Source organism: Camelus dromedarius, chromosome 6, assembly GCF_036321535.1.
Source record: "Camelus dromedarius isolate mCamDro1 chromosome 6, mCamDro1.pat, whole genome shotgun sequence".
In the NCBI taxonomy this organism is placed as follows: domain Eukaryota; kingdom Metazoa; phylum Chordata; class Mammalia; order Artiodactyla; family Camelidae; genus Camelus; species Camelus dromedarius.
The window spans coordinates 52,361,582-52,505,760 of NC_087441.1; the positions used below are offsets into that span (position 1 = coordinate 52,361,582).

The window sequence follows — 144,179 nt, forward strand, 5'->3', positions numbered from 1 at the left end:
AAGTTCAAAATGCCTCCTGGGGTAATCAGCTGGAAAAAAAATAAAACAGTGAATTTTCCAAGGCCAGTTTAGGGCAAATTTTCTGTGGCAATTGCTGATAAAACAAAAGAATAAATAGAGGCTTTGCATGTCATTTGTTCTCCATCTGACCTGGACAAATTGTGAACCACATTTTCCCTAATTTTATTCCTTGCTAACTTTGAAACTCAGCTAAAGACTTGGTCACTGTGTGAGAGCATTAGAAAAGCAATACCTGGAAGCTTTGGTCACTCAATAATTTCTAGGAAGATGGGCTTTCAGGAGAGCTTGGAAAAAAGAGAGTAAATGGAAGAAAAATAGTAAAATTTATCATTACAGAGGAGAATGTAAAGGAGGGTTGCACTGGGGCTAGGAATGGATAGGATTATAGGTATTAAAGTGGTTTAGAATAGAATTAGACTTCATTTGCTTCTATTTGAAACAAGAAAATAGTAGATGATTCCCCTCTTCATTCATTCAATTATCTAACAAATATTTATTTTGCTTGTACTATGTGCCATAATGGAGAGTAAGAGTGGATAATTAACGCTTATAAGAGAAAACACCCAGATAATAAAAGTAAACTTACTTGTTTTTGAAGATCCTAGTATCATATTACCAGCATATCATTTACCTTGATGCATTTCATAATCCTCTGTATTAAGAATTCCTAGAAGTTTTTTTTAAGGCTAATTCGGATTTAAATTCTAGCTTTTGTAAAACCTATAAAAATTCCATGTTTCTGTGGTTTTCTGAGAATTATGAAAGGCAAAGCAGTGAAATTGTGCAAATGGTGTTGGAAACTGCAGGACTGGTGATTATAGGAAGCATATTCTACATGTGGTAAAGTGTATGTCATCAAACAAAGCATCCAACATATTGAAAAATTAAGATTTTAATAATAAAGTTATTAACTGTAATAATATATGTTAAGAGGGACATTTCTTTTCCAACCCTAAAGAATAAACCCAAAATAAACATAATTCATTAGTTTAGTAATTAAGAATACACATTAAAATAACGATGAGATACCTTTTTGCCTTCAAATCAACAAATATCCTTTAACAATGACTGACTAGTTTGGGTGGGAGTTCCTAAAAATAGGCAACCTCAAATAACTGTCAATGGGAGTGTAAATTGATTGTGTTTCTGGAGGACATTTTAATACATATACCAAAAACTTTAAAAATATTTATTCTTTCTGATTAATTGTGTGTTGAGGAATGAGAGCTACACAAAAAGATAAATCTAGATGTTAATTAGTGCATTACTTATAATAATAAAAAATGGAAAACCATCAAAATGTCCAACAATAGAGGATTGTTAAAAGTTTAGCTTGTGTCTATGCTTTGTCATATTTTAAAACCATTAAACATCACATTGTAGAATAGTTCATGCAGGGAGAAATGTTCATCCTACACTGGGTGAAAAAAACACACAAATGATATCGCAGTGATTAGCACACATGTATATTAGTCTGTTCAGGCTAGCATGACAGAAAGCCATGGACTGGGTGGCTTAAACAACAGAATTTATTTTCCACAGTTCTGGAGGCTGAGAAGTCCAAGATCAAGGTACCAGCCGATTTAGTTCCTGGGGAGAATTTTTTTCCTGGCTTGCAGAAGGCGATTGCCTTCTCTCTGTGTCCTCAAGAGGGAGAGAGAGAAAAAAGAGAGAAGAAACTCTCTGGTGCCTCTTATGAGAGTACTAATCCTATTAGATCAGGGCACCATCCTTATGACATCATTTAACCTCAGTTATCTCCTAAAGGCCCTATATCCAAAAACAGTCACACTGACAGTTAAGGTTTCAACATACGAATGGTGGGGGGGGAGGCGTTGAGCGGGGTCACAAACATCCAGTCCGTAGCCACATGGTTATTGACAAATACACATCATGTATTGCTTATACATGGAAAGGGGCCTGAAGGCTGTATCAAAATATTAGCAATGTTTGCGTTTAGGTAGTAGGGTAGGAGGTAATTTACAGTTTTTTTTTCTTTGTGACTTCCTATCATTTCAAAATGTTCTATTAAGAATGTGCATTTACTTTTGTAATTAGAAAAGCACTATAAATTGTGTATGTATTTTTAATCTCATTACCATAGCGCCGATCCTCTTCGATCTGACCATGCGCAGAGCGGCTGGTCCAGCGCTAAGGCAGGTCCTGGAATGGCTCTGGGCAATGTATGCACAGCGCAGTGGGGAACAGACACTTGCTGAACTTCCAAGGGAACCCTTAATAGAGAATACAAAGACAGAGCTTTCATGGGATTTCAAGAAACAGCTACTTTTCCGGGAGAGCCTTATTATAAGTGGGGTTTTCAAAGAATATGAAAGCCAAATAAGAATAACTAATGCTAGGGGGCACTTTTAACTTTTCCAAAGCGCTCTCACATTTATTAGTTCATCTGATCCTCATAAAAACTATGCAGGCAGGGCAGCTGTTACTATTCCTGTTTTAACAACGAAGACAGAAAGGTAGACAGCGATTAAGAGACAAACCCAAATCACACAATTGGCGCTGCAGGGCTGCACCTGGGACCCCGATCTCAGGCTCTGGAGCAGAACCCTCTCTCCTGCCCATGCACCCTCACTCACAGGACTCTTTCCACAGCAGAGCCTTGTGGAAACTCTAGAATCTTTCCAGTATTATTAAAAGAAAAATCACTTATCTGTCTTGAGAAAAGACTGTAAGAAAAGAAAGTGAGGCTGTAAGAAATAATGCAATTCAGAAGGCAAAACACAGCCTGCTTTCACCCAGGCTGGAGACTCTGCTCCTGCAATGTGTTATATGACTGTTTCTGGGCTTAAGAAGGGGTCACTTTTTCCACTGATTCTGTACTGTTTCTCATTTGCTCTGAGACCTGGATAGGTAACAGCTCTTTAGAAATTAAATGTAGCGAATGTTCCCCTAGTAAAGTGCTTAGGGACAATGCTTATTTAATTCTAGGTTGAGCGACTAAATATAAAATTATACGGTCCTGACCTCTATCTTAATTAAGAAAGGATTCCCTATCTAAGGACACTATTTTGTATACCAGATGACTTCACAGTTCTACCCAAATGCAGTGTAAGAATACGATTTAATCATTTTTGCTTTAAACGCTCAAATATGGCAGTTTGGGAGATGGTTTACAACTCTATTTTTAATGAACTGATTTAACTATAGATATTATAACTGCAAATAAAACACATTTACAAAAAGCTGTTGTCTTTAGAATTGTAAATCTGGCAAGGTTTTTAGCAGTAGAGTCTCAGATAAATAAAAAAGTTGCATCTTTTTAAACTGCGGGTGTTAATTGGGCTTTTCTTATCGTCAAGAGGAGTAAAAGCAGATGTGGATCTGAAACAACCACTTACCGTGTGAAGTGGTCCTAAGAGATGGCATTTTCTTTGATGCCCTTATTTGTTCTGATTTATTATCCACCAGATTTACCTGCTGGTCACATACTTATTCTGACTTGGAAATATCAACTAACAATAAGTAATTCCGGAGACAGCTATTGCTAGAGAGAAAGTAGGCACCAAGAATGTCACAAACCCGTTTTGTCTGTGGACTACAGCCGTGTCAAGGTGAGATAAACTAATCGTTTCACCTTGACATGCTAAATTAAGTAGTGTGAAGAAATCAGAAGACAATGGTGAATAAAATGAGCTGAGTGAATAACTTGCTATTTCCTTGCATAAATAAATTTTTTTGTGATGATTAAAGCTGAGTGAGTAAGTTCAGGGGTGGGAGTGGGAGAGGCAATTATTCTGCCTAACAGGAGAAAGCGTCTGTAATTATTTCATGGTAACTATTTAGAGTCAAACAGGAGAAGTTATCAGAGGTTTGTGACTGAATATTTACCTAGTAAGCCAGGAAAGGCAGAATTTGTCATTCTTTTTTTAAATTTTTAATTGACATGTAGTTGATGTACAATGTTGTGTTGGTTTCGGGTGCACAGCATAGTGATTGGGTTGTATCAAATGCCAAAATTAGTAGCCCTAGGCTGCTGCTTGCAAGAATTCGAAGTCATGTGTTCTCCTTAGTGCCATCGGATGTGTCCTGATGCTCTACTGGACCTGAAAGAGGGGTGTGGACCAGGGCTGCAGAGAAGAAAGTCCTCCTGGAGGAGGTTTTGTCTAAGCCAAGAATTGAAGGATGAGCAGGAGTTAGGCAGGGAAAAGACAGAAGGAAGGAAATGCATTTGGTAGAGGTGGAGGTCGATGTAGAAGATGTGTTGAGGGCTATTTTAGAGGTTGAAGAAAATATACATTCAAGGAAGTTGCATTAGTTTGCTAGGGCTGCCATACCAAAATACTACAGATGAATATTACAACAGAAATGTATTTTCTCACAGTTCTGGAGGCTGTAAGTCCAAGATCAAGGTGCTGGCAAGGTTGCCTTCCTCTGAGGCCTCTCTCCTTGACTTGCACATGTCTGCCTTCTTGCTGCCTCTTCAAGCGGTCTTTTCTCTGTATGGGCGCATCCCTCCTGTCTCTTTTTGTGCCCAAACTTCCTCTTCTTATAAGGACACCAGTCAGATTGGATTAGGACCACCCTAAAAGCCTCATTTTAACATAACCACCTTGTCATGGCCCTATCTCCAAATACAATCACACTCTGAGTTACTGGGGGTTAGGGCCTCAGCATATGAATGTTGGGGCCACACAGCTCAGCCCAGCTTAAAGCAAAATTTAATATCATCAGAGCATTTATTAAAGAAGAAATACTTGCCTGAATTCTACAACCAAAACACAATGACATATAGTTCAGTATTTTGGGACAACTCAAGAGATTGCATTATTTGTCTCAAAAGGCCTTATGGGGCTTTCTCTTCTCTCCTCCAGATGGAACTCAAAACAATCCTTTGCTCACATGAGTTGGAGACCTGGGCTTAAAAACATCTCAGCAATTTGATAGTAGCAGTGTCAGGAAGATTTTGTTAAACAAACAAACAAAAATCCCATTTCAAAAAGAGCATCTTCCCCTTACTCTCTCAGCACAATACCAGACAATCCTTCCTGTCACTGGGGGACAGCTGACAACACCGGGGTGACTGATTCTTGTCCTGGCACCTGGAGTGACGTTATCACTAAAAGACTGGTTGACCAGGGGTAGTGCTGTGTGGAATTATTGTTACTACCATGAAAGAAATTTCATGCATGTTTAGGGCATGTGCTTCTGTAAATTTGTTGTGAGAAAGGTCCTCACAAGTAAGGTTCAGGATTTAGGGGTGCATCACGCTGGTCCAACTCTGAGAAGGACCTGTGCCTTTGCTGTCAAGAGCCCTGGATTCGAGGACAAGTCATGCTGCTTACTGTGCTTCGGACGTCCCTCCTGGCACTGACATTCTAAGACTCTATGGCCCTCCTAAATCAAGTCAGGTCTGAAAGGGGCCACCGCTAAAGAGTTAAGGCTGCACTTACTCTGTGTCCACATCTCTGATCGTAAATGATAAGCTGATGTCAGGAAGCTGTCTTCATGCGCCTCAGCCCTGCGATCAGGAGGATGGTGCTGTTAATGGGAGGATGCCCGCGTTTCTTCTCTAGGCCTCTAGGCACTCGGCAGTGAAACTTGGAAAGCTCTGTGCCTGCGTGATTTATGGCTCTGGCCAGTTCTTTATTCCCTCACTTTCATGAGCACCAAGTTCCGTTAGGAAACTTGGGGGGAAGTCTGCCAATCCCGGGCTATTTTGGGGTTTCTCCATCATCTTTTGACCTTTGATTTGACAAGCCAAATAACAAAATGAAAAATGGCTCTGTCGTCTTGACCACGATCGCAACCAGCGCAGGCAGCACGAGGAAGGCGGAATAGAAAGCCACACCATTTGGAGCAAAAGGCTCCGAGCTTGTGGCAGAGGAGAAACTTGAGAATTTGGACACAAAGTCCCAATAAAGTAAATTATTTTAAGTATGATGAATTATGCTTCTAATTTGCACCTATCTTTGTAGGATAGAAATGGAAGCTTAAGGAATTGTATGCTGCTTTAAGTGGCTGTCTATGTCAGGCACATCTCAAAGGATAATTTTGATGACCTTGACTTCTATGAAAGCGTGGCTATAGCATCTGTAAAATCCACTTGGCATTATTAATATGCTTGAGCTATTCCACAAAGCTAACATTAAAAAATTTTGCTTACCAATGTTCACAATTTTCCTGTCTCGAGTTGTAATTTTGTATGAACATCAAGGTATTTCAGTATTGTTGACGGTTTTCCATTCTTGCTATGTATAAAATGTCTAAATTTGAAAGTGAAGCAAAGTAATGAGGAAATTTGCAAAGCACAGAAATATACTCCACTCGTTCCCTTCCTGACTTTTTTTTCTTGCAGGTAAGAAAGAAGGCGCAATGTGTAAGTTAATCTATTTAAATGAAACCATAGCTTTTTAAGCTTAGAGGGAAAATATTTTTCAGACATTTACATGCATAAACAATTGCACTATGAAAGCTAAACTTAGTCATACAATCTACCTAGCTCTTGAGAACATGCGCATACATTAAACCAGCTCAAAATTAATAAAACTCTCTAAATTATGCATGGCGCAGAGGGTGAAAAAAGTTGATAACAGGAACTGCTGTCTGCCTGGTGCTATGAATTTGGTACCGCACTGAGAGGGACCCTATGGCTATGCACTGAAGAAGATCATAATAAGGTATAATTGTTGCTTGCTCATTTGTTTGAACTCCAAAACTATATCAAATAACACTTAATTATACACAGAGAATACCATTACGGTGAAGAACTTGCACTTGACTGGCTCCCTGTAAGTGAGGACATTTCATATTATTTGGCTCCAATAGGTGCAAAAAAAGATACAGGGTAACAGCTGCTAATTAATCTGGAGTTCTAGGTTTGCAACCTCAAAAGAAAATCTAAAGAATATTTCCTGGAGTTTGAATATGTAAAGTTTTAACATCTCCATCTGGTACATGCCCTCTGATTACCCAGAATGTTGGCTGGCAGTTGGAGGGACGCATTTGATAGCCGGCCAAGTTTAAAGGTCTATTGGAGGTAAAACAATGCCCACCCTTTAACAAGAGCGCCATTGTTCCTTAACAATGAAGCTCTCTGGCTTATTTGAATGTCAACAATTCAGAAAAGTTGATGTTTGGAGCCATCAAATAAAATGTTTTTGTGAAACAGTTTATTATTTCAGTGGTAATTATTTGAATCATTCATGGTAAAGGATGTTTGCTAATGAGAGCTTGGCTGCGGTAAATTCCAGAGAGACTGAATGCTCTTTGTGCTGACAAAAAGACCCAAATCACTGGAGAGCGACTGACTGGACAAATCATTCATCTATGCAAATGCCAGCCGAAATGGTCAGATGCATTTATTACCCTCCTCATTATAGTAAACAAGGCAGGAATCGTGACTGGCAGTTATCAACTTGCCCTGAAGTATGATTTGTTCTCCTACCACTATTTAAATGAGAGGAAAAAAGGCATGCCACCGGGGACTTTGTTGGTTTATAAAAGAGTAAATGTCACATAGCCCAGTGCTTAAAGACTTTTGATTGACAAATGTTTTATTTGACATATCAAACAATGATGGTTTTCATATCAAATAGTCCATATTTGTTAGCAAAAAATCTTAACCCCTTGAAGTTTGGCCAATGCTTTTAGCTCACTCCTGCCAAAGCTTGGAAACTAGAACACAGATGGCAAGTTACATTAAAGGCAATACCAAATATCTCTACACATAATGTGCAAAGACCTAAAAATACTCTGCATTGGGTGACAGAAATGACACAGTGTTTTATCACAACACGTATAGTGTAAAATGTTCTTCTGAACTGATAATGCAAATTAAAGTGATGTTGACCTACTTGCACTTACTAAGTATTCTTCTGCTGTTTAGTGCAAGATAAGCTAAACATTAAAGAATTTATACAGCATATGTCACAGTGAAATCTAAATTGTCTGGTGTAACTCTTCTTAAATGTCACAACAGTGTCACAACATGCTCAGGGTTTCAGGGCTTACAGTTAAAGCTGCAGTACCCTCATATAACCTCTCTTTCTCGTGTTCAAAACTTTTCCAGTCTTGTTTCCTGGGACTTAAAAGTTTTGTGTGCATTTCAGCCCAATGGATATTTACAAGTATACCTCAAAATACAGAAGCCTGCCAGGCATACGTGTGAGTTTATGGAATCTGTAATTTTATTCAGGTGAGCTGACATATTTTTAGGCATGTGTATTCATATCCTAAAGATAAAAATAAATTTAGTCAGTTTCATTGATATAATTTGAGCATCCCAATGGGCATTTTATCCAGAGATAATAGTATTCCTCCTTGAAATGTATGATCGTAAAAGTTATGGTTCTCAAGTAAAATCATTCATGTTATCTTGAATCAAAATTTTCTGTATAGAAACACTTCCACTTTTATAAGCTGCAGTCACAACAGAGAACATGATGATTAGGGGAGAACACTTACTCCCAGTGCTGCTGTTCCCTTCTATGTGGACGGCCATCCATGAAAAAAACTCTTGGGCTATATCTTCCTCATCACTCAGTGGCCTCTCTGGCTGATGCCCTGGGGGAAAAGCTGAGCTCCTTTCTGTCACTTTGGGGTGCATCTACCTGGCTGCCTGGAGGCTGCATGAGTTCTGATCTGCCCCTGGAGTGGGCAGGTTGGATCGCCAGCACCTCCTGAGACTGAGTGAGTAAATCTGCCCCCTGATTCTGGCTGCAGCATTAGGAAGTGCACTGCTGAATGTCATAGACTTCAGTAGTTTTACCAGAAGTTTGATCACCTTCCTCTGACTCCTTGATTTCTCTGTCAGCTCAGAACTTGGGTAAGCAGGGGAAATACATAAATATTAATATAAATTAAATCTGTTTCATCAGTAAGATTTGGGGAACACATTTCTTCTGAAGGAAGTGGTACAAATGCATTAAGAAAGCCTGGGACTCAGCTGGCTCTGGTAAGTTCAGAGATGTCTCGGTTGAACAAAGACAGGGCCACGAGAGGCACTGACATTTACTGAGAGGTGGGTGCTTGGACAGGGTTTCGAGACAGGGAAGCCCCTTCCAGCAGGAGACCTTCCAGAGACAGCACCTAAAAGGGACGAGGGCCCAAGGGGAAGCCGGAGGGAGGCTTTGTGTGCAGATGCTGATGCTCAGCTGCAAGGTGGGGAGTTTCTGGGTCAGAGAGCTCTGAAGGGCAGCAGGGGTTTCATGTCTTTTATAGCCACAGACTTTGTCTTATCCATGGTTAGCAGATACTGGGTGCCGTTTTGTGGGGTGTGTAAAGTAGGTACGGGCCAAATAACTAAAAATACATTTATCTGGACTCTATTAAAAGCAACTGGACATGAGAGAATTTGAGTTTGGCACTGGCCAGCTTTGGGCTGATGGTCAGAGCCTGCTGAAGTCAGTGATGCTGGGGCATTTTAGGCAAATACCCAGGGGCTGTCTCCAGCTGATTTACAGAAGTCCGGCTCAGTTAGTTTTTGCTTCTTTTAGGGGTAAAAAGTGTCACTTTAGGACTAATGCACGAGGCTTTGTTCTTCAACGTACAGAAACATCTCGGGGGGTGGGAGTTTTGGGCTCAGGCAGGAGTGCATAGAAAAGGCCCAAAGTGAGGGCACTTCTCTGATCAAATGAAGACCTGCAGTCCTGAAATCACACTAAGTGCGTGGCTGTGGATCTCACTTCCTGTAGGGGCTCAGAAGCACACTTCTTGATGGAAAGCTTCCTGAGGACGGGGAAGCCTTAGGCACATCGAAACAGATATTCCCCTTCAGAGCTGTGATTTTTGCTTTGGCTTCAGTTAATGAATTTGGAGTTTTTCTTTGCCACTGTGATTACCTGGGTGAATCTGTCTCATCAAACCCGGGTCAGTCAAACCCTGCTTTTTGCTTTGGGGCTATAGTTGCTGCTTGCAAGAAAGGCATCCTTGCCACAGGCTTTCACCCAGGAAACTGTTCCGTCTTGCATGGCAATTGCTGCTGATTACCTGATGAGAAGTGTTGTGTGATGTTGCGGTTCCAGTTTGCTCCCCTAATACATCCATCGTTTTCCAGCTACGAGCTTGTCTTCATCCAGCAGACTCTGCCTGTTAAAATTCTGCCCTCTGAAATGTCAACATGCTCATCTCTAGATGGTAAGGTTATGGGTAGTGGGATTATTTACTTCTTTAGCCTTGTTTATGCTGTTTTTATGCTTTGCCATGTTGGTTTTATAGTTAGAAGATTATAAAGTTATAAACAGAAAATTCTCAGATTCCAATGCAATCATCAGTTGCTTTCTGGTTTCCCTCTCCTTACTGCTGGACCATTTTTTATCTCTGTTGATCTTATTCTCAAATTTGCACCCTTCTTGTGGTTGCAAGAAGGCTGCAAGCTGCCCTGGGGCTACAGGCTTTCTGACTCATGATCACCTGGAAAGTGTGTGTGTTCCAGCATTCCCCTTTAAATCCAGACATTTATTTTGATTGGACTGGTTTAGGTCACAGGCCCATCTTTGAACCAATCACAGTGGTCATGAAATTTTACATGTTGATTGACTTACATCTGGGTCTACCCCTGAGAGCTAGGACAGCAGCCTCAGGTAACTGCTGACAAGGAGAGCTGGAGGTGGAGAAGGGGTGTATCATTAACTGAAAATTATCCAGGGAGGCAAACAACAAATGTCCACTCTATCTTTCTGGCCACCTTCAAGGGAAGCGACCAAAAGCACAGTTACTAAAGCCACAATGTTGACTGCAGTCTACAACCACTCTCTCAGCATATATCGGAATTACCTTTGTTGTGTTGGCTGAAAAGATTTTTGTCATGGAGAGTTTTGAAACTCCAGAAGTTTCATATTGCTTAGTGTATAGCGCCTTGAATTCCAGTTATAGTTATTTATTTCTTGTTAACCTTTGAAGTATATGAACACATATGTGATCAGCCCAACTTTTTTCGAGGGCTAATTAACAATGATAATAATGGTAATAAACTCCTTAGAGTCGAACAATGGCTATTCCACCCTACATATACTTTCTAATAAATCATGATAGAAATTTTAGCTCATATTTGGAATATTTAGCTAAAAGTTTTGACAAGAGAAGGAAGCACTCAACATATTACGTATTGAATTTAATAAGATTAAGGCTTAGAGAAATTGGTACATGTACTCTAGGTGATTCTGGAACTAAATTTAAAAATAGCAATTTATTAAAACACATACAAAAGTTCTGTAAATCATAGATGTCTGATAAATCAGCTGTTGATAGATCTAGAGTGAAAGACTGAATGTACAATAAGGCAATGGCCAGGTTACATATAAAAATAAAACTCTGACCCACAATTGCAGCAACCAGACCAGGAAACCAATCCGTTATCTGCAGTATCTCATCCAGGGAGCCATCCTGCTGTAAGCCAGAGCTGTAGTCAGACCCCTATCTCTAGCAACCAACCCAGAAAGCGAAACAATAACCTCTATAACAAAGGGCCAGGACTTGCTTAATAACTGACAGGTTCCCTAATTGTAGTCTCTGCTTCCAACTGGGGACCAATCAGAGAAAGCCAAACATATACTCTTAACCAATCACATTGGATGCCCCACTTCTAGGTAACCTGCCTACAGCTTCCCCAAGCTGACAGCCTGCAGTTAGGGCATACATGAAGGTTTCCTTTTTTCCTACTATAAAGCTTTCCCACTCCTCTGTCTGCCTTTGAGTTTCTTCCAAAATGTAAATGATGGTGGCTGATTCTCTTGCTATATAGCAAGTTCTGAATAAATATCCTCTGTTTGTTCTCATTTAAATGGTCTTAGTTTTCTTCCCCCCATAACAGTTATTTGAGAAGTCACATAATTGTCTCAGGCATGTATCCTTTAATCTTTTTGCATGTGAGGAAAACTCTAATTCTGTCCACATAAGTAACATTTTTTTGGTTGCATAGTATCAGATGTTTTAAAAATATTAATTAATTCTACCAGGGTCCTCATCTTGGTATCTCTATTTTACAGGTGGAGTGGCCCAAAACTGCTAAATTGGGTAACCTATAATAAATAAAAGACAGTGTTAGAATTCACACTTGACATTTTCGTTCCACAACTGATCTTTAAACAAACATATAATAGGGATTGTAAGAGAAAAGTATAGCTAGAACTAGATTTCGTTTGTTTTAAATCAAAGTCTGAAGAGAGACAAGATTGACGTTTATAAAATAAAGAGAAGTATGTTTGCCATGGCATCCTCTGATATTTGAGAGGCAACATAAGGCAAATGAGAGAAACCGCTGTTTTATTTGGCTGGTATAAAACATGTTTCTTAGTGCTGTGTTCTTTGAACTGGTAGAGGATAATAGGTAAGTGGAAGAATTGCATACTTCAATGAAAATCAGAGGCTTAGTTCCTGTCCCAGGACCGATCATATCTACCTGAGTAACCACGGGCAGGAAACTTCACCTATCTGGACCTCAATTTCCTCATCTTCTAAAACGAGGTTTATAACCTCTGTCTGCCAGACTGTTGCAGGAATGAAGTGAGATAATGTGAGGCCACTAATACATATCAGTCCCCTTTCCCCCTCTGTTCAGAATCACAGCTGCACGTTGGTGGTCTAGCATCATCCTTATCGATTTGCCAGTCATTTTCTCTCCAGCTTTGAGCTCCTCCGGGATGGGGATGGAATCCTACTCGTCTCTGTGCCCCCAGTGCCAGATATGATATAAACCCTCTGCTAGTCAAGGGCTAGTCAAATACAGATGAAGTATGCCATGTGATCAGGGACTTCAGGAAGTATCTACTTTATAAGAAAAGAGTAACATGCATGATGCAATAAAGAGATGACACAAGACAGCAAATACTTCAGGGTAAAATGTGTGGCACTGAGTCAATGAAAAAAAAATGGGTAAGTGAAGTTACGGAAAACAGCACTGAGAGTGAATGAGCCATGTGGTAGACCTTAGCAGGGTAGAAGATTTTTTGGGGCCAAATTTTAAAAAATTGAAGTATAGTTGCTGTACAGTATTATATGTTACAGATGTACAATGTAGTGATTCACAATTTTTAAAGGTTATACTCCATTTATAGTTATTATAAAATATTGGCTGTGTTCCCCATGTTGTACAATACATCCTTGCAGCTTATTTTATATAAAGTGATTTGCACCTCTTATTCCCTATCCCTATCTCACCCCTCCTCCGTCCCCTCTCCCCACAGGTAACCTTTAGCTTGTTCTCTGTATCTGTGAGTCTGCTTCTTTTTAAAATTTTTTTTGTTGTTGTATTTTTTAGATTCTACATATAAGCGATATCATCCAGTATTTGTCTTTCTCTGTCTGACTTATTTCACTTAGCATAATGCCCTCCAAGTTTAACCCTGTTGCTGCAGAAAGAAGAGGACTTTTTTACTGAGAAAGTTACAAAATGTAGTGCAAGAGGAATGTGCACAGGCAGAGAGGTGGAAATAGACACGAATGCCTTGGAGGAGCGGTGAAAATACGAGCTTAACAAGCCGAAAATTCATTTGAGGCTGCAAAAAAGATTGCTTAGTTCTGGCCAGATCCCATGAGGCCTTGAGTTTGTCACAGGTATTTCTGAGCACCTATGCATGCCAATGCTTGCAACAGCCTGCATCCTCGCTAACCCCCAAAACCCCTAGTTCCTTGCTGTTTCTTGAACATTCTAGGCACCATCTCGCCTCCGGGTCTTTACTTGTGCTGTTTCCTTTGCCTGAAATGCTCTTTCCCCAGATATCTTTCTGGCTATTTCCCTTGCATCCTTCAGGTTTATGCTCCTGGAGGAGGTGATCTCTGTGCCTGAAACAGCAGCTCCTCCACCCCACCCCCTCTTTTAAATCCTCCCTCACCTGCTCTACATTTTCTTGTTCTCAGAGCACTAATCACCTCCTCACACACATAGATTTACTTATTTATTATGCTTATTGTTTTGTATCCTTACTCAAGTGTAAGTTTTATGAGTAAAAAATCCTCATTTTGTTCATGGATGTATCCCAAGTGTCTGGCACACAGTACACCCTCAATCAAGAGTTATTGAATGAGTAAGTGAAAAAAGTAGAGAATATCCAATTTTACTAAAATGAAAACAAAACTGAGGATTCAAATTTAAGTAAATCCTCTGCCAGCCATTGTTAGGACTATTGATGTTTTCGTTTCCCAGTTCAATACTCTGACCGCCTTCGTAATATATACTCAGATCTAAATGGAATCTGGGCTTTACTGAGAGTCACTGGGACTTTATCGAGTTTAGGGGAAAAGAGAGAAAGTAATGGATGGAGAGCCACAGGTTTCACACTGACGTTAGGGGAAGCCAGGAAGACAAATGCAGAACAGAAAGCGCTCAATAAATGAACTTTGTTTCCAATGTGTATTAAGAAAGCCTAAAGTCTTCATTCTTTTTTCTCAGAAATGTAGAAAGGCCAGGAACCTCCTTGACAGAAATTTTTGATCTTCCAGTGGAAGTTTCCAAATATTTTTCAGATGTTTGAATGTTAATTAAAAATCAAACATCTCGAACTAAAATTTACAATCAGGCTTTAAAACTTGGTGTGTTAAACAGTTAAACTAAATCACCATCATCAGGGAGCAAGAGTAACGAAGAAACAGCGTCAGCACAAATGGTAATTTGGAAACCAGCTTAATTCTGGGCAAGAGAACTTCTTTTCCCAATGATAATGGTTGTAAGTATGATGAGACTTTTGTGCCAAATAGAAAAATAATTATCCATACAATAAAAATTTAATTATCCATACAATATTAGAATGAATAATACTATTTATCCATGGTATTCTGGTCGTATGACATTGGTACTTTAGCCAGGAATTAAAAGTTGGAAGACAGGAATCATCTTTACTTTTTCCCTGTCATACATTGTATTCTATTAACCAATCATCAGAGTTTACGATTTTTTCTGTTGTTTGTTTTTTTAGAATCCACATGTAAGTGAGAGCATACGGTATTAGTCTTTCTCTGTCTGACTTATTTCACTTGGTCCATCTATGTTGTTGCAAATGGCAAGATTTCATTCTTGTTTATGGCTGAGTAGTAAGTGTATTTATACTATACACACACACACACACACACACACACACACACACAAAATCACATTTGCTCTATTCATTCATCCATACATGATGGGCATTTAGTTTGATTCCATGTCTTGGCTATTATATATAATGTTGCAGTGAACATGGTGGTGAACATATTTTTTTCAAGTTAGTGTTTTTTCCTTCAGATACCCAGAAGTTGAGTTGCTGGATCATATGGAAGTTCTATTTTTAATTTTTGAGAAGCCTCCGTACTGTTTTCCATGGTGGCTCCACCAATTTGCATTTCCACCAATAGTGCATAAGGATTCCCTTTTATCCACATCCTCCCCAACACTTGTTCTTTGTAGACTTTTTGATAATATTCTAACAGGTGTGAGGTGATATCTCATTGTCATTTTGGTTAGCATTTCCCTGATCATTAGTGATGCTGAGCACCTTCTCATGGACCTGTTGGCCACCTTGTATGTTGTCTTTGGAAAAATGTCTATTGACACCATCTGCTCACGTTTTAATCACATTTTTTTTTTGCTATTAAGTTGTATGAGTACTTTATGTATTTTGGATACTAACCCCTTACCAGATATATGATTTGCAAATAGTTTCTCCCATTGGGCAGGTTGCTTTTTTATTTTGTTGATGGTTTCCTTTTCTGTGCAGAAGCTTTTTAGTTTGATGTAGCCCCACTTGTTTATTTCTGCTTTTGTTGCCTTTGCTTTTGGTGTTAAATCCAAAAAATCACTGCCAAGACTGATACCAAGGAGCGTCCCACCAGTGTATTCTTCTAGGAGCCTTAGCATTTCAAGTTATGGATTTTTCTTGTGAAAAGTCACTAATGCTTATTCCTTTCCTATTCTCACTGTCAGACCCTAATTAAAGTCTCTCTGGCTCGTTTCTCCCTTAATCAGGGCCTGTGACTTACTGCTTTCAGAATGATCTTCCTAAAATTCCTCTTCCAACATGCAACTTAATAAAGCTGTATTAACCCCTTCTGAGTGAAGTCCGTGATGCTAGGTGTTACTCCTTCCTCTGTATTTCCTACTGGAGGTCCTGTACTAATGGGTTCTCCATCCTTCTCTCATCCAACCTAGAATAGGGTGTCATGCCAGCTTCTCTCCAGCACATGTCAGTTTTCTCTGAATATCTCTTTTCCAAAATCCTTTCCATTCCCAATGATACTGTCTTAATCCATTCAGTTTTGCCTTAATTAATGCACTAATCTCCTAAATTGGCATCCATTCTTGTTTCCCTCAGTCCTCATTGTGTTCAGAGCAATATTTAAAAAATATAAATTTTAGTCTGCCGTGGCCCATGTAAATTCCTTCAATAGCTTTCGATTACCTCCAGGACAAATCTAGCTTTCTTAACATGTATGCATTATTTTTCTCGGTCTAGCCTTGTCTAACCCAAAATGTTGAAAGCGGGTCCTTAGGTGTCATTATGAGGAGCATCATCTCATCTCATTTTTGTGTCGGAGACCCAAACTTTCTGTCTATGAGAGAGATGGAACTTACCAATCCAGATCACATGCTTCATTATGTAGGATCGCATCCCAGGCTTGGAAAGAATTGTCTCTACTGTAGTCAAGTTAAAGCTTACTATTTTGCTGAATTCCAAAGAAGGAACCGAGAGCAGGTTCTTTTCCTTTAACCAAATGGATTCTTGCCCTAAAACTCGGACTCACCAGTTCCAGATCAAACCTAGGCAAGTGTCAGTGCTTCCTTCCAGCCTCCCTCGGACCACACTGGATAGGGAGGAGGTGCATTTGCAGCCCAGAGAAGAGTAGAGGGCTTTGTTCCTCATCTTTCTAGGCAAGACACAGAGCTAGCTAGAAGTAAAGGTGAGAATTGGGGGTTGGAGTAGTATCACCCCAGGAATGATGAAAACAACCCAGTCTGAGCAGAGGATTGGCATTATAGCCAGTGAGTGTTTTCTGTTACCTCAGGCTGCCAGGGAGAAAATCAGAGTGTCCTCCCTCTCCTCCTGCTAACTGAGTGTAGACCAGGTTCTAATTAAAAGCAGCTGGGCTCTCAGGACCTTGGCTGTAGGGGCAGGAAAATGTTAACTCAGCAGGTGTTGGTTGTTCAACTTCAGCCCATTCCAAAGAAAGGTGTGTCTTTAGGTTCAGCCTTTGGCCAGTTCCTGGGAGATAACTTCTGAGATCTTGGAACATTCTGCCAGCTAAGAGTCTTTTGTGTGCCTGAGGTCTTGGGCCAGGGTACCCCTGTTTGACCAGATTGGCTTACCCTAAAAAAATGATTTATGTGTGGAGCAACAGAAACTCTCATTTCACTACCAGTGAGAATGCAAGATGGTGTGGCCATTTGGGGAGATAGCATGGTGGTTTCTTGCAAAACTAAACATACTCTTTATCATTCTATTTAGCAGTCGTGCTCCTTGGTATTTACCCAAATGAGCTGAAAAGTTATGTCTATACAAAATCCTGCCAACGAATGCTTATAGCTGCTCTATTAATTTCCCAAACTTGGAAGCAACCAAGATGTCCTTCAGTAGGTGAATGGATAAATATATGTGGTATATCCAGGCAATGGAATATTATTTAGTGCTAAAAAGAACTGATGTCAGCACACATTCAGACCTTCCTGAGTGCCCTGCTTCTTGCCTCCAGCACTCTTGAACCTAATTACACGCACAACCCTGTGGGTAAGGACCCCAGAGGGGATGTGTGCTTTCTGTTAAAACTGCTCTGGTCATCATCTTTTCTTACCAGATTCCAAACTTCATTTTCAAGGGGAGGGTTTAAAAATGGGATCTGTAAGCGAAAGTAGGCAGTTTCATCTTGGAATAGGTTGTCTGCATGTGTCCTAATGTTCTGTAGAACACTTGTGCCTGTTTAAATGTATTGATGTGGACACTATTAAATATCTTAATTATTTAAATAAAAAAATCAAGCCATGTCTAACAAGCCATGAAAAGACATGAAGGAAACTTAAATGCATATTACTAAGTGAAAAAGGCCAATCTGAAATTCTACATACTGTAGGATTCCAACTATATGACGTCTGGAAGAGACAAAACTATGGAGACAGTATAAAGATGAGTGGTTTCCAAGAGTTAGGGGTGAGCGAAGGATGAATAGATTGAGCACAGAAAACATTTATGGCAGTAAAGCTACTCTGTGTGATAATGGTGGATACATGTTATTATAAACTTATCCAAACCCATAGAATGTACAATACCAAGAATGAACCCTGATGTAAACTATGGAGTTTGGGTGATTATGATTTATCAATGTAGGTTCATCGATTATAGGAAATGTACCTACTCTGGTGGGTGATGTTGATAACAAGGAAACTGTGCATGTGTGGGGACAGGAAGTATATGGGAAATCTCTGTACCATCTGCTCAATATTGCTGTGAAACTAAAAATGCTCTGAAAATGACATATATTTTTAAAAAATAAAATGTGACTTATTTTGAATGCCTGTTTTTGCTCTGGGCAGATGGGTACTCTGTGTACCTGAGGTCATTTATACAGACCTGCATGCCTGCATAACTGACCTCCAGTATAAATCATAGACACCAAGACTCAGCTGAGTTGCTTTTTTGGGGGAACACTTTGTATGCGTTGTCAAATTCATTGCTGGGAGAATTAGGTGTGTCCCTGTGCAATTCCACTGGAACGGGACACTTGGAAGTTTGTGCCTGGTGTTTCCTGGACTTCACCCTCTGTACCTTTACCCTTTCCTTATCTTCATCTGTATCTTGTTCCTTTACCCTTGTTCCTTATCTTATCTGTAATAAATCATAACCATGAGTCCAACAGCTTTCCTGAGTGCTGTGAGTCCTTTCAGCAAATCATTCAGCCTGATAGTGGTCTTGCAACCCTTGGCATAGCTGCCTATGCCTACAAACCACCAAAGTGTATTTTAAAGAATTAATCATGTACTTAGAATTCAAACATCACCTTTTCACTTAAATTTAAATTTGTTGCATTGTAAGCAATTTTCACCATTTCTTGTTAGTTTAATGCCTAGTTCGTAGACTCCACTATAAGGCTGCCTTTGCTTCCTATACCAATCTCTTTCCCAGTCAGCAGTGGCTGTAGCGACAGGTTGTTTTCACTTGAAGCTGGAGGCACATCTCATTCCAGCTTTGAAAGGGAGGAAAAAAACAAAGCAAGACGAAGCAGTTTAAGAGACTCTTCTTAGAAAGGGGCAGGTCTTCATGGGCTTGTGTGAAATGATCAGTACATCCCTCTTTCTTCATCCTACAAGTTGTATGATAAATTCAACTATAAATAAATATCCCAAACTATAACATAGCCCCAGTTTGGTTCCAGGTGTGACTAAGGTAACAGTTTCTATCTTGCCCAGTTTGGATGCTCTTCTTATATTGAGCTGGGTCACTGACTTTTTTTCTCTGTTCCCCACTGATCAGGTCTTTGATCATTTATGTTAAATGATCACCTCCTCACACAGGATCTGTGATGTTGACTCCAGAGAACAAACAGCCTTTGCGTTAGCAGTTGCTTCATCAGTTGTATTTCTCCCTGACCGTGTGCCATTGAAATGCCTGCAGTGACTGCTGCTTTTCTAGGAGTGGGGCTTCTGTACCCATGCAGTGCTCTCTGCTCCCTGCCTTGTCTCCCTGTGCTCTGTCTGTACCAGTCTGCTCCAGGGCAGTGCTGTGGGAAGCACTTTGCATTTCACTCTCCATTTCTGGAAGGAGAGAGCAGACAGAATTGGACTGAAACAGGCTCTTCCACTGCACAGAATGTATGGAGTTCATGATACCTTGTGCAATCTCAGGGTTTTATTGTTTAACTATTTTATATCCATTTTTAGAGTAGGTGATAGTTACGCCAAAGATAGACTGTCTGCATTTTCCTAGTTCAATTTTATCAAAATAAGTTAAATGTCTTTTTTCCTTTTGCACTACAGGATGGTAATATGGTTTTCCTCTTTTGGTCTATTAATACATTTTCCGCAATTGAATTATCCTTGCAATTTTGAAATTAACTTTGCTAGGTCATTCTTTAACATTTAAAAATATTCAAAGTAAATGAGCTCATCTTTTACTTAAAGAGTTTTGTGTCAGTTCTTTTAAGGGCAATTGGTTTGAAGTTTGTATTCTCCTTGTTAGAACGGCTGCTAACTTCATATAAGGAAGAGAAACAGTTTCTTTCTTTATCTGTGTTCTGGACCAGTTTATATAACATGGAAACAATTTGTTCCTGGAAAGTTTGAAATAATTCATCTGTAAAACCATCTGGGTCCGGCACATTTTTGAGGAGTAGTTCTGTGACAACTTTATTTTTTCCATGAAAATTGATTTATTTAGATTTTCTACCTCTTCAAGGGCCAATTTTGGTAATTTATATTTTCTTAGACTACTGTTCATTTCTTTCTGATTTTATTATTATAGAGATGTGCAGAGCATTTTCTTAGAGTTCTTTTAATATCCTCTGTTCTCTTTTTCATTTCTATCTTTGGGTACAGGGCACTTCTGACAGCATAACTGCTTCTTGTATGATTGTTAAAAAGTCAAGTCATTATGAGACACATTTTTAGACAAAGTCCTATAGATACAGTGTTACAAATTAGAGTTCTGGTCCTATTCATACTATAAAAATACGAATGTTTATCGTAAAAGTAAAGGCAAGGAAATTACAAAGAATAGTTAATTAATGGCAAATGTTTATAAATTCATAAAACAAATATTTAAAATAAAATATAGATTGCAACTATCCCTTGTGGAGGATTTTTCTCTGTGGAATTACACTAGAGAAGCATTCTTAAAATGAATTCAGAAAGTTTGAATTGAGATTATTTTCCCTGTTACTTGAAAGATTTCTTGAAGCGAATACAGAGTCTCTTCATTGATCAAGGTAGTATCTTCTGCCTTGAGAATTCCATTGTGCATTTTTTGAATGGTAAATTCTGGGAGGTGGCGTTATTTTTGTGATAATTCTATGTTCATCTAGAGGTTAATTCATCTAGAGATGAATCTGGAAAGAGAGGCAGAGCACAGATTACCATGTGTCCTGTATGTTACGTACCATCTACAGAATTTTGGGCCAGGTCGTTATAGACAAGGAAGAGCCATTGAAGAGTTTCAACCATTTGTGTAATATGATCATATTGCATTTTATAAATATAATTCTGTCAATGTGAGGCATGGATTAGAAGGAAGAAAGCATGAAGACAGAGATACCAGTTATGAAGTCAGGGAAATGCGTTAGGAGGCAGGAGGGACAGATTCAAATAATATTTAAAGGGTGAAATGGCAAGTCTTAGAGACCAAATGAATATAAAGGGCAAGGTAAAGGGAGACATTTAGATTGGCTTCCAGATCGCCCATGGCCTGGATGATTGGGTGAATGGTGGTTTCATTTGTTAAGGTAACTTGGAAAAAGGGACATGTGTTAGTGGGAAAATGATAAATTGCTTTGCACGTATTGAATGTTCAGTGAATGCTCTATAGAGCATCGAAGAGTTATTTTGGGAGCCACCTGTGTGTACTAGTCTAAAGTTCAGTGGAGGGATTTGAGCTGGGTCATGAATTTTGGCATGATAGAATACACTAACCAAAGGCATGAGACGAATTTGTTTAGAGAGTGTTTTGAGGAAGAAATGAAGAGGGCCCAGGACCAAATCTTGAGAAATACCAAAGTTTAAAAACAATTATATTTAAATAAAGTGTTTCATCATTCCCTTCCCAAATTGTGTCCTCTCTTCTGATGACTGTCTTTCCTAGTACCCAGGCTCAAACCTGCAGATCCTATTCCTTCCCCCACTTTTGAGCCTCCTCTCATCAAGTCTCTCCCCTCTGCCCCTTCCTCTTCATTCTTCTTGCCCCTTTCCTAGACCCCTAGTATCATCCACCTGGCAAAAGCCCCCCAGACATAAAATGCTCTCATGTGAGATCACTGGGACCAATGGCTTGTCAGTGTTGTTTTTAAGTCTAAGCAGGGAATTATGAAAACTATGACACTCATATACCTTATGAACATATAAATGTACATTCATTCTTTCATCTTCTGATGTAGCCATAACATTTGTCTGTTGATCCATTTATTGCTGTTCCGCATTGTCCTCTTAAAAGCCATATCCATCGTGAATAATAATAAGAATAAGAAAACAATAGTCCATCTTTAACACTTTCAATGTAATGTATACTTTTTTATGCACTTAAAAAAATTTAAACTGTACTAATCCTTACTGCAAACTATAAGGTAGGTCCTATTAGTAACCCCATTTTTCAGATAAGGAAACTGAGGCACATAAAGATTAGATAAATTACTCAAAGTCACATAGACAGTACATGGTAGACTTGAAACTGGGTTCATTAAGTTTAGCTCCATAGGCTCTTAACCACTGTGCTACACTCTGAAAGAGCAAAAGTCTTACAAAGTTCCCTGACTATAGAATCTTTCTAGATTTTCATTCCCCCTCCAATCTTTTACCCTTGTCTCACCCACCCTTAATCCTACAGCAATTATTAAACTCTTATTTAGCCATTCCCAAAGCAGGTAGTTTGGTTTTCACAGAAACAACCACCTTCTTTCCTTTTGTGCTCAATAATTAACTTTGTCTTAAAATATTTAATTCAATTATGTAATTGCAACAAAAGTTCATATGCAGATTTGGGGACAAACATTCTGACTGTTGGTCAGCAAGCAGCTCATCTGGAAGGAGGAGGAGTCCACGGGAGTGGTAGAGTGGATCTTCCTGGTCTCAGCACCCAGAGATCGGAGAGACAGCATTGAGAGCAGACAATAACGAGGCATTTCAGTTAAGAGGGGGTCGGTTAAGAGAACTGCTTTCTCTCAGTTTCCAATCTCTTTCCATTCTGATCCATTCTGCCCAGGGCTTTTAGAGTGAGTCATTTTCCCCAATGATTATGTCACTCACCTGATCAAAACCATGCAGCCAATTTCTCCATCGCCAAAGAACAAAGTCCTGAGTCCAGCAGAAAATCCTAAATTCTCAGCATGCCATTTCCAGTCCTTGCTGATTTATCCCAAACCACCCCTCTAAATACATTTTTCCCTCCCGTGTTCCAGGAATATTAATCTATACTGAGTTGGAATTTTGAAAACCCATAAGAAACTTTATTAATAATTCCCTTAAGCAGAGTCCAGGCTTCTTGTTAAGTCCTCTGCTTCTCTCTTTATTCTAGAAACTGCAACAGCTACAAAGGGTATATAGGAAAGGGAAGGAGAGAAGCAGAAACAGAGCGAGCACAGGATTGTTCCATGAGTGCCCTAAGGCCTTGTGGCAGATTCAGCTGGTGTGGCTACAGCAATATTTCTGGTTCAACATGTTTTTCAGAACCTTGCCGTTCTTCCTTCCACGGAGTGGGGACTCTGTTTTCTAACCTTGATTTTGGGCAGGAGCTTGTAACCACTTCCACAAATAGAACATGACAGAAGTAATGTATCATTTTGAAAGCCAGGGCGTAGAAACTTATGGCCTGCATGTGGCTCTGTCCTTTAGGATGCTTGCCCTTTGAACTCTGCCGCCATGCTGTGATAAATTTAAACCAGCTTTTTGCCAAGAAGACCAAATGGAGAGGAAGTCCAGTCCCCAGGTGACAGCCAGTGTTAACTGCTGGACATGTGAGTGACTGAGCCTCCAGATGACTCCAGCCCTCAGCTTTGAAGCCCTCCAGCTGAGGCCCAGAAAGCATGGCACAGAGGCAAGCTGACCCCACTAGGCTCTGTTCAAAAACCTGGCCCACAGAGTCTGTGAGCATAATACATTGTTGCTTTTCTTCACCAAGTTTTGGAGTAATTGGTTATGCAGTCAGAGTAAGTGGAACAGGCCCTTTGTGCGGATGAGTAGATGAGTAGTATGTTTAGGGGTCCTCTTCCCAGAATTTTGAGGTGGAAATAGCTTGAGAAGCCCTTCCATTTTGGGACTACTTGCTCAATGTTTTTATCCCCAACTCCAGCTCCCCTTTATGACCCGGGTTTCTGCTGGAGTAGGATGTGGTTCTGGGGCCTGGACTTGCAGTCGCAGCCGGCGGCCTCTCACCCCAGGGGCCGGCTGTGCGCATCCCTGCCACTTGCCCCGTGCACTGGCTTGTCAGACGGTTGCCGATGCAGTCTCACTGGATGATTCTTTCTTCCTTTTGGGCATCCTTAAGCCCCCGGTCAGTGTTTACAGTGTCAGTTAAGGCCAACCTCAGTTATCCTGGGTGATGTGAAGCAGTGAAATTACTGTTTGTGTGCTCCCTAGAAAATCACTTCCATTTTAGAATTTCTTCACATATCAATCTGTGCTCAAAACCAGTATTTTCGCAGTGTTGATGTAAGGGGGGTAAAATGATCACAATGTGCTGTGGGTAGAAAAAAGCTAGGAGAGAGACCCTGCTACTCTTGGCAACTCTTTCCCATCACCAGTCCCAAAACTCTTCCTGCCTTTTGTCCCCAGCAGGCTTTTCTTCATGGCCTTGCCTTTGCCTGGAAATCCCTGAAACTGTACCTGGAATTGTATCTTTTTAGCTCAGTTAAACATGTCAGCTCCTTTAAGCAGCCGTGCTTGGTGGCATCCTATCCAACTTTATGCCTTCACAGAATTGTGTATATAATACTTTTAAATCCTCTTGTGATTAAGACATTTGTTCACATGGATTATGTCCTTGGCTAGACAGTGGGGTCTTTGTTAGTGTTCATTTCCTCCACATTTAGCAGAATGCCTTTCACATAAAAGATCCTCAATACAAGTTTGCTGAGTTAAATTTCCAAGTGATAAGAAATGGTGAAATATTATAATAAGGTTAGAATATTATAATAAGGCTTACATGATATATATTTATTATATAGTATAATACACTTTAGGAATTTAAAACTGGTTAGAGGCCTTGACTTGTGTCTGGTGTATGTGTATGTGTGTGTATAGATATATACATATGTATAAATATATATATATATATAGATATAGATATATATGCAGTGTAATTAGTGTCTCATTTCCTTCAGCATTTCTATAAATTATTGTTCCCACTATTTGGGCTTAATTTTGCAATTAATTTCAGAAAAGTCTCCAAGGGCCTTACCTGGGAGAATCAAGGACTTTTAGTGATGGCAAGCTATCACACACACCTAGTGTTTAATCTGGATAGTTGGTAGAAGTGTACCCTAATTATTCAGTTCTGATTAAAAATGGACAAACTCTTACAGCAGCTGAATGTGAAAATCTGAACATGGAAAGCGATAGAAAATACGACAAGAAGGAGCAAGAAAAAATTTTCAGTGTTTTAACATAGCTTTACTTTAACTTAAAAAATATCTGAGCATATTTCTATTTCAAAATATTTGCAAGATATATTGAATAGCTTCTACTTTGAAAGTGAGATAAACTACATAAAATAATTGTTTAGAACAAGTACACATGAATGAATTGTTCTTTAGTAACAATATAATATACATCTTCCATTCAAAGATATTAATATCAATCCTTTCATTATGCAAGATTTTTTTCCAGCAACGGCATTTCAATTAACATACTCATCTATTTCCATATGAACAGGGATCTGTGCTAATTTTATACTAATTCCTAAGATGAATAATTGAGATATTGGATGCAACGCCTCAAAAAACTGAATCTTGTCTGGTGCTTAAAGTAACAAGTCCTGAGCCATGAGTTAATCAAGAAAACTATACATAGGTCTTCATTAACATACCAAGAATCAGCCCACCAATAACGAAATCACTGAGCATGCACATTTAATGGTGCAAAATTCAATCACACTTAACTCAGACTGAAAATATCAGTATCTTAATAATTCCTTGTGTTTATATAGACTAGAACCTCTCCTGTGGAGAGAGCAACGTTCTTTTGCATATCTTTGATTAACCACATTTAGGAGCAGATGCCATTATCCACACTTGACAAAGTATCAAAAAGGTGAAGTAACTTAGCCAAGGTCACACTGGCAGGGAGAGATCTAAATCAGCTCTAGACGTCTTGACGGCAATTAACACTCTCCTGAATCCAGAAATAAACAGGACAAAATATATTTCTATACTTGGATGCTTGTAAGATATTATAAGGTCTCAAATGGTGCTGTCACCAACCTCTGCCTCCCTCCCGATGCCATATGCAATGAATGAAGAAGTGTGAAAAGAGAGGGAGGCGCCTGACAGCGGTTTTGAGGCCTCGATCCTGGAAGAGGATATAAATGGAAACCAGAGGCACATCTATGTACCCAACTATGATGAGCTGTGGCTTGGCCACATGCATTCTATAGTACAGTTCAAGGGATGCTGTAACGTGATCATCTGTGACCATGGACTCAGATTCAAAGCACTCAGTCATAATATGGACCCCTTTAAAAATGCTAGAGGGAGAAGGTTGCCATGGATGTGGTTCTGGGGAGCTCCAGGTGCGGGTCAGTCATGGAATAATGGGTAGAGGAAGTTTGAAGGGGAGATAAACTTGATGGAGTTGTCCTAGGTCCTTTGGTATGTCCCTAATCCTTCCTCAGCTGTAATTTTGAGGACTGGTTGGTACTTGTATCTGGATAGAGGGTGCCAGATAATAAAAAGAGAGAGAGAGGGCAGGGGGAGAGAGAGAAAGAAAGGGAGGGAAAAGAAAGAAAAGAGAAGAAAAATATAGATCAGAAGTTAGAGTTGATACTAAATCTGGATTGGAAAATAAAAGACACACCTGCCTTCATTCCTCCGTCCTATGGCTCTGGAAATAAAAACCTATTTGTCCCCCTGGACTAGATGCTCTTCAGAAATCCTTCTGGTTATGTCATTATCTTATCCTGCTTAAGTAAAGAGCTTTTGAAAATTATACAACAATAACATTTATTTCCCAAATGCTCTAGATTGTTGACTGTCTTCCCTGAATGCATGAAAATGTGGGTGTCTTTTTAAAGGGATAACTTAAGGCAAGTAAGGCACTACAAGGTCATCTCAACAGCAACAGGTAAAGAGCAAGATGTCCTCTGCTTAGATATGTCAACAGCAAAGCTCGCCGAGAACGTGAACTGACTGATTCAACACATTTCCAGAAGATGAAGGTATATTAGAATCCTGCAGAAAACAAGGCTGAGAAAAGTTTGCCCATAAATCAGCAATTACTGGTAGTTAGTCAATATCCCCAGTTTGATAAAGTGCCAGAGCCCACTAATGGTATGAGAACATTAAGTCTTTGGTCACAAGGTCATAGCAAGACCTTGCTCAGGTTCACTTGGGAGCTGTCTGGGCTTGGAGCTGTTGCTGTGAATAACAAATCTGATATTTTTCTCTGCCTTCATTTCTGTGCTGTACTCGCACTTGGTGAAAAACAGAAGCAGACCAGAGCAGAACAGCTGGGGACAGGGCATTGCTGGTTGAGAACTTTGACACACAGAAAGCTAAACTCATCCAGCTCATGTAGTCTTGCACATGCGAGAACTCTATCTCCAAAACCTGCTAATACTGACTGTTGGCGTCCTCAAGGACCTTGCAAGGTGGGCCAGCTATAGTCTTCTGAGGCCAAAAGGATGCTCGCTTGTGCCATCACCTCATAGATTCTTCTCTTGCACCTGCCTTTTCAATAAAATGACAATAGAATCTAGATTACCTCCCCTTATTCCCAAGGAAATTTAAAGACATCTAAAGGAGTCACATACATGTGTGGCAAGATTTTATCCATGGACTACCTTGTTCAAGACTCCAGTTAAAGTTGAGATACTGGTACTTGGCCATGCTGAATCTTCAGGATTCAGATACAATTGTCATGAGTGAAATGGAGCTTTCTACTCAAAGTGGGGTTCAAGGCTCAGTAGCACCCATATCCCCTGAGAGCTTGTTGTAAGTTCAGAACTCAAGCTCCACCCTAAATCAGAATCTGTATTTTAACACGACTCCGAGGAGATTCATAGGCACATTAAAGTTTGGGAAGTTTTGGCATATGCAACTTTTACTATTGTTACTACAAATGGCATTTGTCAGGCATTCCCTGTAAAAGAATGCCTGCTTAGAGTCCTACTTACAGTCGGAGGCACAGACAAAACTGGAATAAAATAAACCACCAAACACGATTTGTATGTGAGGTCCAACTCTCAGTCTAAATGAACATAAATTCTGATTAGTGGGAGAATAAATACTGATATTGTCCTTACCAAAGAAGCGGCCCCTCCCATCCTCAAAATATGACCTTCACAGAAAGTAGTTCAAAAACCCACTCTTCTGAATTTCAAATGCTTGTGTTGTTTCCCTAAGGAGGTACTCTTGAGTGATTGCCTCGAGCTTGCTTTCTAGCCGCACTAAAGGCTATGGAAAAATATTCATTATTAGGGAAATAGGACATACAAATAAGAAATTAGCTCAAGACCTCTCATCCTATAAAATAGTCTAATGCTACATGAATAGCAATCTACTGAGGAAATAGTAAATAAAATGCCTGGTTCCATAACAGATCAATTCCAGCTGACCATTGTTAAATCTTGTTTGGCGCATCTCCAAGATGTTGGTGCTGTCTGGGAAGCCGCAGGCGTTCTCAGGGGGCAGGAGGCCAAGAGGTGGGTGGAAGGGGGAATGCAGCCAGAGCCCATCCCAGCTTCTCACCCTCTTCTTTTAGTGACTTGCTTTGTGAGTCATTTGATTTGGAGGAAAGACCCCCCCCACCCCCACTTTAAAGCAATCAGTCACCATTAAAGGCTGAAATGATAAGCAAGAGGAAAAAAATAGCAAAAGGATAGTGTATAATAGGGAACTTTATCCTTGGTAACATTTTGAGAAACCCATTAAAGAGGAAAGTCAATTTCTCCTCAACCCTTGGAAACCTTCTACCAATTCATAACCAGAAGAAAGAGAGAGAGAAAAAAGAAAGCTACTTTTAATTTTATTGTCTATATTTCTTTGACAGAGAGGAATTTTTTTCCAATAAGGCATTGAGGAATCTAAACAAAAAATCCCAAACAGTTACAATATCACAAATAATGATATTTAAAGATGCACTTTTAGGGAGCTTCTTGCCAGATTACCTTGGTCCTTTCACACACTATCCACGAGAAATACAAGACTGTGGGATGAAGGAAGTGCATCATCAAAGGGTACTGGGTTCAGAGGAAGCTTTGTTATAAAGGTTCATCGATTTCTGTAAATTTCATTTTAAGACATGCTTAAATTATTCTTGAGTCATTTGTATTTACTATATATGTTACATTATTTATATGAACTAGATGGGGAAAATATGGCTCAATAACAAAAGTAGGATACAATTCTTTATGTTCCAGTGGATATGGGTATCCCAGGAAATCATATTTTCTTATTTTTCTTTTAAATAAATACACATATAATGTCACAGTGGGGATGGGATATTAACACTTGTGCAAGGGCACAAATAAGTATCCCAATAATCCAGTCCCCTCAAGTCTTCCACTGAAGACAATAATTGTGAGGGATTAAAGGCTTTGAATTATATGAAACATAACTATTGAAACTCTCTGATAGTCACTTATCACTTTTGCTTTACCTGTATGGACAGAGTATCTTTGCTTTTTTTTCTATCAATTACCATGCCACTCGGTGAATAGATCACTGGGATCTGCCTAATGCAAATACACAGGAGCTCTTTCAAAAGCATCTCTACTTAAAACAGGAAAAAGGAGGAAGGAGAAGGATGGTGGCCTCATTGGGCTGGCTGGAGGTCCTGCTCACAAGCTTCATTTTCCCAGCAGTGTGTTCCATCCATCACAGAGAACCCCAGGCGTGGAGTCACCTCAGGATTATTCTTGACCACTGACAATCTTTTTATTTTTTATTTATTTTTTTATTGAGGTTTAGTCAGTTTACAATGTTGTGTCAATTTCTGGTGTACAATACAATGCTTCAGTCATACATGAATATACATATATTCATTTTCATATTCTTTTTCACTGTGAGCTACTACAAGATACTGACTATATTTCTCTGTGCTATACAGTATAAACTTGTCTATCTATTTTATATATACCAGTCAGTATCTGCAAATCTCGAACTCCCAGTTTATTCCTTCCCACCCCCCTCCCTAGACAATCTCTTATTAATGCTAAATTTTTAAGGAAATGATCCATGCTATGGAAGTAAGAATAGTACATGTCAAAACAGCACAAACAGTATGAGTTAGGGAAGATGTTTTAAAAATATATTTTAAAAATATTTCAAGATATTCCCTTCTAGTCCTCTTATAAATTGTCTAAAATTTTATCACGTTATTTTAGACCATCTTACCTGTTTGTAATTAGCATTCACTTAACCAAAGATATTAAAGTTGTAAGTTAGGAGACCTATATTCAAATTTTGGCTTTGCCAGAAACTTACCATAAATTTTTGGGTAAATTACCCACTTTTTCTAGGCTTTTCTTTCCTCTGGTGACAATGGAAAGGATTAGATTAGCATGAATTTGAAGGTTCTGTTCTGACATTTTGTGCTGAAAGGACTCAATTTCTGATATTCAAACACGTTTTAATAAATATTAATAATATTCATACATTTGCATATTACTTTATAGCTCACAAAGTGCTTCCACAGATACGATTTCTTTTAAATCTCTCCAGCGCCTGTGAATTAGGCATGCTTCACAGAAGTGAGAGCAAGCTCAGGGAGGTTGTAACTTACCCGAGATCATAGAGTCACTTACACAGCAGAGCGGGATAGAAAGGCTTCCTACTCCCAAGTTCAATCTTCCTTTTATTGTATTCTACTCCATCAAGGTTATGTTAATATAAAATCATGATTAGTTAAGATTTTGTTAATCATAAAATGAAAATGTGCTATCACTAAAAAAAAAAAACCTCTGGATTTAAAGTCAGAGAACTAGGTTTTACGGGGAGTTCTGACATATTGATCTGGGGAAGTCACTTAACCTCTCTAAGCCTCAGTTTCCTCATCTGTAAAAAAAGGGGTTTAGACTACATGACTTTCGGGCTTACTTCTTGTTTTGAATTCTTATTTTCTTCATATTGGCTGTGCCTATTTCTAGACTAATTTTGTGATAGATTAATATTAAAGTGAATCTTCTTACAGATTGTAAGAGGTTTAAACGAAGTACAAGATCACTCCTACTGCCTATTATTCATGCTCTTTGACCACTAGCATATTAAAAACCTTGGACTAATGTTACTGACCAAATGCCACTTTCCACCAAATTAGTCAACTTAAGATTTCACAGGGGGGTAAATTACTGGAGCTGAGTTATATAGGAAACGTAAGGAGTTGCATCTTCTGAGAGGTCTCGACAGAAGAACTTATTTGGGAACCAATGACAAATAAGGGAGCTCATTGCAAAGACATTTTTGGGTCCTCTCAGCAGCGTGTGGAATGATATCTCTGCCTCTCTGATATAGTATTTATTGCCTGCTTATTCCTTGCCTTGAAAGTTTATGATTGGTAGACATTTCCTTTTAAGATAAAGAAACTGGGAGTTCAAGATTTGCAGATACTAACTAATACACATAAAATAGATAAACAACAAGTTTATACTGTATAGCACAGGGAACTATATTCAATATCTTGCAGTAAATTATGGTGAAAATGAATATGAAAACGAATATATGTATGTTCCTATATGACTGAAGTATTGTGCTGTACAACAGAAATTGACACAACATTGTAAACTGAATATACTTCAATAAAAATATTTTAAAACTGTAAAAAAAAAAAAAAGAAAAATCACTTGAAAATAGCAGAGGGTATGATGGTGACTGTTTCCAGAGTTAGAGACAAAGAAGAGTTTTGAACCTGTGGCTTCTCTATCCGCCTCCCTGTTTGAGTAGAACATTGTAACTTTTGAAGCTAACATAGAATGGGTCATAACCAGCTTGCTGAGCTGGTGACTTTATGCACAATTAAGCTTTGTTGGGACTTTCTTTATTTGTAATAGCGCTGTTACGGCGTGGGATGCTATTCAGCTCCAAACAACATTCCATTTAATAGCGGGGCATTAGTTCACCCATTAAATCAGCGCCATCACAAACTGATAAGTATCACCCTTTTCCTTGGCCTCCCTTAGCTCTTCTGCCCAGCAAACAAAGCATGGCAAAGGCATGGCCCTTGAGAAGAGAAGGTTGGAAGAAGGATAGATTGAACAATGATCATCAAAATTCCATCTAGGCACAGAAAGGGAGCTTTGCCCTACTCTTCTTTTCCTTAAATATAAACTTATATACTTTCCACGCAGCCCTTCAAGTGTCTTTAAAAAATAAAACTAAACAAAAACACTGAATGAAACAAATAATGGCACCAACTACTACATCTCTTACACACCAAAAAGATGGAAAGGTATGGGAGGGCATGCAAAAGATAGGTACCAAAGATATGAGTAAGAATGTTCATAGCAGCATCACTTGTAATAATGAAAAGAGCTCAATGTCCATCAGGAGTAGAATAGATAAATAAATTATGGATTGTTTATACAACAGAAGCTCAAGAAACTACCCCTATACTCAATGACATGAATAACTATCCCAAACCTAATGTTGAGAGAAAGAAGCCAGATTCAAAATAGTGTATGATGTATGAATCCATCTACATAAGGGCAAAAGTTAGCAAAATCCATGTCTGGTATTAGAAGTCAGGATAATAGTTACCTTTGGGGAGTAGTAAAGTGTAGATTTAGGAGAGCAAGTGGCAGGTTTCTGAGTGCTAGTAATTACTTTTTATCTGAGTGGTGAATACACGGGTGTGTTCATTTTTCATCAAACTCTGCACTCATATTTGGTGCCTTTTTCTGAATAAATGTTATACTGCAATGAATAGTTTATTTAGAAATTATATTAGAAATGAAAAACTATTTTAGTAAGACTGAGTCTGAGTGCTCTACAGACATCAAGACAATTAAGTCTCACTGGCAACCATAAAAGATTTTATTTACTTATTAATAAATTAATTCATTATTTATAATGCACTCTATTTTAGAATAGATTGAGATTGACAGAAAAGTCACAACGATGGTACAGAGTTCCCTTATACCACTCAACCGTTTTCCCTTTATTGTTAACATTTTATGTTACAACAGTATATTTATTACAACTAAGAAACCAACACTGATACATCACTATTAATTTATTCCACTCTTTATTCCAATATCACTAGTCTTCCCACTAACGTCCTTTTCACGCTCCAGGATCCCATTCAAAACACCATGTTACATTTAGTGGTCCTGTCTTCTAAGGGAAGGGGCTCTGGTCTGTGACAATTTCTCAGTTTTTCCTTGTTTGTTTGTTTGTTTGGTTTCTTTTCTTTTCTTTTCAGTTTCTCCAGGTTTTTTTCTTTTTTAATAGGATACTTGGGATTTCTGGTGTTTTCTCAAGGTTAGACCGTGTTTAAGGGTTTTGAGGAAGAATATCACAGAGATGAAGTACCCTTCTTATCACATCATATCATGCTATCAACTTGGCTTATCATTAATGGTGTTAACTTCCATCTGGCCAAGGTTGTGTTTCCCAGTTTTCTCCACAATAAAGCTACTTCTCCCTCCTTTCCATGTTCTTTGAAAGCAAGTCACCAAGTGCTGGCCACGCTCAGGGGGAGTTGAAGGTGGGATGGGGATTAAGCTTCAATTCCTTTAAAATTTTTTCATTTTTGTATACAATTTATACTGCACATCATACATTAGCTCACTTCATGTAGGTAATTTATAATCACCCATATTATTTTGCTTTTTAGGCAATTAAATAGCAAGTAATGTGTAGTTCAACATTTCTTCATTATTGAATATTTTCCATCTTAATGAAAACCTTGTAATGAGATAACATGCAAACTAAAAAAAGGTAATATTGTTATCTACTGAAAATAATTAAAAAATGATTAAGGGAGACTATGAGAGCATCTTCTTCAACAGAGGTAATGATCACGGGCTTCGGAATGTTGGGAGGGAGATGAACCTGCGGAAAGATTTGTATCTGGGACAGAAGAGGTTCGCAAACTCGGTAAATTAAGCCTTTAGAGCGCCTCTAACTTCTTTCACTTTTCCTCTGAGAATCTTACCACCCGTAATCCCTATGCATCCCCTGATCCATCAACTCTGACTGAAGAAGCCTAGCAGGACTACACTACAGATGGCAGGCCAAAGAGAGGCAGGGGCTATTTCCACAGTAGATTTGCAACCACTGCCGGCTGGGGAGTAACTGGCAATTCATAGGGTACGACTGGGGCTCGGAAGACAGCAGGAAGCCCCTCCCCTCGGCCTAGGAGAGGGCGGTTCAGACGCCGCCGTGGCCCCGCCCCAACCTTGGCCCCGCCCCGGCTCGCGGCCTGTGCGTCTTCCTTCCGGGTCGCGCTGGGCTGGGCTTGCCCCGGTCGCTCGGCAGCGCGGGAGCCTGGGATCCGCCCACGAGCCCCGGCGTCCTGGCGCCGCCTGGTCGCTGGTGAAGCCCACGGCGCGCGCCTCTCCGGGACCCTGCAGGGTACGGCCCTTCCTTTGCTTCTCCCTCCTGCGGGTCTCCGTCTTCCTTTTTCGGCGCTGGGGCTGGGCCAGGCCCGGGCGGAGCGCCGCGCTTCGGGGAGCCCGGGCGTCCGGCAGAGGTCCCCGCCCCGGCCTTCCCTTCCTCGCCGCCTGCGCTGCGCTTGTGGGGCTTGCTGGGGACCCTGCAGTTTAGCTACCTCGGGCCCTGCTTCTCTGCGCGTCTGTCTGCGGGGCGTGAGACGTCGGTCCTTGTGCGCGGCGCAGGGTTGTTTACACCGCGGGGTTGGCGGGTAGTGCTGACTGTGCAGCTTTGAGTCGGCTACCTGCCCGCCTGTGTACTTGTTGCTCCTGCGTGTGCTGCCCTGATTTCTCTCTGGCACCGAATGGTTTTTGCCTAACCAGGCCCATGTCCTTATTCAGGACTGCCACGAGATAGCCGGCAGCAGCCCTGTGTCTATGTTTAGGCTATCCTTGGAGTACAGTGTGATGATGAGCATCCACTTGGCCTCCTTGTCAACATGTTTGCAGTGGGAGTGGTTTTGGGTTTCCTTGAGGTTTCCCAAAAGCTCATTGCCAGGAAGGCTCGGATGCATTCACTAATTAAAATATACAAATAATTAGAAAGTCAAGATGATAAAAACCTGTGATCAGGTTGTTGCGTTTGCAGGATACCCTGTCTGGCGTTATGCCCTGGAGGTCTCAGTCACACCAGTTGCGAGGATCTTGCTTCTGGTCTGTTAGAGGACACATTCTGTCTTTACTGTTTATTGGCATGCACTCATCAGTTTCTTAAGTTCGTAATATAGGTAAATTTCTTTTTTTTTTTCCTAAAAGATCACTCCATGCCTCTGTTGTCCTATATTACATATTGTACCTGATGGTTGAGTAGAGGGGGATTCATACATCAACGCTTCTGTGGTCGTTTATTAGATACTAAGTTCTTGGGGGAAGGGACAGTGTTCTTGTCTTTCTGGTGACAGTATGCATCACCCCATAGTAGGCACTCTGTGTTCATTTGAATTATTCATTGAATTGGATTCTTTCCACAATTCTTTCTAAGTTCCATTGTTTTCTTTTTCTTTTCTTTTTTTTAACTGCAGTCCCAAATGTTACTTTTCTGAGCCCTGCATTTTCATGCTCTTCCCTTCTGTTAATGGACTTGAAAATCAGAGAGGTCAGCTCAGTGTAAGATGTTTAGTCCTTTGTACTAACTCCATGGTCCAGTAATGCAATTTTACTCCTCTGTACAATGGCATCTTAAAATGTTGCTGTTTTTCTTTTATTTCTAAATGTGGTCAGTTAACAAAAACTGTCCTTTCTTTACTGGGTTAGTCTCATTGCCTCATCCTCTTAAATTTTGCTGTGATCAGCATGGATCCAACTCTGATATCCTCTTAAGAAAGACCTTTTGCCACATGAATTGTGTATAAATATCCACCTCTATTTTCTTCTAGTACTTTTAGTGATCTTATTCTTCATGTTTAAATCTTTAACTGACCACATCTATATTTTAGTGTAAGAAGGGAAGTAAGACTCTTTTTATTCTCATAGTTGTTAGCCAGTGTCCCCATTTGTTGAATTCTGTTTTTCCCTGCTGATGACAAATACTATATTTATTTTAGGCCCTGATTTTTGTATACTGTTGTTTTTCTAAACTGTTGTTTTCTAAACTACTGATCTCTAGCTTCCTATGCTGCTACCATGCTTCTCTTATTACTGTAGCTTTATAATGTGTTTTAATGTCTGGTAATTCAAATAGTGGGCATAAGTTGATTCTCTTTTTTGCTCCTTCCTCCCCATGCCACCCTCACCTTAAAGTTTCTTGCCTCTTCTTGCAAGTATTATTTTAGCTTGCCTTTCTCTTGTTGCTTCTCCTTCCAGACATTGAAAATACATGTATATAAGTCTATGTGTGTTTCTCAAGTGGCAGTGTACTGTATATAATTTTCAGTAACTTCCAGTTAGTAATAATTGATGAACGTCTTTCAGTGTCAGTGCATATAACCTTATCTCTTTAAAGTGTTTTTGATATTTCATTGTAGGAATAATCCAGAATTTATTTAACCAATCCACTGTTGATATTTAGGCCATTCCAAATTTATTTCTATTAGAAACAAAGTCTCAGGGATCATTTTTTGTGTGTATTTGTGTGTGTGTGTGTGTGTATTATGTATATATATATATGTACATATGCACATTTGTTAATTCCTTAGTGTGAATGCTTAGATGTGGAATTGCTGGGTCAAAGGATAAATATGTTTTAAATTATGATAGATTGTTCTATGTTTCTCTTAAAAAGATTATTGTAAGAGTAAATTTATACAGTTTATCAGAAAGCTGCTGCTGTTGCTGTATCATTGCCAGGAATTGTCAAGGCTGAGTTTTACCCTACTTTCTAGCTAACAATCTCATGGATGGTGGCAGAAGACATGAGATTCCTGGTTCAGAGACAAAGCACAGCAGTAACAGTAGACAGAGGATCATCCTTTTCTTGTGCTACTACCTTGAAGCCTGATTTCCATGGGGTGATGTGACGAGGGCCAGGTGATTCTAGCACATATAGTAGATTGCATTACAGGAGAGGAACCTTGAGCTTAAGGAACCTGACCCTTTCATAATAGGTTGCAAGTAGCCCTATCTAACCGTTGCCCTGGAAAGAGGCATTATCTTTATTATGTTGGATAGTAAACAAACCTGCCCTTTACTCCAGAGGGAGACCTCTCTATCTGCTAACCATGTTTGCTGTATAAATACCCTTGAAAAGATAGTCTGGGACAGAGATTATCAGTGCCCCTGCTTTTAAGGTATGCAGAAATGTGAGAGACCTATGGAGAATTGTCCCCAAATAATCTCTGCTAAAATGGTCTGATCATTTTCTACATTTTAGTAATTTTATGGATAAAAGGTAGTATTTATTACTATTTTAATTTTGCATTTCTTTGCTTATTGGAGTTGAGTATCTGTAAATGTTTATTGGACATTTGTATTCTTTTGTTGCTCACCTTTTCATATTCTGTGCTTAGTTTTCTAATGAAGTAGTCTTTTTCTTATTGATTTGTAATAGCTCTTTATGTATCGTGGCTATCAATGACTTGGTACACCATTTGCTAGTATTTTTTCATCGTTTATTCTTTACATGCTGTTTCTGGGAGCTTTTGCCATATAGAAATCTTTAATATATATATTGTCAGTTTTGTTTTCTCTTTCTTTATGGGATCTTGAGTTTCCACTCCAAGATCATTAAAGTACTCTGTATGTATTCTCTTATTGGCTATTTTCTGTTATATATTTTTACTGAAAAAAAAATTGGTTGCTTTGATAATACATTTGATGCTTGAATAACATGGGTTTGAACTGTAAGAGTCCACATATATGTGGATTTTTTCCAATAGTAAATGCTCATTACTGCACAATCCACTACTGATTGACTGCAGATGCGGAACTGAGGATAAGGAAGAACCATGTATATATGCAGGGCCAACTATAGGTTATACATGGATTTTCAACTGCACAGAGGGTCAGTGCTTCTAAACCCCATGGTGTTCAAGGACCAACTGTATTCTAAATTTACTGTTCTAAATGTATGGACATTTTCCCAAAGCATGTTTGGTAAGCTATTCTTCCCTTATTTTTTGGTGTGACACATTTATTGTACTAGACCCTTATTACTTCCTCAAAACTGCCAAATCATTAATCAAAATATGTTAGTCTCCTACTGTGTCTATGAATTTGATTGGATTCGTCCTTGTAGATTGCTGTGTTTGTTCTTAGTGGATTTTAATCTTACAAAATATACAATTTTTTGCTCTGTTTAATTATTGCTGCCTTGAAGTCTATGTTGTCTGATACTACTGTTGCCATCTCTGACAGTTTTGTGTGCTCTAGATAGATCTTGATTGCCCATATGTTTCAGTTATTCTATATCATTTTGCTTTACTTGTCTCTCTTATAAATATCAAACATCATTTAGCTAGACTTTTATTTTTCCTTCCAGCCATTCCCTACTCCCAATTTGCAAGTTTGCGTTTGTTTATTTATTTTTGGCATTGTTAAAAAACTTAAAAAAAAAAAAGATAATTACAGATTCACATTCATTTAAAAGAAATAAAACAAAGAAATCCTGTGTATACTTCACGTAGTTTCTTTGTGTAGCTACATCTTGCCTAACTATAACACAATATTACACCCAGGATATTGACATTGCTACAGTCTACGCATGTTACTCAGATTTCTTCAGTTTTACATGCATTTGTGTTTGTGTGTGTGTGTGTGTTTCCTGAAATTTTTATGTAGATAGTCACCAGTCAAGATTCAGAATTACTCCATTACCAGGATCCCTTGTGCAAAAGGGCTTATTTTTAAATTGGAAAATTTAACCTATTCATATTTACTTTTTTCTCCCCTGCAAGTTTGGAAATTCTAAAACCATCTAGAATGGACTTTCTGTTGCCCTCATACCTCCTAGACTCCTTGCCTTCCTCATATTCTTGGTTCTGTTGATTTGATTTCCTTTTTACATCACTTGTCTTCTGTTTTTCTCCCTACCCATACTTTACAACTTTACCAGTACTGCAACTATAAGGTCACTGGTTACTTGTATATTACGTCTTCCCCTTTTAAAAATTGCTTACTTTAATTCATTTGTTTTTGACTGGAATACTTTCTTGAGTAATGTTTTTAAGAAGAGTTATGGGAACTATACTTGCGTGTCCTTCAGTCTCTTCTTGAATTCACTTTATGTAGATAGGTCTCTTGCATCTGTGTTACAGGTTACTTATTCTTTTCATTTACGTTTTAAATTTATTTTGACCACCATGATTTTAATTTCCAATAACTTTAAAATTTTTTAAAAATTCGCTTTTACTTATTTATGGGAACTATACCCTATTAATTCAGATTGAAAAGAAAAGTTATTATTTTAGAACTATTCTATTTTTTGCATTAACTTTTATTGGAGACCATTTGCTCTAATTGCTCAAGTTGTTTCTCTGTCTTTAAGATGGCTAATTTGACTCATATATATAAATGCAGATCTGTAATGACTAATTTGTTTTGAGTTGGGAATCTCTCTGAAGTCATGAAGGTCACTTCTGGACAGGTGGTTCCCTAAGGCCAGGTGAGTGGCTGGAGCTCTGAGATCAGGCTTTGCCCTGGGCATGATGAATGGGCAGGACATGCCAACTAGTAGATAATTGTCCTTTCAGGATATGTTGGTCAAGAACAGACTAATAAGCTAGTATGCCCATAAACGGGCCAGTTCTGGGGTACCAGATCTCCAACTTGACTGTCTTGGTCCAAAACAAAGACTGATAACAGAAGCATATAGAACTGTTCCATTGCCCTAAGAATTCCTTTGTGTGGACCCTGTATAGCCATTGGAGTCAACCCCATCTTCTCCCCTAACTCCCTGGTAACCACTGATCTGTTTTCCTTACCTATGATGTTCCTCTTCCAGAATATCATATACATATGAAATTAAACAATATGTAGCCTTTGTGTCTTCTTTCACTTAGAAAATGCATAGTGAGGGTCGTCTCTGCTAATGCCTGAATGAGTGATTTATTCCTTGTTATTACTGAGTAGTATTTCATTGGATAGGTGCACCACTGTTTATCCATTTGCCTGTTGTAGGACATCTTGGATCTTTCCAGATTGGAATGACTATGAATAAATCTGTTATAAACATTTGTGTACAGGTTTTTGTTTGAATATAGTTTTCAGTACACTTGGGTAAATACTAGGAGTGGTATTGCTGGATGGTTTGGTAAGGGTATGTTAAACTTTTTAATAAATTGCCAAACTGTCCCAAAGCTATACCATTTTGTATTCCCCCTGGAAGTATTTGTAGCATCCAATTTGACATCATCTTAAAATTTGATTAATCTGTATTAAACTGTTCCCAGATTTAAGATATTAAATACTGTCTGTCTTAGGGTTTATTCTTTTGAAAGTACTGTAAAAATGTTTGCTAAGACACACAAAAATATGTCATGAAAGGAAAAAATAATAGATTGGGTTTAAAAATAGAAAACTTTTCTCTTTAAAAGATATTATCAAATACATAAAAAGGCAAGTCACAGACTGGGAGAAAATATTTGCATATGTAGACTAGATAAACAAGATTACACTGTATAGCACAGGGAAATATATACAAGATCTTGTGGTAGCTCACAGCGAAAAAAATGTAACAATGAATATATGTATATTCATGTATAACTGAAAAATTGTGCTCTATACTGGAAATTGACACAACATAGTAAAATGACTATAACTCAGTAAAATAATGTTTAAAAAAAAGCAAAACATATCTCTGATAAAGATTGTGTCTAGAATGTATAAAGAACTCTTACAGCTCAATAAATAATAAGAAGGCAAAAAAATAATTTGGTTAAAAAAAGACGTTTCACTAAAGAAGATACAAATGGCAAAGAAGGACATGGAAAGATGCTCTGTGTCATTACTAGTTAATTGAGAAATGCAAACTAAAACCATAGAATATCACCACCTGCCCACTGGAACGGCTACATACTGACAATATTAACTATTGGTAAAGATGTGGAGCCACTAGAACTGTCATATATTGCTGGTGGAAATGTAAAATGCTACAGCTATTTTGGAAACATTTTGGCCCTAGAAATAACCCAGATGTCTATCAGCAGGTGAATGAATATGTCCATTTAATACAGATGATTCAGCAATAAAGGAACAAACTACTGATACACATAACAACAGGAATAAATCTCAGTGATGCTAAGCAAAATAAATTAGACACAAAAGTAATACATATTTCGCTTATATGTAACTCTAGAATAAAGAACAGTATGATTTATAATGACAGCGAGCAGATCAGTTTTTCCCTGGTACAGGGAATGAGTGGGTGATGGGGAGGACAGAAATATTCTATATCTTGCTCCTGGTAGTGGTTGCATTGGTATGTCTTTGTGAAAACTCATTGAACGGTACACTTAAAATGGAGTACATATTTAGAAATGTAAAGCATACTCCAAAGTTAATTTAACAGTATTATGCCATTTTAGTTTAATTGCTCTTTTAGCTTGAATGGCTAGCAGTGACATACCTATGATCTTGTACTTGGATTTTTGTTAGGAAAGCTAACTAAATTCAATACTATATTTTTATTAGGTAAAATGGTCTTTATTTTAATGTACACATGTATAGCTAGTATTTGGCTAAAATAAATTCACATTTACTTTATGGTTTTAATAGCTACAGAGAGATTTTTTTTCTCTCTTCTATGAGTCCATTAAAATTATCCTCAACCAGATATTTCTAATTTTTAATACTCTTAAGTTTTAGTTAAATATACATTGTGTGTCTGTCTGCTAAAGGTTTAGGGTTATTCTAATTTATAGTTCTTCCCATTCACCATCTTTATTCTTCACCATCATTAAACAATTAAGAAAAACGTAAAATAGAGATAATACAGCATGTTTGGCATTTGTAAGTAAGGTACTTTGTAGTATCATACCTGTGTAATTAGAAACATGTCCTTCTTTGTCACTTGTGAGAGTATCTTGAGTAGGAAGTTTTCCAGATCTGTTGTGTCAGAAAGTCACCATTCACTTATCCTCTAGTTCCTACAGTTTTTTTTTTTTTCAACATTGGCTCCTTAATTCCCTTTTGTTGCTCCTAAAGATTGTTTATGCAATTTTTTATAAGTTTAGATATGCTTGTTAAAGTCCAGGAAAGAAAGAGGAGAAATAAAATGTTTTGCAGAATTAACCATTGTCAGTTCCTGGTTTAAATTGGTTCTAAATCTCATCCTTCATTTTCTGACAAGTTCATTCCTACTTTGACTTGTTAGGCACTTCTTGCTTAGTCTTTGCCATTTGCTTGTTTGAACAGCCCGCTATGTTCCATACTTTTTATATTTTTGAGGCCTACTTTGATTTCCAGAAGAGATAGGGGTCTGGTTTACCTCTTTGGTTTCAAAATTTTCCCCTGGCCTTTAGGTTTTTCTTCCTGGTTGGTGCCCATACCTTTTCCTGCTTCATTTGCCTGGATTTTCCGAAAGCCTTGAGGCTGGAGAGGAGGCCCTGCTCTCCCTCTTCATGCACTTGGTTCAGTTAAGAACTCCACCTGTTTATTCTGTATTGGGGCCTCGTTGATTAAAAATTATTATCATTATAAAAATGTTTTAACTGGAGGAGAATTTATTTGAGGAGAGAGTGGCAGGTAAGTCATAATATTCCATCCCCAATAGTCTCTGTACTGACACTTACATTTTTTTCAATATAGTACGTTGTGAATAATTACGAAGGAAAAGGGATGCTGTTGCTAAGACTCAGGCTCTGCTCCTCCCTAGCAGATGTAATACCAGAACAATATTAACCTGTCATTTTATCCTGACTCATATTATTGGCCTGTCTCTTCTCTTTTGCTCTGAGGTTATCCCCCGCCCTTTTTCTTTTCTTTTTTTTAAAGAACTTCTTTTTCATCCGCAGTTTTTCCAGTCCTTCATAGTCACTGTATGCTCTTAACACAGATTTGAAGTGTTAAAAAAAATCATCATATTTGAGAAAAGAGCTTTCTTTTACTTCTCCAGTCATCTCTTTCATGAGTTTTTCTTTAATTTCAATCAGAGTTTCTTTGTGGTCAAGGTCAGGTCTCTTTTATGTATTTAAGGCTGCTTTTGTACTAACAGAAGTTACCACTTTTTTACATTCTCTCTGAACAGTAAATTTCAATATGTGTACTATTCCTTATTGCATGGCTTCAGGGAAGTTCATACATTTAATTCTTACCTATTGTGTTTCCATGATTATTTTCCATTTTTGTCCTCTTTTCCTTGATATCAAGATATAGAACTTTGTTTTGCTTTGTTTTTCAGTCTACATGTGCCTTATCTTGAAGGGTCACTGGTTTTATTTATTTTAATTCTCTTCTTGTCGTCTACTCTGCCCCAGACTCAAAAAAAGAAAAAAAAAAAAGACCACATGTTTATTGAGCATATACTGGTATGTGCTAAGCTCTAAGGACATAGTTACAATTAAGACATATTCTTTGAACTTGAGGAACTCATTGTCTCTTAGGGTAGAACAGTATCTCAGCATGTAAGAAATGGCACACAAAATATAAGAGCAAAGAAAAAGTGGGTGGTGGATACGGTCTGAGCCTTAAAGGTGAGTAAGAGGATGCTGAGCAGAGAAAGGGCCAGGGGGTCCCAGAGCCACCCGGCTTCGATGGGAGATGCTGAGGTGGGAAAGCACAAGTGCAGGTGAGGCCGCGGTGGATGTTCCGGTGAGTCTACAGGAAGGGTGGTGGGTGTGTGGAGCGGGAGGGACAGGGAGAAGACTGCTTCAAGGTGGGTGGAAGGTGCATCATGTGATCAAAGAGACAGCCTTCCTTTACTGGTACCTCTATTTTAGAAGAATGAGAAGGAAGAGGACCCAGGGAGGAGACTGAGAAGTTACGGGAGAGGTGGGAGGAGATACCGGAAGCCTACAGGGGGCAGGCCCGGAAAGAGGGCTGGTTCTAAGTGTCTCCTGCTGCAGCAAATTCAAATACAATTCCATTCTTTTCTTGATTAATATTTTCCTCCGTTCCCCCATGTCTTGATTTCTAGACTCAATCAGAAAAGTCCTCTCCTCAGAGCAGTGTCCTTGATTAGTTTCGACGGGATTCAGAAACAGCAGCATTTAAAGTTTGCCCTTTTTTTCTGGATTTGGTACCACATTACACCGTCTATGACATTCTGGTGACATGATGCAAAGCTGCTGAAACCCTTGTTTTTTCCTGTCACTTCATGGACATGTCTCTGTCATTTTGCAAGTAAGTTTTGCATCATGACTTGTCTTCAATGAGTACCTTACCTTTTGGCCTGGCCTTTTTATCTTTCCCATATCTTTTCACTTTAATATAAGTTGAGAACCCTCTTTTGAGTTTTCAACTTTTCTTCCGCGTTCTTCCATCACACTATGAACAGAGCCTTTGCGTTGTCCTGGCTTGAGCTCATTCGAATTGCTTCCTTTTGTTTATTTCGTGAAAAGCGCTTTCCTTCCTCCCTGTCTGCCTACCGAAGCGCAGGCGGTCCTCTCCGCAGTTCCTGCCATCCTGCTTCTCTCCGCCTCATCGACTCCCCATCTCACTTCAAATCTCAGTAGGAAACATATGTTCTCCCTTGTCTGTACCTCTTAATTTCTCTTTTCCACTGTTACTGCTTTCTCTGTAATTGTATTATTTAACTGTGTTAAGCCTTTTATAATGTGAAAGATGTGGATGAAAATAAAGTTGTATTATAATAAAATCATGTCGTATAAAGCAAGTTGTTTCCCAGGGAGTATGAAGGTCTCTTGATAACAAGTTAAAATGGCTGTTGTTTTGTATTCCTTGACTGTGCTAGTATGAAAGTTCAGTGTGTTGCGGAGAATTTCTTACTTCATAATCATTGTTGACAAGTGATTGGATTGAACAACATAAAATAAAGATCACCCTGTTTCTAATTCATACTTTTTGTTATATGGAAAATAGTATTTTGATGTATTGTCCAAATCTTTAAAATTAATGTAGCTTTTTGAATGAACTGAAAAAGAAAATGTCTCCCAAAAGGTATATTTTAAAGCCACCCTCTTGGACAAATTTAATACAGAACACTACTGTTTATTTGCACTAGGTGGGAAAAATCATTTTGTCTTTGAATTCCATCATCCTCATAAAGGGGAATTATTGTATCTTTTGCATTTGGTTCATTGCCCATTGGGCTATTCGTTGGTTATCACAAAAATTGCCTCCATGTGTTGGCAGAAGTCCAGACACTACATGGACAATTTGAACTATGCCCTGGTCATTGCTGCCCATGTGAGTCCTGAGACTGTGGGTCTGTTCCCTTTGCAGCTTCATTTCCCAGGGAAAAGTAGCGTGAAGTAGCCTTTCTTCTCCATGTGCTTTTCCTGCCTCCCTCACCAAACACTTATACATGTCATCTTTGTTGATCTGAAAGGAGTTTAGAATCAATGAAGAGTGTAAACAATGGGTTTACACGTTTCTCTTTCTTATTTCTATGCAGTATTTATTTTCAAAAAGAGGTTTTAACTTCGTCATACTTTTCCAAATAGTATGGCTGGAAAAAGAATACTTATATTTGCTTTTTCAGTGCTTTTTTTTTTTTAACACTGCTTTTCCTTTTTTTAAAAAATTTTAGTCATTTTAGCTTTATCTCACAAAAAGTTAACTCTAAGGGTTGTTATCTATAGTTGGAAAGAATAAAGCATCTATTTACATTTTCCTTCTATGCTGAAGAAGTTTGAACATACAAAACATATATTTTCAGTTTGTAACTCACTTTTACATATGTTGCCTCAATGCAAAATTTTACTTAACAGCTTAAAAATGATATTGAGCATATTGACAGTCTTGCTGCTTTTGATATTATCCCATAATCTATGGTGGTAAAAGCTAACTGGGAAATAGTTATAAAGTTTGTGGCTTTGTAGGTCAAATAGAAATTGTCTTTCACAGTTTGTCTCAATTTTTTTTCTGGTTTTTTTTTTTTTTTTTTTGTCAAGAATGATTGTGAAAGTTCACTTGAATGATATCTTACTTTGCAGATGTTTCTTTGGTTTTATAAAACTATTACTTTCTGATAAACGCAGTCTTATAAAGAAAGTAAAAGGAGCTTAGTTGCAACAATTTATAGACTGTCGAGTGAGAAGTGGTGTCCATAGATTTAGATTATACAGTCAAACCCATCCATCCACCTTGACAGATGGTTTTCTGTCCTTTGAAGATTTCCAGGAGTAAAACATCCAGTCTTCCAAATTAGCTGATTTGTCAGTTGAGTTGGATACTTGCACATTTTCTTTATTTCCTACATTTCATTTTTGCAGTTTAAATTTATTTCATTAATTCTTTTTCTTTTAAGAAGGAGAAGGGCCAAGTAACTTCCTTGGAAAATTACCCTTCATAATTTACCTCAGGGTCTATTTTGAAACAAAGTGTATTTGGTAAAAGAAAGAACTGTATCATTTCAAGTTTTGGCATTAAAGATTTGATACTTGTGCATTTATAATTTTTTTTTATTTGACAGATTTATACCTGTGGTAGGTAAAACGTTTGAATAAAGAAGTGATATTCTAAATAACCGTTTTTTTTTCCTGCATTTATAACATGTCCTACACTTCAGCACTGGGTGTTACATGTCCTGAGGCGAATCTCATTTGTTGATTCATGATGTCTCAGCACTAAAGCATATGCTGCAGAAACACCTTATTTATTTTACTACATGCCTTATTACTCTTTTCCAGAAAAAGTCTTGTTCAGAGTGTTCTTTTCCTGTTCTTAGGGTGCAAGTTCCTCCATTTACTGAGTGTACCTACTGACTGCCCATCACTGCGGTTTGTTCTCTCTTGCGATCTGTAAGTTTTTACTGGGTTTAGTTAGTAAGGTTTAGTCAGTCCTGTGCTGTGGGAGCTTCCCTGCAATGAGGCTTTGCATCTGTCCCTGCCAGTTCAGGATTACTCTTTCTTTTTAGATTTTTTGGCTTGGGGATGGTGTAGGGATTCTTACCCATGAAGGCAGTGTGACTTCACACCCACACTCTGCATGGTACGTGCCTAACAGGGTGCTGATTTCCCTCCGGTGCCCTTCCCCCATCGTGTAGGTTGGTGTCAAGTAGGCTGGGCTTCCTGACCAGTGAGCTAAGTTTTCATCTTCCTGGTTTCACAGACAGGGTGCTCTTTCCTGAATTTTGACTTTATGCGGGTTCTTCCAGATATGACCTGTTGCTTGAAATGACCTCTCTGCAAGGGTTTTAGAAGGTCCTCTTGTTATAACCACTAAGGCCGTAACTGGTCCCCGGAGTCCTACTAGCTTCAGCTCCGCTCTCTGCTTTTTCACTTTCCTCTGTGCTTCTCACAACCGTGCTTTCCCTCCTTGTTTCAAACGCAGCTCTTTATTGACTGTTTTACTGGTCATATTTTGTCAAGCATTTCAGTGTGTTTTGATTGGGCTGAGATGGAGAGGCAGAGGATGCTGTTACAAAATTTTAAATTATTTTAGACTTCTGGAATTTTTTTTGTTTGCTCGTCACCTTTCTGTCAACATATCAGATATTTTGTGCCTACTTTGAACTGAGTACGTTGAGAAATGAAATCTTTGGCTAGATTCCTTCTTTCAAGAAACTTAGCCCTAATGTAGGGTGTATACGTGATACAAAGGTGGTCCCGGAGAGTAAGCCTATTTATGGGATTAAGTGGTTGGGTGAGGAATGGTGAGATTTAAAGTACAATATGAATCCTGTTTAGAAGTTGTCAGAGTTTCTTGCTTGGACAGAAAGAGATGGTTCTAGCTTGAGGAGAGCCTTGAAATGTAAAACCAGGGGATTTCGATTATATCTTGTGGGTAAGAACAAAAAAACCATTAGAAGTTTTGGGTGGGAGAGACATTTAATGTTTTATCATCTTAACATTCAAGTTTTGAAAGTCTAGCACATCGCTCTACTAAAGAAAAGTTGGTACGTTTTCCTTTTTTGACTTAGGAGAAGTTAAACTCAAGACTTTACAGATAGAAAAATGAGTATGTTTCATTTCCTTGTTTGCGTAGGCAAGAGATGAGCTAGTCAGTGCAGACGGGGGCCAGGCCTGTGTTGTAAACTGGTGGAGCTGGCGGGGAACAGTAGCAGCCACCACAGCAGCTCAGGCCTCTCCTCACAGGGGTCCTCTTGATAGTGAAAGGTGGCAGACTCCTCCAAATTTTACAAGTCACTGTTTGGTCCCAATACAACATATCTGCGGGCACAGTTTGACCCGTAAGCTGTGAGTTTACTACCTCTATATGAAAAGGGTTCATTAATGTATTTTTATTATGTTCTGTCATAACATTTGAAAACTATATTAATTATTCAAAATTATCCACAAAATTCAGAAAAATGTGACCTGTTCAGTTTGAACGTTCAATATCTAGTAAATAGCTATTTATCTAAAATGATAATCTTGTTGGGATCTTTGACTTCCTAAGTTAGAAATAAAAATATTTTCTCAAACTCTTGTGTTACAGGTGAGAGAATGGCATGTTTCAGCACCACTTGTACCTGAAATCAGTGTATAATTTTCAGGCCACATGGATGAGTGCCAGCCTTTGCATTTCCAGTGTGTATCCTGTGACCATTCTCTCTGGGGTGAGTGATTTCTAAGAGTAGCTGGCAGCAAACCAGATGCCAGCCAGCCATGGACTGCCCTACCAAATAATGCTAAGAGTTATAAATTAAACACTGTCTGGTGATCTGTGATGTGTAAGGCAGTTAATTTAGTTGGTCTGGACTAACTGTCAGCTCCAGAAAACTATACTCTCATAATGTGAAATCTATACTTAGCATGTTTGGAAGTGAGTAATAATTAAAAATAGGAAGTCATTTATTAAAATGTGAAGTTATACAATGCCTAAGATCCTTTTGGATTTACAGCAGTATTTTAGTGGTTCACCATATATTTTAAATAATTTTAATTTTAAAAGTTCAAGGACTTAATATTTCTTGAAGGATAGTTATAATTTTGTATAAAATAGGGTTTTTTTTAGGGGGGTCATACATCTTCCATTGCCTTATAATGTCAGTTTTGCTTCCCATATAGCATAAAATTGTATACAGTTCAATATTTAGATTTCTTAAAAGTACATAAAATAAGTTATATCAGAGATTCACATTTACAGTGAATGTTGGTTTTCTCAGTTTCACTCTGGGGAATCACCCAGAGTGAAAAAAGTCTGTTTATTACCGTATCCATGCATTTTTCTGCTTATTTAAATTATTTTATTTCACCAAGCCATTCATTTCTTTTAGAACATCCTTCAAAGAGTTCATGCGTCTTACCGAGGACACCTGACCTTTTGAAGCTTCATAATTCACATCTAGATGTCACCGGTCTTTCCCATGTTAACAGTTCTGACTATGTTTTATTATATATGCCTTCGGCGCCGAGCCAGGACAGCTCCGAGGGGAGAAATGATGAACAGCCATAGAACTGTAGAACCACACAGCCGGACTTCCCCTCTCAATGCAGAGGTGATCCAGTATGCCAACGAGGTAGTGGATTTCAGCTCCCATTATGGGAGTGAGAATAGCATGTCCTACACCATGTGGAACTTGGCAGGTGTACCAAACGTATTCCCGAGTTCCGGTGACTTCACTCAGACAGCTGTGTTTCGAACTTACGGAACCTGGTGGGATCAGTGCCCTAGTGCTTCCGTGCCATTCAAGAGGACGCCGCCTAATTTTCAGAGCCAAGACTATGTGGAACTTGCTTTTGAACAACAGGTGTACCCTACAGCTGTTCATGTTCTGGAAACTTATCATCCTGGAGCAGTCATTAGAATTCTAGCTTGTTCTGCAAATCCCTATTCCCCAAGTCCACCAGCGGAAGTCAGGTAAGACTCATTTTTTAATGACCGTGTTCTATGGCTGAAAGGTTTTGTTTGTTTTAATATTGAAAGTCCTTTTTTTTTTTTTTTGGAAGCATCCTCTTAAGTAATTTAAACAACTTTGGTTTTTTAAAATTTTTCTTAGGGAAAGAAAGATCACACATATGAAATTCAATGCATTCTTTCTACCTATAAAACCTCACCCTATAATTTTCATAGATTGTGAGATTTGTGTGTGTGAACTTACTATAAATGAAAAGCATGATTTGAACTAATTGGGACATGGGCCAATCTGACAAGTTAGTTGGAAATATGATTTCTAACATATTTGCAAACAGGCATCATGCTATTGCTTTTAAATACTCTGAGTAACTCAAAGTCAGTGATACTTTAGAGGAGGTCTTTGAGGGATTAACTTTAGTGTTAGGTGGATGTTTTTGTAACCAGGATCTTCATTTAAAAATAAATGTTGCTTTAAGTATTCATGCATTCTCCCTAAAAGCCTATTTATTTACATCATTGATTTGCACAGCAGTATCTCTCTCTCCCTCTCTCTCTTGTTTTTGTAGTTCAGCCTCCTGATTTTTTAAAATATAATTATTTGTCTAGGTAATATATTCACATGGTTCAATAATCTAAAAAGCACATAATGCAGTCTTGCGTGTTCCCTGTTCTCCATGTGCCTGGGATCCACGCCTCCCTCAAAGAAACCACTTTTATCCATTTCCTTTGCATTGGTTCAGAGTTTCTTTTTGCAGATATAAGCAAATACAAATATATTTTAATTTTCTTTATACGCAGAAATAAGCACACTATTCACATTGTTCTGTACCTTATTTGTTCCACTTAGTAGTATACATTGGCTCTTTTCGTATAAGTGCAAAGATGAGCTTCCTTACTCTTCTACAGTTGCAAGTAACGAAAAGTGTATGTGTACCCCAACTTATTAACCACTCCTGTATTGATGGGTGCTTGGTTATTTTCATACTTTTGCTATTATTAATATTAATGCAGTGAATGATCTTGCCATGAGTCACTTCACATGTGTGGAAGCATATCTGTGGGATAAGTTGCCAGAAGGCTTGCTGGGCCAAGGGTTCATGTATTTGTAATTTTAATATTAGTGCCAAATTTCCCTCCAAAGAGGCTCTACCTGTTTAGATTCCCACCAGCAGTGTAGTGCATGCATGTTTTGCCAAAGCCTCACCTATAGAATATATTAATAAATTTTAGCATTTGTGTCAACTTTAGGTGAAAAATTTTACCTTGGTTCAAATTCTTTTATTATCTCTGAGATTGAATATCTTTTCATGTTTAAGAGCCATTTATATTTCCATCCTGAACTGTCTGTTATGTTATTTGCCCATTTTTCTATTCCTTATTAATCTTATCAGTTTTTAGATTTTATATATTGCTTGATTCATTCATTCATTCATTAAATACTTGAGTGTCTACCATGTGCTAAGCATTGTTCTAGGTGTTGGGGAGACATCAGTAAACAAATGAACAAAATAGACAAAAATCTCTGCCCTTATGAGCTTATTCTAGCCTGAGGGCAGTTTATGGGCACCTGTTAAACTGTAGGACCCCAGCTGCCAGTGGAGGAGGAGTAGGGGCAGGGATCAGGTGCCACCCAACACACTGCTTCCTTAAAGCCCCTGTCCCCTCAACTCCGAGGGAACCCCTCCCAGGCTGCCAGGAAGCAAATGCAGAGTACCACTCAACTCCAGCTGGAGACTGCTGGTGTCATCTTCACTTGTTCTTATCAGAGTGATTTTGATAATTCATTGTGAACAATATTATTAATGAGTCAATGTTCTTAAAACAGAAAACCAGCACCCTTTAATATATAGATTTTTTTTTCTGAAAGCAAAAAAGTACTTTGGGTAAGATCTTTTCTTATGTGAGAATTGTTTTATTGAATTCTGTTATTCTTTGCCTCTTCCCTACAAAGTTATCTACTTTTTTTGTAAAAAAATGAACAAATAGGGGACAAGATCTATAAAACATGTAATGTCTCTCCTCTGACCTGAAACTTAATGTCTGCATAACTGATTTTGAGTATGAATCATGCTCTCAGATTCCTAGCTGAGAGTTGTAGTGTGTGATTGTGATTAAAGTGACAGGTTTATTTACAGATGCATCTCTGCTTTGCCTAACTGATCACTAACTTTATTCCACAAAAAATACCATTAACTTTTAAGAGAAAATGAATCTAACCAATATGTATTACTATAAAATAAAAAAGGGCCTTTTTAACTTTGCTAGTAATTAAATCAATAGATGTCATTGTTTAGAAGAACTTGTTAGAAAATACTAAAAAAGAAAATATACAGGAAAAAAGCCCCTGAGAATTCTGCCCAGATTCAGTAACTGATGACATTTTGGTGAATTTCTTTAGATGGTCAGAAACATTGATTGAACACCTTCTCTGCTCACTGACTGCTGGGAACAAAACAGAGCAGGACAGACAGGGCTCTTGTTCTCAGTTTCACAGGCCCTCCTGAAAGGACCACGAGAGAGCAGGGCACAGCCACTGGCAGAGGGAAACACCTGAGACCTGTGGGTTGAGGGAGGCTTTAGTTTGGGTGGGAAAGGTGGGGAGAGAAGAGCACATGCAATGGTGAAGTCATGAGGTGAATTCTGCAGTGCTCCAAGAAGTGAGAAGAGGCCCAGAGTGGAGTGGACCAGGCACTGAAGGGCTGCACGCTTGGGAGGGCCATCCTTAAGTCTCCAGATGTTGGGATGTCATAGGGCTCTCGGATCCAGTTTCCCAGAAGCAGACCTTGAGAGGACTGTTCCTCTGCCAGTGAGTTTGTTAAGAAAGTGCTCCTGGAGAAATCGGGAAGAGGGTGGGGAGGGTAAGGGAGTGAGGAAGTGCTGTAGGGACAGGAAGAAGTCCGGCAGGGATACAACTTCGTGTGAAGTCCCAGTCAGCCCGGAGGCAGTCGCCAGGGAGCGGGGCTCTGACACTCCTGTCTGACTTGGACTGTGGGCTGAGGGCTTGGGAGGGGGATGGAAGTCTTCCAGGCACCAGTCACTCTCTGGATGAAGAGGCTGCAGGAGCCCAAGTAGCTCTCTGTAGAAGGCTGTGGGTGGGAGCCCTTGGGAGCAAGCCAGCAGATCTGGGGGATGGACACCAGAAATGAGCGGGAGATCTAAGCAGAGCACAGGGAGGGAAAATCAGCACCAATAAACTAGGAAACATAATGGTATTGATAATAAAAGTTAGAGAACTGATCTAGGGTTATCAGCTTCCTTACTTTACTAAATAAGCGCACATTGAAAAGACAAGTAAACGAAATACCAACATCATTTATCGTCACCATCATTTCATAGTTTATGCTGAGAAATTAGCATGATCAGAATCTGGAATAAAGAGTGGTTGGAAGTTTTACACGTTTATGTGTGCATGTCTTTATATATACTGATGTATTGCTTACTTTTCACATTTAATCATGGAAAGCTCTGTCACACACTGTTGTTTGGGAATCTCTGGACTGTACTGCTTACTATTTTCATTAATAGCACACGATTTTATGCCCACCTTAGGGGTTAGCAAATGAGAGAGTGTGTTGGAGTAGCTTAGGCATTTGTTCATGGGAAATGAGCTTGTCCCGCAACATTTAGAATTTAAAAGCAGTCTTTCCCCGTTTTGTCTGGTGGCATTTCTTTGTTCAGTGAGTGAAGTAGGAAAGCTCCAGGTAGTTCTGTAAGATCTCAAAGTCTGCTGACTTCTTGCCTACTGCTCTATTAAGAGAAAAGAAAAAAGGGAGTCTAAAGTGTCCTGGTCCTGAGGAGAAGCTCTTAATGGGGGCTTGTGTAGGAGTCAGGAAATATGCTAGCGCAGGGATGCACACTGGAAGAGAGAGAACGGAAAAGAGGAGGAAGAAAATAGCACACTGAGGTCATGTTAGAGAAACTGATTGGAATAAAGCAATAAAATTTAGCGGTGTGTATTTTTTTTTTGAGTGTTGAAAACAGTTTTGCTATATAATATTGAAGTTAAGAAAGCGGGGAGAAAGAAAGTGGCTGTCACAGAATTTGCTGCCAAAGGAAGTTGCTTAAGCAACGATCTCCATCAGTCACAGAGACAGCGTGGTTTGCTTCTTTGTTTCCAAGCACTAGACACATAGTAGGCATTCAGGACAATCAACAGCGCATTCAGGACAGTCAACAGCAGGAGAAATAAGTGGGCTGGTGAAGAGAATGCTGACTACCATCCCAAAACTAAGTTCTCCAGCTGTGCAGAGGAAGCACAGCCTGACAGGGATTCCGCACTGAATTTTGTGTGTGATGATGTAGATTCAGAATACTTTCATAGGACATTAGTGTTTCTCAGATTTGTCCAGTAGATGAATACAGTGTGTGGGCATACATAAAGTCAGCACATAAATGTACAGACTACCGAGGCCAGGACTTAAAGTAGTTTAATCACATCAGCACTGCTCTGGGTCTAGAGGATTACAAGAGTTGGGGCTATCTCACAGAAAAGCGTGTGTGTGTGTGTACATGTGTGCATATGTGCACTTGCTTGTATTTGCTTGCTTGTTTTCACTGACTGATTTTTACAATTCTGGCTTTAGATTTCCAGAATAAAAAGATATTGGCATAGGAAATAAAGCCATTATTTTGTAATCACTTTAAGTGAGGTATAATCTATAAAAATACTGAATCACTATGTTATAAACTAATATAATATTGTAAATCAACTAGACTATAACTTAAAAAAAAGATATTGGCATATTCTCTTGTTGGGTAAAATAGGTATCTTTTTCTCCTAACTTTAAAGTAATATATTCTAGTTTATTAGAATTTTAAACAAAAATCTAAACAATAATCTACTTTAACACAGATACCTCAAAATCAATTTGTATTGGTCTCACAGTTAAGTTTTTTTTTTTTATTGAGTTATAGTCTCATAGTTAATGTTAACTTAATTCAAAAGGCCATAAACTTTTAAAATAATTTTTCTGTCTTTTTATCATTTTTCTTTGTTGCTTCTTAGGTTATCAAAAAAATGAAAATATAAATAAACTATGATATTTGAATGTTTTTTATATTTAGGCATTTGAAAGTATTTTTAAAAACTGATAAGATACTGATATTGTCCTGTTTTAAGTATGCTATCATATATAAACTTATGATATATATATAACTAAATATATAATGTTCATGCTTTGTAGAAAGAAGTCTGCAGGAAAAATGATGCTAGAATAGCATTAACCATTATAGGTTTAAACATACTAGAAATGTTAAGGGGATCAATTTAAGGCATCATCTTAACCTTGTCCATTCTGCAAGGTAGAGAGAAGACTTTAGGAGATTAATACATTATTACAATAGAATATTTCTGCTCTAATCAATGCTAGTTTTTAAGCTATATTTGTAATTTTATAGTGTAATTTGCATTGTAATGCAAGGCAAGCTATACATGAAGAACATGTTTTGTCGGTGTCTTTATTTATTGCCAAGGACCTGGCAGAGGTGATTTCTATATTACATTTTCAGTGTTTCTGTTAAGCCTCATAAAAACTTCTCATTGAAGCTAAACAATAAAATAGGCTGGTTTAGTCCACATGTGTTGTGAACCAGTACAGGCAGTTATTTCACAGGGTCCTGAGTGGTCCTTGTTTCTTGGACATGAGACATTCCTCCATCATCTGATGTCATTTTTCCAGCAGCAACAAAAGGATGAGCAAAACCGAAGTTTTGAGTTTTCTCATATGGTCCACCATTTACCCCATGATTCTTGGAAACGTACTGTCCAAAATTAAGAATGCGTTTTCCCACTAACATGGTTTAAAATGCTTCATTCTTCTGTTCCCGAATGGCTGCCTCTGTTTTACTGTGTGGATTTTCAATAGTGTTCAAACCAATTCTGTTGTTGGGAACCCTCAAGGTTTTTGCATTTAAACTCTAGGGGCACTTCTTAGGTCTAGGCTGGCATTCCAGATTTGCTTTTCTGCCTTGTCACAGGAGGTGAGAAGGTGCCCAGTCTGCTTTCCTTTCCTCCTTTAGTCTGCCACAACCCACTCTGTTCCTTAGAACTCTCCCCTGCCTCTCGGGATTGGTTAGAGGGTGGGACCAGTCTCTCTATTCCTACTTTCATGTGGTCTCCTAATACAAATACTCATGGGCTCTTTATGTCTGATGTAGCTTTTTATTCCTAGTTTTGGGGAGAGAAGTAGCAAATCTAGCAAATGTGGGGTGACTATAAGGGTTCCATTAACTGCAAATGCTTCTACTGTTAGGGTTAGTGATATGTTTACTAGAATCCCCATTGAGTTGCTGCCTTATGTTTTTGTTCCTAAAGGTAGAAATGGCCATACTTCCCTTCTCCATTCTCCTGAGACTGGGGCTATGTACCTTTCTTGCTCCCACGTTAGCCTAAAGATGGCTCTGGTACTTGTATGTTGATGACTTCTACGGTCTCGGCTCAGATTTCTCCCCTGAATTTCACACCCTGTTGTCTATTTCAGTTTCCTAAATGCCTTGCTGTAATCAGTTTTTACTTAGCTCTCAATAGGCCATTGGACCAAGGAAATGAACTGATAATACATCAGAGGGAAAAAAAAAAAAAACCCTTGATATGATTAATAAGCATATGACAACATTTTAAGTGATGGTTGTCAGTGAATTATAAACTGTGTCACAGAGGAATGGCTCACCATGAAACTATAGAGATTATTTTTAAAAATAAAGAGTGCTTTCAGTGGTCTTTCTTATATACTATTGGCGTAAGCGTCTTTGAAAAGTTTGTAGTATGTATTGGGAAACTCAAAAATGTTCTTAGTCTTTGACAGAAAATTTTTATTAAAAAATTCTGCTATCTAAAGTAAATAGAAATAGAGGAAAGATGTTTATTGAAGTATTTTTGTCTGATCTAATTTTCTCTGATATATTAGGAAACAATATTAGAGAAATGGTTATTTAAGCTACATATGTGAGAATATTATACATCTAATGATGCTTTGTTATGAAGAATTTTTTAATAATATTGGAAAATAATTTTATCTACATAGAGATGGAATATAAGTTAGGCCTTGAAGAACAGGCAGGCAGATAATTGTAGGTTAGGCATTTCACTGCATGGACACAACATAAGGAAGCACCTTGGTGTGGAAATAAGTTTATTATCTGGAAAGTAATGATTAACCTGGCTGAAAAGTGGAAATTCACTTCGGAGGAATAGGAGAAAATGCTGTTCATCTGTTATGTGTTAGGTACTTGCTAGGTGCGGAGGATACAGGGATGACTAAAGAGGACAATGCTGCAAATTTAGGAGGAGGGCATATAGGAAAGAATGTCATGAAAAATTTGACACAACTTAATGACTGGATAAAAAAAATCAAGGATAATGGAAGTTTTGAGTCTGTGTGATGCCAGTAACAGAAATGGAAGAGGAGACCTTCGGGAGGCAAGGTGATAATGTAGTTTCCACAGTTGGCTTAGGGCATGCACACAGGAGAGCTTTCTACTGTGTGCTTGAGTACTTCAGTTTACTTTTTCTGTAAAACTGAATGTTGTTCATGTACTTCTAACTACCCATCCCAGTCCTTAACCAACCAGTGTGAAATCTGCCAAAAAGGACTTCCTAGGGAGTTGTAAAAATAATTTAAGTAATAAAAATATTTTAAATAATAAGGTTTTTTTTTTCATGTCCTGGAAACAATACTTGTGTTTGATTCTGTCCACTTTTAATTAATGCTTTCTCTTCATACTGTAACGTTCTGGGCAAGGGCCCCGCACCTTAAAGTAACAGTAAATCTCATTCTAAACGGTGTTACAGGAAAGTTTCTTTCTTTGGCAGATGGGAGACTCTTTGGTCAGAGAGACCTATGAAGGTGAATGGTTCCCAGGCTCGCCAGTTTAAACCTTGTATTAAGCAGATACATTTTCCCACAAACCTTATACGGCTGGAAGTGAATAGTTCTCTTCTGGATTATTACACTGAATTAGATGCAGTTGTGCTGCATGGTATGAAGGACAAGCCAGGGCTTTCTCTCAAGACTTCACTTATTGACATGAATGATCTGGAAGATGATGACTATGAAGAAAAGGATGGCTGTGGAATGGACACTCTTAACAAAAAGTTTAGCAGTACCGCCCTCAGGGACGGGCCAAGTAATGGATATTTTGACAAACTACCTTATGAGGTAAGCCAAAGGTATTCAGTAGCAATATTGGACATACTATAATTTTTAAATGTTTATATATTAATGTTTATTTTTCTCGATGTCAGAGAAATAGGAGCATTAGCAAGATGTACATAATCTGATATATATTTTGATTTTGAAAAAAGTAGACAAAATTGTGTTAAGTAACCACCACTTCTGCTTTAGATTGACTTCAGTGATTCTGGATAAACTATTAAATATATGCTATTTGATCACTGATTAACAATAAACAAAGTACATAAACCGATAATAAATTACACTCCACCTTAATTCATAATTACGCTGTGTAAATACAGGCAATATGTGCTTAACTTGATACCAGTTATGTTGAAGGTGATTTGCTATTAAAAATAAGAGTGCTAATAATATTGTGACAGGAATGCTTATTCTGTTTAATAATGCACAGTTTCTTCAAGTGTCATTTACTCTTCCGTAGTAACTCTATTCTATATACTTCTAACTAGCTGTGGTTTTTGGTCTAGGCAGGTACAGAGTGCCTTTACCTGAAGTCTGGTTTTCAGTGTGTCTCTACAGGGTGTTTCTAGGATATACTTAGCGCCCTGGCTCCCAGGCATCAAATGCCAATAGCACACCCCCTGGGGTGGGCCAGGCATTTCTGTCCCTGGCTGAGAAGAGTTGTGTGTGGTTAAAAATAATATAATCAGATCTTTAAAATAAAACTTTAGAAATTCAAAAATTTTAACCAATTCTACTATCTCCCTTCCAAATCGGTGGGATTTTCAGTTAATTAGCTTAACTTGCATGGAAATAGTAAGACAGCGTCTTAAATGCCTCACAGTAACTATAATGCCTGTTTAACATTTCACAGTTCAAATGCTGTGGTACATCCTGTGAAGTAGCTAAAGCTGCCACATTAAGATGAATTTAAGGATCCACGGTAACTCAGTCAGTAAACCACGGGATCAGGATCCAACCCAGGCCTTCTAGGTCAAGTCTTGTGTTGTGGAAGGAAGTGTCATAGATTGGGCAAGACCCTCTGGCCCTTAGTGGGAGGAGAGGGGGAGATGGAGGAGTTGAGCTGGGAGGAAGAGGAGCATGGGCTACTGACTGCGTTGTCCCCAGGGCTCCAAGCAGGATCTGTTTTGGCAGCAGAGGGAGCAGATGATCTGGAGGAAATTAACTCACTTCTTTGATTCTTAACCCATTTCCTAAAACTACAGTACAATCTAAATTCAGCAAATAGATCTTAAACAGTTTGTTATGTTTTATCCAGACCTGATAAAATGCTTGACACATCACATTCAAGTGAATAACTAAGGGGAACCTCAGGCAGAGGGACATCCACAGGCAAGAAGAAGTGAATCTCTGTGATCCATTTGGGAACTCCAGTATTTCAGTGTGGCTGGAATAGGATTTGATAGCAGAAGCTGCAAGAGGTGAAACTAGACAGAGGCTCAGGGCTGCCTCAGAGTGTTGCAGAGAATAGATTCTTGCTCTGTGCAGGAAAGAATTCATAAGTGAGGCACAGTAAAGTGAAAGTAAGTTTATTTAGAGAGATACACACTCCACAGCGGAGTGTGGTCCATCTCACTCAGAAGGGAGAGTTTAGGAGATACACACTCCATAGGCAGAATGCCGGCCATCTCAAAAGGGGAGAGGGAGAGAGGCCAAGTTGTGTGGGAGTGTTTAGTTTAAAGTAAAAGTAGATACACACTCCATAGACAGAGTGAGGGCTGTCTCAGAAGGCAAGAGAGACAGCGATCACGAGGTGTGTGGTGGTTAGTTTTTGTGGTCTGGGTAACTTCTCATGCTAGGAGTAGGAAGATTATTCCAGCTATTTTGGGGAAGGGGCAAGGTGTCAGGAATTGGGACCCTGCCCACTTTTTGAGCTTTTAAGGCCAACCTGGGAACTGTCATGGCGCCTGTGGGTGTGCCACGAGGCTCAAAGTCTACTGGAAGTTGAATCTTCTGCCATCTTGGTTCTAACCAGTTTATGGCCTGTCCTCAATTGCTGTGTCCTTCCTTCAGTGGCTGTATCCTGCCCCTTTCCCTCCTGTCTCAAGAGCATCACTCCACAGGACACCATCCACCCAGATGACAGTGATTGGGACATCCAGCTTTGGCAGTGCACATATAAAAACATGTTTTGACAGATACTAGATACTAGATGAGTAGTGATTAATGGGTATTGTCTTGTAGGCCTAAAACCTGTTATCTTTTATTTAATCAATATCCAAAAGTGCTTTTTCACATGTCAATGTCATGGTCTCAGTGACTTTTTTATTCTTCTTTTTCTATTTTGGTATTTGCTTAAAATATAATATTAAATATCATAAAATGTTTCACACAGTATACATCTTTTAATATTGGTGACTTCTGTTTGGAATAATGCCAGAAATGCTGGGAGTTATTTAAATTACAAATCATCTGGAAAAAGTAAATTATTTATCCTCTGACACAGGGATATATTTAACTTTTAATGCCTCTTTGCACAAACTGCTTAAAAATTTTACTGAAATAACTTTTAATATTGTAGTTGAAACAACAGATTTTTTTAATTCATTCTACAAATATTTAAGGTCCTACTGCTACCAGGCCCAGATGGCTCCTAGGTTCTTTCAGACATTTAAGAAATGGTCAAATCTTGTATTATTTAAACTTTTTCATAGCGTAAAGAAAAAGGAAAGTTTTCAACTTTTTAATGAAACCAATGTGACACTATAGCACATAAAAATAAAATTATAGACTAATTTTACTTCTGCAAACAAAAAATGATAAATACAATTATTTAAAGACATAATACAAAAAATCATTCAGGAAGTACTCCTAGAATTCAAGGGTGTTTAGGTATTAGAGAATTTATGTAATAATATCACAGTACTATAAAATAATAACAGTCAAAGGGGAAAAATCCTATGATCATCTTAATAGATGTGCAAAATTGGTTCACAAATGGCAGCTAGATAGATATTCAAATTTTTATCAGTATCTGTTAAAAAGCAAATACCTTATTAAGCTATCTATGAATTATCTGCCAAATATTAGTAACCAAAAGCTAACATCATATCTAATTATCAAACACTAGAAATTCATTGTCCAATATAGTAGCCACTAGCCACAGGTACTATTGAGCACTGTATGTCTAGTCTGACTTGAGATGTGCTGAAAGTATGAAAGACACACAGAATTTCAAAAGACTTGATATGCAAAAAGGATTTAATATCTCTAATAATTTTTATATTGAACATATGAGATGATAATTTTAATATATCTTATAAAATATATAAGATTTTGTTTTATTTTTTAAGTTCATTGAGGAATAATTGACAAATAGAATTGTATGTATATGAAGTGTATATACTTTGATATATGTATAGATTGTGGAGTGATTACCAAGATCAGGATAGTTGGCATACATTCCCTCACATTGTTAACTCTTTTGTGTTTGTGTGGTAATGCCTGAGATCTATTCTCAGCAGCTTTCAGGCATACAGTGCTGTATTATTAACGTTAGTCTTTTGACTTTTAAAAAAACTGTAGTTACTAAAAATTTTTAAATTCTATACGTGCCTCACATACAAATTAAAGTCAGGAATAAGACAACAGTGTTACTTAACATTATTCTGGAAGAACTATCCAGTGCTGGAAAATGCAGAAAAGAAATGAAGCATAATTTTTGGAAAGAAGGCTGTAAAATTATCATCATTTGCAGACAATGTGATTACGTATTAGAATACTCAGAAGAATAGACCCAAAACTGCTAAGAACAATAAGTAAGTTGGCAGGTTACAAAGTTAGCAGACAAAAATCAATAGCTCTAGGAACTCTAGCATCAAAAAAGATCATTAAATGAGAAATCATGCCATGCCCTTGAGCAGGGAAACACAATGAAGTAAAGGTGTCAGTTCTCCTTAAACTAACCTGTATATTCAATGAAGTCCCAGGTAAAATGCAAGCAGAATTTGTTGTTTGTTTTTTAATGGCAAAGTTCACCTAAAAAACATGCAAATACTCAGGAAAATTCTGGAAAAGAAGAATGGTGGAGGGAGAACTCGTCCCACCAGATAATAAAGCATCTTAGTAGTGGGTCTGATATTTGTGGGTCACCGATGAAGACAGATTCTCATTTGCAACCAGACAATCCAGTGCATTCCCACACATAAATTTGAAAAAAAAATTAAGGACAAAACTTATTTATTTAACCCAGAGGGCTGCGGATATGGGAGCAATAAATGGAACAGAATAGAAACCAGAAACAAACCAACAGGAAAGAAGGAGACACTGGCAACTCCCCTGGCAAACAAAGGATTACATTTCTGTAGTTAAAAACAGAACAAACAAAACCCCAAAACGACAATGCACACTATTTAAAAAAAATTTTTTTCCTTGTCCTGCCTTTCAGAATGACAGCATTTAAAGTACTGATACCAGTGCTGTGTGGGATATGAGTGAATGGGTACTTTTATACACTGTTTGTGGTAAATTGATGTAAACATTCTGAAGGGCAATTTTGTGTTTATATCAAAACTTTTCAAATGCATGAAATTTACCCTAAGATATACTTGCAAAATTTGCCAAGCTATATATACATACATACACAGACTAATATTGCTGTGGTATTTACACTAGGGAAAAAAAGCAGGAAACACATCAATGAGAAATTAGTTGAATTAGTGTGTCATGTATAGAGTGGAATGGGGTGGATTTGTATGTGCAGATATAGAAATATCTACAAGATACGTCATTCAATGAGAAAAACAATGTGAAGACTAGTGTGCAAAGTACCATTCTTTCAGTGCAAATCCAATAGTTTCATACATATGTATGAGGAGGAGAGCAGAAAAATGTTAACACTGTTTATAAAGGGGAAGAGGGATTACTAGATTTGAGGATGGACAGAGAGGAACTTTTTATTTTCTACCTGCTTTCAACGTTTGGATTTTCTAATGTTTTACCTGAATTTTCTTCTGTTATTTGTATAATATTTTGCTTGTCAACAATTTGCATGTTATCTGAATGATGAAATTTTAGACTACTTTAAAATTTCCCTGTGTTTATAACACACACCCACATTCACACACCTTAATGTTATTTTTCAAAAGCCCAGAGCAAATGTTAAAAAGAAATAGCAAAAACACTCCAAGCCTTCTGATACTCAATATATGTATTAGTCAGTAATGTCCATATATTATATGTACTCTTTAAGCTTATTTTAAATATGTTGTTGTCACTCTTTACTTTGTCATATTTTGGCCTCAAACAGTAATATTCTGACCTGAAACTAATACTGGGCCTACATAGTTAAATAAGTTGACAAAGAGCATTTAGGTTAAAGGGCATGATTGCAAAACAAAGAGTATAGGTAGGTAAATACACTGCATTCAGTAAAAAACTTGACCACCTCTCTCATCTAAAGAGTTTTACCATTTAGCAAAATACTTGATTTTTTTTTCTTTGTGTTTCTTGGTTCAGAATACGCTGTTTAGCAGTGATTCTTTGAAAATTAGTTTAGAAGCTTCCAACTGTTTACCGTTAAGAAAAAGCAAATCTTGGACTAGTTTAAAACTATTTTAATTAGAAATAAAAATCTTTTTGATTCCTTCTTGATACTCTTCTGTATCTGTTCGCTGCTCCGTTATCTCGAGTGCCAGTTGCCTTAAGCAGACCCAGGTTCCTTTTCCCTGGAATCCTGCAGTAGCCCCCTCCCTGGTTTCCCTTCCCGCCTCCCTGCCTCTAGTAGTGCCCCCTGCAATGATCTTTCTAACACACAAATCTCATTCTGTCACTCTGCAGTTTACATTTATTCAAGACTCCTCATTGCTTTCAGAATAAACCCAGGCTCCTCTGTGAGGCTCTTTGTGACCCTGTCCTTATCACCAACTGGACTTTCCTCTCCCCTATTTTGCTCTCCCTCTTTAAAGCTGAGCCTTCCTGGCACAAGTAGGCCTTCGCTGTGCTCAGGCCTGGGTCCCGTGTCAGGCTCTGGGAGCAGCCTCCGCTCCTAGCAGACCTATTGAAACGTGTCACTGTACTGACCAATCCCCCCTGGACTCCGAAAGCCCTGAAAGTGGGAGCTCTTCTCTCTATCACCAGTGTTGTTTGATGTCTCGTCGATGTTCAGTAAATGTTAAGTCTGTGAAAAATCATACTATTCAATAGATTCCCAAAATAACTTTACACTGTAAAAAAAAAAAAATGAGTAGTCAACATGAATTGAGTATACTTTGAACAATCTTAAAATGTAATATAGATAGCCTTATGCATGTCTAGTTTCTACTGATTGGATAATTCTGTTGAATGTTGATATATTTTGTATGTGAAAATGTTGTTATAAAATATATGATACTGTTGTTCTTTACCAGATTATATCATGTGCTTCATAAAGTGATACTTTTTTTTTTTTTCTGTCTTGACGATCTTGGTTTCTCTGTTTCATGTAGCTCATTCAGCTGATTCTGAATCATCTTACACTACCTGACCTGTGCAGATTAGCACAGACTTGCAAACTACTGAACCAACATTGCTGCGATCCCCTGCAGTACCTGCACCTCAATCTGCAGCCGTACTGGGCAAAACTGAATGACACCTCTCTGGAATTTCTGCAGGCTCGCTGCACTCTTGTCCAGTGGCTTAACTTATCTTGGACCGGCAATAGGGGCTTCATCTCTGTTGCAGGATTTAGCAGGTTAGTGCCAAGCCTTGTTGAAGTTATTTCACCAGCAGGCTGTTCTTACTATGTAATAGTTTCTGTAATAAAGGTTTGAAAGTCTATACCGTGTACTTAACAGAAATAAAGGGAAACACCTTTTCTGCATCATGTTCAGAATGCTTCTGCTTATAACAGTAGATGAGTTTCACCATGCTCATCAGCTAGACCTCATAATCTGGAGGGAAATTATGCCCTTTACCTCGTATTTTTTAAACATCAAGTAACTTTCAGCAGAGCTCCTTTTTTTTCCCTTTCTCATATTTTCAGCACAGATGATTAACACATTTTAAAAACTATTTCCAAATCAAAATCTACCTCTCTAATGTGATTTGTCAGAAATGGAAAACAATTTATTATAGAACATTTTTAATTAAATCTTAATTACATGTGCAATACATCACCCAAATTTAGAAGCTCATTTAAACTAATTATGTTGAAAATGCAATTACATGTTAAATAGGCGACCACACTTGCAGACCTGCCCAGGTGTTTCTACTCCTTTCTATTTAAGCATTTAGTTTCCTTACTACTAAATGTCACCTGTTAAACATTTGAAAGCTTGCACGAGTGCATATTCGTTTAGTAATGCCATAGTCATTTTTCTTGATACAAACAGGTGTTTTTCTCTTAACCTTGATGATGGTTATTCTCATTGTATGTTACAGTATAATCCCTTCATTTCATTAAGTTAAATAACAAGTGTCTAACATTAAGTAGACACTTTGGGGAAATTACCTGTTATTTTTGATTAAAAAATAATCTATCCTGTTTTTAGAAGTTAAAAACAAACTACAGCTCTCCCTACACACATCCTCAGCGGATACATTCTTGAGCACTGGTTTATGAATTAGAAATTTGTATACTGAGCTTTCTTTCCCCTTGACTTATATTATAAAGATGCAGTTCCAGAAATAAATACTTGATACCATTAGATTCAGATGAAATCATGTTCAGAATAGTAACAATGCGTTCAAAATGCTAATACTGATAGTGTATGCATCAAAGAAAGAAATAAACATGAGCAGTCATGGCTTGTAGCACATGCTGAAACCATGGATGCACTTCCTTTCTTTCTTTTCTGCTAGGAATAGAGCCGAAGGAAGGGGTTCTTAGATAAAACATGATAGGATTGTAGGTCAGAGCCTAAAGATTTTTTAACATGCTATGTATACAGAATTCTTTTTTATTTTGTAAATTTGCTTAAGAGGGGATATATATAGTGGAAAAATAAGGCATTTCTTTTTGGCAGTGTGATTTTGGTGAATTTTCATAGAATCCGCATTTTGAAAATTGCAAGACCTTTGACAGCTATCCAGTGGAACACAGCTTAGTTCTTTCTACTTCTGTTTGCTGCAAACACACACACTTCATTGGCAAATTTTCTTTTCTGCTAACAGGACCAAGAAGAACCAGAGCTAATGATGGCTGTGGGTATTCAGAGCATGCACGATGGATCATAAACCAAGACTAACTGACTCTGAGAGTAGATAGAACAATTGGCATCAATAAGCATTATTTTACATTATAAGGGCTTTGGGTTTATTTTAATTACCCTCACAGCTCTTTTTTTAGTGTTTCCCACTATTAGGAACTTATTAGATGTTTGTTTTCACCCTTGGTGTGTAAGGCATTATGGCGAATGTTGTGAACCATGTAAAGAGATATATAATATACTTCCTGCTTCAGCAAAGATAAAGGTATAAGAATAAACATTTAAACATACCCTTCCTATATTTTTATAAATAAAATAACAGGGAGGCAACTAATGTCTTTAATAGACATTAAAGAAAACATTGGTAATGAATGGCTGAAGCCCAGCTTCTTTGGCAAAATATTGCATATAACCATGTTATAACAGGTAAAATGTAAAGATAATATTAAATCAGTTTTTTAAAACTCTCTGTAGCTTATTTTGGTGCATGGGCAGAAACATACATTGTGAGAAGAAAACTTAGCAATGCTCTTTTAAAAATCTTCAGCCTGTAATGGATAAAAAGATCTTCTTTTGCAGGGTTAAAGCCCCCAGTCTACGTTCTCACCAGCAGTTTCTCTTCCACTTTCACTTCAGCCATTTAGTTGCCGTGGGGCTGTTCGAATAATCACCAAAGTACATACGTAAATTTAAGTTTTCCATATTTGACAGGAGTGTTTCAGCCAGTAAAACCATAAATCTTGATAGCATTCCTTTGAGCGTAGTCATTGTTCCCACTGAGAAAAGGTAAAGTTTAGATACCAAGGCGAGAGCATCTGTTTCTGGGTGGGAGGTACTGGAGTTTTGCCTCCTGATTGCTGTTGGCCCCCTTGACTTGACTTGTAGGCAGCATTCCCAGAGTAAACGATACATATTCATGGCTTGATTATTAATGAATAATCTGTGAATAACTATGGTCTGTTTATGCTCATTACTGTGAAGAAGACTTATTTATAATACTTTAAAGAAAAAAAAAAGTACATTTTTAAACTAGAGACCGATGATGAGGAGCTGCTTTTTGAGCAAGTCTCGGGGAAAAGTTTGATATAGTTTATTTTTATTGCCTAAAACCCTTATCCTCACAAGCTGGAAGTGTTTCACTGGATTTTAGAGAACTTAGGAATTTATGTTGTTCAAAATAGCAGGGAAATAGGGGAAATTGGAGTAACAAGAACTTAAAACTTTTAATCAGTTATTAAAATCCTGTTCTATCTACAGATTTGTGGCTTGCAACTTCAGGGACTGCTGATGCGTGGCATTACGCATTAAAGCCACATCAGTTCTGATTCTGCTCTTCTTTTATAATACACTTCCCTTGGATGTCTTGGGTGTTCCTTTGCCTCCCTGGCTGTTTGTGCTCTGAGGCTTAACCATCCTTCTGATGTTCAGAAAGCCTTAGGTTCATTTTTCCACTATCGTTTTTCTTCAGGTGGTTGCTCAAGCTCATCAGCTTGATCTCCACCTCAGTTATGCAGAAATTTCTACCCCCATCCCCTCTACTTGCTCCCTTCCGAAACATTGTTGGGTGCTTTCTAGATTCAGGACTTTATGTTTTGATACAGAGCAACAGTTTCAAGGAATAGAGAGCTTTTTGTCTATTCATATATTTGTTTATTCAGTTGCCACCTATGTTTTATACAGTTGTCTCTTTTAGTTGGTCAATTCCTAGAGATGAAAGACAACTTAAGACTTTCTTTCTTCTTCCTTCTGCCATTGCCAGATAGTACCGTACACAGTTAAGCAGGAAGTTTTGTTTTTAGTAGCTTTATTTTAGATTGGATATGGTAAATAATGCTCCAGCTATCTGGGATCAAAATTATCTTAAATACACTGTTTTATAAAACTCAGTGAGGGTCAGCTAACAAAACATGAGATTAGGAGTCAGAAGCCATGGATATTTACACGTAATTCTCCCCTTACCTTTATACTTCAGGCAGGTTGTAAGGATTAGTCCCTTTTATTTTGTGATGAGTAAACTCAGATTAAATCATTCATTCATATGATGTTAATTATTTTAAGGTGCAAGTTACCATTTAGTAAATGACTACTTACGTACTTATATTACTCTGGACAAATTAATTCACCTCATGAAGGTAAGCAATTTATTTCTCTCTCCAGCGATTCCTTTTCTTCTAGCAGGAGACCTAGTTTGGGATTGTTTATCTGAACTTGGGTCTTCTCTTAATACCCTCAGTGTTGAGAAATACTTGATGAGAATTCGTAGCATGGAATGAACAGGCTGCAGGAGATAAAGAAGCTGTAGTTCTTTTTCAAGTGATCAGTATCACAATTGAGATGAATAAATAGACGACCAAGACAAAAACATGTATGTAATTATGCATTAAAATAAAACTTTATGAGGAGCATTAAGGAAAGAAACAAGAGTTGCATTCAGCTAATCAATTGATTCTGCTGCTACTTCTGCCTTCTTGGAGTGGGGATATTATGAAAAAGTAGGTAGTGTAGATCTTGTTTAGGAAGAGAGACTGTGGGGATTTGACTACATATCTACTCAGAGTCAAAATATGCAACATAGAAAAATAAGGAGAGTCATAAAGATAGTGTAAGCATGACCATTATCTTTATTGTGCTTCCATATTCTGTCAGTCATTAAATTCATTTGGGAAGTGTTCTAGTCTGTTAACTGCAGGCTTTCTGGTGATTGGCTTGACATCTTAAGAAGGGAAAAGTTCAATAATGAGAGCAAAGGGGAAACGGATGTCAAAGTATTCCAAGTCCAGTACCAGAAAAAGTTGTGGAGCAGAGTACTTTGCCGAATAATGAAGACCTTCAAGAGATAAGATGCCTAAAGATTTTAATTTTAAGAGTGTTAATATACTCATTTAACTTTTGCAATCTGCAAATAATTTTAGAAGTATTGGATCAAAATGGGATACTCTAGTTCTCTGACACCCTACATTCATTTCTAGATTGCTAGCTTATACATAACGAAGAGCTACTCATAACTGCTATGAATACTCAAAGTAAGGTAAAATGTTAATTTTGTCATATTTCTTGGGAATAGTTTGACCCTTTTAAGGGACAAATACTCTGAGTCTGAAGAACTTAGTCTATCCCAGAATAGAGGAAACTTAAATTTTTGAAATGAATTTTCATAATTGGAAGATTTGTTCAACCAACTCGTCAAATGGTTTTTACACACCTGGTGTTGTTGTTCAGTACTGGGTACACCAGGAATTCGTTTCAATTGCTGAAGGATTTGAGGCAGCTTATAAAACTCAATATAAGCCAATCAGTATGTAAGGAAATTGTGGTTAACAGAAAAATAGTGGTTGAGAAACAGATGAGCCTGAGTTCAGTTAGTATGTGGGAGGTAGTCGTAACGTAGGACACACTGCCTCCCTTTGAAATAGACCTGAGTCTGCACGTTGAGCACCACATACATTCAGTGCTACCACCTGATCCAGGGCATATCCTCTCCTCCCTCAGTGTTGCCATGGTGTCCTGACGGTCCTCTGTTCTACCCCTGTCCCCCTTCAGTCTGTTCTCCACACAGAGACCAGAGTGCTCCTGTTAAAAGGCAAGCAGGTTGTACCACACCTGTGCTCAAAACCCTTTGACGATTGAGAATCCTGTCTCCCTCAAAGTAAAAGCCAGAGACTTTATAGGACACACACTCTAGAACTGCCCCTCACCTCTCTGATCTGCTCCTCATCTCCCTCTCACTTTGTGCTTCCTTACGGTGCCACACTCTAGGTGTTACCCCTGATATCCTCCTCTGAGCCGTCATGCTTGCCCTTCCCTTTTCCTGGATTACTGTTCCTCAGATAACTCACCCCTTCACTTTCTTTGGGTGTTGACTTGCCTTCTAAATGGGCCTTCTCTGATCATCCTGTCTACACTGATACTTCCTGTTGCCCTTCCCTGCTTTTATTTTCTTCTTGACGCTTTTCACTCTCATATGCTATTCATTTTACTCGTTTTATCTATTTATGGTCTGCCTCTTTACCAAAATGTAAGTAAGCTCTGTGAGAGCAAGGACTTTGCTTTGCTCACTGCCAACTCCTCAGTGCCCAGAGTAGTGCCTGGGTCATAGCCAGAGCTCAGTAAATATTTGTTGAATGAATGAATGAATGTGCTTGAGGCAAACTGCCATTTAGCTACTACAGCTAGCCAAAGACACGGTAGTGAGACAGGTCGGAGGAAATCAAGGAGGGGGAGAAGCTTGAGGAGTGTAGAGAATTTTAAGGAAGGGGTGGGTAGTTGTGTGAAATGCCACAATAAATCAAGTAATATGAGGACTGAAAAGAAAGGCTATTGGATTTGGCATTTAAAAGGGGAGGGTGAATTTAGGGAGAGCAGAACTCATGTTGCAGTGGATTAAGAATAAACAGACGTTCAAGTGTAAATAAGATGTGTGGACTACAGGATTATTTGCAATACTTAATGTGCAGCAATGAAATTTTTAAATTGTTGTTTGAATATGAGTTGGCCAAGATTTAACTTTTATTTTAATGCTTGTAGGATGCTTTGGCCTTTGCAACCTGCTTTCTCATATTGTTGGATGTTCAAAACCATGAGGCAGTGTGGTGAGGCAGTGTGCTGTTACGTATGGTCATCTGCCTTTGACAGCTGAGGAAATGCTGAGACTTCTGTCAGTGCCTTTTCCAAGGTCACATGCTAGGAAGTAGTGGAACAGGGCAGAACGTCCATCTTTTGACTGAGAAGTCCAGTGTTCCTTCCTTTATTTACATAAGTGATTGATTTATTCAGTTTTTATTTTGCGTGCGTATTTGTGAGCTAATTAATTCATGTAGAAAAAAGATGTGGCATAAATAAACTTGCAGCACATGACTGTTGTGCCACTGAGACGGGCAAGAAAATGTCAAGACCTGGACAGGGGTGAGTGGGGCACTTGTTAAAGGGTTTGCTTTGCTGAGTTGATAAAGTTTCAGGAATTCAAATACTCCTAGCCTCACATTTACTTTGATTATCAGATGACGATTATGGACAGGACTGTTTCCCCCAGCCCCTGGAATGTAACAAAGATAAATATTGTCATTCCTACTCTGATAAGGGATTTCGTGTCCTCTACATTGAATTATTTCTGTGTATTTTATGTGAGGCTGCAACTGAGTATCTTGTAATAATTTCAGCATCAGTTTAGGTGCTAAACAGAAACAGTTACAAGGACTATATCACAACAGTACAGTGAAACCAACCCCGAAACGTTCTGAGTTGAGAGGAGGCTAGTCTGATTTGTTTTGAGGTCATTTATTTAAAGCTGTCACTTTGTGTGCCGCGTTCAAAATAAATTATCCGGTACTGAATGGGTGCTGTTTAGCGGGAAATATGTTCCAGGAGTTTAGAGTTTTGTTATGTTTTGTTTATTGGCTCTACCAACTTGGATGTGAATTACAGGTAAATAGAAGAAATATACCCTCTGCTTTCTTAATTTTCCACTTAGCATTAGCTGACTTTTTATGTGATATGGATCCATTTTATCTTCTCAGGTTGATTTATTTTAGCGTAACCATGCCTATTTCAGCATGCAGTAAATGAGAATTTAAGTGAAACGAGGTTTATATTTTCCCTAATAGAAATCTATTCTTCGGAAGGTGTCTGCTTAGAGTTAATGTAATTCCAAAGTACTTGCAAAAAATATCTTTGAATTTTCTGAAATTCACACAGAACATTGTTTTTACAGGTTTCTGAAGGTTTGTGGATCTGAATTAGTGCGCCTTGAATTATCTTGCAGCCACTTCCTTAATGAAACTTGCTTGGAGATTATTTCTGAGATGTGTCCAAATCTCCAGGACTTAAATCTCTCATCCTGTGATAAACTGCCACCTCAGGCTTTCAACCATGTTGCCAAATTATGTGGCCTTAAACGACTCGTTCTCTATCGAACAAAAGTAGAGGTAAGATTTACACCTTTTGCTAGTGTAATAGCCAACTGAATATTTAGTTGCCTATAACTTCTCCTAATAATGTGATTTCTAATTTCTAAATAGATGAAGTGTATGATGCCTGACTATTCTAAAATCATTAGATCTGATTCAGTCATTTCAGAATTAGTCTATTGTGGGGTTTTTTTTTTTTCATTTTAAGAAAATGTTATTCTCTGCTCTTAAAATGTTTGTTAACACTGTTCATAGTTCTAGGGAAAGAAACAGGCAGTGGGCTGAGTGAGGTGCGCTGAAATGCTGGCGGGGAAGGAGTCAGAGAAAGAGGGATGAGGAAAGCACGCAGGAGGACCTTTGCTGGGAGTGGGAGGAAGCAAAGTGGAATTTCTCCAGGACCAGGCTTGTGAGTTAAAATTCCTAACACCACAATTTAGGAGTCTCATTAAAGAAAAATGGAATCATGTAATATTTATTCATCTCCTTTTTGTCACTAATCTCCAGGACATCTCACCAGGTCATTACATGTGCCACCTAACTCTTCATTAATTGTGTAGATTATGTTTTACCATAATCTATTCAGCTGTTCTCCATATGATCAACATTTAGGGTTTTTAGCAGTTTTTCTTTTACAGACAGTCTAGCAAAACATTCTTTTGCACAGTTTTAGTGTGCATGCTTTTACGGCTGTAGGATAGAGTTTGTAGGTGGTACTGCTGGGCCAAAGAGTAGTGCCTGGGCGCCTGCAGTGAGTGTCTACCTCTTGTCCCGTACTTGTCTCCTCTGCTCCAGCCGTGCTGGCCTTCTTTCTGTTCCTTGAACATTCTGATCCGGTCCCAGCTCACGGCTTTTTCACCTCTGCTGGTCTGGAATCTCCTGCCTGCTCATTACATGGCTGCCCTCTTGTCAGCTCAACATCCAACTTAAATATTTCTTTTTTTCAGAGATGGCTTCTTAGACATTGATAAAAGGTAGCCCCTCTTCTAGTTCATTTCTGTCATATCACTCAGTGTATTTTCTTAACAACTTTTGTTCCTTTGAAATCATCTTACTTGTTTTCTTTCTATCATCTGTCTCCTTACACTGGGATGTGAATTTCACGAAGGTGGGAGGCTTGTCCATCTTTCTCATTGCCATGTTCCCAGTATCTAGTATAGTACTTGGTAAAGACTGGCCATTCAATAAGTATTTGAATAAATGAATAAGATGGCCAAGTTACTTTTTCCAAATGGTGGACCAGTTGCTTCCCTACTTTAGTGAACCCTTGCCTGTTCTGAATGTTGCCTTGGTCAAGTATCCAACCTCCCAGTATTTCTGTCTCCTCATATCTAAAATGCAGATAATAAAAATACAGATCTCATAGGGTCATTGTGAGAATTAATTGCAAATGAAGTGCTTAGAGCGTGCCTAATTCATAGTAAACTCTCAATAAATATTGGCTGCTAATAGCACTAGTGGTAGTAATAATATCATCGTTGCAGGTTTGTGGTGTGTTTCACAATGTGGTATGGAAGTCTCCCCTCTATTCTTTTTAAACTTAAAAAAAAAAATCCTTGTGTATTAGTCTCCCAGATGTACCTTTCAGCAAGGATTTTGTTGGAAGTGCCTTTATTATATTTAATTTTGCTCTTTAGCAAGGCTTCCCATCTATTCACGCAGGTCTTGTCTTACATCCCAAAGCATGTTATAATTTTCTTCACATAGGTTTTATATCTTTCTGGTTAAATTTATCCCTTGCATTTTATGGTCTCAGGTACTGTATTCTTCTATTTAATTTTAATTGCTTACTGTTGGTATAAAGGAAAGTTAGGTTTTTGTATATTTATATTGTATCTGCTCACCTTACTGAATGCTTATAATTATTGTAATAATTTTGCTCATGTCTTTTGGGTTTGCTAATAATATAATTATTATGTAATCTTGAAATGAACATACTTTTTCATTTTCAATATTTAAAGTATTGCTATGTTAAGTAGAACTTCATAAATAATGTAGAATAAGAGAGTCACAATAGGCACACCAGGCTTATTTCTAATATAGAGGGAATGTTTTTAATGTTTCATTTGCTAAATATTTATATGACGAGTATTTGCATGTGTATTATGTGCCAGGCTCTATTCTAGGCAGTGGGGCTTCATTAGTGGACTAAACACACAGCTCCTCATGTTGTTTGATGTTTCTTTCTGGCAAGTAGTCTTTATCATTCTCATTTGGTTAAGAATATTTTATCAGAAATGTATATTGTATTTAAAAATTTTTAAACCTTCATTGCCACACTGATCTTTTGTTTTCTTTTATTTATTAATATAATGACTTACGTTGAATTGTCCTTACACTCCTGGGGTAATCCCTACATGTTTTAACTTAATACATAGCTAGGTTAATTTCCTAATATTTTGGAGCCAAATTGCCTGGATTTGGATTCTAGCTTTATTACTTACTAATTATGTTACCTTGAAGAAGTTTCTTGACCCTCTGCACTTCAGCTTCTCCTTATGTCAATTGGGGATAATGATAGTATGTTTTTCAAAGAGTTGTTGTGAGGATTAAATGATTTAATATACATAAAGTACCTACAACAGTGCCTGGTTCATAGTAAATATTCTTTAAGGCTTTATACTTATCAGTACTTTTTATATCTACTTTCTTAAATGAAATTGAACTACGTTTTTCTTTTTCATGCCATTGTAACAGGTTTGGGACTAGGATTATGACATCTTAGCAAAATGATTGGGAAATTCACATCTTTTTGTTTGATCTGAAATAACTTTAATATATGGGAATTATCTGTTGGGTAGAATTTACCTATCAAACCATCTGGGTGAATAGCCTCTTTTTACTGGTAGATCAGGGTAGATATCTTTTTCTCAATATAGCTTTTTTACTAATCTGTGGAAACCTGAACATACTATTCCTGATTTGGGGCAAAATTTTTAGCTAGAGTTTAACTGGTATCCTGCTTTGGTGGGAAAAAGACTTTGATTTTAGTTGTGGCCCTACCACTGACAAGCTTAGTGACCTAAGTTAAGTCACTCAAGTTTCCAGATTCTTTATTTGTAAAGTAAGAGGACTTGTATCCCTGAATGCCAGTTTAAAGATAGTATTAGCCTGTGTTTTCATTGGTCTGTGGTGAAATGACTCATCACTTGTGTAGGTATAAAATTGTCAGCTCTCCTTTCTTGGGTAAACCTACCCATTTCTGAGATTATGCCACACCTGCTTTTTACTGGTGTATTTACTGTTTTATTGCCCTGTGTGCCATAAAGTCTGATATCCTTTGTGCAAGGGATAAGGCCTCATTAAAAATTTTTCTCATTGAATTTAAGAAGAAAGGTAGCATAGTTAATAAGTGAACCTGCAGGAAGAAAAATAGGGTAAAAACCAAGAGACTATATTAACTTGGTGGACATCTTACATCTGTGATGATTTGTAAAAGTATTTCCCATGGGATGCTTTTGAAATGTTATATCTTAACATGATCTAAGTGCCAGGGAATCATTAAATAGTCCACAATTTTCTTCAGTTTACCTCAAGAAACTGATAGAATGTGACTATATGTTTTTTAAAAAGTGTGATTTATAGAAATTGAGAGGTTTCATATCTCGAGCATAGACATCTGTGCATATGTCTCCAGGTTTGGATGGCATCAGCCTCAGCTTCCCTCAGTTACTTAAGTGTAGATGTAAAATCATTGTATGATTGTAGTAAATAAAATTCGTTTTTTTTGGACTGTATCTTACTACCTATTAAAGTTTGTTTTTATTAGTCCATCTGCTAAAATACCATAAAATCATTTATACATCTACCCTACACAATTTTTCTGACATTTAGTACATAGAAAATACTATGAAATTGATTTTCATTGATCTACAGTGACTTACAACAAAATAAAAAATAATGTCATTTTAGTGATGCAAATGGCCAAATTCAAAATTGAGAAAAACCTGCCCAGGCAGTGTTTACTTTTACAGCTTCCCAACTCTGAATTCAGAGCTCTCGGCCTATACCTTACTCACTTCTGATATCTTCTCATTCTCGGGATCTGCCTCAGACTCGCACACGAGCACTGAGTAATGCAGAGGAAGAAAGGGAGAAGGCAGCACACGCACCTGGTCTCTTTGAAGACAAACAGTACCCGTGTCAATCTGTGAACACCTCCCATCTCTCCTAAGCAAAGAATTGTCACCCTCTTCTCCCTTCCATACATGCACCGTTTCAGTCCTGCACTCGATGGTGCTGGTGGATGAGAGAAAACAAAATAAGATAAGATTTAGTGGATTGGCTTCTGTCTAAACCGTCCATGTAATCACCAGCAGTACATTTGGATGTTATAAACTGTTTTGAACAGCAGTTGATTTCAGATGCCTCTGCCCTAAGGAAATACATGAGGAGAAAAAAAAGCTACAAATTTGAACTTCCTGGGAGAGGTTTTTCTTTTTTAAAGGAATACAGATTATTTAGTGCCCCTTTTACTCCCTGTTTTTCTAAGCTCTACAAAGTTCCAAAATAAGCAAATGTTAGTATTACAAAAATATTATCTCTCTTATAGCATATTATCTTCAGAAAGTTTTGATTAATAATATGATAGAGTTACATTTTATGTGCCTGTATATAATTTACATTAATAAACATGATACACCTATGCCATTTTATAAGCGTTATGCAAATCTATGTAGAGAGTGGATAAAGCTTTAGAGGATATTGGAGACCTGGGTTTTCGTCCCAAAGTTTGGGAAAACTTACTGAATATATTGTTTGTTGTCCTAGACATTTTGCATATTATTTAATTCTTTATACTAATTCAGTGAGAGTAGGTCTTACTCTCACCTTAGAGATGTTGAAATGAAGGTCCCAAAAAGATTAATAAGTTTCCAAGTGGCACAGAGTGATAAATTAGAGTCAGAATTTGAACCCAGTTTTGGTGGCCTCCGTGTTATAGTGAAAATTGTAAGATATATAAGAGCTTAGAAAGGTAGTTATTCTAATAGCTTGGTTGGGCTGCCTCTATCTAAAATAGAGCTTTTGCTTTACCACTTAATCCTTTTCTAGTCTACAGTCAGTAAGGAAATATAACATTGTAACTAAGATACACAATATTTTCATCCAGTGTAAAAGATAAATTATTAAGTTATATTCTGTAAATATTTTCTAGTCTCTAAAAGATCTACTATAGGGAAATGGGCTTTTGTCTTTTATTACAAACAAACTTAGTTGAAGTCTTAGTTCTGAATTTCTAAGAACAGTTATTCAAATTACATTTAGAGACATTTAAGTAATAGTTTGTAGAATCAATATATAATGAAATGCCTCAAGGGAAAGGATTATATAAACAGGCCAGCTCTCAATATTGTACCATAATGGAGAACAGCATTGGGACATATAATCCCCCAAATATTTTAGCACGTGAAGCGATGTTGTTGATGTCTAGGTTGTGTGCTCTTGAGTGGTTAGGCATAGCCAGACTTGTTACAGGTCTGATAACTCAATAAGAATGAGAACCCAGGAGAGTGAAACTATAATAGGATCAGAATTGCCTGAAAGGCTGGTAGGTGGATCCTGGCATGCTGATATGGCACCTCCCTGAGCCAGTGGTGAAAAAGGCTGTGGGCCTAGGGCACTGGGCTTCCCTCTGCCTGGTAGATTTCACCAACAAGGCTTGTTGCATTGACCACTGAGCCTCATAAGTACCCTTGTCAGGAACTGGGATTGGTTCCCAGTGTATACCATTTGTATTGCTTGATTGCTGCTTCGGTAGTCAACTAAAATGAGAGCAGCCTTAAAACAAGCCCCAGGTGTCATTGTCACCAATTTTTGAGGCCAGTCTTTTATGATCTGGTCTAGCTCATTAAGATTTTTCTCCCCAGCTCCACTGCCTTGGCTCATACTATGGCTGGCACCCTCCAGTGAGAGAAAGCAGCAGTAGGATCTTTCAGAATTTAGCTCTGGTTAAAACTGCTTGGCAGTGAGATTTGGGTGTCCGATTCAGATATTATTTGATAATTTAAAAACTGGGAAGATACTTGTTATTTAGTCTGTATCAGAGAACCAAGTTATAAAACTCAGTCCTCCTCTTGGCTTTCTGACTTGAAAAATTTATGTGCTTGGGTAAGTCACTTATACTAAGCTAAAAGTTTAACTGTTAAAAAAAAAAAAAACTTACCCTATCACATAGTCTATTGAGAAGGCCAAATTAGGTCACACATGTGAAAAACAACAACAACAACACACTTTATAAATTGGATGGACTTGTGTAAATGTGAAAATGATAGTATAGATTTACTCAGGAAAGTCCTACGTAGTTATTCCCAACTTGTTGAAGTATTCTTACAGATCTTCCTAAATAGGAATATCTTTTCTATCATGTGCTAAGAGAGATTTAGGTTGAATTATTTCTCTCACCCTTATGTTTTGTTTCTGTAAAAGGAATGTTGATTCCTAAATTGTAAATTTCCTAATGGAAGGGACCATATTTGACCGTTTACTTCTTTATAATTAGTATGTAGAACAGTGTCTGGTATTCACTAGAGTGAACATATATAGTAGATATTCAGTAAACTTGTGTTGAATGAACGAGTGATAGCTCTCTCACTAGTTCATTTTTTCATTATTAGGTAAGTTAGTAAGCATAAGATAAGTTTGTCTTGCTACAGAATAACCACATCCACCAAGTAGATGGATGGGTGGATCTCAACCTAAAGAATTCCTAAGAAAATGTTTGAACTCTATTTGTCCAGAATTTTTAGCTCTGAAAGATAGTGAAATATAATTCTATTTGTTTTGTTAACTTATTTCATGGGATCTTTTTCTTTCTTTAGATGTTTTTAGGATTGTGATGAAAAATCGCTTCATCAGAGAAATAACAAATGTCTTCTTATAGCATTAACCAAAAAATCACTAAATAATGTTGGTTGAATTTCGGTAGATGCAGAGCAGTAAATATATGCCTGTTTTTTGAGGAGCAGGAGAGCACTATGGGATGGAGAGACAGAGAGGACTGGTACTTCAGTAAGCCCACATGGGTGCTGACAGTGTCGCGTGTTTGTGCTTGGTTGGAGGATGGTCTGTGTGGGGAAACCTTTCTAGAAGAGATGACCCTCAAGCTGAAATTTAGACCTGTTTACTGCGTGATCCTGGAATAACTAGTGATAATGAGCTGTTAAATGGAGTAATTTTCTTTTTACTGAATTTGGTAGATCTTTCAGGATTGTATAGGCAAAACTTTAGGCAAAAGATGGGAAATTAGAACAAACAGGAAGGAGACTTCAGTTGTACTTGGTTTCTTCTACTGCTTTTGACAAGGAAGTAATTATAGTAGAGTGAGATATATGCCCTGATTGGAAAGACTGTTTCAATCCTTTTGGTCCTTTTTATCTCTATTCACAAGATTCTTATATATGATAAACATTAATTGCAAGCATTTCTTTAGCCATATGTGATGATGTATTTTCATGAGAGGAGGGCTGTAGAAATTTAACTCATTAAGTAGACTTTTAAATACTTAAAAGGAGAAACCTTTTATTGTGAAGTAATTTTAGACTTACAGAAAAGTTGCATAAAAAGTAGATTCCCCTACTACATGCATGTTTTTTCCTGAACCATTTGAAAGTAAATAGAAGACATAATTCTCCTTTACCCACAAAGGGGCATATATCTGCAACCTACTCTTAAATACTGTCTCCCCAGAATTTATATGTTGAAGTCCTAACCCCCAGTACCTCATAATGTGACTGAATTTGGAGATGGGGGTCTTTAAAGAGATAGCTAAGGTTAAATGAGGTCATTAGGGTGGAGCCTAATCCAGTGATTGGTGTCCTTATACTAAGAGGAGATTAGGACACAGACACATAGAGGTAAGACCATATGAAAACACCAGAAGAAGATGGCCAGTTTCAAGCCAACAGGAGAGGTCTTAGAAGACACCAGCCCTGCTGACACCTTGCTCTCAGACTTCTGGCCTCCGGGGCTGTGAGACAGTGAATTTCTGTTGTTTAAGCCCCCTAGTGTCTGGTACTCAGTCATGGCAGTTCTGGCAAACTAACAACTTACAAAGGATGGCATGAGGATAACTTTTTAACATATTACATAAAAGGTGGCTTTAAGAGAAGTTCCATGCATTGAGTAAAACAACCTGGATTCGTGTTAGAAGTTTGAACCTGTTTACCTTTTCTTTGGGAAAAAAATATCGGGAGTAGGGGGGTGAGGTGGGGCCTGGTAGGTAGCAGCTCAGTAAGAGTGTCATTCGGTTGCTTAGCAGCAGACCAGAAAACCAAGAGTGTTTTTTAAAAGTTGGAGTTATAAATGGAACACCTGCATCCAGTTTTGATTGCCTCACTTCAAGAATGATAGAGCATAAATTGAAAGAATCTGAAGAAGTGAAAAAACTGATTATAGGTATTGTAGGGGACTAGTATATGACAGTAATCTGTAAGCGTGGTTCGGCAACGGTTTGCTTGGACTACTAGGCTTGGACGACAGTTTCAAGGACCCCACTGCCTTCAGCTTCGTGAAGCAGAAGACAGCAAAAGTGATCTTTACTTCTGTTGGATATCAACACTGTCCTCCTATTTTTCTTTTTCCTGTGCCAGCTTATCCGGCAGAGTGGATATATATAAGTAAAAATGCATACCACCCTGTCTGTTGATGAAAGCACCTGGACTTTCCTACGAAAGATACATAAACTGTCTTTTGAAAATAGTATGATTTGATTAAGTGCCATGAAGCTGCTTTCTGACAGAGATAATGGTGTTCCCCTGACGGCATTCTTGCTTGATTTAAAGAACACATTACTGTATATTGGTAAGTAAAAACAGGGATGGCCTTTCTCTTAGGGGAGTCAGTGTAGCCAACAAACTCAATGAAAGGGACAGTCTCTCACCAGACCCAGGGCTGATTACTAACCAAGACCAAGGAGAAAAATTGAAGTAGGAAGAACCTACTTTGGTCACGTAAGTTGACTAATGCAGGCTGTGCTTAGCTGTCACCTAAAATGCAGTCCATTTCAGGCAGATTAATTTACCTGGATAACATATAAAAGATAATAATGACTTTGTTCTTAAACAGAATCAAGAGTAAAGATTTTAAGAACTTTTAATACATTAACTTATATACTAAAGCTAGCGAACTTTTAGAAGTCTTTAATATATATCTCCAGGCAAGAATATATCTGTACTTCTTTTGATCCTGAATGGTTTAATAGAAGTTCCAGTGGGAGTATGAGGCTTATGGCGGGTTAAGTGTGTGTAACCTGAGTGGATGGGCTATGGTTTAGTCACAGCTGAGAAGCCTCTTGGGGGTCAGTCTCGTTATCATTCACATTCATAACAGTAACCGGTATGCCAAGTATAAGAAATCTACCTGGAAAGGACACATTCATTAGAGACAGCTGATAACACATTCTCTCACTGTTAGCATGTCAAAAGGGAAACCAAATTACAGTTATAAGACCTATTTGGTGAGCTTAGAATGAGAGCAGTGAGCATTAGTTACATAATTTAAATGCTTCAAGGCATCAGCACAAAACAGATTGACACCATCTTAACAGGAAGGAAAGAAGTGCTTTTGGAAGAAGATAAAGGCTTTGGACCAGTGCACCCTCTTCAGCTGAACATCATTTAGATGAACAGTGTCAACCAACATATGCCTCAGACTCCTCTTACATGCTCTCTTAATGGTCCAACCCTTACCCCTCTGATCAAAACATTCTTTTATATAGTCAGTAAAGTTTCAGTCAAGTGCAGCTGGTATGTGACTGCCATGACTTTTTGACTGCAGATCTCTGCTATCATCCATTATGGGTTGATATGGAAATTGATCAGTTTAGTCAACCATGAGCAAAGATGTATTCAACTGTATAATCGTAGGAGAGATCCACTACCATGGTAAAAACAGGTTCTGAAATGAGACTAGAGGGTGAGGCAAATGTGTGTGATTTAGCCTTAGGTTTTGTTCTTTCAACACACATGGATTTTTGGAATTTAACACATTATTTGAACCTTATGCTGAAATTTCTGAATTTGTGGTCTAGGGTAGGTATACAGTTAGGCTTAGGGAATTTTCTTTTTTTTTCCCTCAAAAGCATGTGTAAGAGCTTTATTAATTTATGTCATTTATGATCCTTACCATTCTCTTTTTAGAGCTCAATCAGAAGTCTAACTTTTCCACCACAATGCTGATCTTCAAGTTTAACCTATAGGGAAAATACTGTTTTCAAGCTGTGATTATGTATCAGTATATAAACTATACCCTATTGTATATTTAAACTGTATGAAGGAGAACAATTTGTAGTAGATGGTCCATAGCAAATATCTATAAACTAATTGAATTTAAATTTTCTGGAATGATGATTGTTTATTTCTCAATATAGTAGTTTCAGGTACTTTAAATAGTTCTTAAAATCCTTCAACTTTTACTCTATACTTCCCTTCCCCAAGTTTTTTGTTATTGAACGCTGGGGCAAAAAAATTAAAATTAGAGAAAGAAATTTGTGTGTATATGTGTATATTAAATTCCAATAATTGAGTGATTGTATTCTTAGGAATTTTTTTGGGTGATATTTGTTATGTAAAGTTATAAGTTTTCATTTAGTGAATATACTTTTATAAAATTCCATCTCATTACTTGTAGATGTTGTTCTGATGTGTTTGAAATGTATCATGATCAGTGGAAGTACATTTATGATCAGGTGATGTCCCTAGTCTCTGTATTTTAGCTAGTGTATGTCTGGGATGTATAAACTTGTTCTTTGTTTCCTTAATATGCTTTCTAGGAATCATGTTTTGGAGTAGAGAATATTGATTTTGAATCCTACCTTCCTATATTAACAGTGTGATAATTAAGGGTTATATTCTTTATTGAAGATAAACAATAATTTTTAACTGAAAAAATTTAATTACAAAAATTATTAACTAGTTATAACAACTATAAACCTGTATTAATGTAAAATAGTAAACACAGTATTAATATGTTGATTATATTACATCTCATTTTATTAGATGTACATGGTATACATAAATATAACTCTAAACTATAAATCTGGATTATCTAAAACTTATGTGAGTATACTAACCATCAGTTATCATTTTATTAAGTACTTTTGCTTAACACTTTAGAAATCTAGAGGACAGGAGGTTATGAACTTTATGGGTAGCATCTCTTAAAAAGCTGTCAATCAAAATTTGAATTCTTGCCATCTTTTACCTCTTAATAAATTTCTTTGTAACAAGTAGAGACCATATTAATCCTCTATAACTTATAGTTATCCATTGGATTTTGAAGCTGCTGAACAGGGTTAGTAGGTAGATATTAGGTGGAATGCAAAAGGATTCTTATTTTTTTAACATTTTTTTTATTGAGTTATAGTCAGTTTACAATGTTGTGTCAAATTCCAGTGTAGAGCACAATTTTTCAGTTATACATGAACATACATATATTTATTGTCACATTCTTTTTCGCTGTGAGCTACCACAAGATCTTGTATATATTTCCCTGTGCTATACAGTATAATCTTGTTTATCTGTTCTATATATGCCTGTCAGTATCTACAAATTTCAAACTCACAGTCTGTCCCTTTCCACCTCCCCCCCCCCTTGGCAACCACAAGTGTGTATTCTACGTCTATGAGTCTGTTTCTGTTTTGTATTTGTTTGTTTGTTTTTTAAGATTCCACATACGAGCTATCTCATATGGTATTTTTCTTTCTCTTTCTGGCTTCACTTAGAATGACATTCTCCAGGGACATCCATGTTGCTGTAAATGGCACTATATTGTTGTTTTTATGGCTGAATAGTATTCCACTGTATAAATATACCACATCTTCTTTATCCAGTCATCTGTTGATGGACATTTAGGCTGTTTCCATGTCTTGGCTATTGTAAATGGTGCTGCTATGAACATTGGGGTGCAGGTGTCATTCTGAAGTAGGGTTCCTTCTGGATATATGCCCAGGAGCAGGATTCCTGGGTCATATGGTAAGTCTATTCCTAGTGTTTTGAGGAATCTCATACTGTTTTCTACAGTGGCTGCACCAACCTGCATTCCCATCAGCAGTGTAGGAGGGTTCCCTTTTCTCTACAGCCTCTCCAGTGTTTGTCATTTGTGGACTTTTGAATGATGGCCATTCTGGCTGGTGTGAGGTGATACCTCATTGTACTTTTGATTTGCATTTCTCTGATAATTAGTGATATTGAGCATTTTTTCATGTGCCTATTGATCATTTGTATTTCTTCCTTGGAGAATTGCTTGTTTAGGTCTTATGCCCATTTTTGGATTGGGTAGTTTGTTTTTTTCTTATTAAGTCAAAAGGATTCTTTCTTTATGAACATAAATCCTACTCCCAGATGCCATCATTCACCTAGGGTATGTTTTGATAATTCTGGAAAAGAAATTAACATGAATCCAGTCACTCTTTAGTGAATCCCTTTCCACAGAGCTTTAAATAAGGTTGACCTTTGTTTAAAAATTACAAACTCATTTGAAAATGAATCTGCTACCTTATATTATTAAAACTGCCAACTATTTCAATTGTGTTTTAATTTTATAGAGCTACTCTTGTGCCTCTATTGAATTTTGCAGGACTAATCAGCAGAATTTGTTGGGGAACGTAAACAGTATCTTCAGTCTTAAATAAGAAGTTAATTAAATTGTTCAGTTTTTATGTCCAAATACCTTTTCTGTAGTGCACTTAATGTAGCTTTAATCCATCTGTTTGTGTGTTCTATACACGTAGACGTGCTGCAAGTACTCATTAAGGCAGAATTGTCCTCTTAAGTAGAGGCAGGCAAATTCTTTCCATGAAGGGCTGGATAGTAAATATTTTTGGCTTTGTCCACATATGGTCTCTGCCATAACTGCTGAGCCCTGCTGCTGTAGTGTGAAAACAGCTATTGACAGTACATAAATGAACAGGTGTGCCTTTGTTCCAATAAAACTTTATTTACAAAAACAGACAGTGGGCTGACTTTGGCCTGTGGGCAGTATTTTGTCCACTCCTGCTCTAAATTGTCGAGTCTATGGTCTCTCCAAAATCAGGTCATTTTATGTCTGTAAGTGAAGAGTTAACTTCTTTTTTTGCTTTAGCATCAATAGTAGTACTTTGATTCTGAATAGTAACAGCATAGAGAAAGAATATACTAAAGATGTTCTCAGAGGAAATTGGTTAACTGGATTTAGATTGCAAGCTGATCTATATAGATTTGTGCTCTAAGCCTGGGCACTCCCACAGTCTCTGCCTTATCAGAAGCTCTGCTGGAGAAAGTCAGGAAACTGTGAACTTGCACTTGCTCACCTCAGTGCTCCCTGTCAACCCCTTTATTTATCTCTATTTGAGTCCTTGTTACATTCCTCACAACATCTCTTCCAAGGTCATTCTTGCCCCCTTATAGCATGGTCTCAGCATTTGATCTCACATCTCTTATTTAGCAAAGATGTGTGATATCGTTCACAGTAATCTCTTATGTTCTATGTTAGTTCCTTTTTTAAGGTGGGGATGAAAAATGATAATTCTTTCCACTATTAAATGAATTTTTAATTCTCCATTTAATGTGCAGACTGTGTAAGTTATTGTAAAATATTTACCTGAGTAAGTTAAGTTGGCCATGGATTCCTCTTTATAACTTGAAATTCCTCCAGAATGCATCTACTCTGACACCAGTGTTTTCTAAATATATAATTATGAGAATATTAATTCAAAAGTGAGTTAAGTCTGTCCTAAAGTTATGATCTTTAAAATAGTAAGCAATAGACACATCTCCTCTAAAGAACAGTCCAGTTTATTGTGGTGCTCTTGACAATAAGTATTTTCTGCCTTAGTGTTGTTTTTAATTAGAAGAACTTATTCAACAGGGAGTTCATCTCAAACTATATCAAGAGAATCTTATTGTCCCAGCATGGAAGTCAGTTAAAGCTAGGTGATCATGTTAGATGGCTGTCCAAGCCACCCAGGGGTTGGATGGAAATCTTAGAGAAAGGAGGAATTTGGGCCCAAGCAGATATACCATATAGTATATAGTGAGATGACATTGGCTGTGCCTCATGGTCAGAATGAGCCAAGCCTCCCCCTGGTTCTGAAATATCCCCAGGACCATTGCACTTTAAATAGAAGTCCTGGTTCTGGATGGGGGCAATCTGTAAGACCCTTAGACAGGGAAGAATAGAAGAGTGAGGTCAAGGAAATGGAAGGTTAAAGAAGTAAAGGAAAGCATCTTTTTAAATAGAACCAGAAATTATGGGACATGGATAGACTAAAACAGCAAGAACAAGTAGTTGTGGGGAAAAAAAAAGATTAGAAATCTAGGAAACAGACATATGAAAAGATCTTCAACCTCACTAGGAATCATATTAGTGCAAATGATACCATTCCATACTCATCAGATAGACAGACATTAAAAAGGATGAAAATACCTGTTGGCAAAGAAGTGGGACCCAACTCTTATACTGCTGGTGGGAGCATCAGTTGATACAAACACTCAGGAGAGCTATTTAGCAAAATTCAGTAAAATTGAGGCATACTCTGGTATGTGCTTTAGAGAAATATTCTTCTATAAATGCACATGGAAGCACATATAAGAATGTTTATTATAACATTCTTTGTTATGGTAGAACTTGTAAACTAAATATTCATCAAATGGGATTGTATATTGCAGTAAACTTGTATAATGGAACAATACACAACAGTGAAAAAGTCGGTGAACTAAGCTGTATCAGTGTGGACACATCTCTCACCTTGTTTAGGAAAATGCAGAGGTAGATGCACATTATAATAGCATTTATATAAAAACAATATGGGCTATTTATGGTCCAGAATATGTAGAAAAATTATATAATTTTCGAGCACGTTTTAAACCCTGAGTCATGATAGAGATCACCTCTGAGAAGGGATGTGAATGGATGGAGGGATACACATATAGAACACAATGAGCCAAGAAGGCGAAATGTTGATTTGATAAATCTGAGTTGTGGCCACATGAGTGTTCATTATCTTGGACTCTATACTTGTCTGCATATTTGAGATTCTTCATTGTAAGTAATTTAAAAATAAATTACCCAAACAAGTTCCATGAATCATGAATGAATGCATGAGTATGTGTATTTTTTTAATTTTAAAATGTATTATCTACAAGAATATACAAAAATTTTCTAAAATCTTCTGGATTTTGCTCTGCGAAAATCTTATAAAACAACCTTGTTATAAGATATGGTACTTTAATTTAAAAAAGAAAAAAACCTAATGTCATTTTTCCTATCAGTAAGTTAAAATAGCTAAGTATTATGGAGAATCTGAAAATCAACTTATCTTCATATACCTCTTCTGATATCAGCATTCTGAGATCTACATGGCATTATCTAGTAAATGTTATTAAGTTGTGTTGAAACTTAAGCATAAAATCAATATGAACTTTTTTGCTTAAATTTTTAAAAATGCACAACAGTGAAGCAATTAGTCTTAAGTCTGGTATCACTCTAGCATCTATTATAACTATTATTTTATTTTTGCCTTCACTAAGTTTATTTTAGTTGAAATACTTGGTTACTTTATTTTCTCAATGAGAATCTTATCTGGGGTTTGAATAAATGTTTTGTATTGTCACTGACACATTCTTCATCTTCTCCCCAACTGCTTTTTTTCAATTTCTGAACACTTGGAATAGATTAAACAAAGGTTGTATAATATCATCTTAATTGTGATAGATAAGATTTAGCTAAAATGTTGAGAAAGAAATTTTGCCACGTAAGTCTAAGTAGTATTTTTTTTTTCATTTATAAAAGAAAAACTAGAAATTTGAATGTCTTTACAGTTTTTCATGGCAGGCATGTCGTCAAGTGACATTATGACTGTTTGGGGATAGTTTAGGAACCATGATCAGGCAGTGGTCTAGGACACCTCTGGACTTCTTTAGTGGTGAAACCATTTTCATTGCACAGGATATGGGGGCTTAAATGGCAGGAACATGACTAGAAAGCACACATTATATACGTTTCAGTCAGCATGTTACCCATGACAGGTGCTCAATGGTTGTTGGTATCCTTGTCAGAAAAGAGAATCCTTTGACATTAAAGTCACCAGCTCAATCCTGATTTGGGGTGACTATTGGCAGTTCCATCAGGCTGCAGCTGATCAGTGAATGTCAGAGCCGCCGCTGTTCTATGAGTGTCACCGCCCTCTGTGGGTTTTTTTTTTTTTTTTTTTTTTTTTTTTGAGAGAGGGATTGTTTAACCTGTTTTGTTGTTCAGTATTAACCAGACTCCCAAACTGCTTACCTTTGGGAAATGAACCAGGGGGTCATAGGGAATGTCGGTATCTTTGGGGCCTGTGAAATCATGTACAAAGCAATGACTTAACGTGGAGATGAGTAATGATTACCTTGACTCCAAGCCAGTCAATGGCGGGAGCACCTGGGGACTCATTAAATGGCATTTGTGGTGTCTGTAACCTAGGTTTTGAGCTCTATTTCAGGAAAAGCAGTGACAGCCTTTAATGTCTAATTGACCCCTTCTCTTTGTTTCACTTCCTTTCACTTTCCTTATTTGCCTCTGATATGGTTCCTGATGGCAGCAAACAGCCCTGCTCAGCATTTTGAACTTCTGTTCAGAGCTTCAGCACCTCAGCTTGGGTAGTTGTGTAATGGTAAGTATTTGAAAATTCTTTATGCTCAGTTATCTTCCCATGGGTGAATTTTATCCTGATCGACCCCACCCACAGCTTTGCAGATTTATGGTTAATTACTGTGTACCCCACTTTCAAACATTTTTCTTCAATCGGAGAGTTTGTCTTTGAAACACTGACATTATTTATCTGTGAGAACAAGGAAAGAAGTTACTGTGCGTTGGAAAGAGTTTGGTTCTGCCTCAAGCCAGGTGTTATCTCAGACCAGCTATTTACCTCTCTGGGCTGCTTTACAAAATAACATACCAATTATACCCAAGGGCCAGGAGTTTGGCAAGTTTTGCACAAAGCTAATTTTAGTTTTTGAGTTCTGAGATGATTTTCTGGACATGCTGATAGGTTCATTTTGTTTTTGTGTTTGTTTTACTATCATTACTGGGTAAGGTAAAAAGATGGACACCCTATATTGGAACTCAAGATTTTTTGAAATGTTACTGGTTCATGAAATCCCAAAGCCTAGGGACTATTTAAATAATCTTTAAAGTCCTTTCAGATTTAAAATTATAATTTCTTATGTTACTGAAAGAGCTCATGGGATAAATGAAATGGTTTTCAATTAAATTATGTGGTTTATAAATACTGAGATTAAAAGGACAATAGAGCTCGTGGTGTTTGTGTGTGCACTCCCAGAAAATGCATCTCCCACCCAGTATAACTGACCGTGGAGCAGTCCTTTCCTCTTCACTGCTTTACCCTGCACCCACCCCTCCACCCAAAGCAGATTCAGAAGATCCTAGACCATTTCAGTTTAGCCTCCACTTGTTAGGAAAATCTGAATAAGCAGGATGGTTGCAAGATCAGAGAAGTTCGTTGGGCCTTATTAAACCCCATGTGTGGGCTCAGGCCCATCCTGGTCTCTGGAAGCCATCCTGGGAGCCCACTAGCTCAGCATTAGGTTTTCTTTACTTCTAGTCAACTTTTTTCTTAGTAAGCTATTTCATGGGCTTCTGTTGGGTCCTTCTAGTGGCTCTTCTAGATGGGTTCAGTAATATTCAATGGCACTTTCTGTGACAACACACCAGCCAGTTTCTTCCACTTGGATCTTTGCTTATTGCTAGATCGCCTTTAGATTGATAAGGACCCTGTTTTAACTTTGGCTCAAGGTACCTTATTCTGCCTGTCAATTACCTCCCCATAAACTAGAGCAGCATTCTCTAGAAAAGAAGGCCTCTGATCACAGACACTTTACATTTGGAATTATGATGTATATTTACAGTCAGCATTTTCCAGAGTTGGCCCACGGAACATTAGTGCTAAAAGATACTCAATTTAAAAACATCTGTATTGTAGGGGGGAAGGAGGAGGAGTAGGAATTCTAGGTCAAAATTAGGAAACAGTACTATTATGTCCTTCTCCTGGAGTTTTCAGTGGCATGTCCTACAATAAAGAAGCAGGTTGCCTTTGCTTAAATCAATGTTTTCCAACTTCACCCGACGACTGAACCCATTTTTCTGTATTACATCTATTATTATGTGATATATTATGGGAAATGCTACTTTAGATAAATAGGCTATTTTTAAATTAAAATATGTAGTTACCAATATTGTTACCATTGATATTTGTTTGCCAGGAAATGAAGTTTCAGGGGCTTGACATTTGAAATTCAGAAATACTACTAATATTGCTGATACCGCTGCTAACATGATGGTTGAAACATTTCATACTTGTCATAGAAATGTTGTTCTTTCTTCCCAGCAGGTCTGGGTCCAGCAGGACAGTAACACAGATGGCTCTTGGTTGATATTTTAATACCATGTTTATTTCATTTTCCTTCCTGTCAGTTGACCAAAAGGCAGGATGATCAAAGTATCATTTGATATTTTATTCTTGACTATCAAAATAAGAGCAATCAGCATTGTGAATTTTGGAGAAATTTTAAATTGCTTCTTTCTAAAGATGCTAATTGGCTGCACTAATGATCAAAGCTACACTTTTGTGTTGTTCAGGTCCACTCACTTAAGTAGATAATTATATTTCCCCACGTCAACTTTTCCTGATTCTGCCATATACAGTTACTAAGGACCTTCAGAAATTGTCACCACTGTATGTAATGTATCAGCTATTTGGTTCTGCTCAAAATATAATCCACTTCTCCGATTCCACACTCCACCTTAATCCAAGCCATCTCTCCTCTGACCTAGTGCAGGCCTCTTCACTGGGCTTCCTACTCTTACACACCCAAGACCATCCTCCAGACAGAAGCCAGAGGGATTTTTATTTTTGTTTTAGTGTAAGTCATATTTGCTTCAAACCCTCCATTGATTTCCTTAGCATTTAAAATAAAAATTCAAAGTCCTTCATAGCCTAACGGCCTGGCCCCTGCAGAGCTGTCTGGCTCCCCAGCCTGTCCTCTCCCCCACTCCCCTTGGGCCACGCCCATTCTCATTTCTGTTCCTTGGAGGTACCAGTTTCCGTCCCAGGGATCCCAGCGGCCCCTACTCCCTTCCTTGACCCCTCACCTTCTGATCATTCTCACATCTCGGTTTTGGTTTTATTATTTTCACTTAACACTTTCTGAATTTACTTTGCTCATTTAGTCATCTGTATGTCTTTCCCAAAAATGTGAACACAGTCTTTTTTTTTCCTTTTTAATTCATTGTTGTTCCTAGTATCTGGAGTGCCAGTGCTGGCACAAGGTAGATGAAAATATGAATGAACAAATGAGCGAAAGGAAGTAATCATTGCAAATGTTTGCTGTTTTGTTTCCCTTTGACTTCTGGTGGTAATTCTGATACCTGATCTTAACAAAATCAAATGAAGCTCTTAAAAGAATCTGTTTAAAGAAACATTATTAAAGCAGGCAAAGCCCATGAACTAAAGTGTTTAATCCTTGATTAGTAGAAGCTTATCTGGTGAACATGAGGTAAATCATTGGACACCTCCAGTAACTGACAACAGTGAATTTATCACAATCTAAATTATTTTTGTGTTGTATATTCAGTCCCCAAATGCCTCGTTTAACCCAAAACTAGTATCCTTATTAGTACTATCAGTTTATTCCCTTACTATTTTAGAGCCTGGCAAAGAGCACCCCTTTATCCAGAAGCTCTTATTGGAGTAACAACAGTATGGTCAAAATGCAAGGTATACAAGAACAATACATCATCCTCAAATTCTTTACGAGAGACAGAATTTCAGACTGCTTTGGGATTTAATTCATTAACATCCTCTGTCTGGAATTCTGTTAAATGGATTTTTAAGTAAGTGATGTCTCTTGCTGTTTTATGAAACAGTGGCAGATCTGTGAGATGAGTGGGCAGATCTGTATTAATCACAACATGAGTATGTTTACATGGGAGCAAACAACAGGAGATGATTAGGCATGTTTTAACGTGCTCAAAAGAGTTTGCATTTCTGAGCATCATATGGAAAAGATTGAAATGATTTGATTTCCAGATTGAAGACTACGATGTGATAGCGAGCATGATAGGAGCCAAGTGTAAAAAACTCCGTACCCTGGACCTGTGGCGATGTAAGAATATTACTGAGAATGGGATAGCAGAGCTGGCTTCTGGGTGTCCGCTTCTGGAGGAACTTGACCTCGGCTGGTGCCCTACTCTGCAGAGCAGCACCGGGTGCTTCGCCAGACTGGCACGCCAGCTTCCAAACTTGCAGAAACTCTTTCTAACAGCTAACAGGTCTGTGTGTGACACAGACATTGAGGAGCTGGCGGGTAATTGTACCAGATTACGCCAACTGGACATATTAGGTAAGGATACAATATATAAACTTCTTTTAAGGCTTGACATAAAAGGTAATCTCACACTTTTTGCACAGAAAAAAAAATTCTTAGATACAATAAAAAAAATTTTTGTCCTGATAATTATAACTGTACTTAAAAAAGTGAGGGCAATAACATAATTTTATAGTTGTACCTCTCAGAAAGCTCTAAGTAACCATTCATTCTTGATCTAGTATGAAGAGTGAGAATTTATATGAGCTATTTTCTCCATTTTTATTAAGGACAGATGAGAAATTAATCCATTTGTATAATGAATTCAAGATGCACACACACATATAGATGGCTTCTTGATGTTGAGCTCTTGCTTAAGGAATATTGTGACATCTCCATCCCTGGTAATTCTGGTTTTTAGGAATAGTTCTACCCTAAGGCAGAGCTATTGGAAAGCCTTTCCAGTTCCGGGGTTCCTTGTGTTCTTATTGCAATTTACAGCAAGGAACCCTGTGAAATTTTGTTATTTCTTACGTTGGCCACAGGTAAAATTGCCCCCACAGTTGTGAACCCCAATAGCATTTGCACTGTGTTGCTGGTAACGTGTTAATACTAACAGATTAGTCCTTAAAGTGCTAGTTATATTGTTTCCTGTTTATTCAACATTCAGCAAAAGGAAAACCTGAAGATTTTCAACACCTGTGTTTGTCATTTCAGTTAAAATCTCTCGACAGTCCAGGTTTATGAGACATTTGTAGATGTTGCCCATATAGTTGCATGTTACTTATTCAAGTTACTTTTAGGCAGAAATTCTTTCTTAAAAACAGGAAGGGAAAATTTAGGAGTATGAGATTAATGGATACCAACTACCACGTATAAAACAGAAAAGCCACAAGGATATACCGTATAGCACGGGGAATCATATCCCGTATCTTATAATAACCTATAATGGAATACAATCTGCAAAAATTACTGAATCACTATGCTTTACACTTGGAACGAACACAGTATTATGAATCAACTATATTTCAATAAACATAAATGAAAAATCAATACAAACAGTTGACTCAAAAAAAGAAAAAAAACTTAGGGCAAAATTCTTGCCTGTTACATGGCACACTTCAGGCTAGATACCTCATCTCTGCTATATTCTCCTTTCCATCTTCACAGCTGGGGAAGGTGGGTATCATTTGCTTTTCGTAGATGAGGGAGGGCGCTGGAGCCAGCAGTTACTGTGTGGCAGAGCAAGGGTTCAAACAAGGGATTTGGCCCCACCGTCAGTACTTTTTTCAAAACACCACACCCACTTACTTTGCTTGTTCCTTTTCAAAACTTCCTATCCAGCCTCCCCTTTGAATTAGCCTAGATGTTTTGTGAGGGAAATATTTTGAAAAGTTTAAGAGAAAGTCATGGATTCACAGGGAGACTCAGGTAAGGCAGCCAAGGATCTTTTCAAATGAATCACACGTTGCATCAGGCTTCACTTCAGAGGATGGTGCTACTGTTGCTGAAAACCTGTTTTACAAGCCCCTAAAACATACACTGGAGATGGAGAGCCAGCATCTAAAATGCTACCGAACCGCAAAGGAGTCGGTATTCCCAACACTGAGCCCAAAACAGCAGCACAGTTGTGATGAATGGTGGGGTCGGTTGTCAAGTGGCCTGAGTTTGGCCTTTAAATGTGTGAATTACTTGACAGAGACATAAAGGAAAAACAGGTAAGAAGTATAATGACTTCTTTTTTGAAAACATTTGTGACTTTCAGGAGTGTAGGAGCAAGGATGTTTTATTATCTCTTATGCCAAATCTAGGTATGGGTGGAGACAGTCATCAGGTAAATAAATTGGAATATCTTATTTCAAATATTAAGAGCACAGTAAAAAAATAGTATCAATAATAGTCAATAATTAATAATAGTGTTAACAGCAACATGTAGTTTGTATCTTGTATGCTTTATACCGTTCTGAGCATGTATTAAGTGATTTGATCATCACACCAACCTTATGAGGTGGATATTATTATTAGCCACAGAGGAGGAAACCGGCTGAAACAGGTTACGTGATTTGCCCAGGGCTCATGGCCAGAAGGGCATCTGGATTTGAACCAGAGTCTCTGCTTCTAACCACTATGCTATGTTTTCTTTATTTTTACTGTTGTATTTTGGTTCCCGTCATCCTTTACTGTTAGAATCCTTTTTTTTTTTTAAAGATTCTTAATTAAACCAAACCAATAGTCATTATTTTATTTGTCATTTTGTGATTAGCATATGTGAATGTTAAGTGGCATATCTTCTTCACACTAAAAATACTTACTGATCAGTACAGAGCTGAGTGAGATACAGTCCCTACCTTCAGAGGGTTGTTGACCTAGCAAGAAGGGGTAAAACGGCCATGTACATAACTGTAATGCAAGCCAGAAGCAAGTCCACTTTGAAGGGCTCCAAGAAAAGGGAGTATATAGGATCAGAGAAGTAAGGAAAAGCTTGATTTAAAAGGTTAGTAGGTATTTGAAAGGTATCCCTGAAAAGTGAACAGGAAACAGGGGGAGGAGGGCATCTTATGCAGAATTAATAGCATGAAACAAAAGCGTGGGCGTTACAGGTATAGAGTGTCTTCAGAGAACAGGCCGTCTAATTTGATTCAGAATGTTGGTATAATGGAGGGTATCGTGGAGAGTTTTGAACACCAGGATGAGGAATCTGCACAAAATTAAACAAGGAAGAGCTTTTCCTGGGTTTTAATTAGGGATATGAGTGAGATATCTAGAGCTGTGTTTTAGGAATACTTATCTGGAAACAAGTATTAGGTGAACTGGAGAAGGAAGAGCTCAAACTCAGAGCGATTAGCTGCAGTAATCCATCTAAGGAGGGTCTAAGCCAGGGTGAAATTAACCACCATCCCTTCGTCCTTTCATCCATTACACACATAGTGAGCATACACCCTGTTTGGCATTGTTTTAAACAGGGAATAACATAGATGTGGCTGTGCCCTGAAGGAGCAAGCAGACTGAAAACAAAACTCTGTCCTAAGCTGATAACAAAACAACACAGAGTGCCCTGGAGGCAGAGGACAGGGGAGCCCTAGACTAGTTAAATGTTCAGCCTCTGACTTCCTCCCCTGGCATTCTCTTGGGCTTTAGGAACTCCTACTTTATCAGGAAACTCAGATTCTGTTGACCAAGACTGACAAATAGAAAGCAGTCACACCCTGGGTGAGAAACACCAGGGAGCTGAGAGGCTTACGTGAGGGTCTCTGATCTTACATAACAGAGATCCACTCAAGATAAGTGAAGCATAAGGAAAAGACAATCATGATGAATGAAGATGAAGGTGTCTCTCTCAGATCCTGTGGGTAGACGCTAGTTATGGTCAGACCTCAGGTGGGACTGGAAAACCATCAAATGGCAAGGAAGCTTTTCTTTTATTCCTTGTATTTCTTATGCTATGTGCTCAGGCACCTGTCCTCGCCCTGCCCTCTGCCCCCATAACACAGACTTTCACGTCTGCTTCTCCCTTTGCTTCTGCTTGTTCTTTTCTTGTCACGCTGGCCATCTCTGCATCTCTGGGCACCCATGGCCAAGTATAGCAGCCCTGACCCCATTTCCCAGGTCTTCAGTTCAAGGGGTCAGTGTGCATTGGAGGCTTTACTGAATTCCACTTCTAAATTCCCGGGAGAATCTGCATGGATCTGTCGTGGGGCCAGTCACAGCCAGGGCAGCAGTACACTTACAGCTTCTGGAGCCCATGGCAGGAGGGGAGAAAGGATTTCTCAGAGGAAATGGCATAGACTAGCGTTTCAGGAACTTTAATCCCCATCCCAGTAGATATGTATATACAATACAATTATAATTTTTTTTCCCTATAAAAGCTGTAGTTAAAACAAGGTATGTTTTACAGCAGGTGACATCCTAGAGCCTAGTGATACTTGGTATTTATTGAGTGCCTGCCACATATCAGGTGCTTTACAAAATTTATGTAATTTACATTCCATCAAAATATCCCATAATCACTTCAGATTTAATGTGGGCTACATAGTACTCACCATCCATCATTTGTCTTCCAGTAATGCCATTTTGTACCTACTGCTTACTGTAAAACTTATCAGAGTGTGTTGTGCTTATTTGCTTTCTGGTCAGTGAGTTCCTTGAGACACATGTCTTACTCATCTTTGCATCTCCAGTGCCTGAAACAGAAGTTTCTACAGAGTAGTTGCTCAGTAATTATACTGCATAGAATTAGAGGTTGAACCATTATTAAGTATTGCTGTCTGATTTGACTCATGGGTTTTGGAAAATGAGATGGGCAGTTTTGAACTGGGATGAACAGAAATAGGGAAGTCTGGAGGAACGCACTGGAAAGGGTGGGAAGTAGGAATGAAGACAAAATGGGTAGAGTATTGACAAAATTCAGGTCCTAGATGCCAAATTGGCTGGGAAAATTTATTTTGTATTTTTTTTTACAGGATTATTTCAATACAAAGTCTTTTGTTTTGAGAAATGTTTTTAATTTTTAGGGTATTTATTTTAAGTGTATTTTAAATAACTAATAATAAAGGGACTTTTTATTGGGGAATGTATCTAATTTTTTTTTTTTTTTTAAACAGGAACAAGAATGGTAAGTCCAGCGTCCCTAAGAAAACTCCTGGAATCATGTAAAGATCTTTCCTTACTTGATGTGTCCTTCTGTTCACAGATTGATAATAGAGCTGTGCTAGAACTCAATGTGAGCTTTCCGAAAGTGTTCATAAAAAAGAGCTTTACTCAGTGACTTAATATATGTTCTATAATAAAATTCATGTGTTTTTGTAGGGTTTTGTTCTGGGGTTGGTTTTGTTTCATTTTTATAATGGCAACAATGTCTTAATATCCCATTTAGACATTTGTGGATTTTAAAGAAAAATATGGAATTGTCCATTAAATCATTAAATCAATGATGTAAAGAAATGTTTTCACAAAATGTAAGCACTTTTCTTCAAGAATATGTGAATGGTTCATTTATTTTTATCTTATGTTAATCAGTGATATTATGCTTTAGTGAATAATTATACATTTAATGAAAGAATAATATGGAAACATTTTAACTTATTTTGAAAGGAACACTTTGAACAATAAAGTATCATGATATTTATGCAAAAAATAAAATTAATTTTTCACACCTCCATGTAAGGATGCCTTATTAATAATAAACCTATGACCTGGCCAGTATTCTGTTTGGTATGTACAAAATTGCCAGAGTTGGTCGGAGAAAGAATCTAATTTTTTTCAGCTGTTAAGATTATTTTGTAAGCTGATGTATTAGCTCTTCAACTTAAACATTTTTTAGTTTTTCCACTTTCATTCTGATATATTTCTCTATTTTACTACTGGATAACAACAGTATAAAACTATGAGCGTGATCAAGAACAAGAGGTAAACTACTAAATGAAATAGCTTTCCAGCTGTTAAGCAGATGCCTTAAAAGTTTGCCAGAGGGGAAGGTTTAAGACTTCTGAGTTGTATGTGGATTTTGTTTATTTATTTCTGTGCCCCAGCACTTTAAATATTTAGAAACTAGCTATAGTGGAGAAAACAAAGCAGACAAACATTGTCTTGTTAAACAGTAAATTGATGTAGTTCTCCTGCTAAGAAAGTAGACAGAAAATATTTTGTGGAATGAAAAGGCAGGGCTGTTTTGAATAGCAACTAACATTAAATGTATAGTGTAACAAAATTTGTTTTCCCACACAGGGTAAACTGTTAACTTCCAATCCTGCACATCCTAGGGTGATCCTGTAGAACTCTGCTGTCCAGTACGGCAGCCACTAGCCCTATGTGGCTCTTTTATTTAATTTTAGTGAAATTTAATTAAAAATTCTGTCCCTTAGTTGTGCTGGCCACATTTTAAAGTGTTCAGTAGTTCTCTGAGGCTAGTGGTTATCATACTGGATAGCACTACTCTAGAATTTCTTGTGTTATAAGATGTAGTTATTTAAGAAAAACCATAATTAGTTTCAAAATTAGCACAGTGAATATATATCTCTAGGAAATTCTTGGGGATACTCTCATATCTGAAAGCATTTTCCCCACAAAGTTCTTAAGCTAGTGAATTTATATGTATGGAAAATAGTAGGCATTCAGTAAATAATTATTGAATGAATTAGAATATACCATTGAATTAAACCATAGAATATGTCAAATTTTTAAATTGTAAGTGTTATAAATTACTAGTAATAACTGCGTTTATCCTTTTATAGAATATGAAGAATGTAATAAGTGGCATTTAAAATATTAATGCAATGTCTTGCATATAAGAAACCACTATATGAGAGCTGCTGTCCTGTTGGCATGCCCCACAGCAGCTTCTATTGAATGGCAGAAGCAAGGGGCAGTTGGAAAGGGCTTGGTTTGTTTGTCCTCCCTTATTATCCTCATGCACTTGGATTTTTTTTTTCACTGAGGAATATATGTAAACATCTTAAGTGCTTTATTCAGTTTACCTTTTAGGTGGGTGACATTTATAATCTGACTACCAACCGGGTAAAGTAGTACTTTTATCTTAAGCTGACAGCTGCCATTGAATTAATTCTTACTTTGTGCCAGGCAGTCTCTCCTGAGTTTTGCCTTTACTAACTCACTTAATCCTCATAACAACCCTGTAATATAGATACCATTATTTACTCCCATTCACAGATGAGGAAACTGAGGCAAAGAAAGATTGAAAACCTAACTCATGATCACATAGCTAGCTGCTCGTGGCAGAGCCAGTGTACACACCCACACCATGAGGCTTTGGAGACAGTGCATTCAGTCTATGCTTAAAAGTGTCCAAGTGGCATCTGGTTCTAGAGCAGAGGGCAGCAAACATTTTCTGTAAAGGGCCAGATAGTAAATACTTTAGAGTTTGTGGGCTAAGGGTAAAAAGTGAGATTATTTTGTAAGGTTAAGAGTGAAAATTGAGATTATTTTGTAAGTACTTACATAACTAAAGAGAAAATGAATTTCCACAAAATTTTTATTGACAGAATTTGAAAGATAAGAATAATTGAGAGCAGTTTGTTTTGTAATACAGTTCAAATGAGAATGTAATACGTTTTGGGGAGGATAACATCTCACTTAACTGAGATTCAAAGTTAGTATTTCCTGTCATCAAAATTGATTGTAAGTATACATCTGTTAATGTTGATCTATAGTAAGATTTTATGTATTTTGTCTTTCAAAATGTCTTTCTATACAGATAGGTATTGCCAAATACTTAGATTAATCCACGTTCCATGACTTTCATGGAGCACATTTATCACTTGGATGGCATTGATAGACTTCTATTAGGGTCTTCCTTCTCTTGATATTTTCCTCTTAAGATACTATAACATTGCAGATTACTCCCATACAGTGGAAGGTTAGGTGGAAGTTCCTCAACTGCACAATTGAATGGATATCTCCTTTACACTTGCATCGAGATCCAAAAAACGCTGCTGGACCTGTTGTTTGAGCTCAGAAAATATATCTACTTTAAATTCGTGTGAGAATGGAGCTTTTGCTGCTTGTCTTAACCTTTAGATCTCTCAGAAAGTATATAAAGCACCTTGACGTTACTTTATGATTCACTGTTAGTTGCCATCAGAATTATTTTACTGTGGTATGTTTCACATGTAAGCACTGTTTTGCAGGCTTCGCCTCCAGGGCTTCTGATTCACTAGAATTTGCATTTGTAATGATAGTCAGGTGATGCTGCTGCTGGAGTGAGGGCCACCCTTTGAGAAGTATTGCTTTACAGCTCTCCTTGAATCTGGAGCTTTCCCCTGAATCCCAGTGAATGAATTCCACATACAGCAGGAATAACTATTTTCAATTTTCTGCATTGTTTCAATTTTGGGTTGAATTTCATTACAAAACCTTATCAAGCCTGCAACAAAAGTTAAATTCCAGAGCCATTCAGTATTCTGTAATAGTGACTGAGGGCATTTCTTCTCATTCAGAAAAATCTCAATATCAGCTTTGATCTCAAAAACTCACAATAAAACTACCACTGCTTAGCCAACAAACTGTTGTGTGAGAGGGCAAATCAGAATATTCAGCTTCTATATCTGACAAAAAGGAACAGAACTGATGATGTTAGATGAAGTTCGCCCTTGACACTGCTAGTTCAATAACACAAGACTGAATCATATATATTCCACAAAGTACCTGCTGATGAATAATGCAGTAAATAACCATAGGTTTTAAACACTTCATTTTCACAAGCTTTGTAAATTTGACTTTCTTTTTGCTCCACACATAGTTTTACCACCACCTGCTGTAATACCTCTTAGCAGATTCTACTTCAGGTTTCACTGAATTCATGTTTTCTTAACTTCTTAGAAAATAACCTTGTCTGTTCCATGCAGACTACTCATAGAAACCAACTCTTCAATCACTTCAACCTTGGCATTGACTCATCAAATAAATAACAATAACTAGGCAGTAACATCTGTTGACTCATCAAGAGCCAAGGAAAACCACTCAGAATCATTTGCCTTGGTTTTTTTATTGACTAATGATGTTGCTCCCAATATTCTCAATTCTTTGAGCAACTGTTCTTGCCAAAAAGCTAATATAATAGTCTTAAGCAAGTTTACTTTGGACACATTTCTTCAGCTGATGAGTCAAAAACAATTTAATTAACTCAACATTGGTAAAAGGCTTTCGTTGCTTGACTAACGAATGAGCCACTCAGAAACTTACTTTGGCTGCAGCTTTATTTTCATTTTTTTATTTCTGTAAAGAAATTCTGCTGTGATGAGATACTTTGTTTTAAATTTTCTCATTTTTCTGGCCACTTCATTTGTATGATTTGAGAATACAATGATGAATGCTTAGTCTGGTAATTCCAACATATGTAATATTCCTTCCGAGCAGTGATGGTGTCATTGCATGTTGAACACAATGCTTCACCATCTAATTCAATAACAAAATAATCCATACACCTCTGTGCCTTAAACACATCACACTTGAAGTCCACTTTTCTCTTGTTTTGTTCCAACATATGGGTATGTACTGGTAATAATTTTAAAAGATTTTTTAAAATAAATTCAAAAATTTTAAAAAATATTTTAAATATTTTAAAATATTGAGTATGACAACATGTGTGGCATTCAAAGTGCTGGTAGTAATAACTGTACCACTGCAATTTGTAATGCGCCAAGCAGCAGTGCAAAATGCGGAGAGCATCACGTAGGTCTTTGTTGCTACTACTCAACTCTTCCACTCAAGTGTGGAAGCCACCATAGGCATGTAAGTGAATGTGTGTGGCCACATTCCAATAAAACTCTATTTCTGGACACTGAAATTTAAATTTCATATAATTTTCATGTGCCACCAAATATTCTTCTTTTGGTTTATTTATTATTGGCTGTTAGAAAATGTAAAAACCATTTTTAAGTTGCAGTTTGGATTTGGTTTGTGGACCGAATTTGTGACTCCTGTTCTAGGATATTCTCAAATCAGTTCGTTAACCCAGGTTTGCTCATTCCTAATTTTGTAAGCCACATTCAAACTTGTTCTGAGCTTTAGTCTTTCTCATTTTACCATTTAGATGTTAAAATTAAGAGCAGTATTTTATTGACTTAGAGAAAGCAAAACTTTTTACCATAACAAGAAGTTTAGATTTTTTTCTTTTTATTGACAATTAAGAATTGTATATATTTAAGGTACACAATTTGATGATTTGATGTACATACACATTGTGAGAAAAATCACTACATCCAACCTAATTAACATATCTGTCTCTTTGGAGAGTTAACATTTTTTTTTTTTGATGGTGGCACTTAAGATCTACCCTCTTAGCAAATTTCAAGTATACAGGAGAGTATTGTTAATTACAGTCACATCGTTGTACGTTAGCTCTCCAGAACTTATTCATCATGCATAACTGAAACTTCGTACTTTCTGACAAACATCTCCCCATTCCCTGGTAACCACCATTATACTCTCTCCTTTATGAATTGACTATTTTAGATTCCACCTAGAAGTGAAATCATGCAGTATTTGTGTTTCTGTGTGGTTTATTTCACTTAACACAATGTCCTCCAGGTTCACCCATGTTGCAAATGGCAGGATTTCCTTCTTTTTAAGGCGGCTAAATAATATTCCATTTTACACACACACATGCACGCACACACACATTTTCTTTATCCATTCATCTCTTGCATAGGTTCTTTCCATATCTTGGCTATTGGGAATTTTGAATAATGCTGAAATGAATGTGGGAGTGCAGATATCTCTATGAGATCCTGATTTCATTTCCTTTGGATGTATAACCAGAAATGGGATTGCTGGATCATATGCTATTTCTGTTTTTAACTTTTTGAGGAAACTCCATGCTGTTTTTCATAAAGACCATACCAATTTATATTCTTAACAACAGCATACAAGGGTTCCCTTAATAAGGGAGAATATGTAGACTATCCATTAAAATTTGTAACCAAATGATCCATTGTTACTAGCATTATCAACTGACTTAAATTTTTTAATAATTATTTATCTTAGAATTTTAGTAAGACAAATTATCTTCCCAGTGGCTAGTATTAAAGATATGTCCCTGACTCTGAGCATAATTAAAGGATCCTCTCTATTTATATTGCTCTGAAATAAGACCCTAAACAACAACACATTTAGCAACATATTTAGGCAGTTAATATTCTTCCTTTCCTTTGGAGTGATGAATTTTGAGCTAATATGTAGCAAAGAAAAACTGGTTTCTTTGCAGAAATATTTTTTTTAATTGAATACAGTTCCCTGCACTATACAATAAGTCCTTTTTGTTTATCTGTTTCATATATAATGGTGTGTTTATGTTAATCCCAAACTCCTCCCCCCACCTTCCCCTTTGGTAACCATAAATTTGTTTTCTATATCTGTGAATCTATTTCTGTTTTGTATATGTTTATTTCTGTCATTTTTTTGGATTCCACATATAAGTGATATCATATGATATTTGTCTTTTTCTGTCTGACTTCACTTAATATGATAATCTCAAGGTCCACCCATATTGCTGCAAAGGGCATAAATTCATTCTTTTTTCTGGCTGAGTAATATTCCACTGCATATGTATATACCATAACTTCTTTATCCATTCATCTGTTGATGGACATTTAGATTGCTCCCATGTCTTATTATTGTAAATAGTGCTGTATGAACATGTATCTTTTCAAATTACAGTTTTCTATGGGTATATGCTCAGGAGTGGGATTGCTGGATCACATGGTAAGTGTATTTTTAGTTTTTTAAGGTACCTTCATACTGTTCTCCATAGTGGCTGCACCAGTTTACATTCCCACCAGCAGTTTAGGAGGGTTCCTTTTTTTCCCATAACCTCTCCAGTATTTATTATTTGTAGACTTCTGAATGATGCCCATTCTGACTGGTGTGAAGTGATACCTCATTGTAGTTTCAACTTGTGTTGCAGAAGGATTTTTATTTTGTGGTGTTTCCCAGGAATTACCTTAGGGACTGAAAACTCGTATTTGCAAGTGTAATAATATTAACCAAGGAGAGTCAAAAATAATTACATTTGATTACCATGAATATTATTAATGAGTGTTTGGCTTTTCATTTTTTACTTTAAGGTATTAAAGGCTGCCTATTGCTGACAGAGTAATTTTCATTTTCAAAGCCATTTATCACGCATTTATCAGTGTTGCATCCTATTTGCCCCCCATTTAGCACATTTAATATCAATACTTCAGAAGAACTTCTTTTCTTTTAGCGACTCCAAAAATTTTGTCAGTGACCCTTGGCAGAACGTGTGCCTCTGCCAAAACACTGTTCTAGCAGCTCTGTTTTTATAGGTGTAGCCTGGTTCTCCAGTAGCACATTAATGCCAATAAGCAAATGAGGTGATGATTGGCAGCCATAGCTACAAGTCAGAAGAGAAGAGATAAATTACTTTAATCAGAGATGATTTATTATATATTTTTATATACCTTTTATAAATGAAGAGAGAGGCCAAGACTTTCCCTTTGGCACAGCACAGTGTACTTAATATTTTTGCCTTTAAGTCTGAATTTTGGCTTAAATTTTTGAGCATGTATATACCATTAAGGGCTTATTTGATTTTGAAAGGAACAAGGCTATTATGTCAAAATCGACATTTTCAGAGGAAGGATGATATTTTTATTAATGTATTTGGTAATGTAAATTCGTGCAGTCTTAAGTATAAAATTTTTAAGAAAAAAATTTTAAATCGAAGCAGTCTTGTATGATCAGATAAATTACCCCAGAGATAAAATAGCTCTGTTACAAATGAGAATCTGTACGGACAACTGACTGAGATGTTTTAAATTTTATTTGTATAAAAATGCTGTTCAATATCTAATGATTTTTATTGTTCATATTACTCTGCACTTTAGAATAATAAGATAAGCTTGAGTATCTCATTAGCTTACTTTCAAAACTGATCATTTCAGGACACTGCTGAATATAATGGAAGGTTTGGGTAAATAGGTTTGTGTCACAGTCTCTATGAAATTAGATGAGAATAAGCCTGGAAGATAAGCTGTCATCTACGTGCTGAACACTAACAAGCCATCCTCATTCTATGAAATGACATCAGCTCGGGTGCATTTTAAACTCTAAAATTACATGAGTCTGCAATTAAGCTGTAAATTGCATTCACACTGTTATTTACTTCTTTATACTTTCTCAGTAATTACCCCAAATAATATTTCTTTACTTAAGGTTTGTTTAGTTTATTTAAAACAAACCAAAGTTTGATACAGGATTCTCCTACTTTGATTAATAAGGTATCATGGACTATGGTATTTGCTTTTTGCAGAAGCCAATTCCTTCATTACGAGTTAGCTCCGAAGATGTTCCACAGTTCTTAGTCACAGCCGAACTACTATCAGTGAGCTAGAATGGAAGGAAGGACACAGGATAAAACACATTCATCCATCCATTTAGTCAACAGTATTTACTGACAACAAAAATATATTGACATCTGTGTGCCAGGCAAAGACTGGGGAGGGGCACCGGCTTTACAGAATGTATATAAATAACCACAGAGTAGTTTTCAAAAATGGTTATGTGCCAAGAAAAAAATGTATGATGAACATAAGCATAGCATACAATGGATACAAAACTTCAGATATTTAATAGCTAATGGACACTGTGAAGGTGGGATAGAGTTAAGGTTTGTAGTGGTTGCCAGTTTTCTGCAGAGTACCTGTGAATATTTCTTGGAAACTTTAGTTTCTCAGAGCACAGTTTGGAAAATGCTGCTAAGCAGCATTACATGGTATATTATAAAAAGTATTCACATGGTGCGGGAGGGGATACCTCAAGTGGTGGAGTGCATGTCCTGGGTTCAAGTCAGATTCAGCCATCTATTTTTTAATGTTTGGAACACTAAAGTACCAAATTTTAAAAAGGTGGAAATTTAAGCCTATGTTGATAAATGTTTAAACATCAGCTCTCTAGTGGAGGGGGATTTGTAGTGCTTTCCAATTTTCGTCTTGTAAATTCTACCCCCGTGACTGATCTCAGTCTATCAGTGTGAAGTCCCTCAGTGCTGAGTTGGGATGAGATGCACACACTGTGCTCTTTTGAGTTGATGTGAACCGGCTGCAGTTCACCACTGCAGGATGACATTATTAAACATTGATCTCATAATTTCTGAGAAATAGGCATTATAAGCTATAGCTAGTTTTCCCACAGAGGTGGTGTTATCTGTAGTCAAGTGGTCCTTCAAAATCTATGAAATTCTTCCTCGCCATTGAATACATTGAAAGAATACAATTTTAAAATATTTTTGAAACTAATATCCAGTAATCATTAGTAGGAGAATTAAGGATATTAAGAAGAAAAACTTTGAAAAAACTCACAAGGAGAAGCAAGTTGCTTTTGTTAATGTAAAACCGACACTGGTCATGTAAATTGATAGAACGTTGTGTGTTTGTGGGATTATAATTTTAAAAAGCATTCCTCTGTATTTCTATGGACTTTGAAAATTATATCCCCAGATAAATTGTGACATTTCCTTTCTGCATGTTGGTGCAATTTTACATTATGAAATTGTCATGTAGATTCATTACACCTATTTTCCAAACACAAATGACCATAACTCAAGTGCCTACCTATCATATACCGACCTCTAAACTATGTGAAAAACATTTTATCACTAATGTATATGCAGGCACATTGATAAGATACTTACACATTTTTTTATAACAAAGATTCTTGGCTTGGGAACCTCAGAATTTTTACTTTTGATGTTTTTCTGCCTCAGGTACCAGATTTTTGTTCCGGATATGGAAGCATTTGTATGCAAGGTTTTGTCGGGCTACAAGAATAACAACCTCAAAAATGTCAGTGGCTTTCAGTGACAGATACTTCTTACTCATGTGGCAAGCTGGCCTCTGTGGGGTGGTTGCTGTGGCTGTCCTCCAGGATGCAGTTCATGTTCAGGCCCCACCAGGACCCAGGCTGAAAGAGAAGGCCCTGCCTGGGATATGCCCTTGCAGTGGCAGAGGGCACTGATGCAGGAGAACTGGCAGCAACATGAAGTGCATCCAAAAGTGTCTAAGTGGGGGAGGGTATGACTCAGTGGTAGAGTGCATGCCTAGCATGCATAAGGTCCTGGGTTCAATCCCCAGTACCTCCATTAAATAAATAAAAACTAAATAAACCTAATTTCCCCCCCCCAAAAACAAACAAGATAAAAGTGTGTAAGTAGATATACTGCTCATCAAATCTGTTCATATTCTGTTGGTCAAAGCAAGTCCTGTGGCCAAGTCCAGTCACTGGGCAACAAGGCTATTTATCCTGGAGGGAGCCATGATGAGTCATAGCCAACAGTGTTGGGAACAAATAATTCTGAACAATGATACCACAATGTACCACAAATATTGGAGCTCACTGTGAGCAGCCAAAGTATGCCAAAATCACATGAAAGGAAATAATATCTTGATTTTCAAAAAAGGAATTTATTACTGATTTCGCTGGTTTAGGGTCAGGATTTTTAGAAAGAGCCTCACTCTTTGTATTTCATTTTTTTTTAATAAAAAGATTTTACCAAATACCATTATCACCTAATTCTGTAGGAAATAAAAAATAATTGTAAACTAATAGAAATGTTCCTAGATAAGTGATGGTGTAGTAATGGAAACAATAAAGGGGAAACAGGAGTCACGAGGAGTTCACGATCTGGACTGTGCTACTGTGAGGCTGTTAATTTAATTTTTCTGAGTCTCAATTTTCTCACCTGTAATGTAAGAAAGTTGTTCCACAAGTTTCCAAAGGTCATTCTTACTATAAAGCTCTCATTCTAATGCTATCTTATTGTCATCTCATTAACAAAGCATATCATTCTGAATTTTTATTATAGTTTGACTCATTGTTTTTCTTAGAATTATGACAGAGCAATGGAATTTTAATTTTCTTTTATTCATATATAGCCCTATTTAAAGATGGATTTGAGATAAAGTAATAGAATGTAATCCCCCTTGTTTTTATCTTAATATTTAAACTAATACTATTCTGTTACTCTGAGATTTGCTGGTATAAATATCATTATATAGAAGAATCATCTGGGAGCTTGTTTAAAATGTATATTTCCAGTCCCCAAACCCCTGGAGATTCTGAAACTAGAGAGAACCCAGAAAACTACATTTTTAATAAGCACCCCCAGTGTCCAAACCAGTCTAAGCAGTACAGACCCTATAAATTATCTTGGTAATAGTAATTTTTTAAAAACCCGCATACTGGGATACTATATACTTAGCATAATAGTTTAAAATTAGTTCTTAATACCATACTTATGTTCTTTATTTGGTGTTTGTATTTTTGTCTTCGTGAATTTAATTTTTTTTTGTTACCACCTTTAGTGTGTGACTTCTGTAAGTGATAGAATTATATTCATATATAAATTTTAGAAACGCACAAACCAAAATATCTTAATATTCCTTTGAAGTAGAAGTGCTTTGATAAGCATGAGCCTTCTGCAAGTGCATACAGGGTTGATCCAGCTCAGAAAGAAATAGTACCACAAAATGAAATACTCCAATATTAGGACTACTGTTGCATTTTTATATCCAGTCTCCCTGCGTCTTCCTGTTTCCTTTCAATCTAATTTCCACATCCATATACTTCTTTTAAAATGTACTCATGTCATGTCATTTCTCTGCTTAAAATCCTCCGGAGTAAAACCCAAAGCCATCATCCTATGGAATCTTTTCTCCTTAGCTGCCCCCCTTCACCCCTGGCATCTTGCTCCTTGATGCTCTTCCCTATATATCTCACTTTCCCGAGATCTCTGCTCAAATTTTGCCACAGAGAGGTCCTTACTGACCACCCAAAATAAAGCAGCACCTTCTCTCCCACCCACCAGTCCCTAGCCTCTCTGCCTTGCTGTATGTTTGTTTATAGTCCTATTATGACTATAGCACTTCTGACTACTTGACAAACTGTGGAGTGACTTATATCCACCCCTCTATCATTCTTAGCTCTATAAGCACAAAGACTGCTTTGTTCACTGCTAAGTCTCCAGGGCTTAGAATAATACCTGACACACAGTAGGTCCTCAATAAATATTTGTTGAAAAAATATTGGAGATTATCCACAGTTTGGCCGCTATCTAGTACAAGACAAGACCATTAAGACCCAAGTTTTATAAAATAGGCAATGGTTTTAAAGGCAGTTTTATTTTCTCTTAATTTCCCATCTATTGTGAAAGTCATTTTAATTTATTACTTTCAGATTTATCATCTCTTTTGCAAACTCTCTTCTTTCCATCTTTTTCTAGTCTATTTTTTAATTATGTGTGATACTTTAGTTAGAATGGTAGCAATTTAAAGTTGATATTTCATTTCAACAAGTTTTAATTACTTAATTGAAATATGAAACTCCAACTATGAATTCAGTGTTGGTGAAAGGCACCCGATTTACATTCCCATAAAACTGAGCACTTAGCTTCCTGTGATGCATAACCGGGATAGGTATGTGGATGGGTAATAGCATTCAGAATTTCCTCTGAAAACTAGAAACCTTCTTGATTAAAAAACAAAGACAGTAATTTATTCTTCAGCATCTTCTGATACATGCCCTTTAAAACCAGCACGTATATTGGTAGAGGTTTTTATGCCATAAAAATAGGCTGATTGGAAAAGAAATGACGTTACATAAACCATAGGTCCAAAGCACTTTGAACACTGACAGGAAAAAACATGTTGAAATGTTTACAGAATTGTAATTAATTAAATTTTTTACAACATTTTTAGTAAAGTAAGATTAAAACAGTCCACTTATTTGGATGTTGTCCCCCTCCCTGGCCTGGAGGGCCACTGCTTGTCACTTACTGCCTGGTCTGGTGCCCAGAAATGCCCTGTGTGCCAGGACACTGTCAGCTAGGAAGGTCTGGGTCACCTTACCAGCTAAAAGAACCTGGCGCAGCCAGAGGTGCGTGCTAAAGGCTGAGGGAAGACAAAAGGGCAGTGGAAGGAAGTTGTCGTGACCAGCCTCTGCAACCACGTGACCAGTTATAGAAACTAGGACTGAAGTTGTCATGCGTACTTTCTCCTTATTTTGTTACGAATGTGGTTGTGTGTGTGTTTGTATAGCAGATATCTTTGTTTTCTTTCTTCTCTTATCTCCTTGTCAGGTAGTATAAGATGTCCTGTCTTTATATCATAGAAATATCACCAACTTTATATCACAGTGTTTAAGTTACGGGATATCAGGAAGAGTAAACATCGTCTAAGCACTTTGCGTTCTCTTCTGGAGAAAGGTTTAGTGCGTTTTTGGCTGTTTGCAGAATAGTTGTATCATATCAAGCGGAACTGTGACCTTCTTATTATCTTTTTTTGGAGATGAAGTATCATTTCAGGAGTTAAGTATGGATGCCAAGTTGACAAGCAGTGCACTTGTGTTGGTTAATTTTATGTGTCAGCTTGGCACTAGGGAGTGCCCAGATTTTTGGTCAAACTTTTTTCCGGGTGTATTCTTTGTGTTTAGATAAGATTAACATTTAAATCGGTAGAGATCCAGTAAAGCATAATGCCCTTCCTAATGTAGGTGGGCCTTAGCCAGTCAGTTAGAGGTCTGAATAGAACAAAAATTTCTCCAGCACACTGCCTTCAGATTTTCTCTGCGGTACCAGCTCTTCCGTGTTCTCCAGAAGACTGCCTTTGGGCTCGAACTGGAACACTGGTTCTCCTGGGTCTCCAGCCTGTCAGCCCACCTTACAGATTTCGGACTTTCCTGCCTCCACAATCCTGTAAGCCAATTCCTTATAATATTGTATAAATACATACATACATATAGACATACATATCCTTCCTCTGGAGAACTCCGACTAATCTAAAAAAGCTTACAACCTACGTATTACATATAAGAAAATAGAGACTTTTTTAACTGGTTTAAAAACGTTGTGTATGTACTGATAAAATGTCATATGATCACTCAAAGCTAACAGAAGTTTGCATTACATATACTTTTCTATTACCATGTTCTTGCCTCCCTTACAAACATGTACTTTATTTTTTAATAAATACATTTTGGTAGCACATTTGCTTCTTTATGAACTTGAGACCCAGAATATTTAAATTGCTTTATCACAGAAATTTTTTTTGTAAATTCTTACATTAACATAACACTGATGCACAATTAAATCTATATTCAACTTTGTATGATACCAATAATAGTAACATAATTTATTTCTTATAAAATAGTAGAAAATGTTTTTGTTGTATATGGTGCTACCTAATAATACCTGTAGACTGAACACAAGTTAGGAAGAAAAATAAAAATCAGATTTAAATATTTTGGCTTCTACAGACATTAAATCAATTGCATATGAAATTGGGCCACAGAAAAAAAGTACAAAATTATGAGGTATATCTTCAGAATCATTTCAGAAACTTACGTGAATTATTGGGGCTTTGCAGAACAGTTTATAAAACAACATACAAGAAATTAGAGTATAGCATTAGTAGGTTTCTTATAAGGAAAAAAAGCAATTTTTGAAGTTCCTTCAAGGACAAAAGATAATGGATGTTTTTATAGTTTGCATCTGGACTAAATCTATTAGCATCATTAGTGGTAATGTATTCCAGAAGCCATTTAATGTAATTATGCAGATAATATTTTTTCATTAAGAATGTTGTGGAATTTCAAATAAGTACATTTTTTTAGATGAAATCTTTTAATCTTCTAAGAGTAGTTTCCTAGAAAGGTCTATTACCTCTACAGTAAGAAATAGGGAAACTGTAGGGTGAGACAACCTTCTCTTCTGTAACTCACTTAAATATTGATATAAACTATTTCTTTAAGTTGCTAAGTCAAGATAGAAGAGAAAAAGAGCTCTCCAAGTCGCCTTACTTTTAGGTCATAGCCAAGAGATTATTAAAATATAAGTATTACTGTACTCAAAATACATTGATTATAGTAGACACTTTTTATTTTATTTCTTTTGCTTATTCAAGCCACATTTTAACCCTTCCTAAACCACCACCTTGACTTTCTTGGGGAAAACTCAGACTTTCAGGACATATGATTTGGATGCAGCTGATTCCTTGGTTTTAGAAGTTGGCGTATGAACTCAGAACTGACCGGAGCATTGCAACCCCTCTTTTATGCACACGCGCACACACACAAACACCCACATACACACATACACACGCATACATTGTTTAAAAGATGGACAGTGAAACTAATTCTGGGCCTCAGGTGGAACTCTCCAAGCTGGGGCTCCTTGTAGTACAGAATACAAACATAACTTACATCATCAAGCCAGAACTTCCGGTCACCAGGCCAGGCTCAGTGCCAGGAGATGAAGAGAGTCCAACTCTGTCCTGAGGATGCCTTCTGCCCTGCCCCGGGATCGAATCATTTCAGAGGTGTTATGTTGCTTGATCCAATAAATTCCCTTTTCTTGGTTTATCTTTGTTTTTGTTATGATTTTGAGGCTGTTAGAAGCTGGTTAGTTAGTTGCAAATGGAACGGTCCTAATCATCGTATCCTACTATTTTGAAGAAAGTATTCTTATAAGCAACCCCTCCTCCCACCCATTTCCTATAAAGAGCAAGTTCCCTTTGTCTTTTCCATTTGTTCCCTCCGTAAAGTACCATCCGACTTCTTCCTGCCAGATCACATCTTCTCACTTTATTAAACACTGCTCTATCATTTTCTTATCTTACTCTTTCTAGCTTTGAATTCTCCTCCAACTTAGAATTCTAACTGAGCCAGCTTACACATACCATCCATCTGTTTTTGTTGTTCCGGAAATTGTATGTATTTCTGTATTTGGATTATAAACTCCTCGTGGCAAATATAAATTATACTGATATCAGAAGAGTTCAGGGTCCCCCACACATTTAGCAATAAGTGCATGTCATTGGGACTGGATGTGTGAAAATTTTCATCAGTGTGAAGTCTCCATGCATATTAGACTTACCTTGGAGAACTGTGAGCTGGGCAGGCATGGCACCCCAAGAACTTTCAAATATTTAGTTTTACTGTGATGCAGAACTGCTAAGACTTCCCTTTGTGGATATTTTCTAATGATTTCACCTTACTGTGCAAATGTGCCTGACCCATAGCACAAACCCATTCTCAGCTGACTTTCTTTCAGATATTTATTGCTGCCTTGTAACCACCCCAAAATGTCTGGCTTAAAACAATAATGATTTCTCATTTCTCGTGATTCTGTGGATTGTTTGGGCAATTCTTCTGTTCTTGTGTGAGCTCACTTGTGGCGGCATTCCACTAACTAATTGGCGGGGCTTGAGTTCAGCCAGGACTTGAGAGGAGTGGCAAAAGCTTATGGCAGAAAGGATGCAGGATGGGGGCTCTTGTGTGACCATCTTTGGAAACAATCTACTTCGCTCTTGTTTTTATAATGGAGAAAGAAGCCAGTACACTTTTAATTTCCAAATCTTCTTGATATATTCAATAGACTCCTTCCTGAATCATGTTAACACTTATGAAAGTACTCAAAGTGAAAAATGATGCTTTTTATTGGGAAGAAAGTATTTCTGAAGGGGCATGTACTAGGACACAGAATTATTTATAAGTACATATATATGCTAGTCTATTTTCTTTGGCTTATATATACAGCTAAGCTGACCATTTGTAAAATATATAAGTTTTGCTCTTATTGAAAAAGGCAAAACATAAGTATTGTCATTACTATCCATTCTGCCTTTTACTGTCCTCTATCGAGCTTTATTTTTTGAAAACATAACTGGTTTAGAAGAGCCATACAGGCCTTTGCACCAATACATTACAGTATGTAAGTCTGGGAAGTGTAGCAGTGTTATCTGAGATACCTTTTGCAATGGAGATATTTAATTTTTTCTATAAAATGTGATGTATTTAAAAGTTTTATATCATTTATATAAAGTTTTAAAACATGAAAAACTGAAAAATAAAAATACATGTGTAAAAATAAGTAGAAAAATATTTAAAAAATTAATGGATGGCAAAACTAAATTCAAGATGGTGGTTACCTCTGGTGGGGAAGCGAGGACGAGGCCATCAAGGAGCCGTAACGGAGGGGAGGGGAGAATAACATATTGGCAATGTTTTCTTCCTTAAGTGGTATGATGGGTTTAAAGGCATTTGTTATATTTTTCCTTAGAGATTTCTGTATGAAATACTGCAAAATGATAAAGAGAATGTTATCCTTTACAGTTATCATCTGATTAAGTTAGTACTCAAATCTATGCTACTTGAAACTCTCTCAGAAATTTTTTAATTGGTTTCCGAAATGTTGCCTCTCTATACATGATTCAGATAATTCAGCTCCTGTGCACTATCACTTCATAATACTTTTTTCTCTTCTTTCCAAATTAATTACTAGCAGAGAGGCAGGTAGCACCCAGAAGCTCCTCCACTGTCCACATACATCTTCTAACTCAGAGCCAATAGCCTGTCCAGTCCACTTAGTTGCCCCTGAGAGGTTTTTTATATGGTATATTTTGTAAAATATTGCAGGGATTGAGGTGGGCTGTGAGTAGTATGTCTGCATCTGAAAAAAAAAAAAAAAAAAAAAAGCTTGGGAAAGGACTCCAGAAAACTTTAATTCTTGTAACATATTGGGGCTAAATCTGATTCTGACAAACGTTGCATAAATAGCTTCTCATTTCCCCCCACCCAAGATTCCCAAAATATTAATCTCTAAAAAACATTTTGAGGTGAAAAGTTCTTTTCGGAATACTACTTAGGGAGCATCCAAGAAAAATCAAGGTCCTCTGGTGAGCTTGGTTTTAAATGGGAAGTGGAAAATAGAAGCATGGTAGGTTGACTGCGGTGCACAAAGACGGAGAGAAATGGCGTGGAAGGCAGTTCATGTGCAGCCCTTTTAGCCAGGCAGTCTCAGTTCCTTTATACTATATTCAAGAGAGTATCTATATATTTTATTCCAGTGGCCTCTATTCAAATTGCCTGCCTTTCCTCCTACCTCAAAGTCATCCGCTATACCATTCCTATCATTGGAAGCCTAGGAAATCTTACAAAGGGGTTTCTGCACTTTAATTGGGAAGCAGTATTAAATGTAAACAAATATATTATCCCCAAATCTAACCTCCTATAGTTTCAGCAGACTTGACATGTTGAATAAGGAAAGTTTAATGTATCTCTAAATTTCTTTAAAATAGACTCCTTTCTTTAACTCCCCTTGGAAGCAGATAAAGATGTGGAAGAAAATATGTGGTAGAAGAGACATGAAAAAAAGAAGCGATATGGCCCAAGCTGGCCTCCTTCTCGGAAGTTACAGGAAGCCTGGCTGTGGTCCTTCTGTAAAGGTCTCTCAGCCAGTAGATCCCTCCTACTATATATGAAAAATATGTGGCCTCTTATTCATGTTCATTCTCTCTTCTTTCCTAGTCTCTACAGCTCAGTTACAGAGACATCATTTAGGAAAGGGCCTTGCATATGGTAGGTGCTTATCTAAAAATGTCCTGAATTGAAATTAAGTTGATTTTACTAGGGTCTGCCTTAGAGGTAGGTCCAACAAAAGATAAATGTTACTGAGAAATCTGCTATCCTGATATCTTCATTAGACTTTCTCTCTCTCTCTCTCTCTCTCTCTCTCTCTCTCTCTCTCTCTCTCTCTCTGTGTGTGTGTGTGTGTGTGTGTGTGTGAAAGAGAAAGAAAGTAGCAAAACTAGCACACCTGCAACTGAACACAATTTCTGCAGTTCCCCTTGGTACCCATTTCTCTATCCTTGTCCATCTGAGTCCCCTAATGTAATCATGGTTTCACCATTCTTCCTCTCTGTTTTCCAGCACCAACAGATGCTAACTTTTTCAGACTTCTCTGACCACTTGGAGTCAGGACCCCTCCCGCAGACCCCCAGCTAACCTCCCTGCTTTCCGTCCTCCCTAACCTACTCAGTGCATTTCGCTGACTCTGCTTCCTTCCTGAAGCATGGTTTTCATCGGATCACTCCTCTACAGTGGCTCTTAATTGCCTTTTGAATCTAATTAAAACTTCTTCAAGATCCTCTACTAATTAACTCCATAGCAGTCTCCCTTAGCAGCCTTCTTAACCGGGTGCCGGCTCCTTCCTCTTGGCCCAGGGACCAAACCAGCTCATCCTCTGCCTTTTCCTGCTTCCCAGCCTCACCGGTTGCCTCCTACTTAGAGGGCCCACTCCACTTCTTTCTTGTTTCTGCCAAAGCACTCCCTCTTTTTAACAAAAAAGAGCGCTAAATTACCTTTGCCTTCCAACTTTGATTATTCCAACTAAGAATCCTAATCGATGGAACTTGGGTTTATCGTTTGGGAAACGCGTGTGTGCTCATGTCACGACATGACCAGTGCCCACACAGCTTGGCTCAGGAACTCCACGCATTTGGTAGAAGTCCTGCTGTCCTCGGGCTAGTGGTTTGGCTTTTCCTGCAAGCAGATGAAGGTGCATCTGGGGTGTAATCCTTGGCTCCCGCCGGTAACTGTCCTGGTGCCGTCCCGCTCCCCTTCCCCGTCCGCAAGGCGCACTGCCCTTGGGGACTTCGGCAGCCTCGGCCGCCCCTGTGCCCCACCACGCGGCGCCCCGGGACTGGGGACTCCTCAGGGGTCTCCAGGACTTCAGAAGTAAACCATCTAGGCAGGAGCCGTTGGAGTGCGGCTGGAGCCTGGCCGGGGAGCCCACCGCAGGCCGCAGGTCATTTCCCTTCCGGGCCCCCTCCTCGTTTGAGCAAGGAGGCTTCGCGGGGTTACGGGGGTGCGCGATGCTGGGCCCCCGCTGCTGCGCTCCGCATGGCGGCTCTGGCCCCCGACCGATAGCCTATCGCCTACCCACTTGAACTCCTGGGGAGACAAAGTGTGTAAAACTTGGCCCTGATCCAGCCCCGGCCTCCCCTGCATTGCCAACAAGAAGAGGGAGGCAGCCCTGGAGCGGCGGGGGCCGGTTCCTCGCTCGCCTGCACTTCGGGCGCCCGGGGCCTGCCCGCACCTTCGGGTCTCCCGCGGGGACTCGCGCGCAGACTCCGTCTCGCCTGCGCGCGCGACCCACACCCGTCCCCGGCTCCCGAGCGGCAGGGCATCGCCCAGCTCCTCTGCCCCAATCCCTCTGCCCCAGCTCCTGCCCGGCCGCGCGCCCCAAGGGGTCTTCCTCGCACTGGCAAAGGGAGGGACTGGCCGGGCCGCTCCTCCTCCGCCAAAGTGGCGGAGGGTCCCCCCAGGTCGGTAGAAAGGACTTCAGGGTGGTGGGAGGACGCTTGAGTGGGATGGGACCCCCTGAGCGGCGGAGGGTAGCCCAGAGTGGGGACCGCTTCTGTCACAGAACCTCTCCGGGCGACTCTGGGGTGTCGCAGAGCGCCTGTTGGATCCAAACCGTCTTTATTTACAAGCCCAGGGAATGCATGTGGCCCTCTAGGGCTGGAGCTCTCCACTGGTGGGAAGCCTGTATCGATCCGCGATAAGCTGCTGGTGGTTAGTGCTCTTGTTGCTGCGGCTGCTTTCTGTGTGTGTGATTGGTTTTAAGTGTATGATCCCAGGATTATCTTCTTGACTAATGCAGGCTGCTATAAATGACACCCAGAGAAGGACGCTATAAACGTCAAGAGGTTGTAAGATGTTAAAGGCGTGGAGTGGTTTGCAGGAGTACTGGGCTAGCCCTGGCATCACAGCAGAGCTACAATCGCTCTGGTTGCTGGTATGCGCGCCAGAGGCCCTAATGATCGTTTTAGCTACAAGCCAGGGCCTGAACATACTAAATGCAAAAAAAAAAAAAAATCCCATGCAGCGACAGCCTGGTTCTAAAGCTAATCAGAATCAGTGGTGTCTTTCCTGGATAATGCAACTGAGACAGCCATCCCCGCATTTCTCTTTCCCCACACTGGTAGACATAAAGCTGCATCATTATTTTTAAGTTAAAAACATTTGCTGGATGGTCACAGCGGAGGCCGCCACTGGAGTTGGCAACAACAGCACTTCACACTGGACTCACACTTTATATGCCTTCACGGACATTATTTCATGTGAACCTTACTTAAATCCTGCTGGAAAGAAAGAAGTCGTGTTAACCATGTTCTAAACACGAAGAAACTGAGGTTTGGAGGCATCAGCTGACTCCACCAGGTTGCTCACATGGAAGTGCAGAGCTGGAACACAAATGGCAGGGGCTCTGACTGCAGGCTCAGTTCTAGCTCCATCAGCTTGGTCCTTATTCTCCTCTTCTACCTTCTTGTCATGTTACTTGGGAGAAGGCAGAGGGAGAAATCACCACTCATGATGAAAATGGCCTGTAGCTTGGGAAAGGGACTAACTCACTGGGCTCTGAGGGAAGCAAAGTTCAGCTCCACATGCTGAACTGGTATCTTTGGTAGGTACTGGGGTGGGGGTGGGGGGGGGATGTTTTCCCTATTCTGGAAGGTTCTTCCATGGATGGGTCTCTATTCAAGTTACAGATGGAAACTCTCTTTTAAACCCTAAAACTGAACAAACCTACTAGTAGGAAGAAATCACAGGTGAAACTTTGGTTAAGTTAAAAGAGCATTCACTGGGCTCCCCTTTTCCTGATAGTAACCGTTGCTTCTAGCCTGGTATTCTGGTCTTGATGCCTCGGAAAAGCTGGGGCTTCTCAGGGAGAGTGAAGACTTGCCCACCACAGTCCAAACGTGCAAGAGCCAAGGACTAGGAAGAGGGGAGCGATTCTTTTCTCTTACCTTTGGGAACTTATTCGGTGTAGAATGTATGGTCTTTCCAGACTCAGTTTTTCAACTCCTTACTTAGGAACTAAGTAGTTTAGTTTAGAACTGGGTGTTTAGAAACCTATGTATGAGTCAGATGGCTAGAGTCACCTTCAGAAGTGTTTGGCTAGGAGGAGTTGAGGGAAAGAACGTAAAGTGAGGAGGGGGAAGGAGAATTGGATCTTCAACAAAATACTTGAATAGGTTAGGAGGCTGTAAGATCAAGAGTAATTCTGAGCCGGTGCCACTGTGGGGCGCCAAAGTTCTACTCGGCTAAGGCCTGCAGCCGTCTTGGGTGCGAGGACAGAGTCCTGGAGAACAGATGCACTGGGGGAAGAGAGGGGGGAGGAAGGAGGGAAGGGAAAGGAAAGGAGGGGTGGGGCTGGGGTGTCCTTTATTCTCCAGTTAAACCCGCCTGGGAGACTTTGTTACATAACAAGCTTGTGCGTGGAGGAAGAAGACTTTGTTAGAAAGAAAAAAGGAGGGTGTGAAGGGGGAAAAGCTCTTAGAAGAGAAGAAAACCTCGGACCACTGAGCTGACCGAGGAGCAGATGCTCCTTTTCGCTTCAGAAATTCTTGGGCTTCTTCTCAAACTAGGGCCATGCCTTCTCTTAAAGGGGGCGAACGCGGAGGGGAGATCGATTTGGAGAGGTTCTGCTCCCTACCATCACACCAGCTACCCCGCCCAACCTCCCCGTCTCCCATCCCCGTTTGGGGGCTGCCGCCTCCGGGAAGCCGGGCCCTTTCTCCTCCAGGACGCCACGGGGCTGCCCAACTCCTTCTGCAGCCCCGGAGGACTCCTCAGCCGGGATAAAGGGCGGCCTCCCCCAGCCCGCGAGCGCCCAGGATGTTCAGCCGTCAGCTGCCGGGAGGCGCTGATTTCATTCCCGCGCGGCTTTCGCTGCGGGCGGCGAGGGGCGGAGGGAGGGGGCTGGAGGGGCGGGGTCGGGGCGGGAGGAGAGAGGAGGCGGCGGCGGCGGCGGCGACTAGGGGAGGCTGAACGCCCCGGCCCCGCCAGGGTTTATTGCAACCCCGCCACCGGCAAAGGTTAGGAACGCGCATTTAGAGACAGGATAATCCGAGTTTAAATATTAACAGTAAAAGCAGAAGCGGTGGAATATTTACCTAGAAACTGAGCAGATCTCCTTTTGCCAGGGAAGAGCAGAGCTGAGGAGGCCGGGTTCCCAGGCCTGAGGCTCTGGTGCGGCGCTTCCCCAGGCATCACCCGGGCCGGCCGAGACCCATCTCGGGAGCTTCCTCGCATTGTGTTTAAGCGGGGAGGGCCGCAGACCCCCTCGCTTTGCCGAGTGGATCGGAGTCTGCGGGGTTCGCTCCAAATCTTCTGCTTTGTCATATTCTCTTTAAAGGGCCTCCCGACCAACAAAAGGTGGCGGAAAGTACGTTGGATCAATAGCAAAGATTGTTATTTAGATAACGAATTAATCTCCCTGTTATAATACTTTTTATAGTGAACTTTGCACCCCTTCCATAAGAAAGAGGAATTTAAAGGAAAAAAGTCTCAAACAGGATTAAGGTTTTAATTACAATTCCCTATCGAAATAGTATGTTTGATGAGCTGATCTTATCAATTAATAGTAACATTAAAGCTCAAGAAACAGATTCACGGAAAATATGCTTAAGGGCGTCTTTTAAAAGTAACCGCACGCGGGGAACTAGCGGGGCAGCAGGCCAGCGAGGCAGCGTCCGAGCTGATTTCGGACCCGCGTCTGCTTGGACTCGGCCAGTGCCGGGCGCGCATCTGGGACTCAGGATGGGGCGGGGGCGGCGGGCCCAGCTCTGGGAGACGTGGCCGCGCGGGTGGGAGGGAAATAGTAAATAACAGACGCCTCTTCCAAGCCGAGGCCCACATCAAAGTTGGGGCCCCGCAAGGGCCGTGCAGTTCACTGCGTTTGGGTCAGCGTTATATTCCAGGGGCAAATAAAGTAATTTGAGCATGCACCAACAGTTTTCCATAAAATACGAGTTAAAAGAAGTAATAGAACTAATCACTGTCTCCTCAAATCAAGTAGAAAACATTTCAATGCACTAATTAGAGTAATTAGAATAATAAGCCTCTGCCTATATGTGGTAAGACAATGTGTACAAACAACTTTATTTAATGTATACTGGTAATCAGCGATGCGTGCCTGCTTGAATGCTTAGCGCAATAAAACTACCCTCCGTCCGCCCAAACAATCAAATACAAATTAGTTTAATGATTGTGCCTGCTGAATGTCTTAGAAATCCACAGGCAGAGGCGAGTAAATAGAAGCATCCTTGTTTGCGTGCGTCCCCGCCCGGGCTGGCCCCGGGGCCCGGTGAGTGGCCGCAGGCAGGCGCGGCAGGAGCGAGCAGGAGGCCCCGCGCGCTGGGCGGAGGCCGGGCCGGGCGCCAGCACAGACCTGCGCCCCGCCGGAGCTCCTGCTTCTGCCCTGGCTGCATTCCCACCCTACTCGGCCAGCTTCCCGCCTCGGTTGCCCCGCCGCGCACCCCAGGCCCCAAGAGCCCCCGTCCCCCGCTGGGCCGCACCTCCTCCGGAGGCGAAAGGCCTTGCTGGAACTCCCAGAGCCCGTCTACAAGGGTTTTTGGAACTGAGTGATTTCCTCCAGCCAGGCGACCCCTCCCCTTCCTGGGGCCTTGGAGGACCAAGGGGGTCGTCCGCCCGGACTGCGAGTACCCACACCGCGGAGGAGAACCTCAGGCCTCAGGTTCGGAGGCCGGCCCCGCCCTGCTCGCCGCCCTCTGCTCGGACTTGGGATGATGGGGCTCCCAGGTTCCCTTCGCTGGGGAACTGACTTTCCTCCTGTGTAGACGGAAGAGTGACTTTAGGCCCAGCAAGGAGAGATCGGTGTCCGGGGGTTTAGAGGCCAGTCTTCCTCCCAGTTTCAGCGCTTGGAGAGTTGGTTCCTCTCCAGTGGAGGCAAGGACTGAGGTCAGGAGCAGCCACAAGTTTGGTGGGTGGGAGCTGAAGGGAACACGCTCCAGAACTTCCCCCACCAGCTCTGGGCTCCCTCGCTCCATTTCTTGGCCCTCCCCACCTCCCCACCCCCTCTCCCCCTCAAACAAACAAATAAAACAAACAGGAAGAGGCCAAATTATCTACTTCACAGGCAACTGATCCTTTTTCCTCCCTAGTTTTCCTCCAGTTGCCTCCTCTGCCATCTTCTCCTGGGGCACCCTCTCCCACGATTGCCTCTCTCATGCAGAAGGCAATGTCCTGGGCCCAACTTTGCAGGGTCGAGCGGAAAATCCGTGCAGGCAGAAAGCTCGGAGATTCACTCACTCCTGGACCCTCTACCCTCAGTCACCTCTGTGCCCCATTGCGTCTCTGCCCCGGCCACGCGCGCCCCTAGAGAGGTCCCGCCAACTCGCCGCGACAATAACCAACTTTCCCAGGGGCGGCGGCGCACCCAGGGCATCTGCCCTCCTCCTGACCACCAGCTCTGTCCTCAGTCTCGGGTGGGTGAACCCACCCATCGGAGAGGGGAGTCGATCCCCTCCCCGCCCCCAGCGTCTCCGTGGAGAGGGAGAGTGCTGGAATGGGTCAGAAGGTGCGGGCTGTCCACCATCCCGGTAAGAGTTTGGGCCTCCGAGCGGAGCCGCGGGAGCCTGAGGGTCCCCATCCCTGGCAAACACGCAGGGGGCAGTTCTGCGTCCTGGAGCTAGTCAGGGAAAGCCGGGCTTCTCTCCCTTCTGCCCCGTCCCTGCTCGGGCAGGCGGAGCGCCTGAACCTTCCTTTCCGCCGCTGGGCTTCCTGAGGTGGGGAGCTCGCAGCGGGGCTGGAGCACCTCCTGTGCGCCCGGGCCGAGCTGATGCTGGCGCGCAGCACACTGGCCCAGGGGCTGTAACAACTTGGAAGGAATATTTTCTTAGGGGAGCAAACAAACAAACAAAAAGTTGTGCGTGTCAAATCCTTCTCTCCAGAATCATGTGCTGTCGAACATAAAAATCCTCTGACAGAAGGAAATTTCTTAATAAGAGGAGGGAAGAACTCCCAACACTTTCTACAAGGATTTGCCCAACCGTAAAGCCCAGTGATTTACAATGGCTAATTTGTGTTAACAACCCGCAAGAAACTTTCTCTTTCTCCCACTCTGCTGCCAAACTTTGGTCATATTTAGTTGTGTGTGGCTTCTCCCTCTTTCTTTTTAAACAACAAACCCAGAGGAAACTCTGGTGGGAGGAAAAATATATGCCCTAAATCAAAATGGATGCAGATTCAAATTTACTCCTCAGCGAGGTTTCCTGCCGCCGTCGTTCTGCACACCGAGAGTTAATCGTATACAATTTATAACAATCAAAATACCCTCCGTATTGCTCAGATGGGGTCCTAGAGCTCCCCTGTCTTTCTAAAATCAGTGACAAGTGAGTCTTTGTGGGGCATCTATTTTCTTCTTTTTTTCTAGATGACAGGTCCCCATTCTGAGAACAGAGAGCTGTTTGCCGTCAGCTACAGACCACTCCAGAGTCCAGGCTCTCCACCCGCGAACCACATATGGAAGTACCCCCCCGCCACCCCGCCCAAATCCCAGACAAAGAGCTATAAAAACTCAGAAAGACGTGTAAGAAATGAACTTTAAGATATAGATGCACTTTTACTGGTGTATTAAATAACATTTCAGACATTAAAAAAAATACATCTTAATGTTATCAACAACCAGAATTCTAGGAACAATAAGAGAGGCCAGGGTTGTTTTGATGGGATATGATATTGTTTCTAAAACCTCTAATAACTAAGCCAAGCAGAGTTGTTATTAAGGTAAAGGGAAAGTACTACATGATAAAGTTAGTTAACTTTTTTCTTAAAAATAAAAGGAAGAAACAAAATTCCTAGCTTCCCACCAAACACAAGAACAATGTGAAAATATTCTGATTGTTTATCTCCATAACCAAGCAAAGCCTTAAGGAAAACTAAAAGGCTATTTTCTGGCACTCCTGTACCCCATCTATATAAGGGGCATTGAAATAACTCTGGCCCAAGTTCTACAAAGGTGGGCAAGTTTATTCCATGATTTGCTAGCTAAGTGGCAAGCCCTCGCCACTTTTGCAGTATTTTCCATCCAGATTCAAGTGATGGGAATAGGTACTAGGAACCCTGGTTCTCTCCTACCACCATTTGCCCCCTGTTAAGAGATTACGCATCACTGAAAAAGTAAACTTTCCTAAATAGAGAAAACATTTGTATAAAATTCAGCTGTACATCCCACTTAGTCGTATTGTCAAGGTTCATTCATAGGACTTCAAGATGCATCTTTTTTCTTTTCACTGTCCCATTCGCCTCACTGAAATATACAAGCAAACCCGAAGAAACACTTTTACCTTTGACCCTCACTTCACCATCCTTCTTCCTTTTTCTGTACAAGCTCCATTCTTTACCTCATTCTTTCACTTGTCTAGGAATTCAATAGAATCTAGAACAGAGTTCTATGAACTGATTGAAAAATCAACAAAGACAAATCACAGAGACCAGTGATAAAAAGATCATTTCTCTCACCCTGCAACCCAGCACTACCCAAGCTGCTTCCACAGTAAGGCAAATGAAAGGCAAATGAACTCAGCATCTAGACACACATGCGCAGGTACCAATGCACTCACATGCCATTTCCTCCCATTGTTGCTGTTGCATCTCTTTATTAGTTGCTTTTGGAGAAAGAAGAAGATAGCAAGATGAGTTCCTTTATTAAAGCCATTGCATCAGAAAATTTTGCCAACCAGTGTGTGGCTCCTACTGGTAGGTGCGGGAAGGGAAGGAGAAGAGCGCTTTTGTTGTTTGCATCTGAAATATAAAGGAGGTAACTTCGTGGGAACCGAGAATGTTTAGAAGTGCCAAGCATAATATTATTTGTGGCTGTTCCCTCCAACTGACCTTCGCATAACTCTCCCACACGATCGTTGCTTCCCCATCTTACACCATCAATTTTAAAAGTGGCAGGTTTTGAGGAAATATAGGAGCTCTTTCAGGATGGCCGTATTCTGCATTATTGTCTTTAGGGAAGTGAAAGGGTTTGTCATTGTGTCTAGTCAACGTTTTAGGGATGGCCGCTCCACAAATTTCTCCCAGTGGCAGTGATGGAGTTTTTCACCTTGGCATGTGATACATTCCCCAAAGCAGCATTAAAACTGCCCGAGTAGCTCAGAGTCTGAACGGCAAGCCTGGGTCAAAACCATGGCGTGCCCGTTTAACACGTGATGGTTTCCAGTCAGTAGCCCCTGTGGCTAAGAACAAAAACGCCTTCTTGAGGTCCACTCAAATGCCCTGCAGAGGGCAGATGCTGCTTGTTTTCTGCCTACAATGGAGGGGGATATTGACCCAGAACTCAAATCTATAGCCAGCTTAAACATTTTACCCATCAGCATGTCTGCGGTCACAAAACACTTCTTCTTTCTGTCACTTCTCGGTTCAGACTATTGATAAGATCATTTGGCTGAATCTGTTTGGGACCTGTGTAATATTGACTAGGAGTTAGAAAAGATGATCAGATGTAATAAGCCCAGAAACTACCTTTCAAAATGGACATTTATACTTAAACCACTATTCCAAGGAGGACTTTAAATACACCAGCAAACTTGAAACTAACTCAACACTGCTTGGATTTCTCATTAACCTTAAAACTGATTTTGGTAAGTGTAATATTCCAACTCAGACTACCTGAAACAATTTACTATCAGCATTTCGGTCTTGAGTCTCTCCCATACGTTATTTTCTTTTTTTATTTCTTGTTTCAGATCCTGTTTGCTTGCCTGATAAGAAATAAAAACTATTGTATAAACCATTGCAAACCCCACGTATTTCTGTAAACCTAACAGGATTAATATATGGAAACTACCTCTGATCACTTGGTAAATACATATAGTGCATACTGTCAAAAGATATTTGTTAATTATTAAAAAGAATAATCCTCTTAACTAAGCCTTGCTCTTCTGTAGGTCCCAAATTATCGGAGGACATGGAGGTAAAGACTGAAATCCACCTAGTTCCACTGATGTTCTCCAAAAAACCACAATCAGCTAAGGTAAAATTAACCAGGAAAGAGGATGCAGAGACACCTGCAGATATTTCAGGGGACAAACATCTCTTTGTCAGACCATGAAATAGCAAACAAATTGAAGCTCAAACCCAATGACCACTTCAATTTAGTGCTACAGGCGTAGTGACTGCAAGGTTTGGGACTCATAGTTTTTGAAAGAAGTGACTCAGAAGAGTAGTCTCTTTAAAAAAAAAAAAAGCCTCTGAAAGTTATAAACATGAAACCTGGCAGTATATGCATAAAATTTATTCCAAAACTTTATGAAGTATAAAGGAAAGGAAGTGTTTTACACACAAATTAACTCAGTCAGTATAAGGTCTAGGGTCCCCCCCCTTAAAACTTGGCACTATTTTAAAAATAAAATAAAGATATTTCAATAATTAGAACAAACTATGAAGGTATTGTGCATTTCTGTTTTATGTAGATAATAAAATATTACTTTAACATAAATATATAAGGATCTCTGCGTTTTTATTTTCCCCACAAGCACAACCAAATGTACCAAAACAAAGTATTTTTAAAGAGACTGAACAAAAAAAAATTACATCCCATATAGATTTTGCTCACCTACTCATTTAAAGCTACAGAAAAACAGTTTCCAGAACCTTTTTGCTTTAAAAGAAATAAATATACATTGAGGCAGGCCACTTAAAAATGATATGAAAATATTTCCCTGGGTAGCATTAAAAAAAAGGAAAATAGACAAAGAAACATTTAAACTATTTCTGCATTTCAAAAGACAGATATTAAACATATATACATAGTGGTAAGGTTCAGTGGTAATTTTCATCTTAGTAAACCTATGAGAGTTAGAGGAGCTAGAGACACATCCCCTGAACTCCATCTTCTGACCTTACCCACTTGGTAATAAGAATCTGAAAATTCATTTCCTCCCTTTACCATTGGCTCTATGCCCTGCTCTGGATTGCCTCACTAAAGGCCAGTTCCCACACCTCAGGAACAGGCGGCGTGATGTACCCCAAAGCAGCTCCATGCCCATCTCCTTGTGACATTCATTGGGGGAAATGAAATACAGGCAAATAAATATGCCCATTATAAGCCATCATTTAACTTGCAAAAACACTGAAAATGAAACAATCACAGGTGTTTGAAAAGACAATATAAAGCATATTTCCTAAAGCCTTAACTACTGATTGCAATGCTAATCTGATGCTGAACCATAATTTTCTGGTAGTGAGAATTTAATTATTTAAAATAAAAATTTGTCTAATACCTAACCAGAAAAAAAGCCCCGAACTTCTATGATGAATAAAAAGTGTTTTCCCTTTTAGCGCCCTTTTGTGCTGATTATTATTTAATATTTTAACTGATCACAGTTTAATGGTATTTATTTTCAATACAGTTACAAGTTTTTTTTTTTTTTTCACCTACACTTCCCAGTAGAGTCTTTTGTTACGGGAGTTAACTGTTTTCCATCAAGATAAGGTCAAAAACGCACTTAAAACTTAACAAAGGGAGAAAAGGAAGGATTGAAAATAACATTTTTTTCCCTACTTCATTTGGCTTCCTTAGTGAAAGAAGGGGGAAAACGCTGTCCAAGTCAAACTGGTATTTTCTGCAATAAATTACAGAAGAAGAGGGTGTGGGACCTTAAATATGATTTGATAAACAAATGAGCTAGTGAAGACAAAGTCAGCCTAGAGTGGAGATATTCTCTGTATGCATGTGGGTATTCGTGTGCCAAGAATCACAGTCTATGCATACACCATTAAGTTCCCAGATTATTTTCTTTATGTTAAAAAAAGAAAAGCTTTTAGAGGAACAAAGTTTAACTGCTGCTGTCAGTACAAATAATTCCTTATAATTAAGGTATTAAAACTGAAGGCAGAGAACTATATAGGGGTCTCTGAAGATACTATTTCCCTAGTTCTCTTCAAAGTGCCACTTTCCTTCTGTTGGACAACTCTGGAAATATATTTAACCTCCACATTTCCTCTGAGCTCTTTCACAATGGGCCCGCCTCATAAAATGAAGCAGTCAGTCACTCACTATCGATTTTTCTTTTTCTCCCCTCCACAACCTCCCCCAGAAACACTGCCTGAAAATGAAGTTTACTTTGTGGCTGGTAACAAAAACCAATGCTTCACTTTCATTTTTGTATTCCGAACAGGATTTTTGCCTTGGATAAAGCGGGTAGACTATGCACATTTCCTGAAAGCAGAGAATTATTTATTTTGTATGAAACCAATTGTTTTGCTTTGTGAAAAGGATCAAATAAACGTTGAATCAATGTAAGAGGGGGTGGATTTGAAGGTAACCAAAGTTCACAAAGAGTAAGAGTAAGAAGAAGAGGGGCAACACAAGAACACTGGAAATGGAGAGGGGCCAAGAGCTGGCTTCAATTCTCTCTCCGATGAATCAAACCAAACCAAACCAAACCTGGCAATTTCAAAATGAACGGTGGGAGAACGCAAAACATGTTCGTGAACTTGTTCCTGTAAACTTCAATTTTCTTGCAGTGCAAATTTATGTGGTTAAATTTTGCCTGCACCAAAGAACGTGTGTATTTTTCCCTCTTTCCTGATGGGGATCCACATGAAATAAACACAGCAGCATGTGCCAACTCCAAGCATCAGGAGCTGTGTTCTGTGTTTATCACGGTTTGGTGGATTTTTTTTCCCTCTTTTTGGTAATTTATTTAGTTCTGCCAGGTATTTAACTCAGTGCTTGCCATCTCTCTCTCACTCACTCTTGTCCTCACTCTCTCTGAGACACTCCACTCCATTGCCTGGGTACTGGCCTGTAAAGGTCAAAACACATCATTACACCTGCTACCGTTTAAAGGATAGTCCAGTGCCTTAGTTGTTTTCCTTATTTTTTTTTTCTTTTTAAGGGACGGGAAAATAATAATTAAAAATAAAAAGAACAATCAGAAGTTAGAGAGGGAACAAGGGGGCCGGGAAAAGGGCCGTGGACCGAAGGGGAGGGGGAGACCCGCGCTCTGCCCCTCCCCCCCGCTCGAGTTCACTGGACGGGTGTCTGCACCCCGTGGTGTGGTGGCGTGTCCCTACTCCCCCCGTACACATCCTCGGCGCCCGGCAGAGTCCCTCCGGGAGGGGTCATCCTTTTCTCTTTCTGTCTCCTGTTACAAAACCAAACTCTCACCACCTCCTTCTCCAGCTGTAAGCTGTCCGCGAGGGAGGTGATCTCCTGGGCCGAGGGCTTGGGGCATTTGAGGAAATGGCTCTCCAGAGCCCCCTTGACGCTCACCTCGATGGAGGTCCGCTTTTTCCTCTTGCGCCCCTGCGCTGCAATCTTGTCTATGCTCGTGGGGCTGCCCGAGGATGAGTCCGCCTCCTCCAACCACTTGTTCAACAAAGGCTTCAGCTTGCACATGTTCTTGAAGCTTAGCTGCAGGGCCTCAAACCTGCATATGGTGGTCTGCGAGAACACGTTGCCGTACAGGGTGCCCAGTGCCAGCCCCACGTCCGCTTGGGTAAATCCCAGTTTGATCCGCCGCTGCTTGAACTGCTTGGCGAACTGCTCCAGGTCATCCGAGGTCGGCGTGTCCTCATCCGAGTGCGGGTCGTGGTGCGCGCCGGGGTGGCCTGGCGGGCCCTGCGGGGGTGGCGGGGGCGGTGGCTGCTGGTGCGGGTGCGAATGCGGGTGCGGGTGGTGGTCGGCGTGGTGCGACTCGTCGTGCGCGTCCCGCAGGCCGTGGTGGTGCAGCCCGGCCGGCTGCCCGCCGGCGCCCAGCATGCCGTTCACGGTGAAGCTGGGCTGCGAGTAGAGCAAGCCGCCGTTGGACGCTCCCATGGAGGGTGGGAGGTGCGCCGCGGCCGCCGCGCTCCGCCATGCCCCGGGCCCCGGGTGATGGTTGGCGGCGTGGTGCACCAGATGCGGCGGCCGCTGCTGCTGCTGCTGCTGTTGCTGCTGCTGCTGCTGCTGTTGCTGCTGCTGCTGCTGGTGCTGCTGCTGCTGCTGCTGCAGGGAGCCCGGCCCGTGCAACTCGTCGCCTCGGCCGCCCTGCTGGACCACCACCGAGGGCTTGATGTCCGGCTGGCCCAAGGGGCTGGTGGACCACGGGGAGCCGTCGCCGCCGCCCCCGCCGCCACCCCCGCCCCCGCCGCCGCCGCCACCGCCCCCGCCGCCGCCGCCGTGGGACAGCGCGGTGATCCACTGGTGAGCGTGGCTGAGCGGGTGCCCGTTGCTCTGCAGCGCGCCGTAGTCGCCCTGCACCAGGCTCTGCGCCTCACGGTAGCCCCCCGCGCCCTGCTGCATGCCGCCCGGCGGCTCGGCGTGCACGATGGAGGCGCTGGAGGTGAGCAGGCTGTAGTGGTTAGACGCTGCGGTCGCCATGACTCTCGGAGCCGGACTGAGCGCTCCGGTTAAAGGAGCCGCGCATTTGACAGTTACTTTTTCGCCTCGGGCTCCTCTGTTCGCTCGCTCTCTGTCTCTCTCTTCTCTCCCTCAGCGGGCAGCTCCGACGCCCGCTCCGACGCCTTCTGTTGCTGCTCCTGCTATTACTGCTGCTGCCGCCGCCGCCTCCCGCCCGCCTGCCCGCCCTCGCTCTCTTTCTCCTCCTCTCCCTCCTTGCTCTCGCTCACTCTCCGACTAGCTCCGCGCTCCCCCCTCTCCCTGCTCTCTCCAGCTCTCTCCCGCTCTCTTGGCAGCACCGGCTCGCAGCGGCACGCGCCTGGGCCCCGCCCCCTCCACCCCCTTCCATTGGCTCCGCGCCCTTTGATTTACGTGGATACCGCTAGCAACCTCCCAGGCCGGCGCCACTGATTGGCGCACAGCTGCCCCCTCCTCCTCTCCCCGGGGCGCAGAGTCCTCTTAGCCCTCCTCCGGTCCCCCCTCTCCACCCAATTCAGATTCTCAGAGTTCTCACCTCCCCTTCTCCCCCACCCCCGGCCTCCTCCTCCCCTCTCGGAAGGGCCCGCCCCCCATCTGTCTCCCAAAAAGACGCGCGGGGCAGTCCGGGCGGAGGAGGGGGGCATCCCGGCCCTCTATCGACCACAGCCACTTTCAAGACTTAGGTGGTGGCGCGGGGGGCTGGCGGCGGTCCACTTTCTCCTCCAAATAGGGCGGGGGGGGGGGCGTGAAGAAGGAGAAAGAGAAAGGCTGAGTCCAGACAAGCCAAGGAGAGTCCTATTTTTATTCACCTTGGGACACGCGCGCGCGCGCGCGCACACACACACACACACACACACACACACACACCAACGTCTCTTATACCTAGAGCCAGGAGTCAGATTCATCCCCCTGTAGAAGTCTCCTTTCCCCCAGAGTTAGAATTTCAGTGCCCATGTGCTTCTTGCTCCAGGATGTCCGAACACTTTTGCCCCTATTAAGGTCCTCTTCTAACCCCCACAACTAGTGCAGACTCTTTTCCTTTTAGGTTCCAGGACCAGTAGTCCTCCAGCCCCTCGGCGAGAGGATCCCACGAGAGGCAGGCTCAGCCCGCGCCTCGGCTTGTAAGAGACGCCTGTTAAGGCGCGATGTTGCCTGCTCTGACAGCGCAGCGGTCTGGACAGAAAACAAAACAAAACTCTAAAAGTCTCTGAGACATTCACACACTGGGACGCTCGCAGTTTTTGGTCTAGAAAACTAGGAGCATTTTAGGGTAGACCTTCGCCTTGTTCAAGGCTACAGGAGTCCTGGCAAGGTGTGTTCGGCCTCCAGGCGAGGGGGAGGCACCAAAGGCGGCTCCGGGAAGCCGCGACGCCGGGGCTGCGTGAGCTCTTCCCTATGCTCCTGGAGCTTTTGGGTGCAACTTTTCCGTTAGCTGCTTCTAAAGGGAGGAAGAGTGTGTGAAGGAAAATGGGCTGTGCCAAGGGAATCTTTCTAATCAGTAACTGAGGCGGCGGACGCCACCGGGTGGGGTTGGTCTAACTCCCCTCTCAGGCGCTCACTGGCGAAGCTCCCTGCTTAGCTTTCAGCCATGAACTCCGGAGCAAGACGGTGGGACGTTGCACTGGCAGCACCGCTCTACCCAGCGCGGGCGCGTCGCGCCCTCAGTTGCGTAGCCGCCCGGAACAGGTGCCTGCCGCCGGTTTCGGAGCCTGCTAGCCAGGTAGGAGACCCGGGCGCGGCTCAGGCTAGCGCAGTGGGATCACCACGCAGGCCCAAGTGTACCGTGCGCTTGCTGGGAAGTGAGTGAAAAGTTGCTGCCCGGAAACGGGTGAGGGAAAACAACCCCAGGAAACGTGAATCACGTCCCCACCTCTCACCCTCGACCCCGTGCGTTGTGGCCCCGCACGTTGTAGCCCCGGCGCTGGCACTGCCGGCGGTCGTGGGTTTGTGAGGGAAGCCAAATCAAATGCTCAAGGGGAGCACTTTGGGGCCTCCGAGCATCTTAATCTAGACAGCAAAGTGGAGCGGGCCAGAGAATTCATCATGACTAAAGAGGAGCGGAGGTCTTTGGGGAGTGGCTGAGCTGTTTATAAATCACCACGTTGAGCATCCGCCCGGATAAGGCGCTTTGGATGAGAATTTCCACGTGCCCTGTGTTTATGAGCGTGCTTGTGGGAGAGAGAGAGATGGTTAGGGGAGGGGCGAGCCCACAGGCCGCCAACGGGACGGACCTGCATCCCCCCACGCGCGCACCCGCGCGGCGAGGCGAGGACACACACCTTGTGGCGCTCGGTTCCCGCGCAAGCGCGGAGCCACTCCGGCCGCGCGCCTGGGGGCTGCTAGGAATCCGGTAACTTTTCGGGTTTAGGAAAAAATGAGAAAGTCCGAGCCTCGGAGCGCGCAGACTCGGCGGCTGGCGCCCGCGGCTGCTCGACTGGAAGTGAAGGGGCTGGGCAGTGGGCAGGACTGCCTCCCTCGGCAGCGGCCTGGAGTCCCCAGCGCTGGGCGCCTGGCTCTCCCGGGGCTTTGGGAGCGCACAGGCCGCTTGCCAGCCGCGTCCCCGCCCGGCCCGCCGCGCCCCTCTTCACCCTCTGCCCCTTCGCTGCCCCTTTCTCCTGCCTCCTGGCTGGGAGAACTCAAAGCTCCCACAGATGGAAGGATCCAGCCACCGGGAAGGGCCGCGTCGGGATCAGCTCAATCCCCTCCCTCTTCCGGGGCAGGTGTCTGCTTTTCTTTGCATTTGATTTCTCATTTCTCAAGGGACAAGGCCCTTTGCAGCCAGTGGGGTGATACACTCGAGGGAAGAAAAAGGTTCCCAATCTCTGAGGGAACCAAGGTGACCAGACTCAGAGACAGTTCAGAAGTCTCCCCACCCTCCTCTCCTTCTGCCTCCCTCTCCACAATCTCGGGTTTAGGGCGCTGGGGGGTGTTTTGGGGGGTGGGGAGCAAAAATAGGCTGCACGTGTACAGCCAAACTTCCTGTCTACAATGGCACTTCACTGGCGATTATTGCGCGGAGATTCATCCCACGCTGACGTCCTGGGTTCTCCACTCCACCCCCACCCCCGCCTCATTTTGCTGGCAGGCGACGGAGCCGAAACGTCCCCGACAGGGTAAGCCGGGTAGTTCTACCGTATTAATACACCCAATAAATCCCCTGGAGTACACAAAGCAATGCCCTACCCCTGGGCCTCAGCCTCACCCCACCCCCATCCCCGGAGCCGGGCCAATCGCCGGGCGGGCTGGGCTGGGCGCGCACTGTGGCCCTTGGTACCACCTCCTCCAGCGCCACCCCCGCCTCCCCGGCAGTCGCCGGAGGCCCGGTTGGTGCGAACGCCGGGTCCTGAGTAACCTCAGCTTCCTATCTGCCTCCCAGCGCAGCCCCTCCCTGGGGCTCCGGGAACCTGGGCTCTCCGAGGTTTAGCTCCAGATGGGGGCTTCTCTGTCCTTCCTTCCCCACCTCCCACCCTTGCGGGCGCCTTTCTTTGCGGCTGACCCTGACAGAGCCGAGGCCACACGTCTGCCTGCCTTTCTCCGCCCTCATAAAAGCACGCTGAAGGTGTCTCCGGGAGACACCTCCAGGTTTTGATTCAGCTCATTCCCTTTCACTGTTCAAAGCAGCTGTTCAAATACAGAGGCTGCTTACGTTGACGTGGAGAGGATTTCAAACAACCCTAAAATGCTTTGAACTGACAAGGTGTCTTGATGTCTCCCTCACTTCAGCACAACTCCCCGAGATCGCTGGCTAGGACAATGGCTGAGCAGGCGGTTCACGAGGGCCTCGCAGCCTCCGGGGTTTGACTGCGGGGTTCCCTGAGCCCCTCCTGCGAGAACAGGCTCCAGGCACCCAGAGAGGAGAGCCTGGCAACCGCACCAACCCATCCCCTTCCCCTAGGTCCCAGCACAGTCTCCACTCAGTCCGTATTCTGACCTGGACTGGTCTGAAAAAGTGGTGCGGGCTTCTTCCCGAACCGCCTAAGGAGGAAACAACTCAGCGTATCCGAGCTAAACCGAAAAGACTGATACTTATCTCCGCATTGTCAGACTCCTCGAACCGGGCCTGGGTCTTGGTAATGCCCAGCACCCTGACCCGAGATCTCCCGAAGTCTTCATCAGAGTAACAGTAATGGTATCAATCTATGCACTCTAACTTGAACTCTAATTTATTAACTGGTTCATCTAGTAAACACACTCACACCACATGTAAAATATCGTTTATTTTATTTCTATATAACCAGGACTTTGCAAAAAAAAAATCACCATAATCACTCCCAGACATTGAGCTGAAAGGGCAGAGTTATTAAAATAGAGGTGAGATGGCATTCATTTGGCAGATCTTAATTCATTTCTTATTGATGCAAGTCTATGATAATAGAAATAAGGAAACAAAGGAAATTTTCTTAGGAGGTGGTAGCTGGTTTCAACTTGGGTAAAAGTGCCTATTGGGATTTTCTTTTAAATGTACCCACCTTGGAGGAGGATTCTGTGCCTCCCTTCTCTTCCTCCTCCACCTTCTCCTCCTCCTCCACCTTCTCCTCCTCCTCCTCTTCCTCTTCCCCTTCCTCCTCCCCCCTCCTCCTCTTATTCCTCCTCCTCCCCTTCCTCCTTCCCCCCTCTTCCACTTCCTCAACCCTTGTCCCAGTCATTCTTTCCTGAGATCTGCTCTCCAGCTAGTCCCCAGATTTGGTTTGATTTGGTGAAAACTCCCCTACATTTAAATGGATTTTTTTTTTGCTAAGGGCCTACAGAATTTCAAAACTGAGGTTCCCACTTTAGAGCTGCAGCTTTAAGCAGCCAATCCACACAAAGAGGCAGCTGGCTGCTTTAATGAAAACCTCCTTAAAGCTTTAAGAACTGCAGACTTGGGGATGCATTTATAAGGAGCAAGAAAAATGCATTTCCAAGTTGTCAGTTCTTGTGAGACACACAATAAACATTTACCTAAAAAAAAGGACAGAAATTAATATCTTTAATTATGTAGCAGCACAATGTCTCCTCGATTAAAAAACCCCACATAGATTTATATGTTACTATCTATACATACATTTTACAAGTTTCTAAATGTGCATCTGTCTCCATGTCATAAACGGTCTTGAAGGAAAAGTTTTCCGAAAGTTGAAACTCCCATTCTTCATATTCTTGGCAACTCTGTGTTTGTCCATGCCTCACAGACGGCTGATTCTATTTTATCTTCACTACTGTGTAAGCCAGTGAGATGTAATGTTCTAAGTTCAGTGTTTGAAATGAAATTATTTGAATTCATGGATATTAATCTTTTTCTCCTTTTCTTCCAGTTCTGAATCTCATCAGTAAAAGTGATCCCCCTTTGTAGTCCACAAGTGAATATTTTATAGACAGGCACTGCTTGAAGACTTCTAAAACCACATCACCCAGGCAGTCTTGCTGTTTCAGAGATTACTTTGAGTAATTTATCAAAGGAAGCCTGCTAAATTTTGAGTGGTGAATATGAGGCCTTACGGGGGAGAAAGCATAAAGGACGCATTCCATCAGTGTGCAAGAAAAATTCTATTTGGAGTTAATACAGCTTGTTTATATTGAAAAACCAGGAACAAAACACAAGGCGATTGGTGGCTCCTGGTTCGCTTTCTGAAATTTCGTTTTCAAAGGACTAACAGTTATGGCTTCCTAACAATGAAGCCTGAAGGAGTTTGCCACCCCTATCCCTCCTCTCTGAAGCAGGTGGATGGCCACCAGGAGGAAATGATAACTCTTTGATAAATGAAAGTGATTTCAACAGAAACCTCCTTAGCTCCAAAGATTTTTGGAGATGTACTGAGATGAAGTTCTTGCCACAGTCTCTTCCCTTTCTTATCCTCTGGGGCAATCTGAGAAGCAGAAGGCAAGGGTCCAGAGCACCCGCACACACCTACAGACAGGCGCGGCGGGAGGGCGTCCTCAGCGCTTTCACTGGTGATGTGTCCAAGGTCTAGGGCTGGGTTTCCTTGGCTGGGGGAAACAAGGCTGCATTTAGTTGAGGTTGGACTTCGTTTTTCTTTTACTGGTGTTGCAGATCACGAATGCAAATCCCCGCTAAAGTGTACGGCTGCACTAAACAGTTGTGGTGTTAGTGTCGGTGGGCAGCAGCCAGGGGGGAGGGATGGTGCAGCGGAGCAAACTTTTTCTTGAATACAGTTGACCGCAGTGGTAGTAGCTGTGGTCCAGGACCTTCTTCTAGATCTCTGAGTTTCAAAACTGTCATTCTAGGCACCTTTGGACTTAATGAAATCAGAGTTGACTGTTTCTTTTAAAGACAGATTTCCAGAATGCGGGTCCTGGGAATGTGGAGGCTGACATTGTCTAGAAGAAGACTCCGAAAAAGGAAGCCGTAGGCAGGTTGGAGCAATGAGACCAGCTCACTGCTCCAGTCTTTCCTGCGAGTCTTCAATGGTAATCTAGGGCAGCGGGGTCCCAGCATTAAATGCAAAATAGTAAAACAGGGACACGGCCGAGTCACAGGCCTGATCATATTAACGCCCTAGGTCAGAGAGAGAATAATGAATAGGCGCGGAGCTCAGTTCGTGGAAGGGAACTTAATTAACCTTGGGAGAGTGAAAGAAAGTCAGAGATCAAGCCTAGGACCCTGGTTTAGGATGCTTATGTTTACATGAATGTGCGGGGGTGGGGGGAGTAGTCTGCCTTTGTGCATTATAGTAATCATTTTTCTAAACCCTGAAAAAAGCTCGAGTTTGTGCTACTCAGGGTCATCCAACCACCCACACAATCCCGCGAAGAACTCGGCCCTGGGAGCCCGCGAGCTCCGCCGGGAGGCTCTCTGTCCTGGCCTCGGCCTACGTGGGGGATCGGCCCGGGTAGGGAGAACGGGCGGCGGCGTCCGGGCGCCCTGGCCTGACCTCGGGACGGACTGTCAGGGAATGCCGCGGGCTGGGGGTGGGGACGTTCCCTGCCACTGAGCCTCCGAGCTCCTAGGCAGGTCCTGGCTGCGATCCGGGGGAGGAAGACGAGGGCGAGAGGCGGGAGGCCGGGCCATTGTCCAGGGAGGGCGCATTTTTGTCCGGATGCTGCTGGTTGCTATAGCGAGGAGGGAAATCCAAACAGAAGGGCTCAGTTCGCCTCCCTCGGGCCTGGGAGCAGCGTTCCCTCCTCTCAGCCAAAATAAAAGTGCCGCCCGGAGCCTGGCACCCCTTCCCTGGAGAGCTGACTGCGGGCTCCAGAAGAGGGGCCTGAAGGATCTAGGCACCGAGCGAGGGGAGGGGGTATCCAGCCCCGCAGGGAACCGCCAAGCAGGTTACTGCTGGAGCGGGCGGAATGCACCAGCCACACGACTCACAGTCAGTCTCTCTCTCTCTCTCTCTCTCTCTCTCTCTCTCTCTCTCTCTCTCTCTCTCTCTCTCTCTCTCGGCCCCTACTCTTTTCCTGCCGTATTTTATTTAGCAAAAATCTCACAACCTTCTTAAACTCGAAAGATTTTCCGGTGGATGATGAAACCCCTTTTTTGCCGGGGCTGATGGCAGCGTCTCGGCGCTAGAAGCGCCGTCGGAGGACAGCGACCTGCGCGTGGCGCCGACACTGTACTGGCAAGGAGCTATGACACCAGGGGCAGAATGACTTGTTCTGAGTTTAAAAATTACTCAAAGGGAAGTTGTACTAGAAAGGAGTATAGATACAAATTTCTCACATTTAAAAGAGACTCTTATTTTGCAATAGTGTTTTTTCTCTTTCTCTCTTTCAATATCTTGCTATTCAACTTTGAAACTAGTGTCTAAAGGGAAACTTACACTAAAGGCTCTTAACGGTTTATAATCTCTCCAACCATATAGCTCAGAATAGCTAGGGGAAAACAGCACTGTTTAGTTAATTTTGAGCTGTTGGCTTTAGAAAATTTTGAGTTGGTATTTTTTAAAGGGGGGTACTATTCGTTTACACTAAGTCAGGTAACAAGTTAAGATTTTATTTGTGGGGCCAAGTTATCTACACCAGAAGAGAGTTGGATAGTAAAAACTTTAAAAAATTAATTCCCTTACTTTCCTGTGACTTTTAAAATCTTTCTCTCTTTTTCTCACTCCTCCTTTCTTTGTCTCTCCTTCTCTCTTTTTCTCTCTCTTTTCTCCATGTCTGTCTCTTGCCTAGAAGCTGCCTGAAAAGCTAGACAGAAAACTTTGATTTGGCCAGAGGAAGCCATTTGAAAGGCATAATCAAAAGAATTTCTCTCTCTCCTCTATTTAAAATATATACTTTCCTTGCAAGTGACAAGTCTCTTAAAAAAAAGTTGACACAACTTTGTAAGAAGTTCCTTAATTCATAATAATATTCACATTTTAAAAAATGCTTGAAAGAAATCATGTTAATGAAGAGAACATTTGCAGTAATTTGGTGATAATTATCAGAATCACCACATATTCGCAGAGGCTTGAACAATTCGTGTTCAGAGAAAAGCAAAACACATTATTTTAATAGTCTGATATGCAAACTATGGACCGTTCAATTACGTGGCTTAATAATGCATACATGATGTGATCTTGTTATTGGGATAGGAAAGTCTGTGGTGAGTCACTCCTAAGACCAAGTGTGCTCTCACATCCAGTAAAATCCATTGCCATGGATCAGGGGCCCCTGCCAAACTGCATTTAAGAGAATAAAAATTAATGACTGAGAATTTGAGCGTTAAATTAACATTAATTATATGACCTGCATGCTGGAAAGATTAAATTTCTTATGCCCTAATTAGATAACATCTCCTCATACATCAAACAATTTCCATTTCCATTTCCAGGTTTCAGTAATACAGTGCAAGGTGGGGATAGGCAATAGCTGAGGGTTTCTTTCTCTGAGGACAAAGTTTGGGGTGTCCAGCCACCATCTCCACTGCTTTCCTTTCCTTCTCCCGTTGGCTTCATCAGGAAGAGCCCTCAGGTTGGAGGTCATATTATAAAGACTTAAGCTCGTTCTCCAGTTAGTACACACAATGGTAGTTGGAGAGCTGGGAGCTTGGTGGGTGGTCCCCTAGCAGACCTGGAGCACCAGAAGGACCCATCACAGCTGTCCCAAAGAAGGCTGGGCTATCAGTGTCTCAGGCCAGGAAAACTAGAAGTTAAGATACCTGCATGGAGGCGGAAGGGAGGAAAATCCGGTCAAGATGCATCATGAACCCTTATGAGAAAAACGTCTAAGTTAGAAGTGCAAGGATGGATGCAAGTGATCCTCGATGTTGTGTTTGGAGAAGAAAAAAGGTTTTCTTAGGTGGGGAACAACCAAAGGCCAAGAAAGCGGCACTCATTTCCTTCGTGAAGAGATGTGAGAAGAGGTTTGTCTGCCAGCAGCGCCCTGACATTTTGAAGTCGCACACCATGCTGGCCACAGGCGCCCACACCTGCGAGGCCAGTCCTTCCTCTGTCTGACCCTGTTTGGGGCAACACAGAGCCGACGTTGGCCAAAAGGTGGGGAGTGGACCAGGTGTGTGGGTGGGTCTTGGTATTTGAAAACCTGTTGCTGATGAAGGGAGGCAGGGAAAGGGCTGGATTAGGGCGAGCAGTTATCCCCACCCTCCACCCCGAGGAGAGATGGTCGGTGGTGGCACGTCCGTTCTCTCGGTTCCTAAGACTTGACTTTGGGGTCCCAAGTTTCTAAAGAAAGCTGCCTTGTGCATTCGGCTTGGAAACAATGCACAGGACTTAAATTACTGGGATTAGAATTTGGAGTTTCCTCTTGGAGATTCTGAGTGGCCCCAGCCCTCACACGTTTTCTCCCCTCCCCCTCATTCTCCTCGCCTCACCTTCCTGGGAGACAGTAAAGTACGCTGGGACGTTTCGGACAGCTGCCCCGAGCGCCGGGAGGGACGAGCGGAGCAAGATTAAAACCTCAAGGAGGCGGATGCTAAGGCACTCAGAATAGAGTTTTCACGTGTCAGTGTTTCCATTCAGCCACTTTCAGGCTTCTGGGGAAAGGGCAGGCGTGCGTGAGCGCGAGTCTACGCTACTGTCAATGGTGTGTTACGTGGCAGGGGAAGTGGGGGTGCTGGGGCAGTTAGCAGATGCTAGCGGCAAGGGCTCAGCCTGCGGGGTCCACTTCCCGCCGGGCCGTCGGGGCGGGAGGGAGGGCGGCGGCGGAGTGGGTGTGGAGGGGGCCCGCGGAGAGAGGCCCGTCCCTTGGCCGGGCCGGGCGGATCGCTTCCCGAGGCTCCAGGCGGGGCGGCCCACTGCGCGCCGCCCCAAGCGCGCTCAGATTCTGCAGCTACTTCGCAAACCTGAGCCCCTGGTGCAATACAATCTCAGGGTTGGAATGAAACTGAAAGTTAAGCCACCGCTTATCCGGGCCCCGGGATAGGGGCGGGGAGTCTGGGGAGGGGCCTGCACGGAGTCCGGTGAAAGTGCGGGGTGGGGATGCTTCTGGAAAGTTTGGCCAAGTTTGAAACGCTGTGCGCGCGCTCCCCCTCCACTGACTCTGCCTACCGGCTGCCCACCGACCCGGTTCGGAGGGGAGGGCGTAAGGATCCGGATAATAAAGGTGAGGCGGAGGTGAAAACGGATGGAAGAGGGCTCTTCCCACCTTCCCGAAAAATATGAAGTCTCTCTCTTTTGGCAGAGAAACAGCTCTCCCTGCAGGTCCACAGAATAGAGTGTCGCAGCTGTTGTGGTCAGAACTTCGCAGCCCCAATCTTGGGGAGAGAGAAGCCGCCGCTCGCTGCCCGCGGCTCCCTCTTCCCGGCTCCTCAGCGCTTTCGGTTTGAAGTGTATTTCTCCTTTACACAGACTACCCCTCTCCCCCGCCCCCCGCCCCCAGCGTGCCTTTGCTCGAAATGGTTGCTCCTTTTAGAAATTGGAAAATCAATACTAGTTTAGTCTCTTCCGTGAGATGATGCACTGTCTAACCTTCCAGGGAGGGAAACGGCCGAAGGCATGGCTCCAGCCCCTGGAGAATTTTACGTAGAAATTTACAATGAACGGTACTTAGGAGCGCTTTTGAACTACACTTTGGTTTAATAGCTTTACTATACACCCAAGACACACCTCTTACATAGGCTCTGGTTGTGGCTGAGGTTTGGTTAAACAGTTGATTAGGAGCTCGCACCATGGGTGTTTATTCTTCCTTTTTTCTTGAACCAAATCTTGGATGGCTTCCTGATAGTTTTCAGATGCCATTTGCCGCACAAGACAGATTTCATATGCCTACTGCAGATTGTCTTCAAAGTTCTAGTTTAAAGAGCATTATGTAAGCCTCTCTCTATTTACATAAGAGCTTTGACTCAAACCTCTCAGAAAAACGTTTATTACCAACTGAAACCCATCCAGGGGAGCAGCATCACCGACCTGCCTCTTTGACACTCTCAAGAACAGCAGTAGTTTATTCTTTTCGAAAAAAAGAGAGGAGTAGATGCAACAAAGAATTGGAGTATTTTACATTTTTACTCAGCTTGGTTTTATATAATTTGAACATCATCCTTAAGCTTCAATTCAGACAGTGGGGACGTTTATAGGATACACTTTTTCTCCACGTGGTTAGCATATCTAGGCCACAGAGTTGGCCCTGTCTCTGTCAAGTTCAATCCCAAACGTGAGAACAAATTCTAGTTAATAGAATCAATGAAGTGCAAATTTAACTAAGTTCTAAATTATGAAGAGGATTCATGAATACATGATCACTGTAAACAAAAATTAAAAATATACAAAATTAAAGGTAGATTTTCTTTTTACTACCTTCAACTTCATCGCACTTCCTGTCCCAAAGATAACCACTGCTGATAACTGGAGCTCTTTCTCTCTCTCTCTTTCTTTCCATCCACTTACTAAACTTTTGGGAAGATTTTTTATTATTATACATTGTTATAATTCCTTTTAGGAAGATAGGACCTGGTGAGATAAGAAAGTTAGTAACAAAGGTTCAAAACTGGGCCACTCTAAGGCAGGACAATATGTTGTCCCAAATCACATGGGAAGGTAGCTTTGGAGTATTGCCCTATCACTGTTATGCATTAGCTGGGAAAAAAGGTCACTTAGAAACTGGCACTTTCTTGTCAATAGAAAAGATCAACAAGCATTCTAGGAACATCATTGTTTAACTATTAGAAGCTAGAACTATTTCAAGAAAGTTCTCAGAGTCTGGGGTTCTTCCTAGTGAACACTTTCTATTTAAACAATCTCTTCTCTCCTTGCAGACCCGGGAGAGATGCTGTTTTACAGCCTTGTCTCCAACATGGAACTTGTTAGGGGAAGGGACTAGATTCCCAGACATCCTTTCATAGGAGGCCCCTTGTAACACGTAATAGTGTTGTGTGTGGTGTTGTTACCAAGAGAAACTAAGTCAAGATAGGTTGTTTCTCGAATGTCCTGTCACCTGCCAGCCTTCTCACTTTGCCCTATCACCCTGGTCACACAGCTCCAGGTCTGCCTTTTGTGATATTTTAGCCCATTTAGACTCTTTTCCTCTAAGGGACTCCTCACTCTTGCCTTCCCTGTCATCATCAATCTGATAAGGTGATCAATATCAAGGTGTTAAAAGCTGATAAATGCTAAGAGGTATTTACATGGTTTTCCAAAGCATTTTGGAGGGTCCGTGTTATAGGCCCCAAACAATGAATCTCAGTAGTGGAACTGGAATTTAAGACTGTGGTTGGCAGATGGGGAAGATATTTTAGGCAAGAGGAGTTTGCAGCGTTCCTAAAATACAGCCACATGGCCGTGAGTCACCTTTTTTGTCCTCTCTTTAAAGACCAGCTCTACCTCTGTGATCTATGCAGACATGAAATTTCTACTGGAAAAACAGTGCCATTGTAGAATTCTTTGTTAGTAATTGAGCAGTGTTGGAAACATTTTAATGGGATTGGTATTGTACTGAAGAATTTGCTTTTGAGTAACAGGTTCCATGGGACCCACCCTACTACCTGGGGAGAATGACTTACGTTTGGCCAGTGAAAGTATTTGCACCCCATAGTGATTGGTTCAGGAAACACACATGACCTGAGAAGGCCAATCAAAGCCAGTGAACATTAGCCTCATACTTTTGGCTAGAATGATGGGGAAGAAAGAAGAAAAAAAAGTTAAAGCTCTGATTGTCTTAGATCCTAAGATAGAAGCATTTATCTTCTAGGAGCTCTGTTGTGAAGAGGGTGCTTGGAAGAAACCAAGACAGAGAAAAGGAAAAGAGGACAACTTAAAATGACATATTGAGCCCTTGGATTCAGCTGTATCTAAAGTCTACCCTCGGGTTTTTTTGTTATGTAAGCCAAGAAACCACTCTTTTTTCCCAGAAGTTAGTTTGAATTTCTGTTGCTTGAAACGGAAACAGCTATGACTCTTTCACGATTCTCATGCTGTTAAGGGCAGAAGGTTAAGTTGATCATGTGTCTTGGTTCATGGCACATTATCATTGCTGGATGATGCAAAGCCCTTCTCATATCTATTTTCCTCCTTCCCTCCCTCCCTCTTCTCTTTTATCCTCATTACTCACTCTGATTCCTGTCTCTGTCATAGGCCACCATTCTCATATGTTTGTATGTATTCTTGAAAATACATATTGTTTTTCTGAAGAAATTATTCTTAATTTATGGAAGTAACAGTGTGTTGAAAATCTTGTTCTGCTTCTTGCATTTTCACTCCGTATTGTGTATTTAATATTTCCATTGTTATGTGTACATCTAATCTGTTGCTTGTAACTGCTGCCTCGTTTTCTGCCCTGTGTGTATCTATAAAGTTCCAGTAAGCCAAAAACAAAAACAAAAACAAAACACACTAGGTATTTCAACAGAGAATTTAACAAATGGGGTTGATTACACAGGTGCTGGAGAATTGAAAATACAAAAGGCAAAGATGAATGAGTAACAGAGGTAACAATTGCCGCAAACAGTAGTGCTGGGGGAGTAAATCTGAACGATTGCATGCTGACTATTCAGTACCTATGTTTATGGAGTGACCACACAACACGCCTGGAAGTGGGACTCTTTGTTCTAGTCTTCCATTGGAAACATACAAGCAAAATCTAATCTTCTCTTTCTACCATCTGCTACTTAAATTTAAAAAAAAAATGTGATTGATGAGAAACATTCATTCCTTCTAATTTCATGTTATAGTATTTCAACCACACACTGAGCTCTGATATATGCCAAGGGATGTAAAGGTGAATGAGACACTGTGGTCCACTGTGTGTGCTATGACTCTGTGGTTCTCTTGATGAGCTCACAGCCTCGAAGGGGAGGATGGCCGGGTAAGTAGTACAATGTGGTCTGTGATGTCTTCCACTCATTTACTGACTAAATTTACCTACTTATTCTATTTAACATGCCAGGTACTGTGCTAAGCCTCTAAAGCGGTGGTTCTCAAGCTTGGTTCACATTAGGAGAATCACGTGGGAAACTTCAGAAAGATGTCTTGGTCCACCCTCTGAGATAATGATTTCAGTGGGTGGAATGCAGCTTGGGCACTGGGACTGTGAACAGTGCTCCAGGGGATTCTAACTGCAGTCAAGACTGAG

At 40.0% G+C, this 144,179-nt stretch overlaps 2 protein-coding genes across 5 annotated transcripts; one reads left to right on the forward strand and one right to left on the reverse strand.

Annotated features, from left to right (window-relative positions):
* Positions 1 to 34,239: 34,239 nt before the first annotated feature.
* Positions 34,240 to 97,409, forward strand: FBXL4 (F-box and leucine rich repeat protein 4). Of its 4 annotated transcripts, XM_031456062.2 has the most exons (11): positions 34,240 to 34,362; positions 43,948 to 44,153; positions 46,663 to 46,735; positions 48,375 to 48,495; positions 49,156 to 49,739; positions 57,547 to 57,892; positions 64,315 to 64,559; positions 71,723 to 71,936; positions 88,468 to 88,539; positions 91,975 to 92,287; positions 96,853 to 97,409. In XM_031456062.2, exons 5-11 carry the CDS (start codon positions 49,228 to 49,230, stop codon positions 97,014 to 97,016), a joined length of 1,866 nt encoding a protein of 621 aa, XP_031311922.1. In that variant the 5' UTR covers positions 34,240 to 34,362; positions 43,948 to 44,153; positions 46,663 to 46,735; positions 48,375 to 48,495; positions 49,156 to 49,227; the 3' UTR covers positions 97,017 to 97,409. The 4 variants fall into 4 exon arrangements, with proteins under 4 accessions (XP_031311922.1, XP_031311921.1, XP_031311920.1 ...); XM_031456061.2 differs by lacking the exon at positions 46,663 to 46,735; XM_031456063.2 differs by lacking the exon at positions 43,948 to 44,153 and having other exon boundaries at positions 34,251 to 34,362.
* A 30,131-nt stretch (positions 97,410 to 127,540) lies between these two features.
* On the reverse strand, positions 127,541 to 129,929 carry POU3F2 (POU class 3 homeobox 2). The gene has a single exon (XM_031456059.2). The coding sequence runs from the start codon at positions 129,738 to 129,740 to the stop codon at positions 128,406 to 128,408; it is 1,335 nt and encodes a 444-aa protein (XP_031311919.2). The 5' UTR covers positions 129,741 to 129,929; the 3' UTR covers positions 127,541 to 128,405.
* Positions 129,930 to 144,179: the final 14,250 nt, after the last annotated feature.

Bases quoted from the DNA above. Each gene is read 5' to 3' on its own strand.
- FBXL4 (XM_031456062.2), top strand. From the start codon at position 49,228: ATGTCACCGGTCTTTCCCATGTTAACAGTTCTGACTATGTTTTATTAT. The intron at 49,740-57,546 runs GTAAGACTCATT...TTTCTTTGGCAG, and splicing joins AGTCCACCAGCGGAAGTCAG to ATGGGAGACTCTTTGGTCAG. The intron at 71,937-88,467 runs GTAAGATTTACA...TCCTGATGGCAG, and splicing joins TCTATCGAACAAAAGTAGAG to CAAACAGCCCTGCTCAGCAT.
- POU3F2 (XM_031456059.2), bottom strand. From the start codon at position 129,740: ATGGCGACCGCAGCGTCTAACCACTACAGCCTGCTCACCTCCAGCGCC.